Here is a 121,896-nt window from a genome sequence, read left to right as displayed (position 1 = left end):
ACAGTATTTATACTTTCAGCACAAAAAAAAAAAAAAAAAGAATAATCGCACACAAACACCAAGGTTATAAAATCAATACTCTGAATGTGTGAGTTTTAGGAGTACATAATGGACTCCTGTGCTGTGATTCAGACAAACACACACAGGTTTGGCTGGGGTTCAATGCCAGGCTGATCCAGCAGGACATCACAGTAGACTGACTCAAACAGAGGAAGGTGTGTTTGTATGCCTAAACCAGTAATGTTAAACCACTTAAATAAACAGACCACCCTGCCCATTTCTCTTAGCAGTGCGATAACCTTGAATGACATCATGTCCTGACTTACGTCAGCCTTTGGAACACACAGTGAAGATTAGAGTGATCTGAGAGTTCAGTTTAGCAACGTTAAAGCACAGTGAACTATGGGAAAGCGACGTGTTGAAGTGAAACACTAATACACATGTGCAGAAACAAATGGCAGCTTCAACTGTCCCAGCTGTACTCAGGCTACCTAATTTAAGGCAAAAACAGTTTGTGTAAGTCTAACAAGCTTAGGTCAATATATGGTATGAGTGATTTTATATGATTTTAAACGGACTTGAGTAATTTGGGCTGGGCCTGAAGCAGCTACACGTGCCTGTATGCACTGAGTAAACAACACCAGCACTGCTATTGTTATTTTTGCTGTGGATTATGAAGACCAACATCACTACTATCCACTCAAACACCGAGATCTCAGCAGGTCTGTAAATGCAAGCAGTAAGATTGCAGATCAGCAGCAACGCAATATGACGCAACTTTGTGAGTCCGAACTGGTGACAAAGGAGGCGCAACATCCTCAGTGATGTAGCGCACCTTCTTCGTGGTGAATATGCATTACCACCATCAGGATGGAGCTGCAGGGCACCACCTTTGCAAAAATCTTTTCTAGCTCTGCTGAACAAGTCCAGGTGATTCATGAGGTCTTTAATGTCAGTAACTAGGAACTCATCATTGTTGTGGTTGTATCTGTCTGACAGCTGCCACACAACTCAAATTAGATTTCTAAAAGGATAATAAACACTATAATCCAGTATCATCTTATCTGAATGATTATTGTTATATTGAGAGGAGGCGTGAGTCAAAGAAAGGGAGTGCCGGGTGGCTTACACTGAGCCAATCAGCAGAGGGAGAGGGCGGTGCTCTGTGCTGTAAATACTTATCTCAACAGAAACTTTTAACAACTTTGTTGTTCTGTAGCTTTTTCTACTTTCAGTATTAAATGTATTTGCTGGGTTCAGAATACTTCTGTTTCTTCAGCCTCTATTAACCAACCTATGAATGTGACATGATGCTCAGATTTAAACAAGTGTAGGGCAGGTGTGAAATGGCTTGTTGTGATTGGTCAAAATTTCCCTGATAACAAAAAAGTTGTCTTTTACTTTTTTGTAGAAAAGGAAAACATGTTTAGTTTTTTTTTTTGTTTTTAATTTAAAGTTTTAATTCTGATAACTGGAAATAAAACTTCTTGGGTCAAGTGGGTCAGCCCTGGCCCCTTAGGCTCCACCTACAACGCTGTGGTACGCCTGAACTCTCTTATGCTGCAGCACAACACAATCTATGTGTCAGTCATGAACCTCTCGACTTTGAGTTGAAGCCACACATGTACAATCATGCCGGTTTCTACTGTCATTTTAATGATATTCCGCCAAAGAAGCTCAGACACATACAGATATACAAAGGCAGACATTTAAACAGTTTGAAAACTTTGAATGGTTTGCCAGTATTCTCTGAGTGGTGACACCTATCCTTCAGGAGAATACCTCAGCGGCCTCCTATGCCTTAACGGCAGGTTTAAATAGAAGTGACTGTGATACAATGTTGTGGTGGCAAGTGACCATTACGGTGGGTAAACCGGGGCATTTAGGCAGCTTTCTGGAATTTCTGTCAGTATATTCAGGAATAGATCTTCAGGCTTCTCAAAGGATATCCAGAGCTCTTTGGATGTCTCTGCCTTTAAATGATCCCACGCTGCTCAAATGTTGAGGGCCGGGCTCTGGGGAAACCAATCCATAACTGATAGAAAGACACACAATGGAGCACTATCCAGATATGCTTTTACTGCACTGGCAGTGTAACATTGTGTCATCATGCTGCAAAATAAAGCTGCTGCCAATCAAATGCTTTCCGAGGGTATTGCATGATGGATGGATAGAATTTTCATGGGGCTTCAGTGAACAGTAGATGGATCAACTGAAGGTTCAGATCACCTCTCAGTCTTGTTTCAGTTCTCTGCAGGATTTTGTCCTCTTTCATAAAAACATGACTTTCAGATACTGTTCATCAGCTGTAGATAGTATTTCAAGTCTGCCACTTCTTTTGTCCCCCACTTGTCCAGTTTCCTAAAACTTTATAGAGCGCATTGAAAACCGTAAATGAATTTACAGGTAACGGCCTATTAGGAAGAGTCTTTGAAAACTGTGTGTGCTGTATGAGGATTTTATCCAGAGGAATATGCTGGTATTATACAAAAGGAGGATTATTGTGGAATAAAGGTGGACCTCTGTTCACAGCCCAGTTTATTTTCCCCTGTTAGCAGACCAGCATCCACAGTTTTTAAGATATCAAGCTCAATTTAGTCCAATGGTACCAATAACAGCTCGAGTTGATTTAATTTAGGTGAAAATCAGTAAGAAATTGATATTACCCACAATTCTTTATGGATCGACTTCAAACACAGCAATATATGTGGCCTTTGGGGATATGAATACCTAGGCTGACTAAGAATTTGACCCTGACCTTCACTGATAGCACCCAAGATCAAAGGTGACCTTACAAAGACATTTCAAGAAACCATATTGAGTAATATATCATATAGAAGGGCATGGAGAGCGCTATGCAGCACACCTGTCATTATGGTACCCTACGACATCACAGTGAAGCATTAAAGTTTGAATATACCTTAAAATCTCAAGTTTTTACAGCTTATAAAAGTCAAAGATTTCAGCCAGTTGGGCAAAGAACATAAAAAGCAATATTTTAGTACGTAATGCTTGAATGCATGTTGTATAAAGTGCTTTAAGTGTTCAGATGGAGTAGAAAATCACTATATAAGAACCAGTCCATTAAACAAAAGCAGGTTGATGTCAGCATGTTTTAATACAAAAAAAAAAAACTTAAAACATCAAACAGCTCTTTGGGGCAGGGGTGATGGGTTTCATTATGATGGTTAACGCACCCATATTTAAAGTTAAAAAAAACAAAAAACAATTCAAAATGTTTTGGAGGCGTCGCTGGGACCAGGATAACAGGGGTTTAAAAGTTTTATTCTGTTAGTGTGCAGTTTAGCTCATGCACGTCCTGTTTCCTGTCAGTGTTTTGTGTATTTATGCGGTGAGTCTACTGTATGACTAAAGGGACACAGGGAGTCAGTCTGCTGCCTTCACTGCAGAACATCAACATCCGTTAACACCTCCGAGCCTCTCCTTCTTTGTGGCCATTCCTTGCTCATATTCAGTGGACCCAAACAGAGCACACAGGACGTCCAACGTGTCATTATTCCGCAAACTCTGCTGTTAACATGTAGTCTGGGTTAGGCAGGTGCTGCCATGCCTGACTGCTCTGGTAGAAGAATTCCTCTCTGTGAGGTGTTTAGTGAGGTTTCCACCATGTTTTTGTCTCTTGTGATGATTTCATGTCAGTTTTTGAGTGGGAAGTATTTTTCTTAAGAGTTAAAACACGACCATGGAGCATTTTGACTTCCTCAACTTCAAGACTTCACACTGGGCAGCATGAAAACATCTCTTTGCAAGGCTAAAAGCTTAATAGAGATTTAGCTTTCTGGTGGAAGTCCATATTAAACATGGTCACACTTTTGGATAACAGACAAAAAGGTCTAAACACTCTGTTTCAGGCAGCTTATAAAACTCCTGGATCCTTATGATGTCATAGAAAGCAGATATCCTAATAAACTCCACCCACATGCCATTCAAACATGTTCTAAATGAGGAGCAGCCAATCAGAAGAAGGAGAGAAGCTAAAATAGTGTGTTTGGGGCTGTGAGGCTGCTCCGACTCCTAGTTTAAGGCAAAGGATGATTATTTTGAACAGTGACTCATGCAAAGCTACCCTGGAGTCCAAGGATAAAAATTCAGAGTTGGACATGAGCAGAACAGCTCAGCATTAAACAAGCCATGATTACTATTACAGGCAATTTGTGTGCAACGTGTTTGACACCCTAAACAAAAGCAGCTTGTGCGTGTCAGTGTGTGACATCAATCATTTTCATGGTCAGAACAAGGGAAGAAGACAGCCCAGACTCGTTTTTATTACTTCCACTTGTGGCTCAGAGACAAAGTGTCTGTTTTTACTGTTGGTGTAAACAAGCGGAGAGACTGCACATCACTCATGTAGAGCACCGTGCACAGTGCGTACAAAGAAGACCCTACTTCACTGTTTCTGTTAACATTATCGAGAAATTTAGACTCGGGAGAGTTCAAGTAGACTCAAGCACTTTGGTAAGAAAAGTCCACCTCTTTAAATTAAGCTGATCTTAAACTTAGATTTGTTTTCGCTCCTCCCCCTTTAAGACAAATTTCTTCTGATTGGCTGTCATTGCAAACAAAAGGTTTGAGAAGCAGATGGGTGGAGCTTCCGGACCTGAGATGATCATATTAGGGATATGCTATCCCCTCTTCATGCCATCATACAGTAAAGTACATTTACAGTTTAACTGTGCGTCCTTTAACTAACCAATCAGCATGTAGCAGCAGAATGCCAGTGTTCTTTGGCCGTGTTGTTTTATTTGAACTAAAAGACTTTATTGACATTTTATTTGTTAAAAACAAATCCAAAAATTTTGGATTTTTGTTGAGTTGTTAATAATTACTTTGTTCCAAAGGTCAGGGGTCAAACCGGGCCACTAAAGTGACTTCGATAATATTCCCAGTACAGTAATGCCAGCCCTGACACTGTCTGTGTGAATTTTTTTTTTCTTCCTTTTTTTTACTTTGTATGTGTACTTACACTTCCATGTCCCCGGGGGTATATTTTCAAAGGCTGTTTGTTCTGGTAATAAAATAATTTAATAGGAAATGATATTTTGTGGTATTTCCACTTTACAAATGATGGCGAGGACAGTTCTAGAATAAACTCAACACTTAAAGAAGGGAAAACTTTGGACAGTGTTTTTTAAAAAATTAATTTAAGCTGTTGTGATTTTTTTTTCTGGTCCAGCCCACGATGGTTTTTTACCATTTTGCGGCACTGCCATTGGTTGCGGACTACCTTGTGATCGCCCTCTGCTGCATGCCTGACTGAACTGCAGCCAGGCAGTGGACTGGCGCATTCTGGTGCCATGATGTCGCCGCTTCTTCCACGTTTGTGGCATCAGATTCAAATTATTTTACAAATTTCTGCAGCTTCATCGGTTTTAAGGCATTAATACAATACAATATAATACAATACATTCCAACTTACCAAGAAAAACTATGGTCTGCTTCCTGGCTGACTTGACCTTTGAACTTTCATTATGGATTGCTCTTTGATTTCCACTGGTGCTTCCTTCAATGAATCCCATCGGCTTCTTCAGGACCAGGATCATAGCTCGGCACATGAAAGCCACGCAGACCAGCACGATCATGTACACGATGAAGGCAAAGAAGATGCTGATCCTGTACATCACCCAGTGCTCCCTCAGGTTGGTGCAGAAGGTCAGGTTCTGGACTGGGGTGCTGCGCGTGACTGGGATGTGCCCCTGCGTGCCCATGGTGATCAGCAGTGGCAGGGCCACGATCAGGGCCACGATCCAGGCGAAGGTGATTAGGCCGGTGGTCCATTTTCCTCCCAAGGTTTTAAAGCGAAAAGGGTAACAGGTGGCGATGTAGCGCTCAAAGCTGAGCGTGGCCACGTTGAGGATGGTGGCATAGCTGCAAGCCTCAAACAGGAAGTTGTAGATCTTGCAGAAGGCGTTGCCCGACGCTGATGTGAAGGGGAACCAGATGGCACTGTAGAGCTCCACCGGCATGCCAATGAGAAGCACCAAAATGTCAGAGCAAGCCAGACTCACCATGTGGTCAGTGACGTTCTTCTGAAGGTAGCCCTTACGCTTTAGCACCTGGGTCACTCGGATAGTGACTGAATTACCCACAATTCCCGTCACCAGGATGAGGCTGTAGAGGACCGTGAGGAAGATTTTGATCCCATATTTGGGTTCAAGCTCTTGCCAGTTCTTCTCCTCTCCTCCCTGCACTTCCTCATTCATGGCTGCAGACTGGCGCGTTCAGATTTTCCAGGTATTGCTTTGCTTATCAGTCCTGCTGCGCGCTCTCCTTGCGGGCCGGTTTTTCCTGGAAACAGCTTAACTTTGTCTCAAAGTATTCCCGACTATCGCAGAGGTGGGAAACACGGATCGCTACGCGCACTGTGGAAAACTTTCTAAACAAAAACTCCTCAGTTTACCCGGCGTGCTTCCCCAGCCCCGGCCACCTCCTTCCTGCCTTCATGATCAGGTAGAAGTATCCAGAGTGTTTCCGCCCGTGCGTGTCCTCCTGTGGTTTCACCTGTGAGTAAGTAAAGTGTTGGGCAACATTTAAATTGTGCTGACTTCCTCCTCCCTCTGATGAGAACAGCCCAGTTAAACATCAAACACGAGCGCGGGTCTGGTTTCACCCCACACACTGTAAGAAACAAAAAGCAGGTGGGCCAACGAATAAAAACAAAAAAGAAAGCAGATCAGCAACAGACTGCACGGCTCTGCTGACTTTACTCGGCTTTGTAAAGGAAAGAAACATGGAAGGTAATGTTGACATGACATACAGTTCAACATATGAAGCCCACAGAACTTTACTTCTGTTTGGGTCAAGTTGAGCTGATATATTATTACAACACTGTAAACACTTGGTAAAGTAAGTAAGTAAAGTTTATTTATTAAGCGCTTTTCATAGACAGGTAGTCACAAAGCGCTGTACACAAAGATTAAAATAAACAGTACGATAAATAGCAAAATGCACAATATACACAATATAAGAGGTTAAATGTAAATTAAAAATGTAAAAAGCGTTGGTAACCGAAGGCTTGTTTAAACAGTAAATGAAAAAGTTGGACAAACAGAAGTTTACGTGGTTGTTTAGTTTCAATATTAAGTTCACAAACTTCATAATTCAGACTTTTATTTACTTCTGTTTGGGTCATGTTGTCCCAAGTTTTCACAACTTTATTATAGTTGTTGGGTCAACTATAATAGGTTAGTTAGCCAGGCTGTTGCAGTGGAGTAAGTCATTATTTTATTTCTCAGTTAAAGAAATGAATAATCTCTAAATTTTATGGTAGTATTCTTTTTATGGAGATAATGACAGAATATCAACCAACGATCCAGAAAACACACTCTTTATATAAATAAAAGATGTAGATTTATTTTCACATCATTACTACTTGGTGGAGCAACTCTAACATAACATTACAACACTGTAAAAAGAACAACAAGTTGAACTTTTTTTGGGGGGGGGTTCTCAACTTCCTAAAAATGCTGGGCAAACAGAAGTTTACTTTGCCATTTAGTTGACAAAACATACACGCAGTTCAAAATATTAAGCTGCCTGAACTTTATAATTCACACTTATTTACTTCTGTTGGGCCAAGTCAGCCTAACATATCACAACCCAAACATTTTATGCACAAACATTTATTTTATTTCAAACAAATATGCAGATATTTGGAATGATGGAGGCAGGTGCAGGAAATTTTCCACAAAGACTGAAGTGTCTCTCTGATTTCTTTGTATAGTCCATATCTTAAACTGATTACTGATTAATGGAGCACTGCTGAAACTGTCCAATCACGGGTCAAAGGCACCTGGAAACATGTCTGATAACACTGACAGTATTGAGAAAGAAATATAAATATTTTCAGTCCCAAGTGGTTCTGTGTTGAAGTTGCAATTTCATGATTAAAGTTGTTGTTTTTTAAGTCAAACAGCTGCCACAGCTGCTACACCATCTACAAAATGTCTTATGTTGAACTTTAATCTCCACATTTTCACTTTTCTTTATCAAAAAGAATAAGAATATGTTGTTCGTAATGTAGCTCTAATACTTTTTTATAGCCCGGTAATCTGATTATGTGTATATAGCTATAGGAGTGAAACAGGTTGTAGTATTTACTTTCCAACGTCAGCGTACTTGTTTGTTCCTCTTTCCCTTTTGTTAAAAGCTCAGTATGTTCTCTGTAATGAATCAGGCGTCTGCTTTGAGCTGAACAGCTGGACTGTTGAATTTGTGTGTTCATTCATTTGCAGATTTTAAATTCATGGCATTATTTGCCATCTCAACTAGTTCAGTTAAACATTAACATTGACGATGCTACAGTGCATCATCGGTCCTAATGTGCCTCCTTTACACATCCTCTGCCTCGAGGTTTTAGCAAGAATAGAAGCAGCAATTGAAACGCTGTTCAGTTCAGTACAAATAAACATTTAAGATTTATACCGAGCTTGTGCTGAAGATAAAAAAGAAGTTCCTGCACAATCAGAAATCCTGAAAACGACTTCAAACAGGACAGAAATGTGCACTTTTAGCCACAGTTGTTCATTTGGATGACGGAGAAGTCAAAGGTGGAATAAACTAAATATGAAGGAGGTGAGTTCATCACCAGGCCCGGGGAAGAAAATCTGACTGCTTTTCCTCCTTTTTAAATGTAATCAGTGATGAATGCGGGGCCATTCTTTCTCTATAAACATGAAGTACACTCGAGTGCATAAACCCTAAAAGGCTGACTCCTTGAAGTGATGAAGGCAGGCTGAAGCAGATTAGATAAAAGCTTTGAGGACCTTCTCGCTGTGATTGAGTATTGTCAGATACCGTCAATTAAACTGCCGAGCTCCATCGAGCGTCACTGGCAGCCAGATGTTAACTGTCAAAACTAAAATTGAGGTTGATTGTTCATTATGGTACTGATGCCTCTTAATTATGTGACATTGTGTTCAGGCTCCAGTTTGTAGATCTCAGTAACGACAAACTGTCCGTTTGACTTTGAGATCATGAGCAGCATCATGAGGCGAGGAATCATCATAGCTGTTTGAGGTTAAAGGAAAAAAAGAGCAGACATGACGTGATAAGGACTCAACTAACAGCTGATTATTTTAAAGGAAAAAAAAGCAGCCAAACGTCAGACACAAGGCCGACTTTCAGCCTACGCACAGTTCATATTCCTAAAGTGGATAAAGTGAATCATGAGTGAAACTACAGATAATGTGCAGAACATAATTTTTTAGCAGTTTTTCACAACCCACTGTGCATAATAAGCAGGTCAAATATCTAAATAACACCAAGACTGGGTTAAAAACCCACAGGAAACAAAGCTTTTTTTTCAGGCTGCAGAAATGAGGAAGATTTTCCTTTGCATCCAATCTGGCTAATGAGTGAAAGGAACTTCCTCCTCCCAATCACCTCTCCAAACTCCATGTGCACAAAACTTCAGGAAAAAATATTTAGTTTGCTAATTCATTCTGGCCATTATCTTCTCTCTCTCTCTCACACACACACAGTCTTTTTATTTTTGTTAGCAGTGAAACACACATGGTGAGAACTGCAGTCAATCTAATGGCCACTAGAGGCTGGCTCCCATAGACTCTTATTTTAAAACGTCAATCAAACATAAGAGTGAAACAGAAACCCTAAAAGGATGACTCCTTGAAGTGATGAAGGCAGGTTGAAGATGATTAGATAAAAGCTTTGAGGACCTTCTCGCTGTGATTGAGTATTGTCAGATACAGGCTGGCTCCCATAGACTCTTATTTTAAAATAGAGAAGCAAACATGTTATTATAGCTATGGAGGGTTTCTCCCTTCACATCTTCACATATGAAAATAATTCTGACCTATGTGTACACTGTTTATTTCTACACAGTGCTGTGCAAAAGTCCAATTTTTTTATAAGTTGCTTCCAAAGAACCAGAATTAATCATTTCTGAGAAGTGTGTGTTTGTTAAGCTACTTAACACTAATCTATGAGTCATTCAAGTGGAAAGAAAAGCTCCTAACTCAGGGATGAACCAGTGTTGTGTCAACAAATAAAAGGCAACCTGGCAAAGAACCAATTTAAAATAAACATATCATTTGTTCCCCTTTTTTTTTTTCAAATCTACAAAAAAACCAAAAGATAACAGTTTGAAAGACAAAAATTGTATTTTCTGCCAATGCAGTAAAAGCATACCAGGACAGAAAAACAGTGGAAAACTATCAGTCATGGATTGGGCTCCAAGTCCAGACCTCAACATTATTGAAGAAACCCGGAGAACTAGAAGACTAGTTAAAGGAATTAAAACAAAGTTTCCTAAACAGTTCAAACTGTGCTGAAGAATAAAAGGTGGTTATACCAAATATTGACTTTTAGTCTAGTTAGAACTCTACAAACTTTTTTTTTTTTACCTTGTATGCCATTTCCATCTTTCTCCACCAAAATATAAAACATTTACATTTGTAACAAAGTAACTTTTTCAGCTTTTCATAAATAACGAGGAAGGGAAAAAAAAAAAAAATCTAATTTAGCAGGCAATAGTCAAATAAAAAAAAACAAAAAAAAAAAAACTTTTTTTCTCCCCTCTGGGTTTGTTTTTCTTTGTTGCTTGTTTGGTAAATAATAAGAGAGGAAAACAATGTTTAACATGAAAAGTTCTGTTTTGTATTCATTGTAAACAGTTTGTTTTCCGTCTTCTTTTTTTCTTTCTAAACTATATCCACAAATACTCCATTAAAATATTTTGAATTAAAAAAAAAACCCAAAACAACTTTTAAACTTTTTTCCACTCGTAACGTCCAGCAGGGGGCGACTCCTCTGGCTGCAAAAATAAAGAAGTTGGGTAGTATGGATGTCTATGGGAAAGTAAACTCATCAGAAAAGTATATATTCACACTTACAGCTGTCATGCTTCGTACAGCATGATTCTTTGTAAATCACAGACACATAAGAGTCAAAGATAACCCAGGGTCTGCTTTACCTTACCAGTGCAGTGTGTTGTTTACTTGTCAAAAAAAAAAAAAAAACCCCAAAAAAACCAAGATGTCAGCAATGAAAATGTCACATCTGGTTAAAATTTACACAACTGAATAAATACACCCTCAAATGCAGATATTTAAAAGATATTTTTTAATAGTGCACCGAAGTATGAAAACAAGAGTTGCAAAATAAGACTATTCAAGAGCTTAGGTTGGTATAAGGTTAGCCTTCGTTTAGGTTGTGTAACATCCTCAGCATCAAAGACACTTAAAAGACAAAGATAACGCTCAGACAGTAAAGACAAAACAAAGAACCTGAGAAAGAAAATCAGCACTCCACGAGCACCATGATAAGACAGAAATAATCAACGCTTTTCAGGAACCATCAACTCTCAGTGTTCAAACCTGAAGTCGTGGCTGAAAGATGGGACTGACTGATTGGCAAAAAACACAGAAAGTGCAATAATTTTTCTGTCACTTAAAGTGCTCGACTCGTTAATTCACCCTCACAGAACGGCTATTACCTCCTCCACTCGAAACGCTCAGTCAAAGACGAGTGCAGGAAAAAAAAAAAAAAACAACACCATGAAGATGCACATATTTAAAAGGATGAGGGGAACAACATCAGCAGCTCAATTCCATCGGTAGTGCTGACATGACCAACACTGAGGCTGATGACAGAACAACAAGGCTTCTTCTTGTCACATAAAATCACAAGCACAGTAAATATTTTTTCTTCACTTAAGATGTAAAATAAAATCACACACAGTCCAGTTCAGGTGGTGAAATATCAGCGAGTTTTGGCTGCAGAGCGAAAGCTTCCTGTGGCGGCAGTCGTTCCAGAAGACACGGATATAAAATATGAATCTTTAGTGGTCATTTGTAGGTCAAAAATAAAACAGTTCCATGTACATGTTTCACTGTGTACACTATTTACAAACCTTTTTAACAAAGGAAACTGCAGACAACTGTTTTTATTGCACGAAGGCGATCACAAAGTTCGGTGACTCCAGTCTGGTTTGATTTCCCCTTCAAGGTCGTTTCCTCAGGAAACACTGGACCTCTTCTAACACAACTATAAGCCAAGAACACTCCTTTAATATCCAGCTCTGACTGCATACTTTCACTTCTGTGTATCCATTAGTGTGCCTGTTTGTTCCAGGGTGCCAAACCTGGCCAGTAGGTGGCACTGCGAGAGAAGATTGTGCTCTTAAACGACCTGAGTGTCACTGTGAACACCCCAACTTTAAAATAAAATAAAAAAACTAAAAAAACCTGACAGACGAACTTAAAGTGATGAGAGAAAGAGTAAAAGCAAACGTGCCAAATGCTGCTGTTCTTTCATTGTCCACTGGAGGCCACAGACTCCCATGCAGCAGAAATAAGCATGATTACAGCCTGCTACAAAAACAGCGTTGGTCACTATGATCTATGACTTGGCTGTCTTGATTCTGCTGAGATTTAAAATTTCATCTGTCTGCCAAGCTTCACTTCAGCTCACTGGAGCCCCTGGACTCAACCTCCAAACCTTTCTTGTGCTGTTTGAGGCTTCTGGAGCATTTTAATGCAGTTACCTCATTAATTATAAGGCTTTCTGAGAGTTGCAGTCGGTCCAAGAAGTTAATGCATCAGTTTTGTTGAGTGAAGTTCTAGTATAACCGAAAAAGCTTTGGCTTTCGATTCCTCCTGTTTTCCCGCAGCGTGCTTCAGAAGACTCTGATAAGTTCCTGTTCCGTACTGCTCAAAGTCACGGTGAGCTGATGAGGAGGGCAGGAAGTCAGACACAGGAACAGCTTAAATTTAAAAATAAAAGATTATGGAGTCATTAAACGCCCCCAGTATGACTTGAAGCCGTACAAAGGACGGAAGAAAACAGTGTCATGGACACGTATCCGACAGATTCCTCGGGTAAGGCTTCAAAATGGGTGACATCACTGTGGCTACGTTGATGAATTCCTTGTGTGCAACCCTGTAGATGCAACTCTGTGCCCTACCTGGGAAGATGTGATCTAACAACCGTGTAACTGTCCCAAAATCAAATGCAAACAATCAAAACAGGAGGAACTTCCAAGGGGTCGGGGCGCTGGAAGAGGTCCAGAGTTTCACTCAGAGACGACCTTAAAGGGGAGATGAGCTCAATCCAAACTTGACGTGGGTTTTTATTTTTAGGAGCAGAACTTTTTTTGAAGGCTTTCTATCCCGTTTGGAGCTCGTGTTTAGGATCCAGCACTGAGGAAACAAGACGTGGTGCTGTCCTGTTCGGCTGTAGTGTTGTCTGTCTAGTGTTTATAAAGTGGAGACACAGAGGTCGCTCTGACTACCCGAGCCGCCCCCGCTGGGTACCAGGAGCTCGTCCGTGTCCAGCGTTTCCAGTTCTGCCAGATCTCTGGTCGTGAAAACAACTCAACAACAGTTATGCGTCACAGGAACCATTTGGAAATAATAACAACGCTTTATGTGTCCAATAGATTGTCATTTCTTAGGATCCTTCAGTAGACCAAAAGGAAGTCTTCTCCAATATTAACGGTTTAATTTGGCAATATCACTGATAATGAAGTCCTGCATCTTGAGTGATGTACCGTTTCTTTCTTTTAGACACAGAAAATAAGCAAAAATTAGGAAATCTTTAGTCTGTAGTGTTGGATGGAAGTGTGATGATAAAACTGAGCTTCCAGAACTAAATCTGAACACTGTAGAAAATAAATAAGATGTAATGGGAGGCACTGGGGTACGTTCAACGTCTCTGAAAGCTTCCCGATTGTCAGCTCAGCCAGATCCACGATGGCCGCCCTGCAAGAGAGAAGAAAAAACGTTGTCAGAGACAAAAACTGTGCGCTTACAGAAACTCAACATAACAAAAACTTCCTATTTTAATAGGAAACACTTTCACTGCCAAGCTTCAAGAAAACAAAACACAAGACAAAAAGAAGACGTTTTATACCAGCAGTGATCACACCTCAGCCTGCTGAAGCAACACTGATTAAACACGCCTTGAAGGTCATCAGTTACAGTAGTTTACCTGAAATATCCCACCTGCACAGGTTGTAAGACCCCTTTAAATTTGTGGATCAACACTGTGTTTCCTCTTATATTATTTGAATATTTTTCATATTTTTTCCTTATTATCATACTTTCATTGAATAAATTATCCAAGTAAGTAAAATATAAAACACTTTGCCCGTGTTGTTGGAAGGTGGCGTTGTCTGAGAATACAAGAGTTTGTGGCACTGTTACATGATGAGCTGATACTTGATCTGTAATGAAATAGTCACCCAATAATAAACGCTGATCTTACTGAGTCCTGTTAGAAACTGCATGCTGAGGTCAGATCCCCTCAGCTCTGCTGCGAAATCGAATCATAGCTCCACTAAAGCAATGACCAGAGACAAGTGACTTCTGTCTAAAATATTTAGGCTGGACGTCGGACAGATGTTCAAGACAAATGGCTAACTCTGGTAAATATTATCGGCTTGTTTAGGGAACAAACCTGTCACAGGATTTTGCATTAAAGTGGAAGGTTTTTTTTAGGCTGCCAAGCTCAAAGCAAAGTGTGGACATATTATAATGTGTTTTTGAGGATGAGACGTGAAATGAAATAACATCTATTCCTTATGGTTTCCTTTTCTTTTATTCCCTTTGCCTTTAAACTACACTGAGGACAGAAAAAAAATGTGGAAAACCGAAACAATGAGCTAAAAAGAGACTAAAAATCCAATACGTTTCTATTTGGATTTCTCATTGTCGGTTTTCACACTGCAGAGGAAATTTAGGTTAGAAGTAACTATGAAGGACCAAAACTGCCAAAATCCAAACTAAATAAATGTCTGAAAAGAACAATAATACACCAGTAAATCCTCCAAAAATATCTTTATCAAAATCATTTATGACACAGATTACTACTATTTTAATTTCCCTCTGTATTTCATTAACTTTATTTTAATTCCCCTATTTATGTAATTTCCAACGAATTAATTAATACTAGGGTTTCTTCTTCTAAAAAGAAATCCTACCTTCCAGTACCATTTTCAGATTATTGTTATACATTTCTGCCTTAGTTTGTTCCTTACTTTTATTGGCAATAAATAAAATAAAATACAAAATTAACATAAACACTTAAATCTAAGAGAAATGCCAGGAATAAATTGTTCTATTAAATAGGGAAAATAGTGAAGTTTAGGAAAAAACATGCAAAATATGTTTATTAATCTGTCACAACTGAATTGAATTTGAAATTTAATTGAATTTGGTCTCTTTAATACAATATTAATACTGCTGGTGAATTATATTTTATGCTAGTGCATTTTGTGGCGATACATAATTAATTAATAATAATTGTGGCCATAAGTTATATTAAGAATTCTAAATGTTAAAAGAAATAAGAAAATTAAATTCATATTTTAAATTAAATATCCAAAGAAAACACGAAATTAAATTAAAGAACATTAAATAAATATAGAAGACAAACATAATTTTCAAAAACAATTATGTTTTTAATCAAATTACTTTAAGTTTTTTTTTTTTTTTTGACCACTTTAGGGGCAAGACAAAATAAAATTAGTTTACTTGCTTTAATTAAAAAAGCAAATAAGGATGAATAAAATCAAGGGAAAAATAATACAAAAATATATACTACATGTACAAAATAGAAAATTAAATAGGTAATTGTACATTAAGAGTATTTATTTGTAACATTTGCGCTGATTTAATGGAATATTTATTTTGCTATTGCTGAATGAGCGAGTCTCTTATTTGTTTTTGTTTATTCACATTTTAATTTGGACAGTTTCGGTCCTCCGTATCCTGCAGCACCATCAGTCAGTCAGAGTACACAAATGACTACTTTTGATTTGTTATTCTTTCAGTCTAAGATTGAATCTAGCAGCCTTTCACAAACACAAATACAGACGTAAACAGCGCACAAACCAAGACCAGAAAAGGTCGACTGTGATTTACATTTTGTTTGACTGCCGGATCACGAGCAGAAGCTTCCTTCGCCGGGGGAGACGGTGTGGAGGGGAATAAGGCTTTCACACTGCTCGCTGTCATCTGGCAGCCTGCGGATGGAAAAAACAGGATGTCAATCATCATCACAGTCGTCATCCTGACAACCATCATTATTATTATTATAATCACCGCTAACCAAAAAGCAGAAGAGCGCTGTGCAGAGAGGTTAGTCAGTGAAGCATGTACAGCTGATTACAGACTTAACTTAGCAAGACTGCAAGCCACAAATGGACTGCATTATCCAAAGTGTGTGTCAGAGTGAAGGTCAATCCATTTTTAATAGGTCACACACCACAGACGCACAACAACAACTCACTTTCTTTTCACAAACTTAAAAGCTTGGCTTCTTAAAAACACCAGGCGTGTGATGACTCACTTCCTGCACAGGCTTCAGAGTACATTAGCTTTGCCTGCTCTCAGGTGTGTGCACAGCTACAACTTCCATCTGCCTTTTACAAACACACAAGCCATTAAGCAGCTTTTTGCAGCTGCATCACAAATGACACAGCCGCTACATTTGGAGCCTCACTGTACACAAATAAAAGTGGATAATACAGACAATTTGTGCCCATAAAGTCCAAAAAGACTCATTTGTTTCAAATGATGTGCTCTATTTTTGCTTTGTTTTTTCATTTCACTGATGTTCATTTGCTTAAATAAGAGTTTGAACAAACCCGTTATTGAGAAATTTAAATGCATTTGGCTCTAGTCAAAGTGTAATTACATTTATGGTTATTCATCCAAAAAAAAAAAAAAAAAAAGAAGAAAAAAAACAAGAGCAAAATTCTGCTCAAATTTACTTATTTTCCCAATATTCCACCAGGCTGTAAGTTTTTTGTTTTATATATTTTGGTCATTCTTACAATCACCAAACAATTACACTCACTGCCTATCAAGTTATCAAGCATGTGGTTGCACTAACTTGTCACATCTCAAAGCACTAAGATGATGATGGAGAAAAGGCTCCTGTCAAGCTGGGTGGGCACGTCCATCTTTTATGTACAGTCTGCGTTCCGGAGCCAACCTTATAAGAGGAGTTTCAGTTTTCTACACTTCCTGACTTGGTTTTCCAGCCCCGGAGCATAACTCCTAATCTAGCTGTTATTATCATATCTGAGATTATTGTCACAATCCATGAACAGAGCTGCTGCTGATAGAGACGGCATTCAGCAGCATTTCCTCTTTTCATGCACCATGGCTCACCAATGGAGGGTTTAAAAGAAGAAAAACCCTCTGATGATTAATGTTTATAGTCTCGTACCTCTGAATGCGATGCTTCCTGCAGATGAAGGCGTAAACCCTCCTCAGCCCCACCAGCACTGGGTCCCAGTTGTTGTAGTGACATAAAAGTGTGGCGATGAAGAAGGAGAGGAAGACAGGGACCGCCCCGGCAAAAAACAACCACGAGAAACGCACCTGTCGACACACACACATATGAGGGGAAACTAATTTAACACAATCCGTGCCATTAAAGGTGTGGTGTGGGGTGTTTTCCATGCATTAAACATTTTATTCTGTCATTAAAGGACCCTTATAAGAATGAATCACAAAGAGTTACTTAAAATAGATAAAAGAACTTTAAATAGACCCATTCGGAGTTATTTAGATACAATTTTGACAGTTTTCTTGCTGATTTCACACAAAACCAACAAAATTACGTACAATTTTATCTCAAACTCTCACCTTCTGCATGCAAATGTCGGCCATAATGGAGAGTGGGATGGTGAGGCTCAATGCCAGAGTCCCAATTAGAGAAGATGTGAGGAAACAGCCCCTGAGGACACAAAGACTCATCACTAAAATCACCACTTCTCTGAAAGCTATACATTATTCAAACACAGCTCCTCGTGGCCTTTATGGTAGTGTGAACGTTGATGATTTGGTGTCACTATTGTGACCTGATAGAAAATGTAACCCAGCTCACCAGAGCCAGAGGAACTCGGACAGAACGGTGCCGATGAGGCCGTTTATGAGGATGTACGTCCACACGAGTTGGCTGGGGAGCTCAAAGGCCTCGAAGCCGGTGTAGTGGAGCAGGAGGAAGCCAGGCCACAGCAGCAGCAGGTTGAACAGACCCACAAACCCTGAGAGACGCACAGCACACCCCAATTTAGACAACTTCATGGAGTGAGACTGCACAGGTGACCGCTGAGCCTTTAAAACAAACACTTCTCCTACCAAAGAACATTGGGATGTCGAGCTTATCCTCCCGATCCACTCGCCGCTTGATCATTACGATATAGACGGCATATAGCATCGCCCCAGCCAGCGACCACAGGGAACCTTCATAGAAATATAAATCATTACATTAGATGTGTTTTTTTTGTATTACACCAACAGACTAGGAACAAGGTGATGCCTGTACGAGGCCTCTGTGATAAAGAAAAAGTTGGAAATCACTGACCGATGACTCCTTTCCCATCCGAGATGTCCATGCTGGAGAGACTCACGAGGGCAACGCCTCCCATGCTAAACAAGAGAGGCACTGAATTAATCTCACAATTAAAAACGAACATGTTAAAAATAGAAAACACAGAGAGAGAAAGTATAACACAGCTACAATGCTCAGATTTTCTGAAAAACACAAAACTGCAGAAAGAAATGAATAATGTGATGATTTTCTTAATCAGGTGCAGCACAGGATTTAATCAGCAGTAGGACCAAACAGTCAGTCTCTCTGAAGGAAAACAATCTGCCTCTAACCGAGCGGAAACAAAGATGGTTGAGAAAATTAAAAAAAAAAAAAAAAAAAAAAAAAAAAAAAAAAAATCACACTATGAAATAAAACCAGTGAATCTGAGAGCACAGCCAGTGAAGAGCGTGAAAAATCTGCTATTTTCAACAACAACCCATTATTATAGAGTATTGTGCAAAAGCCTTGAACCACCCTTCATTTTTTTATTTTTCTTCCAAAAAGCCAGATGGTCTTCAGCATCAGTTCTCCAGCTGTCTGAAGGTCTTTCAAAGCATTTCCTTCGACATTGACTCCCTTTTCGCTCACATTCATTCCAGTTCTTGTACCTGACCATTCTATGTCTAATCAATGTCTATTAACCTGTTTTAGGTCAAACCTTTAGGTCAAATTAACATAACTCTTGAACCAGTTGCGCACTCAAAAATTCCAACAGTTTCTGAAAGTGTCAACTCTGTGCTTTTTCTGTGATATATACGGTAATCCCAGGCAGGGCAGCACATCCAAATCACGGCAAATAACAGTGAAAAGCAAAAACTTTTTTTTTTAACTACTGTAAAAATATCTGTTTTCTGTAGAGCTCAGTCAGTCTTCGTCTTTGAAGGTTCAGATTTTACGGCAGTTACAGAACTTGGAAGAAAAACATCGCAAAACGCCTGTCTGACGTCAGAGACAGGTTAGGCTTCAGAGGGTTAAAAGTTCCACAAAAGAATACTAAATACCAAATACCAAGTTCTTGTTCAATCTGCCAGTTTATGTGTCTGTGATGCTAAACTAGCATCCTCTGAATGAAGTTGTGTGTTGAGCAGGTTGTTCAATGCTAGAAATGAAAAAACAGAACTTTTTGGATAAATAAATGCAGTCTGAATGTTTAAAAAAAAAAAAAAAATCAGCTCTGACTGCATTTTTTTTTTATTAAAAAGTGAAAACCAGTAAATTTTATTCATTTTACTTCAGAGGCCAAACTTTAAAAAATAAAATGAAAAAATAATTTGAAGCAAAGCTTGAGGATTTCCATGAATTTTATGGAACCAGTAGAGCTGGATGGAAAAGGTGCAGCCGGAAGACCAGATTATGAAATCTATGTGTTTTGGTTTGTGCAAAACACAAACAAGCTAAGAAAAGAAGAGCTACATCTCCTCCAGCAGAGATGACAGCTTATGACTTTTATTTGTTTTGAATCAGCTGCTTAGGAATATGAAGTTAACAATACCCAATAAGAAAGGAGCTGGATTTATGATCTGAAATACTCCTGAATGAACTAGACCCGGTGGTGTCAAACATAGGGTCTGAGAGCCACAAACAGCTCACCAAATGGACCGTTCAGCCAAATGTAAAAGGAAGGTGGTTTTTAACTGTATTTTTATCAGTTTTACAGCCTTCTTACTGACAAAGTAAGTTTGTAATAGATAGAGGACAGAAACTGAGGTGTTTTTTAATTAAATAAGAGGTCCTCCGTAAATTTCTAAATACATTTTTATTTCTGTGAATTGAACATTTGTAGTGAGCTCTGAGGCCCTTTTCTGTAACGTTATTCATTAATTTCTTTATGTTTAAGCCCAAAAAGCCACAGTGGCAGCCAGCATTTTTTTCCAGTGAATAAAGAGGAGACCCTTCTGTATGCGGTATCCTGTTCTGAGCAGCCACCTGCCCCACATGGATAATATCACCCTTTAAAATGTACCCAAAAATGGCATAACCCTTTGAAATTACACTTTCTGAATTTTCTTCTCAGTGAATAGATCAGATTTCCAAATTCCGAGTTATTTCCACTTTTTATTTTTTAAGTCAGCTGACCCTGAGGGAGTCTGGTAGGGAGTGTTCTTGGATTTGACTCCCACAATGCTTTTTATCACCCTCCGCGTGATCCGGCCTTACCTCAGAGCCACGGCTAAGAGCTTGGAAAGGGTGAAGCGGTCGCTGCTGTTGCTGGGAAATATGGCTGCCAAGATGAGTGTAAACAGACCTAAAGAGGAAAAGGAGACATTCAGAAACGATTTAATACAATAATCCATCATCTTTGAGATGTTAGTGCTGTAATGTACAAGGAGAGAGAGGGAGAGAGTGATGGAGTTACCTGAGGTGGAAGATAAAATGTTGACGATTGCGACCTGCGTGTCGGACAGAGCTTCCTGGTAGGACAGGTTAGCCAGGAACCACTGCGAGACAAACAAAAACACAGTTGAATTTGCCTCATAAATCCAGCTCTGACAGAGAGTCGGGAACTCCAACTCCTCTCACTGCTGCTCACCACAAAGCAGAAGAAGAAGCTGATTTTGGCCACGTCAGTGATGGTCAGCTTGCCCACGGTGCGCAGCATGGCCTCGTGGTCTTTGGCAGCGGGGTAGGACATGCGCGACAGCTTTGCCTCCAGGGCCTGAGTGGAGGGCAGCTGACGCACCTCCATGATGTTACTGAAACGCACCCGCTGCTTTTTGGATGCTGGGAATAAAGAGACAAGACGTAACTTAAAAGGCTTTAATGTTTACTGCTGGACACACCTAGTTAGGCTCTAATGTACAAGCTGCCTCCATCAAAAGCAGTTACCCTCTTGGTGCAGCAATACGTATAATACTGTGTCTTCTCCACACTTTGACCCTACGATCTATCTGCTGTAGGCAGAAAGTGGACTCATCACTGAACATGTTCAGCTTCTAATGCACATGTTACAGACATCACCGCAAATGGGCTTAATGGTGAAGGGCAATCCTGGCTGCCTTATGAGACCAGAGCCTGGCTGTGTGCAGTCTGACCTGGCTTGTCTGGGTAGAGAGTCATCGGCCATATCGTCCTGCAGACCTTGACTGCAAACATGTAAAAGACTGCCCTTGGTTCCTACGTGCTGACAGAATGAGGAAACGGTCTTCTTGTGTTGTCTGACTGGAACGCCAACTTTGCAACCCATCTCTCTCAATTTGGAGAAGATACTGGTGCTCACTCCAAATAATGCTGTAACTTGGTTTTGTGGAAAACCAGCATGAAGTTGTCCTATAGCATTGGCCATGTCCAGATCAGTAAAAGGTTCTGCTAATCAGGAGCCAATCAGGCAGCTGTGGAGTACCAGTAGCTTTAAAAAAGTGACTGGCAGAATAATCCATTTGTTATTGGCAGAGAACTTGTTTTTTTTCCACGGGCACAACCCACATACTTAACTCTGCTGCTCAATCCACAATGCTTTTCCTTATGAATGTGGCAGAGAAATAAACAGGCTTTCCAACAGTATGAGATTCATTACCAAGAAACATTGTTACAAGAAAGAAAGAAACAAACCGCCTTACTTTTTATGCTAATATTATGTGTGAGGTTTTTTTCTTTTCAAAGTTTGACATAATTTGTCTCATTCAATGTGTAACATGGTGTTTGAGTTTATTTCCAAAACAATCCTGTCATCTTTTTGGCATTTAATCATTCGAGGTTCATTACTATTTATTTTTAATCACCCTGGATTCCCTCTGGATTCTTCAAAATTATCTCCTCACACGTCGCTCTGAGCGCTTCCCAGAATGTTTTAATTTCATAAAAAACATCACTTCCACCTTCAGGTGCCACAAACATAAACACAGGAAACGAAATCTCAGCAGAAACACCAAAAAAACCATCACCGTTTACCTTTTCACAGGTTCCCATCACAGCAGTTAAGACACATGATTGCTTTTTATGCTCGTCTTCATTCGTTTGTGAAGGCGAGCATAAAAAAAAAAAAAAAATCATTGTTTCTTAACTGCTCTATCAAACAGACAATTTGAGCATAATTTAGTTTTGTTAGTCACTGAAAGCAAAGGTCTGAGGGACACAATGTTTTCTTATATTTGCACAGCTCAGCACTGCCCTCTGTTGGTCAGAGGTTTTAACTCCTAATCAGTCACGTCTGGGCGAAAGCTTCAGAAGCAGGGATGCATTTTTAATGAATGACACAAACATCAGTACTCACAGGATTCACAGTCTCCCATTAAACAGCTCGAGTGCTCGGTGGGGACGTCCTGGAACTTCACAGGTACGTACAGAGGCTCACTCTGCAAAGGTGTGACAGAAAGCCAGCTTAGGTACAGGTGCAGGAAGATTTACTCGTGTGCAGTACGTCTGCAGTAATTAAACTACGTACCAGACAGTTGTTCACAGTGGAGTCAGTGGTGCAGGGTGTGAAGTAGGCTTCGGCATCAGCAAACTGCAGAAAGGTGCAAATCAAACATCAAAGAAGTCAAAAGCAGAAGATGTCAGACTGATCTTCAGCTTCATAACAGAAAATTATATAATTCTATAACTTTTAGTTAATTATCGTCATTTTTGTTCATGAACACAAAGAATGACAAACATAAATGGAGATAAAGTTAGAGCATAGAGCATTTGGCAGGTTTGCAGTGGACAGTGGATATAATGGACAAAAGAGTTGAAACAAGGACAACCACAGAGAAGATTCATGGATGTGATGGAGGAGGACATGCAGAGGGTTGGTGTGTCAGAGGAGGATCTGAGGGATAGAGTAAAATGGAGGCTGAAGGTTTACTGTGATGAGTCCACAAGGGAGCAGACGCAGGGGTCTGCCTGTATTTTCTGATCTTTTCCTTTGTGAAGTACTAAACTTTTTGTGCTGCTTTCTGAGGTAAACATGAAAGAAAAATACTGGCGACCACCAGTGCTACGCCTCAGCTTCCCAGCAGATGCATGAATGGTATGTTTGAAAATCCTAGCTGACTTCCTTCTCGAATTATCCCACTCACAAGATTTTCAGAAAAACTGACCTCTGACCCTGACCTCGAGGTTGAAGTCACTGAGAATTGTCTAAGATTTGTAGTAGAAGCACCTGTGGTATCAATTTGAAACCCCTACGTAACCTCCTTCTCAAGTTATTGCATCAACAAACTTGGGTGTCTCCCTGGAAGAGTTTAAAGCTCTTATAAAGACTTGTGTTGATGTTCCTAAGCCTTTATTTTGCCTCCTGTCTGTTTGCGTTGTCTGACACAGTCATATGAGCTTGCCAAGCAGGTCTCAGTTTACAGAGAGATTTAAATCTAAAAGGGCTTCCTGGTCAAATAAAGTTAAAAATAAGTACAATTCTGTTTTTTTTAACCCCTACTCTACAAACATACAGGCGGAACTGACCCCCTGAACAAACATGTTCAAAGGGTCAGTTCCCCCTGAGCAGAATGTTTGCTTCACTGTTACGATGAAGAGCAGCGAGCACAGCAACATTTACACCGATGAGAGTTTTAACAAGAAAAGAGCTCGACAGACACCTGTCACCATTAGAAAAGTAAAAGCATGAAAAACAGCCCTTAAAGGTGCGCTGAAAGTGTCCACTTACGAAGGCGGACCGGCGGCGTTTCAGGGTGCCCGTGCACTGCTGCCTCCATGGCCGCCACAGCAGGAAGCCCAGCAGGTACAGCACGAACATGGACGTCTTGGCGAAGGTGCTGAAGAAGGGCTTGTTATAGTCCTGTCGCTTGAAAATGTACTGCAGAAGGAGTTGTTTCATAAACTTAATTTCAAAGGTTGAAACTCACAATTTAAAAATATTTAACTGCAGTTTTTCCTCATGAGACGTGAAGGAAGAGCATCACAGTCAGGTAAAGTTACTCCAGCACCATCTGGTGTATCTGCGCCTCATTTTAAAGCGGGCCTATTCTGCTTTTTTCTGCTTTCTGGGTCACATTAAACATGGTCACCGTTTTATTAAGCCTTTTCAGTGTTTGGCTCCAACATCACAGGCATGGAGATCAGACTTACCGAGGTCAGCTCGGAGGAGGCAACCCAGATAACATCCACCAGCAGGAGTATCACCACCCCCAGAGCCATCCGTCTCCGCTGGGCTGCAGAGCTACCCTGAGAGCTCATCCGGTTCATGATGAACACCCACTCCATCGGGACGGTGAGAGGAGAAATTCAGAAACTGCCTCGCTGATGACGACATCACAAGACAGACAGAAGACTGTGAGCTCCGAGGTTGACCAACTATAAACTTCCCAACTATTTACCTTAGTTTTTTTCTGCTTTAAAGCTGATGAACCTGTTCTAAACCCGTTTAAAAAGCTACCATTCAACATTTTGATCACTAAAAACATCTAAAAAGTTATGAAACACACAAAGAGAGACTTCAGTCTAACGTATCAACCAAAACCTCAATTTTGAATGTGGCTAATCTAGTGTGGAGTCTTTTAATCTGGAAGTGGAAGTTAGACAGACAATGCAAGGCATAAACAAACCTTCAGAAAACTTTTGTCCAAACAATAAGTGTGTTAGTGTCTGTAAGTTTGCCTGCAGCCAAATGTTTAACGGAGTAAGGTTATCTTTTTACCACTTCAACACCCACCTGGTCGCTGCCAATAAGTAAACTGTGAATTTTAGCCAGTCTCTTTGAAGGTCAACTCAGATTCTTTGTTTCAGCCAGTTTAAGTTGAGACTCGCAGTTAAACACCTGCAAAAAAAACAAACAAAAAAAACCAAATTAGAAGCCAGGAGAGTTACTCCACTGTGCTGAAAAACTTTGTGTGTGTGAAAAAACAACATCCCCTATATTTGATGACCTCTGTTTCCTTAATGATGAGTTTGACAAGTCAGTTTATTTCAATAAAGATGAGGTTTGATGACCATTAGAATAGTTTGTGTAGCTGCACAGGCAGAGACCAGCCTCACTAACTTTTGATTCAAACCCAGTTATTTTGTTATATAAGCAAGTCTGAAATATGACACAAGCCAATCAGTTCAGAAAAGAGCTTCGAGGGTTGCTTCTAGTCAACTTTCAAAGGGTAAAGAGTTAAACGCTGCACAGAGAGCAGACCATGGATCTGTATGAAGAAAAGGAAAATATAAACCTGAGGCTACAGTCCCACAAACTCTGACACAAATCCTCTTCCTGATGAGGACGTGAGCATCTGTTAACCAGCCCAAAGAACACCTCATAGAAAAATGCTGCGATGGAAATAAAGGCTGCATATCTGAATGCTCATCGCTGCCTCTGTTAACTGCTGAACGATGAGCTTTGGGTGTTTGTGAGGGGTCTGCAGACACTGAGCTTTAACAATTCACTACTGTCTTCGTGCTAACATGCTTATCATGCACTTTACAGTAATCATGTCAAAATTAAAATGCTTAACTCTTCTCTAATATTTTACAAATTTAAAGACTTTGTGAAATATCATTATTCTTAGTTTATGTTATTTACTTATTGTTCCATATGTGGGTTACTGAGTGGTGGTGTGAGGAAATAAATCATACGACAGACAAATACCAGTCGACTACCCACTTTTAAAATGAGGGATAACAAATGCAAATTAAGAGAAAATAAAATTTTTGAAAAATATTAAATGGTGCGGTGTACCCGTTAAACTTTGGAGTTAAACCATGGAAGTGTTGTCCAGCAGACTGTAACTTAAATACTAAGAGCTCACCTACAGCTGTATGTGACATGAAAGCTTTATTACTTCTTTGATTTTTGTTTTTGTGAGTGTGTTTTAGTCTGAGGTTAGAGATGTAGTTGATCTAATTTTACTTATTTGTTGTCTCTGAAACGCTCATTTTAACCTACTGTGTAACCTGAGGTGCACCTTCTTAGAAACGTAACTACACGTCAGGTCAAAGCAGTACACAACTACTGTTATCGGCCTATTCAGTGCCACCGATTACTCTTGTGCATTTCCAGCCACTTAACAATCATTGTCTCAATATAAGGACTAATAATCATAGCATCAATATAAGGACTCGCAAATCTCAGCAAATTCCTGGAGGGAGACTGCTCGATATACTGGACGACATCAGGGAATGTTCAAAGACTTGGAAAAACTCGAGGGACATATGTTTAGCCAGGAAAAAAAAAAAAAAAAAACCTGTCCACAACAAAGAGCTGGACCCAGAAAGGAAAAAGATCCCAGCATTTTGTTTGTTTCTATCGACCGGAGGACATGTACAACACCAGGACACACAAGGTAATTAACACGTAATCCACTGATACAAGCACAAATGCCGACAATGACATTGGCCAATTACATATGTTACATCATAGGTGCTACAAACACTCCCTGCAGATATCTAACTCAAGCCTTACCAGTAACACTTTTTCTGATCTAACTACTAATTTTGACCTCACAGTTTTGTTTTCTTTCACATGTTGTATTTTATTTTACTGAGCAACTCTACTTTGATTAACCTGAAGTGATCAAATTGATGGCAACTTGATTTAAGTTTCTGAAGACACTTTAAGTCTCATCTGAGAGGCAACTTAAGTTCAAAAAGCTGAGAGGAAGGCCTGTGCATTTACCCACTAGAGGGGCTGTTACCTTGGAGGACGTTGTTGACCCATCCTGACTTTATGAGACTCATTAAGGTCGCACTAGACAAGTTGTGAATGGAGAATCTCTTGCTTTAAAAGGTGGCTGGTGGACAGGCCACCAACGCTACTCTGTCATGGTCTCCTTCACTGAACAGATAGACTTAAGATGACTGAGAACCTACACAGACTTTGTTTAATATTCTACCTGTTGTGTACCATATGTGAATTTCACCACATATATGGTCAATAAAATCCACACTGTGTTGAAATGAAGCGAACCATATGTTATAACAGGGCTTTTTACTACCATCGAAACACCAAACGGAGGGATAGATTTTGGTAAAATGGTGCTCATGGCTCCATTTTCAGACAGTAGGAGACTATGTGTAAATAAACTTTGTTCTGCTTGTTTTTCAACTGTCAGTGGGCATGCCCCGAACTTTAAAAACACACCTCAGAAAACTTTTAAACGATTACTAATGAAAGACATGCATACACCTTCACTTACCTGAGCTTTAAATCCAACTATCTGCCAGCTAGCTACGCGTAGTACATCCAGAGAGCGTTGGCAGTAACTCTTTAAGGTACGAACAGGTAAGCTGCTGGAAACACGACCTCCTCAAAGCTAGCCACTCACGGCTTTTAAGCTAGCTAATTTATTACCTGTTAAATTCTGACATTCTGGAGGTCGACAGGTGTCCCGACGCTTTACTTTATAACTTATCTGGACATCTACTCCAGTTCATTGCCCACAGCTCAGGCTGAAGTCCACTTATTCAGTGTACCGCCGTCGCAGGTGTGCTGCGTTTAGCTGCTTGTTTACCTATTAGCATTCTAAGCGCTAACTGGCTTGATTGCAAAAATGAAAAAGAAACAATAGTAAAATAAGATTTTTTTTACCTGAATGTGAGAGTTTAGTTTGCGCCATTATTTAAGCATCATCCCATACGCTCCGGAAATCCTGACAAAAATCACAGCTTTGACCGATAAAAAGTGTCACCAGCCCAGCGGTTGTAAACATTAGCTCAGCCTCCTGTCAGGTGACATCACTTAACGGTGCAAGGAATTCTGGGGTATGAAGTGTTAAGGGGGAAAATGTTTGTTTTTTCATACGGTATTTATAAACTCTCATTTTCTTGGTTATTTGTTATAGCTGGGTGTTTTCACCTTTGAAAATGTCTTTTTGGAAATTAAATTGAGCAAATTAATTCAATTTTACCTCGGGCTGTGGAGAAAACATCATTTACAAACACAAATAAAAATAGGAGCTTCAAAGAGGTTTTGCTCATTTTGTTTGTTTGTTTGGGTCAGTAATGTTTTAGTATGAACTGAAGTCTATTGAGTGATTCCCTTACAGTTTGTAATTTTTATCCATAAAAAGTAATTTGCATTGTACTTCAATTTCATTATACTTTTGCTTTTATCACAATATTGTTACTAGTTAATATTTTAAAAGTAATATTTTAATTTGTTTTTAAGCTGATTTGGACTACAGAGCTCTGGTGGTGCTCTGTAGTCTCTACTGCTCAGCCACAGGCGAGAAACCATTTGTGTCATTGCACTATACAAATACAATCATTATGCATACTTCTTACTAATTTACACATACAACTATATTATACTTAATATTTTGTTATTTATATTGAATTACACTGTAAATATTTTTTTGTTCATTGTTTCTGTATAAATTGCTCTGATGTGTTCTCATTCTTCTGGCTTTTAATTCCGTTTCACCTCATCTGTGTAAATTTGTCGTAAATGTGACGAAAATGAAAATCCTTGAATCCTTGAATATGAGTCCTTGAATGCTAATTTTATCTGAACAGCAGGTTTCTGTTGTTGTAGTGGCGCAGGTGTCTCCTCTAGTGGCCGTTGTTTGTTTGTTTTTTGCGCGTGCTTATTCCCAACCGTCGAAGAAGAAGCTTGACACCGCTTTTTTCGGTGAAACATGGCTGCGTCCATTATGAGCTAGAAGAGTTTTAGTGCTTTAGCTTAAGACGCCTCCTGCGTTTATAAGTTCTTGACACCCGGGATATTCAGTTGTTGTTGGAAGAACAAATTAAAGACAGGGTTAAACGGTAAGTAGCTTTTGCACATGTGTTTGCATAAAGGGAGTTAAAGCAGCTCCCGCCGTTAGCACAAGGCTAACAGGAGCGTCTTATTAAAGGCTAATAAACAGCGTTTAGCACTCTGGTATAATAACACAGATAGCATCCTTATTATTCGTGTGTTTACAGGATCTTTGGAGCATGTTATCACCAGCGTGAGGGTCACAACATGGACTTCTCTTCACAGGAGGGGGACTCTGAGGCCCCCGCTGTCATCGATATGACCACCAGCGAGAAGGTACGTTTTTGTGATCGCTGATAAACATTTTAGGGGAAGATTTATGGATTTTATGGTTTAAAAACTGGATGAAATCACAACAGTTGTGATTATAATAATGACGACAATTTTCAACGGCAATAGACCATTTTTTTGCCAGAATGAAAAGCTTTTTACAAAAAGGGCTTTAAAAGTCTTACATTTACCTTGCTGAAACGTGCAGCAACAAGAACACATACAGTAGGTTTGTCCTAAATTAGAAAATCTCTCAGCTGTGCCTTTATTAAATCAACTGTAATGTAATGGGGGTCTGCTTTCTCCTTCCAGGTTGTGGAGCTCCTGAATCAGGCTGCTCTGATACCCACAGATGAGAAGCTGAATGTGCTCAAACAGGTTTGTAGCTTGGACTTTTTAACTCTGTGATACAAAAGACCGAGCACGGCCCTTACTACAGGCTGTGGAGAAAGGTCGAGAATCTAAAGATGTTCAGATTTTCACTGGGAGTGACCAGAAAGGACAGGGTTAGAAATGAGTTTGTCAGAGAGAGGGACAGCTCAGGTTAATCACTTTGGAGACAAATTTAGAGAAGCAAGGCTGAGATGGTTTGGACATTTGCAGAGGAACAATAGTGGATATATAGGACAAAAGATGTTGAAGATGGAGCTGCCAGGCAGGAGATAAAGAGGAGGACCTCAGAGGAGATTTATGGATACTATACCATACCAGCTTTATTTATAAAGCACTTTAACATAAAACCAGGGTTCACAAAGTGCTGTACATATACAAATAGCATAAGCAAAATAAAATAAGATAAAATAAAATAAATAAATAAAATAAAACAAATTGAGTCAACCCCTTAGAGAGTGCCAAAGGCTTCAGCAAATAAATGTGTTTTAAGAAGAGTTTTAAACTCAGAAAGAGAAGAGGCCTGCCTAACATGCAAGGGCAGATCATTCTACAACTTTGGAGCAGCTACAGCAAAAGCACGATCACCTCTAAATTTATACTTAGTTTTTGGCACCTTAAGGAGCTGCTGATTGGTGGACCTAAGGGAACGGGCAGGGGTATATGGTTGTAGTAGCTCCGATTTAAAAACAAAGAAATAACTTTAAAAACGATCCTAAAATGTACAGGTAAATGTAAAAGGTACAGGTAAATGTACAGGTAGGATGTTGTAAAGAGATGTGACAGAGCAGGATGCAGGGATAGGATGAGCTGGATGATCCCTAAAAGGTGCAGCTGAAAGCAGTTTGAGTTATTGTAGATGATGACTTGGACTTGCAGGCTTAAACAAACTTTTTACTGTCAGCATATCTTTTTGGATCTACCATCAAAAAGCTTTTTTTTTTTTTTAACCTACACCAGGCTGCTGGCAGAAAGTCACATGTGTGATATTTTTGCTAAACATATATAATTATAAACTCTATACATGTCTATACATGTCTATACCATACATGTTTTCCAGCAATGGATGTTTATATTAAACATGTACAAAATTTCCACTAATGAGGTTGTGTATGTGCAGGTAATCCCTGTGAGCCAGAAGGCTTCAGACGGCTCTAAACCAGGAGTGTCAAACTTGTTTTAGAGCCCAGTTTGTTTTTAAGAGTGCCAGACCAGTAAAACTATTGTCCTGTAACCTACATGAAAAAAATGTTCCTGTTTATTTCACTGTAAACAAGTTTAACTATACACTACTAAGGTGCCAGAGCATGGTGTTGAAGTCTCACCCATATCTGCAGCTGAGATATTCTATTTATGAGGGGCAGCCAATCAGAAGAAAACTGACTTAAAGGGGGAGGGGCTAAAACAACAACAGAGAGGACGAACTTAGGGGCTGCACAATGGATTGAGTATAAGACAAAAATTGATTATTTTTAACTGTGAATTGTGCAAAGGTAGTCTAGCCGAGTCCAATATGGAGTTGGAAATGATCAGAAGATCTCAGTGCCACCGTGTAGACTGGTGTCTAATCCACTTACACAGGAATGCACAAGAACATTGATTCAGTACATGTATTTAACCTTCAGGTCCAGGAACTCATCATCAACAAGGATCCATCTCTTCTCGACAATTTTTTGGATGTAAGTAAGCAAGTATTTGTCTCTCATAACCAGCTGTAGTTTCATTTAAATTTGCCTCATTTTTATTTATTTTTTCCTGTAGGAGATGATCGCTTTCCAGACAGACAAGTCCATCGAAGTGAAAAAGTTTGTGATCGGCTTCATCGAGGAGGCATGGTGAGTTTTCAGACCTGCTGTTGTTTTGTTTGTTTGTTTTTTTTAAAGTCAGGGTCAGCATTTGAGATTTTTTACTGTTTTATTATCCTGCTTTCAGTAAAAGAGACAACGAGCTCCTCCTCAGACTCATTGCCAACCTGAACATGTTGCTGAAGGATGAAAGTGTGAATGTGGTGAAGAAAGCCATCCTCACCCTCACCCAGCTGTATAAAGTCACACTTCAGGTACAAAGAGTCAGATTTACCCGCTTCATTTCTACCATTTCTTTCTTTATGAGATCAGTTTCTGTTCTTCACTTCATCTTCACTTCCTTTATCTTTTCTTGTTTCAGTGGTTGGTGCGCTCCAAAGCCGTGTCAGAAATGCAGGAGGCGTGCTGGGATCTTGTCACACAGATGAAAGGGGATGTTCTGGCCTTGCTGGACTCTGAGAACGACGGCGTTCGTACTCACGCCATCAAGTTTACCGAATCTTTAATCATCACTCTTTCACCGCGGACAGCTGACTCTGACGTCCCCAAGCGACAGGAAGGCGACATCAGCCTGGACAAAGTTCCCACAGATCACTCGTACATTCACTACGGTACAGATACTGGACTAATGTCATGTGTTGAGGTGGTGACGTTCACCTTTTAAGGCTGATGTCTTCGCTTTTTCCCAAACAGATGAGCTGTGTGAGGAGGGAAAGACGGCGCTGGAGAAGCTGCTTAAGTTCATGGTCCACCCGGCCATATCCAGCATTAACCTCACCACAGCGCTGGGCTCACTGGCCACCATCGCTCGCCAGAGACCAATGTTCATGTCAGAGGTGGTGCAGGCGTATGAGACATTACACGGTGAGCTCTTCTCAGACTTCACACTCACTCTTTAGAGTGTTATATCGACCTGATATCAGTTCAAAGCATGTTTTTCCCAGGTTTGATAACATCAGAGGATATATTGCTTTACTATGACCTCTCACAGTCTGGCTGCAGCTGCTAAATAACTCAATTACAAGATGTTTCCTCTACACTTTCATTTTTCAGCAAACTTGCCCCCCACTCTGGCAAAGTCTCAGGTAAGCAGCGTGCGAAAGAACCTGAAGCTCCACCTGGTGGCGGTTCTCAAGCATCCCTGCAGCCTGGAGTTTCACGGTCAGATCAGCACCCTGCTGTTGGATCTGGGAATGCCCCAAAGCGAAATCACCCGCTCCACGCCTGTGCCACGAGAGCAGCGAAAGAGGCCTCGCCAAGAGCAATACACCGAGGGAAAGAAGGTCAAGATGGGTGAGTGGTTTCAGGCTAACCTGGATCCACGGATTGTGATTAAACTTGGTCGGATAGTTAATCGACAAAGTGCACTTCAGTTTAAGTTGTCAGTTGTTGTGGTCGAAGTCTAATCGTTTGGTGCTAAAGAGCAGCTTCTGTTCATGAATCATGTTTGAGACATGAAATGGTATATTTGTATAGCGCTTTACTAGTCCCTAAGGACCCCAAAGCGCTTTACACATTCAGTCATCCACCCATTCACACACACACTTTCACAAACTGGTGATGGCAAGATACATTGTAGCCACAGCTGCCCTGGGGCGCACTGACAGAGGCGAGGCTGCCGGACACTGGCGCCACCGGGTGAAGTGTCTTGCCCAAGGACACAACGACCGAGACTGTCGGAGCCGGGGCTCGAACCGGCAACCTTCCGATTACAAGACGAACTGCCAACTTATGAGCCACAATCGCCCCGGCAATGAAGAAAAAACTGAGTGCGCTCTGATCATTTAACAGCATGTTATAACAACCCATTAGCACCTTAAGAGGCTGATTGAGTGTGACTGCATTTAGGAAATAGAAATTTATCACTATCGCTTTCTAAATTAGAAACCCATTGTCTAATCTCTTAAATCAAAAATCTGAACCAGGTGAAATAATGTGGAAATTAAAAGTGTTTGTAATCTCAAAAATAGCTGCAGATTAATGATGAACAGCCTGTGTCTGTAGCAGAGGTGTTAACCATGCAGCCTGGGGTAAAGAAAATGCAGTGAAATCACAAAAACCTTCATATTTTCACTAGAATTCACTATTCCTGTTGTGGTGGTGTCAGTATGGCTACACATGAGCAGAAATGTGTGAAAAGCACAAAGTTTTTTATAGCTGTATTAAAGCACTTTTATTTAGTTTTAGAATTTTTGTAGCTTTTTCAGATCTGCTGTAAACTGTAGAGCATGTTTAACCCTGGAGAACCCATGGGGTCAAATTTGACCCCATGGGTTCTCCAGGGTTAATGAGAGAAATGTCATTTAACATTAACATTTTCAGACTCCAGTCTAAAGGAAATGCTGGTAATTGTGCAAAAAATAATTTGGATTCCTCTGACCTCTGACCTTTGTCTGCCTGCATTCAGAGCCGGCACTTATTGAAGATGACGAGGACAAAGAGGAGCCCGCCCCCCTCTCGGTTCCGAAGCCGGCCGCTGTTCCCGTCGCTCAGTCCGCCATCGACCTCACGGCCGAGTTCCTGCACCCGCTGCTCACCCCTGAGAACGTGGCCAACCTTGTGAGGAACATTTTTATTCTGCTCCCTTTCCTTTTAACCCAAACTGCCTCACAGCTCACCTCACACCCCCTGTGTCACTCTTCAGGTGCTCATCAGCATGGTCTACCTGCCTGATATCATGCCAGCCTCCTTCCAAGCCACATACACACCTGTGGAGTCAGCAGGCACTGACGCTCAAATTAAACATCTGGCCAGGCTGATGGCCACACAGATGACTGCCGCAGGGATCGGTCCAGGTCAGAAGAAGAAGCTTATGTGACCCATCTCTTAAACTTGAAACCCTTGACAGATGAACTGAGATGCCACTGTTATCTGTGTCTGTCTCGCAGGACTTGAGCAGTGCAAAGCCAGAGGGGAGGGCGCTGTTAAAGAGGAAAATGATGACGATGCTGCCTCTAAAGACCTCCTCATCAAACGCAAAGTTCCTGCCGTGATGGTCGGGCAGGCCATTTCTGTGGTCGGAGGTTACGCAGAAAAGGCTTCACCGGAAGTTCCAGCCGCGGTGGTAAAGAGGCTTCCGGAGCCCATCCTTCCATCTGCACAGACCAAGTGAGTTCAGGAATGATGCAAGGTCACCGTCTACAGTTTAAAGATGTTTCTTTACATCACATCTGGACCTGTCCCGGCAGGTTCACGTCTAAACATATTCACTTCATTTTTTTATGAAATGAAGTGGAATAATTTTTTTCTCCAAAGCTTCTGAATCATTGTTGATCAGCGAGTTTTACGTTGTTTCAGGATGACCGGAGCAAGCGGCAGGAAAAAAGTATTTCGACTTTCCGACATCGTCCAGCAGCTATCGGACAGCCAGATCGAGAACTTGACCTCGAAGGCGGTGAAGCGCATCCTGCATTCTGAGAAGGCGATTGCTCAAAGTGGAATGTCTCATGTGAGTAACCCCAGCCAGTCGTTATAATCACTAAGAAGCAAACAACAAAAACGAAGCAATGATATGACCTGGTTTGAAATATGTGCGGCAGGTCCGGGTGAAGCTCCTCTCCCGGCTTGTGACACAGTTCGACGGGATGATGAAAGCTGACGTGCTGGACTTCATCCTGGACGACATCAGGACGAGGAGCGACCTGGCCTTCTCGCTGCTCTATCAGGAGTACAACACCTACCTCAGCCAGCTGCCGTCGGGGCTGCTGGACAGCTACGACCACTGTCTGTACACGCTGCTGTCCGGCCTGCAGGAGAAGCCTGAGCAGAGAGACGGGTGAGAGTACAACACTCTTTACTGCTCCTCAGTGCAGCACAGAGCTCCTCCCACTGTTGGCTAGCAGTGTTGGTCAAGTTACTTGAAAAAAGCAATCAGTAACTAATTACTGATTACTTCCCCAAAAAAGTAATCCCGTTACTTTACTGATTACTTATTTTCAAAAGTAATTAATTACTTAGTTACTTAGTTACTTTTTAAAAACACGATTTACAACCTGAATAGGTGATAAAGCGATAGATCTTTCAGCCCAATTCTACTTTTTCTACAATCTATCATACAAAATGTAATCAAATGGAAAAGTCCCTTTTTAAAACTTGTTTTATTAGTTTTAATCTTTTAACTTTATGCATCAAGCAAAAATTTAATTATATGCAACATTCTCTGACTGGAAGAAATTTGTTTTAAACCTATTTAAACCTATTTTCTGCACATTCCAGCACATAAAATATATATATTTTTTGTGTTTACACTCAGTCTTTCAAATAGATGCAAGTAAAACACAGCAGAAAATAAATAAAGTCAAAGACTAGCGGTCCTTTTGCTCTATTTTCACCTGTAAAGCAGGAGTAGGGTAGGCGGAGGTTTACCCTGGTGCAGGTGTGCCGCAGCGGTCAGTGGAAGAATCCGCGAGTTTCTCTGTGAATTTCCCATTACGTCGTAGCGCACTCGGTGCTTGCTTGGAAGTTAAGGGGGGTTTTTTTCGCTGTAAAAAGAAGTTTTCTTCCCACGCACAGCGGACACTAATGTTTTTGTCACTTTTTATGGAATCAAACTTAAAGTAAGGTCGGTACTTCCACGCTTTAAACACTGCACGCTCATACTCTCTCCCGCAGTCGATCCATTGTTGATCTGCACACAGCTGTTGTCACGAACGTCGCACTTGCTTACGTCACTGTCATGAGACATTCTCGCAAAAAAATCACGGTTTTAGTAACGCAGTAACGCAGCGTTCCTACGGGAAAGTAACGGTAATCTAATTACCGTTTTTGCAATAGTAATCCCTTACTTTACTCGTTACTTGAAAAAAGTAATCGGATTACAAGTAACGCGTTACTGCCCATCTCTGTTGGCTAGCATTACCCAGCATGCCATTCAGTAGTGTAGTTTTATGAATGTGCAGTCAGTCGTGTTGAAAATATTCTCTTTCACAGGTTATCACGTTCATCCAGGTTTATCCTGTTGAATAGATAGTTGTGACATATTAAATGTTTTATATTAATGTTTATGATTCACAGGAGTCCTGCACCAACACTCCACAGCGCTACTACTGGCCAATAATATATTACATCTGCTTGCCAATAAAGTGGCATTCATATCCCTCGTCCCCCGTCCTTCATTCATGATAATGTCCCACTTTTTGATTTGGCCTGCGAAGGTCATAATAGAGAACTGCTGAACCCCGAACATGTTTAACAATCAGAGCAGAAGTTGTTTTGGTGATGTTCGAATTTCATAAGTAAACAAGTAAAATATAAAAACGTATTTTAACCTTAAATCTCCTCCTATTTTGTTCACTGTCACACAGGGAATATGTCAAGGGTTTTTATTGTGAAAGGCAGGGACAGGAAGAAGCGCTTTTGATATTTGCACAGAACAAATCTGGTTTCTGGCACAGATATAGAAATAAAATTTAGCTGAATTGATCTTCTGTTGCTAAACCTGCTTTCAGTTGAGTTACCAGCTGATTTTTGACCGTTTCAGACTTTTCACCAAACTGGTGCTGGAGGCGCCGATCATCACAGAGTCGGCACTGGAAGTCATACGGCGTTACTGTGAGGACGAGGTAAATGGCGGCACCAGTATAATGCTCCTCTTGACTAACATGGGTGGATATGATGGCATATAGTGATGTGATTGGACAATATTTATCAGCTTGGTTTCATCAGTTTTATCTTGCTGAAATGTTAAAAAAACAAAACACGCATTGTGATGAAGCGCTGATGCGCCGCTTCTTCCATTAAAACCTCAGAAAGCAGCACCAAGCAAGGTGGTGGACCATGTATATACATCTATAGATTGTTGGGTTTGTTGGATTGTAGTTAACGTCCTGTTAACTGTGACCTGTGTTTCAGTCTCGGGTGTATTTGGGCATGACGACGCTGAAAGAGCTCATCGTCAAACGTCCTTCGAGGCAGTTTCAGTATCTGCACGTGCTCCTGGATCTCAGCTCCCATGAAAAGGAGAAGGTGGTGTACGCGTCTTCACCCTGAAATTCCCTCGGGTAGTGTTTTTAAAAGAAAATGTCATTTATTTTTGCTTCTTTTTTTTTTTTTCTCTCAGGTGCGAACCACTGCCTTGGCTTTTCTGAAGCGCATGTACGAGAAGGACCAGCTCAGGGACTACATCGAAAAGTTTGCCCTGAACTACCTGCAGCTCCTGGTTCACCCCAACCCTCCGTCTTTGCTCTTCGGGGCCGACAAAGACACAGGTTTGCCTTCAGCATGCACTCAGCAGCCCAGCTTAAAGTTAGGGGTGTGGCCACTTTAACATTTGCCGTTCCAGCTAGTGACCACACATTAAATCTGAACTAGAACTTTTTGTGCTGTTGATGCTTTTTGGAGCATTTTTAGCTGTTCGCTGTTTCTGCTTCAGTTTAAGTGGGGGGAAAAAAAACAAGCTTGCTAGCATTGGCTAATTAGCAAATAGCCCGTTAGCACTTTACCATTTTGTACAAATATGGCCACGTCTGGCTACAAAAAACCAACATTATAGCAGCCTAAATGCTGACATTAAGCTATCCAAGTGTGGAGTACAAAACCATCAGGAGATGTCACAGTGGCTAAGTCCATTTTTTTTATATACAGAGTGTGTAAGAGTAGCATTTTAGGTGTTTACTAAGTGAGTCGTTCAGACTTTTCTGACCTCCACTCTGTGTTTTTTGCTGAGGCAGAGGTGGCTGCTCCCTGGACTGAAGAGACTGTGAGGCAGTGTCTGTTCCTCTACCTTTCCCTGCTTCCTCTGAACCACCGGCTGGTCCACGAACTTGCCAGCGTCTACACCGAGGCCATCGCTGACATCAAACGCAGCGTGCTTCGAGCCATCGAGCAGCCTGTAAGTCACTCCTCACTTTCATTTCAAGCCCTTTTTGGATTTTTAATCTGCCATTAATTTATATCAAGACTCAAAGTTTGTATAATTAGCGGCGTGGCTGCTGTAAGTAAGAAGTAATGCTCCTCTTTCTGAATATTATTATCAAGTCCTCTTTTTTTCTTTGTTTCTGTAGATCCGTGGGATGGGCATGAACTCTCCTGAGCTGCTGCTTTTGGTGGAAAACTGTCCTAAAGGAGCGGAGACTCTGGTCACTCGATGCCTGCACATTCTCACAGATAAAGGTAAAAACAGGAACCGCAGAATCCAGTTGAATATGCCCCCGTTCTTCTGCTGATGGGTAACATAATTTTTCTCCCTCCACTCAGTGCCTCCATCTCCAGAGCTGGTGGAGAGGGTGCGAGACCTTTACCACAAGCGGGTGCCAGATGTTCGATTCCTGATCCCCGTTATCAACGGGCTGGAAAAGGTAATGATTGTTCTTCATCATCAGGTGAATGACGACAGGTGCTAATTTGGCTTTGTAGCTGTTCATGAACACACTCAGGGCCACCTTTGGTGTTTTGTTTTGGTTACAGTTTATTTTACTTTTTATTTAATTATAATTTTGGACCTTTTTTGTGGTTTATATATATATATATATATATTTTGGAAAACTGTAAATAATGACCAAATGGCAAAAATAATAATTAGTTGTTGTAGTGTTCATTTTAAAAGGTTTTATTTAAGCTTTTTAAGACAGCCAGGATTTTGTCTGTTCGTACACACGGTCAGAAAAACTTCTAAATTTGAACATATACAGGTACGAAAACATTGAAAAATCACTGATTTGTGCGTACACACTGTCAGTAAGTAAAGCCAATGAGATGACCACAATAGTTATTGTTGCTGAAGAACAGGATTTAGATACACCACGGGTAAATATCAGAGCTCACCTGTGAGATGACGTCATGGAGGAATTCCCTCTAACTTTGAGCAACAGCAAAGTGAAGGATATCATCATCATCATCAGAGCTCATAATTTTTCTGGTTATAGAGCCTCCTTCCACCTTGTTACATTTCTATTTCTATTTACTTAATTACCAAAAAAAAAAAGAAATGAGTAAAAGATTAATTTATAGCTAATATTGTTATTTTGAGTTCTTTTGGCCTCCATAATCGGATTGTGGAACGTGTACTATGAGAACACCTTCAGTGAACCGTTTCCTGTTAAGTTTGGGGTTTTTTCAATCTGGTTTTTCTTGTTTTTCTCGTGCAGAACGAAGTCATCCAGGCTCTGCCCAAACTTATCAAACTGAACCCGATTGTAGTGAAGGAGGTCTTTAACAGGCTGCTGGGGACTCAGCACAGTAAGAGCCCTTCATCACTTTTCTGTCTTGTCTACCTCCTGTGGTGGACTGAGATTTGACTTTTTTGTGTTTTGCAGGTGAAGGGAGTTCCTCCGTGTCCCCGCTCACTCCAGGCGACCTCCTCATCGCCTTGCACAACATAGACTCAATCAAATGTGACATGAAGTCCATCATAAAAGGTCAGTGAGTCCTCAAACATGACGTGTCGGTCGTGGACAAACAAACCGTTGTCAGCGTTTAATCTTCAGCATCTGCCCGACAGCTACCAACCTCTGCTTCGGCGAGAAGAATGTGTACACATCTGAAGTTTTGGCGGTGGTGATGCAGCAGCTGATGGAGCAGAACCCCCTCCCCATGCTGCTCATGCGCACTGTCATCCAGTCTCTCACCATGTACCCCCGACTGGGAGGCTTTGTGATGAACATCCTCTCCCGCCTCATCGTCAAGCAGGTCAGCAACACTTTGATCTTGCAGGAAACCAGAGAAGATCATCTGCTGAAGCTAATCTTCTTCCTATTATTTCGCCCTGCAGGTGTGGAAGTATCCAAAGGTGTGGGAGGGATTCGTGAAGTGCTGCCAGAGGACAAAGCCGCAGTCGTTCAGCGTGCTTTTACAGCTGCCGCCCGCTCAGCTCACGAGCGTGTTCGAGCGCTGCCCGGAGATGAGGGCACCTCTTCTGCAGCACGTCCACTCCTTCACGCCTCACCAGGTGACAGCTGCTTCCACACTTACACACCTCTGAACATTTTAATTCACCCTGAACTTCCTTATCAACCCACTTTCTTTTTTTCTCTCTGTGTACATAGCAAGCGCACATCCCTGGGTCCATCATGGCGGTCCTGGAAGCAAATAAAAAACCAGAGCCGGAGCCTGCAGAGCCGGTCGTAGAGACAGATGTAACAGATCAAGAGCTACAGGTGATTTTTGAATGTCTTGAATTAGGGCAGTTTATAAACATATTGGCCATCTCCAATCTGTAAAAATTACATTTCCGTCCAGCACTGCTGCTTTATTTCTGGTCAGCTAGCTTTTACCTCTTGGCTCCATTATCTCAATAATGCAATTAACGTGACATCTTCCTACAGATGGAAGCAGCTCCAGCTCCTTCAGTTGTAGAAGAGGCACCAAAAGAGCCAGAAACGACAGTCCAGCTGGAGCCCGTCACTCAGAAAGATGAAGAAGAGCCGATGGAGCAAGAAGAGTCTGAACCAGCAATACAGGAAGAGACGCTTAATATCTCACAGGTAAAAAGGAAACTACGACGAGTTAAAGGCTTTAAAAGCGGCTTCAGCACCAGAGTTAATTTAGATTGCAGATAATACAAAAGGTCGGATGTTTGAGGTTTTAAAGTAAATATAAACTGCTGGGAAGGCATAACTGAATTCAAGTTTGGTTAAAACTGAATGTAAGAAAGCAAAATTTTATTTAAGAGCACAAAGGAAACCTTGTTGCTTGCTTCCAAAAAACAAGCAACAATGAAAAACATATACAATAAAAGGAGTGCTAATAAAAAAATAAAGATCAACAAAAGTCCTGAAAAATAAAATAAAACATACATATAAAACATAAAATTCATTAAAAAAAGCAAAAATCTGGAAAAAAAATACCTAGAACAGGAAGTAGACCACTGAAAAGGCTAAACAGGAATACCAGCTGTAACTTTCTTACAACTCCAGCTCTGGAAAGTCATAAAATTTAGCTCAAATAACCAGGAGTTCTAAAAGTTTGAACGTAGAAAGTTAATATCATCCTGTATATATTCTGAAAGTGTGTCAGCAGGACTTAAATAATCAAGTTACAGTAAAGTATACAGTTGAGTATCATCGGGATAGTTTCAGTAACACACTTCTTTTAAGTTAAACTGTAGTGGTCCTACAGTTGAACCCTGTGAAATACCACATTTCCATGAGCTAAAATTTGCAAAGAAAAAGCTAAAATCACAGCATTAGCTAAGATAAAAACCAATCCAGTGCTAATCCAGAAAAAGACACTCTGGCACTGTCACAATTTATTCTCATGTCTTTAATAACTGTGACAGCGACGTTTCTTTGCTGTGGCTGGACTCTTAGGGCCCTGCATGCCATTCGTAGGTAATTGTTTAATGCTTTTGATTTTCTCCAGGTGGAGTCGGAGGCTGAGACCCCGGTACCTGAACCAGAACCAGTAGAGGAGCCAATGGAGGAATCTCAGCCCGAACCTTCAGAGCAGCCAGAGCCTGAAAAAGACACTGAAGCTGATGTCGCCACAAAGGAGGCCGGAAACACCAGCGAGGATGTAGAATAAGGATGCACTCAGTTTTCAGGATTTCTGTTTTGTATTTTGTATTTGTAGGAAGAATATCAGCTCATTTTGTGTATGAAAGCATTCCACGTCATAATAAGTTGGTAAATAAATCAGCACACTGGTTTAACGTAAGTTTTGACTCCGTTCAATTACTGATCAATGTCATAAATCTGTAGTGCACCTCCCACAGTCCAAAGACATCCATTTGAGGGTTAATTGGCTGTAGGTGTATGTACATCCTCTCTCTATACGTTTCCACTCCAGCTCAGACACATTAAAGGTACTTTCGGTAACCACTTTCTGCAAAATGTAGCTAAAAATTCAACCACCAGGGGGCATTGTTTACCAGTTTGTTTGTTTTAAAAAAACAAACAAACCTTATGAGGTCTTTCCTGCTTTTTAAATACATGTGTGATTAAATATTGTGGGACCTTTGAGGGAGAATTGAGGAAAATCTAACATCCACATCTTGATCTCTAAAGAGCTGCATTGGGTGTTTTGATTTAAATAACTGCTGTAGGTAGTGGTTTTGTGGCGTAATAAAATCTCTATAGATCTCTCAGTGTGGGCAGCTGTGGGAAGAAGCTTCCAGACGAAAGCAGAGCTGATGTTCCGATATGCTTTGAAGGGAAAGGATTGAACCACTTTGCAGTAAATCTAATTGACCACTAGATGGAGACAAATACACAAGTTGCTTATCTGGGTTTGGATAAAAAATTTCTCACTGGATCTCTGATACAAACGCATAATGAACTCAGTAGATGTTGAAGTTTATCTCAGCTTAAAAAATAAAACAAGCTTTGCAACAACATTTTACAGACTTGTGATTAACAGGTATTTATATAACGAGCATGTCCTGATTAATCCTCATTTCTGACTCCAGTCATGATCATAATTTAACTGGACTGAATGTTTGATTTAACTCATCAGGAACATGTTTTCGGAGGCCAAAAACCAAAGGGAGACGTGGCTGTCTTCTCATAGACTTCTACAGGATCAGAAGTCTTACAGCATCCGACGAGTCGCTGCCCCCTGCAGGCCATTAGAGAAAATGTAGCTGGTTTCTCTTTCATGTCTGAGTTTTAAGGTGTAATAAACAGTTGGCTTCATTCTCCTCTGTCCTTTTTGATGTCATCCATGCTGTGAAGATCCTCACACTCCCTGCTTAGAACTCCTCTGTACACCTCAAATCGATGGTTCAGATCTTTCTGAGTGTGGATTTTGAACTTTGACCCTAACGCCCCGTCAGCTGAAGTGACTCCGTAGAAAACCCTACCGATCCGAGAGTGAACGAGGGCCATGGCACACATCACACAAGGTTCCCTAGTTACGTAAAGGTCGTACCCAGTGCAAATGTACGGCTGAGTGCCGTTCTCTGTCTGGGCCTCCGTTTGAACTGAGCTCACTGAAATAGACCTGCAGGCGGGGTAACTGTCAAAACCATAAAACCCACTGCCCTGACTCCGAGCTACAAGGTCGATGACGACCATGACAGCGTGATGAAGAGGGTGCTTGCGTCTGCAGTCGTGGCCGACTGCAATGATCCTCTCCGTCTTTGGGTCGACCACCACAGCCCCGATGGCCTCCATCCCCGCCACGCCTCCTTCTCTGGCTGCAGTCACAGCGGACGCCATGTAGGCGTGTATCCTTTCCTTCTGATGGCGGCTGAAGAGCTCTCCTCTCAGGGCGACTGTCACCTGCTTGTCCTCGTGAAAGGACGTGGGCCAGTGTTGGCTCGCTAACTCAAACTGGGGTCGGGTCAAAGGGGCACGAGCGGGAACCTTAACCACAAAAGGCTCGCCCAACCCGTTGCAATTTATTCCACCTGAGGGCAGCAGAGAGTCAATGCTAACCACCTGCATTTTTGGCACATCACTGACGAGGCACACGAGGACTTCCAGGGGGTGGGGTCTCTCCCTGCATGGCCGCACCCTCTTGACGTGCTGAAGGCCACTCAGCGGACAGAGGCTGTTCAATTCCCTGACAAGCCGAGACGTCTCCTTCTTGTCGAGGATGGGCGCAGCGTACACCTCCACCAGCTCGACATCCTGTGACTGCTCATCTGACAGGACTGGAAGGGCGACCCAGGAGTCGACATCACACGGCGAGCCTTTCCAGCGCTTCATCGGCGGCTCTGATTTCCCGGTATCGTCCTGTCAGCACATGACAAAACCTTCAGTTACTCATCAAACCTGGCTTCCAGCAGGGACGGCTCTCCCAGAAATCATGTTTGCAGGGTTTCCCTCCAACCTTCAATGTTTTAACCTTCTCGGTGTGGTGGGAGTGAAGATAGAGATATTGACATTTTTTCCCATAAATCAAGCCATGTTTATTAAAAAAACAACTGCAAATCTTTATTTAATAATTAAAATGAAGATTATTATTATTGATTCAAACCATCCTCCCAAGTTGAGCTTATGACAAATATAAATAACAGGGAAGTTGCACTTTAAAGTAAATATGTAAACACTGCCCCCTGGTGGACAACCTACATATGATATCATCTCCATTATGTAGTTTATAACTAGGAAACACACCTGTATGCACGTGACAAATTAAAAGGTACCGTGAGGGTTTTTGTATTTCTTTTATCTCTCGTTGATATCAACAATAAAACATGAAAACTCAAACTGACATTCATTCACGTTTCTTCATTTAATCAAAACTGTGTTTTTATGGATTCAAACCACCTCGAGTATCTCTGGGTCCACGTTACTCTGATCTCCAAAATGTTTCACTCTTTCTGTTTAACTCCCTTTACGTGGTGGCGTAATAGCCAAAACTTGAAGTCATGCTTTTATGATCAAGTGTTTCACACTGTTGTGGAGGAACTTTGACCCACCCTTTCTTTACAGTGTTGGCTTCAGTTCTCTGGTGTTTGCAGACATTTATGCACAGACCTCTGACACTGCTCAGATGCAGCTTTGCTAACCTAAGCCGTGCTGCCATGTTCTTTTTAGAGAGAAAAGGCTTTCTCCAGGTAACCCTTCCAAACAAAGCATATTTCTTCAGTCTTGAACTTTAACCTTTAGCTGCCTGAAGCCGGTTGGGTCCGACATGGAGCTCTCGAATTTTTTTTTTCTAAGTATTTCTCAGTCTGACCTTGGAGTGAATGTGTTGGGGTATCTACTCCTGGGAAGATTGTTGGATTGTGTTAACACACCTGAATGCTCCAGACAATAGTTATTCCGAATTCGCGTGGAAGCGATGAGGACATACTGAGTTTTCACAGCACCGTTTCTTCACTTTGGTTCAGTTTAAATCATTTTAAGACCTGCTGATACGTAAAACCACAGGAATGGCCGTGCATGTTTAATCACTCTGTCCACTACTTCTAATGGAAGTTTTGCATGACCTGTGTGACTTTAAAGTTCAGCTCTTTGAGTATCCGGCCTCTTCTGGACTTTTAAACTGTGTCTCACGCACCTGCTGGCAGCACATGGCGGTGTATCACTTTACTAAGACAGACTAACAGACTGGTGGAGGTGTTTGTAAGCAAACCCACGGCGCACACACTGCGTATGGTCGTATTTATTTTCATCTGTCACATAAACAAACATCTGATGAACTCCAAATAAATTATTCCAGGTGTGAAAGTGTATCAGATTACTTGATTAAAACATAAAACTTAAAGACTCAGTGGTGATCAGTTCTGGTCGTTTTACACACAGATGCTTAAGTCCTTTTGATATTCACTCGGTGAATCCATCTGAACTAAAACTCCATCACTGTGCTGTAGTGTCAGCTCTATCGCTCTTCATCGCTTTCCCAGCACCAGCTTCGTCTTGATGACCTTGGGCACGTGCCGTATGGTCAGAGACACCCTGGTGCCTCGGTTCAGCTCCTCACCCGGTTGCGCCCCGGCGGCAGACAGGTTCACCACCTTCTCGGTCAGCGTGTCCTGTTCGCGCCCCTGGATACCGTGAAGGAGGCGCTGGTACATTTCATCCTGCAGGATGAGAAGGCTTCGTGGCCTTACCAGAAGCGAGAACAGGAAGCGGCTCTCCGCTGTCTGTGGTGCGGCGCCCTCAGTGCTGCTGAGCGGCGTATAGAAGTCCAGCAGGGTGTGAGAGCCCAGGCTGATGGTGGTGACGGTGGGGTGGTACAGCGGCCCATCCTCGTGGGGCATGATCCCCTCTCCTGGTTTATACTCATTCACCAGCACATGATTGGCCGTTTTCCCACTGAACGCGCCCAGAGACGAAATCTTCTCACAGTACGTCTGGAGCCAATCGGGAAGCCGCTCTCCCAGCATGCCTTTGGGGTGCGGTAACCCTCCCCAGTTCTGGAGCCTCCGGCCAGACAACTGAGTCCACTTAGTCTTTGGAGACCTGTAGACCTGCTGGAGGAGGTACGACTCCTCGTCCTCAGATATGAAATCTGGAACACAATACGCTGTGGGCGGAGCTTCGCTTACGACAAACTGCTTCAACTCCTCCAAAATACATGCTGGGCGCTCCATGCCTCCTTAAGAAAGTTAACATGAAACTCATTAAAACCCAGAAAAAATAAATAAAAATAATAAAGCAGTCTTTCTGTGGTTCACTAATATTTATATTAAATTTAACTTTTTAAAAAACAAAACAAAACAAAAAAACTAAGTTTATTAAAATGAATTAAATACATTTATTTTATTTTAAAAAGGTACATTTTCAGTTATTTTTATACTAAATTAATGAGAAGTAATGAATACTCTCTACTGCGTTTCCATGTTTTTTCTCTAAAATTACAATTGAGATTTATTTCCCCTTCCCCTTAGACTTAAACTTACTTTAAAATTCAGATTTTTATTCATAAAATGAAGAATGAAATTAAAGTTGTAAACTTGTGAATTTTAATCTCTGAATTTCTGTCCATAAAGTTAGAAAAGCCTTTTTTTAATCCGATGAATTTCCTCTCTGTGTCCACAGCCCATCATACACGGAGCTTCACTCAGACTGAATGATCATTAAAACCTCTCACTCACTCAACAGCAGGCTCTGCCTTTTGTTTGTTCTGCAGTTAAAAACAGAAAAATTCGAGAAAAACGAGAAAAAGAAACACGATGCTGCCTTTAAAGTCGCGGGTCACGCGAGCTCCAGTGTCGTAAAAACTTTTTTCTCGACATCCAAACTCGATTACTTTTGGTCAGCAAAAACCAACAACACCAAGCTTTAAAGTTAGTTTGCGTGTGCGTGTGTGTGTGTAATTGCTCGTTAAGTGCTAAAACGACGCTGTGTGAGTTTATGACTCCGTGAAAGAAAGATAGATAGTTTTATTTAAGTCAAATAAATTCTTATGAATATTGTGCCTTTATAAAAGAATTCCTACCTTTCACATTAATATCGGTTAAATTTTTATTTCTTTAATTATTTACCGCGAGACAGAAATCCGACATTCTGTGTGACCCCAAAGGCAACGCAAAGGCAAGTTTACTGTACGGAAACAGGCGATTTTAAAAAGAATTTCGGGTTTAGAGGCTACTCGATACCTGCAGGAACTCTAAAAATGGCACACTGCGACGGAGAGCATGCAGAAGAACCTGATTTACCTGGTTAGACATAAATAATCTGATGAAAATTCCGTTTCTTCAGGTAAAATCCCAACAGCCCGACGCCATCCGCAATAACGCGTTTGTGCACCGAAATAAAATGTCCGGAAAAGAAAGAAGCGTCGACTTTTTGGACCTGTGCCTTATTTTTTCGAAATACGTTTTCTATTATTGAGTTTATAGAAATGTTTTAAGTAGTATTGATGCCAAATTTGTTTATTCGCCTTTTTGTTGTCAGTTTTGTGTTTTTAATCAGAGTTTGGGGTAGTCGGAATTATTTACATGTAGCACAGCGAGACGAAGCAGGACAGAAACTTGGGTTAACCCACGTTTTCTGGACAGATACAGTTGTTTATCATGCTTCCTGAACTCTAAAAACTTATTCATGGCTTACCATTATGTTAGTTTAAAGTCTGGAGGAACTGCTGTGAAGTCACCCTGAGGTACTACCTGCCTGTCCTCACAGGTGTGACAAGTTCGGGAAGATGTTCCGCAGTAAAGTGAAGGCTCTGAGGCTGCTGCAGCTCGGATACACACTCCGTCACACTGCTTCCTGCTCTAGGCTGGTTCTGGGCATCGAGACCAGCTGTGATGACACGGGAGCGGCTGTGCTGGATGAGACTGGCGCCATACTGGGAGAGTCTCTGCATTCACAGAAGGAGGTGCATCTCAGGTAAGTGTCAGAGGTCAAGGTCACTGCTTGTTAGGGGCTGTAAAAAACTGGCAGCGATCGTCATGGATAAACAGAGTAACCTGACATGCTCTCAAACCTGCAGGACTGGAGGCATCATCCCTACCGTGGCCCAGCAGCTCCACAGGGAGAACATAGAGCGTGTGGTCCAGGAGGCTTTGGAGAGGAGTGGCGTGGCCCCAAGCCAGTTGGCCGCCATCGCCACCACAGTGAAGCCCGGGCTGGCCCTGAGCTTGGGTGTCGGGCTTGAGTTCACTCGGCAGTTGGTGAGGCAGCATGACAAGCCATTCATCCCCATCCACCACATGGAGGCCCACGCCCTGACTGTGAGGATGCTCCAGCCCGTCAGCTTCCCCTTCCTGGTGCTGCTCGTGTCCGGAGGCCACTCACTCCTCGCTGTGGCCCGTGGAGTCGATGACTTCCTGCTTTTGGGTCACGCTCTGGATGAAGCTCCCGGAGATACTCTAGATAAAGTGAGACCGTAATGACATCCAAAACTAATTTACATGTTTAGGATAGACTAGAATCCCGTTATTTGCCTGTGGTCACTTTGTTAAGAAGTCCCAAATTTGAGACTAAAAACAGCGTTCATACACGATCCCTGATGTTCCAGGTGTGTCAGTGCAGCGCAGAGGGTGGTATTGACCTGTTAGTCCAGGGTGGCAGGAAGTGAAGATGTGTGTCATGACCTTTACAAGCATTTCATCAAAGCGGGGCTGAGAGCTACAGGTCTGAGGTCATTAACCCGGCCTTTGTAAAGTTATCAAGGTGTCGTCCACATGATGAATTAGTTTTGTGACATTGCCACACACAACTGTAGGGACCAGTTGGCATGGTGACTGCAGACTTAGAAGTGTTAGAGACCCTGCTGTCTGACAGACTCAGATACAGGGAGACAGATTAGGATTTGGGATCCTGGAGAAGGAAGTCCACAAAATCAAAAGCACAAGAAGTTGAGAAAATCTTTCACTTCCAAAAAACAAAATCCAGATTTTTCATGTCCGTAGTGTGTTTTACATAAAAGTGATCCGGGATAGGGACCACTGGGGAGGCTGGGCTCAGGAAGGATCAATGAGAGAACCTTGAGTCCTTTCACAATAAGAGCAATACTGAAAATCAGACAAAAATGTTTTTTTCAGTCTTTATATATAACCATTGGGGATATCTTTATCTCCCCAATGGTTATTCATATTCCATTAAATGATAGCTTTTTGTAATTTTACACATTTACTTCTTACAATTTAAGCCCAAAGAGACGTGCTGACAGATTTCTCAAGATGTTTCATTGATTAAACGTGTAGTTACATTTCTGTATACTGGCAGCAAGAGGTGTTTCACTGGTCTAGCCCACATGAGATCAAAGCAAGAGAGTTGCTGGAAGTTTGAGAAACATCAACAGCCTCAGTTCTCTATGCAGATGAAACTTTTTGTGACCTACAGGTGGCGAGACGTTTGTCCCTCGTCAAACACCCGCAGTGCTCCTCGCTGAGCGGAGGCCAGGCCATAGAGCTGCTCGCTCGAGACGGCGACAGGACAAAGTTCTCTTTCAGGACACCAATGGGACAAACGCACGACTGCTGCTTTTCCTTTGCTGGACTCAGAAATCAGATTACGATGACGATAATGAAAAAAGAAGCAGAGGAAGGTACGAGCCCCGTTTCTCCCATAACGCCTGCAGCAGCAGCGATTCACCTCTGACTTTTAGGCTCTCCTCCCCTCCCTCTGTAGGTGTGGAAGAGGGGACGCTGCTGAAATGTGTGAATGATATTGCAGCTGCCGCTCAGCACACCGTCGCCGCCCACCTGGCAAAGCGCACACACCGCGCCATCCTGTTCTGCAAGGCAAACGGCCTGCTGCCGCCCAGCAACCCCACCTTGGTGAGTTTGCTGGGATATCCCCACCTACCTGCTTTAACCTTAACTTTTCTTTCTATAGTCACATTCACCTTTCAGTCTCAGGATCATTACTTATTATACCTTACCTTATTTTGTCTCATGTTCACTTGTGGATGTTCATATTAAACAAGATCTAAATTTCTGGTAATGAGGTCAGTTTCTGTACAAATAATCCTCGGGAGCCAAAGATTTCTTCCATAGATTTAATAAACATGTCTCTGTTTGTGCTGCTTTCTTATAATGTGTTCACATTGAAAAGAATATAGAGTAATACCAGTCCTTTACTTTACATTGGTTTACGTTTAGGTGCTTTCTGGGGGAGTTGCGAGCAACCAGTACATCCGAAAAGCTCTGGCGATTGTCACGGAGATGACCGGTCTGCATCTGATCTGCCCTCCTGCAAAGTTCTGCACTGACAACGGAGTGATGATTGCATGGTGCATTTACTGTCCTGTCAGCCAATCGGATTTAATTTTCTTAGATTAGGATGAGAAAAACATTTTCCTTGTTTTTCATTTTTAAAACTAGGAACGGCGTGGAGCGGCTGAGAGAAGGAAAAGGGATCCTGGCTCCAGATGTTGACGTTTGCTACGAGCCAAGGTCAGTTTATTTATTCACGAGGTTTATTTTATTGTTCTTTTAAGTTTTCTTTCTAAAGTGTTTCCTTTTTCCCCCCTCTGGTTAAATCGACACTGGCTCATTGATGCTGTGTTGCAGGGCCCCGCTGGGCGTTGACATCACAGCGGAGGTGAAGGTTGCCGCGATCAGGCTGCCACCCTTAAAGATGAAGATCCCTAGCTGATGGAAGTCATTGTGATTTCCCAAAGCAGTGTATAACAGTACTGTATCTAAAAAGGACATTACACAGATATTTATTAATAAATATTTTTTCTGAAACTGGTTTTGTTTTTAAAAAAAGTATTTGTTTTATTCATTGAAAAAAAAATTTGTTTACTTTTAAATGTTTTCACATTTATTTATAAACGTTTCAGTAGCTAGATGGATATTTTTTGTCCTACTGATTTATTAGTGAGGTACTTTTTTTATTTATTTAGGATTTTGGCACTCTCAGTCCTCTATATTAAGGAGGCTGAATACAGATTTTCCTCCTCTTCGTTCCTCTGTTACCTCTGCATACACACAAACACAGATCTGACCACACCAAGACAAAAACACAATTTTATTATCAGTTATGTTCACTTGTGTCACAGTTCATTCTTTTACACACAGATGTTTACAGACGTGGTTTCTGAGAGAAACACTGCTGATCCGGGGAGCTGTGAGGCCCGGAGGCAGCCGGGATCCTCTGAGCTGTTTGTTCTTGTGTTCATGTTAAAAGACTTTATCACATGGCTGATTGCAGGACTTTGTGCAATCCTTCGGTTTTGGCTGAAAGTTGAATCAAAGTTCAGAAAACTTGAAGGAAAAAAACCTTTAAATGGCAAAATATATAGTGGTGTTTGCACATTTTCACAGGTGCTGCACATATTCTTGCTTTCAGACTGAACTCGAGCTCGCTCAGCTTTACTTGTTCTCTGCTTCCTAAAGGAAAAATCTGCCCTAAAACAGCATTTGGAGCTCAGCCTATTCTACAAAGCAGGTAACTTTAGGTTAAAGTTGGAGGTTTTCAGCAGTTCACTTCTACCATAAGTGCACTGCCATGGTAACCTATGCTGCAGATATGAAATCACCACCTTCTGACCAATCAGTTCTCCTGGAAATCTGTCACCATTCCTAGAAGATCCCTCAGACCTCGGCGTGCAAACAGCAAGGGAGTCTCAAGTTTTTTTGTCTTTATCTGATGACCGTAAGTAAGAAATGGAAATTCTTGGAAGCAAATTTATTACTTGCCTTTCTGCCTGTTTGCTACAAACAATTCAAAGTCAACTTTATTGTTCTGGAAGCTTTAAGATAGTAAAACAGGGCAGCTAAGCCATGCACACCTTAAAGGCTTGACCTTTTTGCCAGTTTGAATTTTTTTTCTATTTATTCTTTACTTGCTCTTAAAACATTAAACAGTGCAGGCTGCAAATGAAAGAATAAGGCTGAGACTGTGGTACGTGCATCCAAACAACTTAATTTAAAGGAATAACTAAATAATCTTCTGTCTTAATAGAACAGCTCTGAGTTTTCAGAATTTTACTACCATACGGCTCTTTTCTTCTCACACTCTGCTGCTGTCATGTTTCCATCGGCATTTGCTGCCAGTACACCTGTGCACGTTCACGAGTGGTCAAATCCTGGCTCTTTCATGTGAGTATACTCATACCTAGACTGATAAACCCCAGGATGACTTATTGAGATGATAGCCACCTAGCCTGATTAGGTTAAGTGAAGCCAGATAAGGAAAAGATTGCTTCGTAGAAAAGGGCCCCAGAATTTTAATCCCATTTAGTGTTTCCATGTCACTATTGATTATTTGGGGGGCCTCTTTTACCCATTTTCCACCAGAAGCAGCCCTCAGATGTTTCCTCCTCAGCCCAAATTTCTGTTAGAAACCACAGACTGTATAGAAAATGGTCCGCAAGTGCCTTAAACCTGAATTTGTTTCAGCAGTCACCAGAGGGCGCTACCTGTGGTTTCACAAAGACAGGCCCTGTGAAATCATGGGCATGCTTCAGCTTTAACTTGTTTCTAGTGAAGAGCAGCCATTAGCCTTTTATAAATTTCAAAGACTTTATTGGCAAATATGCAAAGAGCTCCAGGCTGATCACACTTGTGTGGGATTGTGCTGGTCCACCTGGTTTTTCAAGGACTGACCATTGATTATGGATCAGATTAAGATTTATGGGGTTTCCAAACTCTTGAGTCAAAATTTTAAGCTGTAAAATGCCACTGTCACCAAACTGAAGCTGATCTTTCAGGATACTTTTACTGTCCTTAAAAAAAGCAGATGGACCAGCAGTAGCAACGGCTGATTTCAGAGTAGCGAAGTCCATCTTTTACACGGTCTAGAAACACTGGAATGAAGGGTACTCACACCAGTGACGACGTGGGCTGGTTCTCAAAGGCAGAAATGGCTTCACGTCAGTGGGAAACATGATTTCCACTGCAAACGTTTTCCAAATCATTACAACGACAAAATGGGTCAAAATAACCACTAAAGAGGAAGAAACTCCCTCACGTGCTCGCTTCTGCAGGCCTGAATTTACATGTTCAAAAGGCTTTGCGGGAAAAACAGGAAACTTCCAGATGAAGAAGAAGTGGTGAGTCTGTTTGACGGAAAGTGACTGAAAAAGTGTACACATCTAATAGTGGAAGTGTGTGTGTGTGTGTAATCCCTTTAGTTTCCTCTCTAAATAACACACAAACTAAAAAAAAAAAAAACAGTGCTAGAGCTCATCGTGCTGATAAATGTTATACTCCTTCGCACTGATCACGCCATCTTTGTCACCGTCGTTCTTGTAGAAGATATCGTCTATAAGCTTCTCGTAGAAAGGGTTGTCACGCGACTTCCCCCCTTTTTCGTACTCCAGCTTCAAATATTCTTTCACCTGGAAACAGAGAAACACCTCAGAGTAAACTCTGAATTTTAATAACGCCGCCCTCACGCTGTGCCCGACAGGAAATGTATCACATATATATATATGTTATAGAAACCTCAGCAGCTGGTTCTCCTATTTTCTTTCAGTATTACCCATCCAGACAACATGAGGGCTAAAAGCTTCTTGGTACTGCAGTTAATAATTTAAAGATAAAATAGAGATAATGAGCATAACATGCAACCTTTATTCTTTATGAGGCGACTATATGTGAAGGAGTGGAAATATGCACTATGATAAACATGTAAGGTACATAATCTCAGGTAGGGCTGGTGAAAACAGGTTGATGTGTTACTGTACTGGCAATGATTATTAGTCAGATTATCAGGTTTGGGATCATTTAAATTTAAACCACGAGATCAGCCTCTGCAGAAGTAAAGACGCGGGTTTATTTTAAGAAAACCATCACTTTCTGTTCCAGAATCACATGACAGGAACAAGATTGCGTTTGTGAGTTTGCATGAAACTGAAGCCTGCAGGAGATTAGCTGATTCTAATGTAAAGGGCCATTTCGCCACAGAATCACATATTTTTACTCTGGACTGTAGATTTATGGCTCTGCATAGACTGTCCTGGTGTGAGAACTCAGCTGGCTGCACTCACCAGCCACTTCATTAGGTACAGTTGTACTTCTTGATCTATCAAATCAATCACAGTTGCATGTAGGCATGTACACATGGGGAAGAAAGGTGATTTCAGTGACTTTTAATGTGGTATGAATGTTTCTGAGTGTTTCAGAAACTGCTGATCTGCTGGGATCTTTCCGTACAGCCATCTCCAAATAACTTTGTTAATGTCTTAATTACTTAATTTTAGGAACAAAGGTTTTTTGGCCGTTTTTTTTTTTTTTTTTTTTTTTGGTTGAACCCCAGTTTTTTGCCTTTAATGCCACACGTTTACCCACATACACCAGAGTGGTAGAGTCGTGTGCGAAAAGAGACCAACTAAGCACATTTCATGCAGAGCTGGATCCTGTTTTATTACATAACAATCATGTAGTTTGTTGTTTCAGTTTCATGACTGGTATTACAGAGAAACAAATTTGTAGGAAGGTATTTTCTACGCATGTTTAAGCTGCACGCACACAGATACGCAGTTGGGCCAGGTACTAATTTGTATCTCCTAATAACCCTGATTTTTAGCATAAAACAAGCTAATTCTGCTCGACTACTTATCTGGTTCTTAAGATACGATGACCCTGTTTCCAGGCTCTTGCCTTATTAATGTGCTGCAGTTTTTTGTCTTTTCACTTTTCTATTCAGTCATTTAGGACTGAAGGTGCATTCGGACCTGGAACTGAAGACTGATGTCAGGCTGAATAATTGAAAATGGGATTGTCTGTCATCGGATTACAGAGGACTTATTTTATGATAGAAAGCATGAGCTGAACCAACTGTGTCCTTCAATTGTAATTACCAGGTTATAAAATAAAGTTACCTCTGCCTTTGAGAGACTCTTGTCTTTATCGAGGTCCATCCTTCCAAAAGCCTCCATGGTGCGTGGTCCCTTGGACACAGAGAGGACCTCCACCTCAAAGACCACGGTGGCATTAGGAGGCACCGGACCTGTTTAAAACATCAACATTTTAAATGACCGATGATTAATTATTGAAGAAGAAGTTTATCAGATTGGTGGCTCAGCTACTGATTTCAGATTTTTGTGCTGAGTTGAATAAAACAGCAGATACCGACAGAGAAACATTAATCACTGAGTAACATGGTAGTGACTTTAATCAGTGCAAAATATAAAGGCATGAAAGTACGCAGTAGGTTGAAGCAGAATAGGTTTGTGTTCAAAAATGTGATTTGAGAGCAAAACTACAGACGCTGCTCTGAAGCTTAAAGAAAAATATGTGTGTTGAAAATGTGAATCTAAAGGTTTACACAAGACCCAAGAGACCAGAAGATTTTTTTAAACTGATCTTATGTAAAAGTTCATGTACAGCTGCTTACGTCTGTTTTTACCCCATTAAATTACACAATGCAGAAAAAGTCTAAAGTGTCAAAACTGCAGTTCCTCTAATGTCCACTTGAAGCTCCAGCAGTGACTCAGTCTCCATACACTTCTATGTTAAAATGTCCAGACTTGATACAAAATCTGTTTTGGTCTCCATAGCTAATTCCCCCCTATGTCACAGCTCTGCAACACACAACTGCATCTTCAGCATGAGTATGGACATTACAATCTGTTACAAAAGACACGATGTTAATGAAAGATGTGAGCATGATGGGACCAAGTATACTTGTGGAACTCTGTTTGCAAATCCAGGATGGTAACTTCAGGCACAGAAAGCCCTGCTACTACCATTTACAGCAATATTAACCCAAACCTTACAGCCTCTGGCTCCACCCACTAAATTACATTAAGGCTAAGTTTGTATTATGTGAGCCGTCGCCTCTAATAGTAATTATCTGACAAATAATATGGCTTGTGTTGTAGTACAATCTTCCTCTTCAGTGTTTACAAAGTGAAATTATGTTTGGTTTTTTTTCATCAGTCTGTTCAGTAGCTGTTTGGGAAAAATCGTAAGTCCATGTCCATGTTTTTGACCCAAATGTTTTATGGTTACATATTATTCTGCAGTATCTTTAGATTTTCTCACCTTATGCTTTAGATTACAAACCATTTCTCTTTTATTGCCTAATAAAGACACAAAGGTACCTTGGAAAATGACTGCCATTGGTTAAAATCAAACAAGATAAAAAATATGCTTTATACGAGCAAGAGAGCAAAAGAATATTAGATTGATATGCAGTTAATGTACAGAGAATAACAGAGGGTACAGAGAGAAGAATCAGTGAAGCTCTGTTTCAGTGTCTGTGGGTAATTATAAAGCCAACTAGTGCAGGGGGCAACTAAAACATGCACTCTAATCAGAAGAAACATTTCTTTCACACCCAAAGGGTGAAATGCAACATCCAAGACTGAACACACCACTATCAGAGGACTGTAGTTAGTATTAATCAAAGAATTAACTATTACTTCTCCAAAAGTTCTCCAACACATACAAAGAAGAAACGAAGAGGAGGCCTTGAAAGATCTTTGCATGCTTACAGGACATGCCATGTGGAGAAGAGTAGCAAACACTGCGAGAGATGTGATCTCCCTTCAGTTAAAGGGCTGTAAAAGAAGATAAGACAGCATGAAGGCAGACCTGCAACAATCAACTAATATCACACAAAACAGAGTTGAGAAAAAACAGCATATGTATGTATGTAATGAATAATAAAAAAGACAGATGCTGCTGTAGCTCATTTTTGAAGCAAACACTAAGATTTTCTACTGATTTACTTAAACTTAATTTCTTCAACGCTTTCAAATCACTGAAACAAAGTCAACTTGCAGAAACTCAAAGCTCATGGAAAACATTTTTATTTACATCTCAGGACTTTTTAGTTATTAAAACTCAGACTGCTGATAACCTTTTAAGGCCTTACCTTGAGTATAACTGAGTTTTCATGATAAAAACCTTAAAATCACATCCCCAACCTTGTGGGGAAATACATAATCAGAACACCTACCACCACCTAGATGTTTTTACCTTTGCCCTTTTCTCCAAATGCCAGGGTTGATGGGATGGTTAGTTTTCGCTTCTCTCCAGGACACATGCCCATCATCCCATCATCCAGTCCCTTAATGACTTGTCCCACACCCAAAACGAACCACTGAGGCTGTCCATCTTTGTCTGTACGACTGAAACAGAAATAAAAGCAGAGACAAAGAACATCAACAATCTTTGAATAAGTTTGACTAAACGTGCACTTTAATTTTGGTTGCTTAAAACTTAAAATGAGGAATGTTTCCAATCCCTTTACACTTTAATATACTGAAAGCTTAAATAGAGCTTCAGCATTTTAAACACACATTAAAGAGGACTTTAGGATTAAGTATGCATTCATTACTCGCTCCAAATTAACATCGGACTAACACATAACTCTGTTTTCAAAGCACTGACCTGCAGTAAAACTGGGAACCATCTTTGGCGAGGAACCCATCGTAGTGAGCATTGATCAGATCTCCTCTCTTGCTCCTTTGGCTGCACTCCTCTGGTTTAAATAAAACTTCAGTCTCCACTTCTCCGTCCAGCTCCTCTTCAGCGGCCGAAACTGGCCGCAGACTCAGCCCTGCGGACACAAACAGGCACACTGTGCAGCTCAGTAACCTCCACATCATGCCGCTTTGCATTCGTGGCAACTTCTGAAAGTGACGTTTGAACACTGAGGAGGACGTATGAGACGTTGGGCCGGGCTACCCTGAGTTCTGACTGCCAGGGGATTCAAACTGGGTTGGAGAAACTGCGCATGCTTTTCCTGACAGACTATACCGAGGGCAGAAATGCTCCTCCCAAAAGGTACTGGGCTGCAGAATTATTACTTAAATAAAAACAAACAAATAAATAATGTGATGTTAATTCTGCATCCGAAATCTTACATTAAAGCTGTATATTGCTGTATAAAACTACAGAATACGTGCTCATTGCAAAAGTGAGTGTTAGACACTTGATTCCCTGAATTTGCACATTTTGCTTAGTTTGCGCCTTTTTCCTGAAGAAAAGCAATGGCTCCACAGGCTCAATATGTATGATAATAATAATAATTTTATATAATAATTAAAATACTCAAAATCGCAATCATTAATTAAAATCTAATTATATAAGTATAATTTTAGTCATAATTGCTAATATGTAATAATCATTATTATTTTGTTATTGTTATTAATATTATTATATTATTATTGCGTACAGCACAATAATAATAAACTGAAATGCACACATCATCATTATTATTATTTTTATTATTATTAGTAGTAGTAGTAGTAGTATATGCTTTTTTTTACACTGTGCCACAGTGTATCATCTTCTCTTTCAAATCAGCCCTCTGCATCTCCTCCTTCACAACATCCATGAATCTTCTCTTTGAGCTTCCCCTTTTCCTGCCTGGAGTCTCCACATTCTTCCTCCATGCTTCAAACTGCTCAGCCTGATCTGTACCTCTGATGTACTCATTTCTAATCCTGTCCAACCCGCTCAGTCACAGTGAAAACTTTAACATCACTGTCCTCATACTTGTCGTGCTCCACGCTCACATACTTCTTTGCCTCACATCTGTAGAGGTCTTTTTTCTGCATGAAGTCATACTGCTGCTTGCAGATACTCACCCTTCTTATTAACATAGCTCGAATAACTATTTCCCATAACTTCATGGGAAATACTTGATCCTCTTCTAAGCTGCCCTCGTGTCATCAACTTTATCCATCTGTAAGTCAACTTCCCTCTCTCCTGGACACCTTCAAACCTCCACAGATATGTCATCTGGACCAGCTACCTTGCCACTCTTCATCCTCTGCTAAGCTGCCCTCACATCCTCCTCACTAATCTTCTGCACTTCCTGATTCACAAACTGTCTTGCTCTCTCATTTTCTTCATTCACCATCTCCTCAAAGTACTCCTTCCATCATCTCAGCACACTCTCGTCACTCATTAGTAGATTTCTGTTAGGATTAATTACCCTAACCTGCTGCACGTCCTCTCCAGCTTCATATGCCCTGCCAATCAATACAAATCCTTTTCTCGCTCCTTAGCGTCCAGCCTCACATACAACTCATTATACGCCTTTTCCTTCGAATTCTCTCCTGTACTTTTTCATTCAACCACCAAGTCTCCTTTAATGATAATAACAACTACAAAACCACCATCACCAACAATAATAATAATAATGATAATGATACGGAATAATAAGGAATGAATGAATCTAATAACATTCTAATAAACCCGGTAAAAGTAGCGTAATTAAGCCACCTTTTCTCTGTAAACATGTTGTAAAAACTTAGTCATATATTGATAGGTCATATATCCGATGGTGCAGTTTTAAAAAAAACACAGAAGAAGAATCGATAGGGTACGTCATAATTACTTAACTGTATTTCCACCAATAAAAAGCTATGGGGGCGTGGCTGTTCCGCTCTATATACTTGTGGAAGCTGGTGTCTGTGAGTCATCGCCGCTCGGACAGACAACTTGCTTCGAATTGCTATTCAGAAGCCTCGCAGATTCTCTCGGATTTATTAGGAATCACGATTTTCTCTCTCATTGCCCGACAGGATTGAGATGTTACATTTTAGGTCCTCGACAGTGCTGAAGGAGTTGTTTGAAGCCACCGTCAAGCGTCCCTTTCCCGTCTACCGAGAGAAGACCTGGTTGCCGACAGGCTCCCGCTGCTTCTGCTGCCTCGGCGCCACCTCCGTTGATGCCAGAGCCACATCTGCTCCTCTGAAGCTCCTCAATGCCGCCGCGCACCGCCCGGCTCTCCGCACCGCGCCCCGCGCCGCCTCTCTCCGCTCCTACTGCGTGAAAACCGAAGCCGAGGAGATAGAGGAGCAGCTGAAGAAGGATGTAGCCGGCGGCGAAGCGGACAGCGACAAGTAGGTTTCAGTAAAATCCTTCTAGAAGATCTCCGGGTTGCCCGCTGCCATGACGTGACGTCGCATCTGGCGTCTGTGCGTGACGCGAGCGGATGCTGCGACCGCTAACCGACGCGAACACTTTTTAATGACCGCATTAAATGTCCCTTTATTTAAAATGTAAATGTTTATTTATTTTTTAAATGTGATTTTTACAGGTTTAACCCTAAATAAACCGTAATAAATAAAAAACAAGCTAGCTTGTAGCCTGTGTGGGACATCAGTGGCTCTCGGGCCATGTGCGACGTGTTCGCTCCACCGGCTTCGTTAAAGGTGGCAATAAAAATGTTCACGTCTTCAAATACTCCGCGTCAGGGCACTTCCGCTCTACCGGGATTTTGAGTTGACCACGCCAATCTGTAGGTGTTGTCCTGTTGGCTGCCTGCCCCAGAGGAGATAATACTCAGCGTGGGCCAACAGTTGTGAAAGTGAAACAGCAGCAGGCCGTGAAGCAGAGGGTAAAAAGGTCCACACCGAGGCTTCAGGAGACCGGGTTCAGCTTCTCACTGAGCTACGATCATCCACATGCACGTGTTTTTATTTTAGTTTCGCTCGCTGTGACAAGGAGTGCTGCTGTGCTGGGGAGGAAGCAGAGCAGGTTCTAGTGGTTTCTACTGTGACCTTCACTAAGGAGGCTGCAGGTCACATTTGGAGCGTTGCTGCTGCTGCTGCTCCACAGATTATTTATGTTGAACTTAACAGACTCGAGCAACTCCCTGTAGAAAAAAAAAACCCCCCCAAAACAACAACAAAAAAACAACATTAAATTTTTTTTAAAATGTATGTATTTTAACATAAAACCAGTGCAGCACAGCATTGAATGAAGGACACATTATGATGTTTATATTTATCCACATCCAGTTAATGACGCATTACAATTGTCCTGCCAATTTTTTTTCAGTTGATGGGCCTAGTTTTAGCGGACTATATCAAGTAGAAATAAAAAAGTATAATTTAAAAATTAGATCTGCATTATGATTTTAAGATGGCTGTGACTCTAATAGGGCACAAAGCCTTCACTTCTGAGTATTGTAGGAAAGAAGAAAATGTAATTTTAGTCATTTAAAGATGGGAAATACTGTAAAGTTTAAACATATTTCACCTCAAATAAAGTACAAAAGAAATATTTTGTTTAAAAATTGGAAATACTAATGACGCCTCTGCAGTTTTCACTAGTTTGGACTTCCTTTTGTTGCCATATGTTTGACCTTACACAATACCAATGCCACAATTTACAAACTGATGCGAAATGCAGGAATTTTTGGTGTCTTTGGTAAAAAATTCACAAGTTTTCCCACTAAGTAGCAGCCCTGCAGCTGTCATCAGATAAAAACATGAAATCCTAATGATTGAGTCTTTTTGGGGAGGTTAAATCCACATCTGTGGCAGCCTCCAGCTGCCTGCCTGCAGCCACGTCATTCCTTTTGCAGCGAGCTGGAAAAAATTCACGAGCTATTTCCTGACCTCGAAATGAAGACTCACACGGACAGGGTGGCGTCACCACAGAGATGTACGATATTGGTTTTTGCTTTGCTAATGCACATGTTGCACTCCCAAGACACTCTTCACATAATCCCTCAGGGTCAGCAGGTTTCCTGTCTGAAATAATGAAGCTTAATGAAAGCAACAGAACATGCAGTTATTGCTCTAGCTTGTAGTCTTTGTTTCTCCGTGCTTTAGATAAGAGTAGGTACAGCTACTGCAGGAAACACATCAGGGAACCTGTATCTAACACAGGCTGATGTGTTTCCTGGAGTAGCTGGTCAAACCAAGCTGTCATCACATGAAGAGTGGCTGAGATGTGGATATTTTTAGACTTGATGTCAGTATGTGACGGAGACTATGCGATTAATAAATAAAGAAAAAAAATATAATTATTTGGTAGTGATAAGGTTTTACAGTATATCACAGCATTACTGCATGACTGAGACATTGCAGATGAAATCATCATTATATACAGTCATTAAATATTTGGCACGGGTGCATTCACACCAAAGGTGAAGCAGGATTTCTCCTCCTGTTATTTGCATGAGTACAGCAGTGTTGCATACCCACGAATATTCAGCCAGTGAGGTAAGGAGGAAAAGCTAAGTCAGGCTGCAGTTGCACATCTTAAAAAGTCCTGTAATCGCACACTTTTCTCTGAAACCTCTTTTATTCCTGTCAATAGAAAACTGAAATTGAACCAGTCTGCTCCACCAGTCCTTCGGCTGCATCCGTAAGCCCCGCCCACAGTGAAATGAAGCCACGAAATGAAGAAAAACAAGTCAAACTGTCTAAAAGTAGATGGCAAGCAGCTGCCTGATCTGAGCCTGTAGCTGCAGAAGCTTCACGTGATGGCAGCATCCACGTAAAACAATGGGTTAAATATTAATTGCATTTACCGGAGGTCTGGTTAGGTGTTAGCCTGGTTTTTGATGTTGGCAGATATATGAGCACTATGGTGTGTCTACTCTTGTGTGACTGTGTGTCCAGAGGGCAGCCGTCATTGCTAAAGCACTCCTGATGACGCGGAGCACAGAAAGAAGACTACTCTTCAGCTTGTTTCTCTTGTTTCCATGAAGCTCTTGCATGCACTGGTGAGCAGTCATCCAATTGCAGATGGACTGAGCCATCTGTCCGTGAGGATTTTTACAGGGACAAATGCAGACAAACAAGGTGTTCAAGGCAGTATTCAGCCCTTACCCATCTACTGGTTAAACACCGTCTGGTGGATTTGCTCATTTAGTTCAGCTCATGTTTGCTGCTGACAACTGTAAGACTCGGGCACTTAAACCACCGGACTCTGTGAAATGGGGCTTGTTCATTCAGTCATCTGTGGACCAGTGAAAGGGTTTGAATAGGGCTTGACACTGCTGTCAGTTTTTCTGCTTCAGTTAGCTTTGAGTAAAGTAAAGATTCAGCCTTTATCTACTTCCTGCCGCGATCCAAACAAACCCGAGACTCCTGCATGTGCAGCCAGCACTGCAGTTCCTCTGATGCCCACTTGAGGCTCCAGCAGTAAATCAGTCCCCACAGATTCCCAATGTTAAAGTGTTTACAGCAGAAGTCCTGATACAGAAAAAGTTTTGCTCTCTGTGGAGGTTACTATGTAGTACTATTTGACAGGTTTCTCTGTGTGAAGGATTTAGCTTTACTGCAGTTGTACACACACAAATACACACCACCAAATGACAATGGAAATCTGCACGAAACAAAGAGTTAAATATGGTACAACCAGAATTTTAAACTCATGATCTAAGATGACTTAAAACATCCAGAAGCAGGTTTAGGTAGAAGTAACTGCCTCCTCCTTTGTTGATTAGCATTATCAGTGATATCAGCTCTTAAAGATAACGTTGAGAGGCTTGTGTCAGTTATGTGAGCTCGATTGAAAGCATCCTTATGTTCAGTAATTCAGTCTGGTATGGTAACCTGACTGGGGGAATTAAGAACAAACTGAACAGGATTGTCAGAGCTGCTGGAAAAATTACTGGTTGACAACATTTCATTGGTTAAGCTGTATCATCAGGCTGTTTTAAGAGTGTCTCAGATTAGCACATGTCAGAGTGGAGACTTTATCTTAGATGCATATCGCATGCAAGTTTCCTTTCGACTGTGTGCTGTTCTTATTGTTGCTGTGCGTGCAGAGGCAGATGTCGGGTCAATAAATCTCTTGAATCATGCATGCCCGACTGACGGCATTTCAGTCGATCTGGGTGTGTTTGCACACGTTTGGCTGTCGTTACCTCGGCTGAATGTGGAGTGTTTACTCTGTGGAGAACAGGAAGAGACGAGAGGAAGGCAGGGAGGAGCGCAGGGTGAATCCTGGGATTTTAAATGGTGATGTGGCTGTTGGCAGAGCTAAATCTAGTCTGTGCAGTGCAAAGTTTTGGTGGCTCATTTATTTATTTCCAGGTTAAATTTGTTGGTGTCTTGAAAAAAATCCAGATGTTTGAATGCTTCTCTTTGCCGAGCTAACTTTTCTCCTCTGCTGCGGTGTCATCCCGGCGTGTGAACGAGCCACAGTGTTGGTTTTATTAATCCAAGAGCCTCCGAGGGCTGGACGGGACCAAAGACGGGAGAATTCCTGGAATTTAGGTCTGATCCAGACACAACCACCAAACCTGTGTGCAGCGGTCACGTAGTTTGGGGGTTTATGTAATTATAGATACTTCTATTGCAACATTATTTAAGTGGAGACAATGCACACTGTTTAATGCATTCACTCAATTCAATGAATAAGGAAAAAGTATAAATGTGCAACTTAACCGTTGCACCAGAATATGGCAGCACATACACACAAGGACACACTCACCAGACAGTTTATTAGATGCACCTTGTTAAAACTGGATTTGCCCACTTTTGCACTCAGATATAATTTCACAATATCACAGCACAAATTCAACAAGTTGCTGGAAACATTGCTCAGGAATTTTGCTGAGCAATGTTGCTCATGATGATTCATGATGTCGGTCTGCCATTCCATCACATCCCAAATATGCTCTGTTGGATTGAGATGTACCAAATATTCCTCTAAAGCTCGTCTTCTCTTCCTTCCAAAACCATTTAAGATAAGATAAGAAGAACTTAATTTATCCCGAGGGAAATTCTTTTGTCATACACATGCTCAATGCAGCAAGAGAGACAGGAACAGAGTAATAAGATATACAATATGTACAATAGAATACAAGTATACAGTAATATGCAGTAGGATAGTGCAAAATATAATATCGAATAACAGTAACAGGCGTGCATGGGGTGGGAGGGGTTGTCCATGATACAAAGAAGCTTTTTTAGCATTCTCCTCTCGGACACCACCTCTAGGTTCTCCAGTCTGACACCCAGGACAGAACCAGCCTTTTTAATCAGTTTGTTCAGCCTGTTGGCATCGGCTGTCTTCACCCCACTGCCCCAGCACACAGCTGCAAACATTGTCAGCATTTTCCTACAAACATTAAAGGACCTGAGCCGCCAAAATAGGAAAGTAAGTTTCAACTGTAGAGAGCATGTTAGACAGGCTGCCATCCGAGACGGTGCCGGAAGTATCAATTTAAACTTTGTCTCTGATACAAACAGTAATATTGTTTATAGTACATCTGTCATCTCATCTCCTGATGAGTCATCATCATTGCTGTTTCATTTACATCTATAAGAGGATAGACTCAGTAATGTGGCGTTTTATAAAGAGTAAAGCCGTTTTTTGGATTTACTGTATAAACAAACACACACACCTTTTGTCACTAACGCTTGGCCTGCTTATTTCTATTAGATCCGTCACTAATGTGTAAATGGCTGTATCAACAGCCAAAGATAAGCTCTGTGTTTACACTGGCTTGAAAAGTGAGAATACGGTGTAGTGTGGTTTGTGTTAAAGGCCGATTCTGCTGTGTGTCAACAACCCTGAGAGGCTGCAGTTACTTTATATCAGAGCTCATGTGTAAAGTGCTTTTAGGCGACGATACTGCTTTGGGGACTTAATCATTACCTCCTTTCTGTCTTTTCTTTCTATCCCAGGAGAAGAAACGCAGGGATCCTCCCGAGTTTGGAGGATTTGCTTTTCTACACAGTGGCCGAAGGTCAAGAGACGATTCCTGCTCACAAATTTCTCACAGTAAGTCCTTCAGATTCAGCTTGGTCACATACATTCAGAGTTATTATGGTGCACTGCAACTGGGTGTTAGGAGACATGTTACTTAATTGAAATAAATTAATTAAAACATAAAAACTAGAAACCTGCTGGTTGGCTGTAAACTGACATTTTTGACTCCTAGTATTCATGTGAATATTTCATCCAAACAGTTTTGACTTCTGTGTTAAAAATGTGAAAATATTCACCAAAAACTTCTTTGTTTAATTAATTTTAGGCACTGAAAGCCACCGGGCTTCGTTCCGGAGATCCACGACTGAAGGAGTGCATGGAAACACTGAAAGAAACTCTAAAGAAGACTTCAGATGGCGTTACACTGGACAGGCACCTTTTCAAGAAGTGAGGTTGCTTGTTATGGTGTTATTTATTTTTTTATCTCCACCTTTTTCTTCATTTTTTTTCAAGGAAACTACACTGACAGCAGCCTCAAAAAGCATTCAGCACATGTTGATGGTCATGTGTTATTAATAAGCAAATTCAAGTATTTGAATTTCCTTATTATATGAGTACAAAAATATATTCATCAAGTGTGAAGTAGGCAGTTGATTGTGCAGAATTAGTTTAGCTTTTCATTCACAAGGGCTGCTCGATCAGTTATTTAACGCTATCAGTTACTCACTTTAAAGCATTCATTTTTCTTCTTTTTTTTTTTTTTTTAAAAAGGATTTCCTTAAAATTAACATATTTAGCAATAATTTGCTGCAGTGAGTGAAAGCCTTCATTTCATTGTAGCATGAGTGAAAATTACGTTTTCTCCGGCTTTCAGGAGGGGTGAAAGCACACCGCTGTAAATAAGGTAGTGCGCTTGATTTGTAACCCAAAGTGAACAGAATGTGAAATTGTGACTGTTGTGACTGTTCTTTGGTCTTTGGTCTTTCTAATTGTCAGCCAGAAATTACTGAACATTTTCTTCATGCTTGCAAGCAGCATTAGAAAAACAAGGGAGTTTTTCATTCTCCTTCTCGAGTGAGCTACTGTCACCGATGACATATTACCTACTTCAAAGTAGGAATATATTGAAAGAAGGCGCCAGGAGCAGCAATAGCAGTGACACAGCACAAGTAAAATGTGAGCACAAAAGTAGCACAGGCAGTGTTTTCCCTGGAAATTTTAAGTAAAAGTATAAAATAACTGCTTAACAATAACTGAAATAACTTAACCCTGTAACTCGTCAGGTGCTACACAACATTGTCACATAGTGAAAGTGAAAATATTTTCTATCAGGGACAGTTTATTTTGGGTTGAGCTTTTTAAAGGTACAGAGTTAGTATTTTTTTTTAAGTACTCATAGTATAAATATATACAGATATGTATTAATGTGCAAATTATGTCTTCCAACAAATTGATGTGTTTCATAAACTTACATTTAATCCATTAAAAATATAGGAGTGGGTTTGTGGTTTGTGGAAGCCGCCATGTTCCTCCACTATATTTAAATTCAGTGGCTGGGAAGTACATCGCCCTTCTGAGAAATCAGAAGGGCGTCAAAGGTGGAGGAGGAGAGAGGTCGTAGGCGTTCATGTGCTTGTATAGCTCTTTAATTCCTGCCTGCACTTTCAGACTCAAGATATGAAGCATCTTAACTATGTGTTGTTGGGGAAGGGGTCCCATTCACCAAAGAAACAAAAGCACAAAGGAAACATAACACCGCCAGCATCTTAATAAAATGTTGTCCTCTTCCTCCTCACCTCAAACTCATCTCCTGAAGTCACGTCACTAACACACAAAACGTGCGATGTATGGAACAGCCCTCGTTTGTAAGATTTGGGGGTTTGATTCAAACATAGTTGTCAGTTAAACTGATCCATCCCAGCTGGCGCTGCTGCTTAGCTTTGGTTACTTCCGTCATGGTTTTACAGTGTGTGAAATCTCTCATTCATCAGTGTGTGCGCTCATGTTGGATCAGGCTCCTTCCAGGACAAAATGAGCAGCTGATCAAACTGTTCTGATGAAGCTTCTTCATCAAACACGTCACAAAAGTTTGTCAGACTTCAGGGTTGCAAACTTTACCTCCAGTTGCATGCAGTCCCGATGTTTTAGCATGCTTTCTGTGATTTATTCATCAGGTGTGTCCAGAGCAACATTGTCCTGCTCACTCAGGCCTTCCGCAAGAAGTTCGTCATCCCAGACTTCCAGTCCTTCACCTCCCATATTGATGAGCTGTATGAGAATGCCAAAAATCTCACTGGAGGGCAGGTGTGTCCTTAGATCCATGGATTTTTCTTTCTCTCTGCATCATGGTTATAATTTAGCCATTACCATCAGTCTCTTCTCAGGTGCAGTCGAAAGTTTGGATCAGTCGAGCCTCAGACGGAAAAATCTACCCTCAGATGAGTTAAAGGGATGTTTGAGGCCGCTGTGAGCTAGCTGTCACTTTCGCAGAAGAGTGCAGGATTTTCACCGGCAGCACATTTCTGTTTGCGTCATCTGTTTGGCGCTCGCTGTGAAAACGTTCAGGCATTCAAAACAAAGTCAGCAAAGTCATAAAAAGGAGAATTATCGGCTAATATCCCTAAATTAAATGGAAAACTAACAACCTAATATAGGGCTGTTTACTCCAGCAGGGTTGTAGGAGGGAGGATGTTTGACCTGTTAAACTAAAACATTTTTTTTTAAAAAGCAGAGGCGCAATTAGTGGCTGTGTTTAGTCAGTTTGCAAACATCCATCTATCAGAAATACAGACTCAGCCCTGGTTATAGTGGTCTGTATTTATAAGGTGTCACATCAGATAAATGACCCGTTCCTTGTTCCTTTGAACAAAGAGGAAATAATCACTAACAAAAGAAAGACTTAAATAAAATATCATCCTAAATTTAAACATCAGTATCGATTCACAATTTCACAGTCGCTGCTTCCCTAGCTGTGTTTTCCTGTTTGTAAAAGTCTTCTCTGTAGAAAAATGGCGGCTTCTAAGCCAAACTGGTGCTCTGCTAGACAAGATGAAGACTTTCTTTTTATTTGATAAGAATCTGATCTGATGTTTCCAGCTCATGTTTTTATTCCTGGACTCTTCTAGAGTAGTTTTGCATGATTATTAGTTTAAAGCGATCCTTATATATCTTATATTGGGCTTCTGTGCTAACCTGAAACATTTAAGCCAAGAGTAGAAAGAACTATTTAAAACTGACTCTTTAGAGCTTTTAACTCACAGAAACTACAGGTCTTTGCCGTGTTTAATATGAAACTGTTTTTAAAAGGGGCCTTGTTAGTCTGAATAATAAGAGTGCAGGAAGTGAGCCACTGTCATGATGGTAGCTGAAGATAAATTAGCATGTTGTCCTAATTTAACTTATTTTGAATGACCGAGGGTGGATTCTTCCTTCTGAGGTTTGTTATTGTGTATTACCAGCTCTGTGTGTGTGCTGTGTGCTGAAGCCTGAGCCTCGGCAGACGTCAGCAGTGTAAGGTGACCTGCCTCCTCTCTCACCTGACTGCCCTCTCTTTCAGGTTGCAGACTACATTCCTCAGCTGGCCAAGTTCAGCCCCGACCTGTGGGCGGTCTCTCTGTGCACGGTGGACGGGCAGAGGTGAGACGCTGGTAGCACATTAATACTTAATGTTCGCTTAATGGTTCTCACACACTGTTGCTGTGTGAAATCGCCATGTTCAGCTATATGCTGGTTAAATAATAACACAATAATGTTCCAGGAGTGAAGTGAGGAACGCTAACAGGACAGTTTTTATGCATTGTTTTTTATTAAAACCTCTGTAAACCTGGTTAATGATCCTGAGATGGTGCTGTGTTTTACTCTGTCACCTTCATCTTATCTTAAGAATTTTTAAGACCTAAAGAAAGAAGAAGAAACAGAAGTTTCCACAGCAGATCGGTAAATTCTAACTGCTGTTTTTTGATTGGATTTACCTGTTGATATGCAGTCCTGCCCTTAATTGTGGTCACGAGCTGTACAAAGTGACTGAATGAATAAGGTCAAGGATGCAAATACCCGAAATCCTAACATCCTTACTGGAGTCATACTGGGTTAGAATTAGTTGTTAGAGTTGGTGGCACGGCACAACCCAAAGAATAGTGATGGTGTTACCTTTGATGTAGTTGCTTTGCAGACGGGGACTAGGCCTGTGATGGTGATTAAAACACCAGTAAGATGGAGTCAGACTGTTATCAGGTTGCAGTTAAACAAAGTCAAGTTGGAGTTTCATGCAAACTGTTTTTGATAAAAATGAACTTTAAATCAATGAAAATCGCAAATCTGTTGGTGTCTGCAAAATCAGAAATCCACATTATTTATTTACATTTAGATTCCAGCCAGAACCTCAGAGATCTGAAACGGAATTTCTTCCACAAATAGCGACAAAGCTGCTAAAGGACAGCAATTTAACTGCAGAATGACACCGAACGCTCTTACACAGGAACGTAATCAGAAAACAAGCAGCTGAGTCGAGTTCAGTTGCTTGTATATATGCTCATCTCCAAAGAGATGCTGACATGTTGAGCTCATCGGCACAGACTGATTTAGATGAATTGCAACTTGTTGGTAATCTGCGTTTATAAAGTCAACAGCAGTTATCTGCAAGTCTTTACCAATCTGTGAGAGAATGGTTGCTAGGAGACAAGTGACAGCCCACCGGGGCGACCTATGCAATCACCTTTATGCTCAAACACGGTCACCCAGAGGTTAACTCTGTTGGACAATTAATCTTCAATTGGCATAGCTCCCTGCAGCAGGTCATTGACAGCAGAAATAAATCATTACAGTCACCAGGCAACTGCAGAAAAAAAATTAAGGTGTTATATTACATTATACATTATAGCACCGCCGTTTTAGTGCAGTAATCTTTGTGAAGGTCAGTGTTTATATTTCAGAGAAACATTAGATTAACCAGTTTGTTTGTTTTTTAATTATTGTGTGGCGGTCCTGGTTCAACCTGGTTAAAAAAAGTGGTGATTTTATTCCACTTGTATTTCCCAGAAAAGACAAAACATGTGCAAAGAAATAACCATTTCTCAGTAACTATGTCAGGAGGCGTTCTGATCGACCTGTTCTCTGATTAGTGGTTGTAAACTTTCATAAAAGTTTGTTTAACAAACCTTGACAGTTGTAAAGATAACGGTTTTGTTTTTACACAGTGTTACTTCAGTTTATCGTGACTTTCCTACAAATTGTGAAACACTCACTGTTTTCACGTGTCTGTTCTGGCTTCTTCTTGTCTCTAATCATTGAACCTGCGGCCTGCTCTGATAACGTCCTATCTTTATGTTTTTGTTGCAGACATACGGTGGGAGACACTAAGGTCCCCTTCTGCATGCAGTCTTGTGTGAAGCCTCTGAAGTATGCCGTCGCCGTGCACGACCACAGCACGGAGTACGTGCACAGTTTCATCGGGAAGGAGCCCAGCGGCCTCCGCTTCAACAAGCTCTTCCTGAATGAAGATGGTGAGTTGTCTTGGACTTTTTATTAAACCTTGTCCTCCAAGTAAAGCGATGAAGAGCTAGTGCAGGGTACAGGAAGTTGGTGGAAGACTTAAGTGGTAGATATGATGCGAGGGTCAGATGTTCTTAAATCACAATGAGTCAGAAATCCAGCGAAGCAGCCCCCTCGCCTGGCCACATGTCTTGGCACACTACCTTTTTGTAGGGTTAAAAACATGCAGGCCTATGTTGACCCCCTGAATAGGTTCATTTATATTTAGATCAAGTTTTTTAACAAGTCTGTGTTAGCTGTTTTGTTTTTTTTTTACATGCCCAAAAAAAGCCAACAAAAGGGGACGTGTGTTGCTTTTGTGTGTAGGTGTGTGGAAAAACAGTTCAGCTTATTAAACCTCAGTCACATGGCTAATAAAGACTAAGGGCTTCTTTTATCAGGACATGCACTTGCATCTCACTGCGATGCTTGATGGGGGAGGCTATCACGGCATGCCATCGCTGCTCAGCTAGCTGTAGCATTGGTTAGAACGAGTGTGAGAGCTGTGAGTAGTCAGATGCATTGTGGGAGAACACGTGGTTGGGTTGTTCAAAAATGGGCATTTTGAGAGGAAATTCCAGAATCCCCAGGCTGAGGCTCACACTGCAGACATGTCATGGTCATTTCCTGTGTTCACCCGCCTTCTGCCAGGGCAGCCCTGCAAGGGGATAATGTTGTGTAAGCAGATCACATGACCACAAGGAAATTCAGGTGATGTAAGCGTTCAAGCTCTTTCAGAGATCTGAGGGAGGAAAGTGCTGGATTTATTTTTCACTATGTCCCTGTCCACGCCCACGCCTCCACACACACACACACACACACTCACACAACACTGTAAACACTGCACCCCTGTACAGTAGTAACAACAATAAGTTTTAAACTTGTCCATACATACAGATGGTTCTCACTGGGCTGTGTGATGTACACAGAGTCCTGAGTTAGAGTTAGATCATCAGCAGCATACCACAGATACAGCAGCAAGTTGCAACACACCTTGTCAGCCCGCCAGCACATTCCTGCATTTACAGCTACACAAACATCAACAAGCGGCCAGTTGCCATCAAACGTTCAGGTTGAAAGTTACACTTTAAATACACTGTTTCAGCTGCTACAGCCTCCGCTGTGTTTCTCTGTATTATCAGTGTTTACTGTGTATGCACTTGACCCTCGTGTTCTGATCTGTGTATATGCACAGCTCTCAGGCCAAATGTTTGCACTTTGATCCTTCGCAGCACGCTAACGGAGCTCTCGTTGTTTTGCAGATAAGCCGCACAACCCGATGGTGAATGCTGGTGCTATTGTTTGTACTTCACTCATAAAGGTAAAAGCAGTCACACTTCGTCCTCCTCCTCTGTGTGTTTGTGTTTGTTTACGTCCAGTCTGTGTGTCACTTCCTCTCAAACCTCAGAAAATTCCTTGTAATGTGGGCGTCACTGAGCTGCTTTATCAGTGAGGTAAAATGAGGGGTAATGTAAGGCTGTGGGCCTGCGGGTTAATTAACCTGCTTTTAATGATTTACCTGCCATTTCCTGACTTATTTAACTGATTCTTGTGAAACTCGTGATTTTCTTTCCACTGTGTTCTCGTGTTTACGACTGACTCAGTTCGAGGTATTTGTAAGTTACTGCCCTTAGGCGTGTGTCCTGTTGTGGTGATTAAAAGTCTTGTTAATCCCTCCTGAAGGACACTGAGCTCCAGCTCACACGCTTCAACCACACAGACTAAAAATAACCTGCACGGAGAGCAAGAACAGGTTAAAATGCACACCTTCAGATTTTATCTCAGCCTTAACGTAGATTCAGTAAGTTTTCTGGTGAGAGATCAAACCAGCTGCAGCTCACAGTCTGACCCCCCAAACAAAGGAGATATTAAACCTGGCTTAAATGCCAGCTTTGTCATAGGCTTTTCCTCTGGCAGAGTTACATTTAAAAACACTTTAAAGCCTTTCAAGTAGATGTTTGACCCACCTTTATTGCGTCATGACTCACTTTAACGATCGATTACTGCAGCTTTTTCTGGAGGTGACCTATTTTTTTCTGTCCCCAGCACTTAGACTTTATCCTGTATGACTAATGAAGTGATTCATCCCAGCTGCATTGATATATTGCCAAAGCTTCAAGGTGTTACTTTTAGTTTTTATTGGACTTGAGTGGAAGCAGTCCAGAGAAGGAAGCTCTTCAGAGTGATTTGGATCTTTTTGTATTTAAAGGTAGCTCAGGTCTGTGTGTTTTCAGTGACCATATGTTATTGTAACATTGTTCATTCGATCTTTTTTTTTTTTCTATTTGTGCTTCTTGTTCATTTTCACCCTGCAGATGAACTGTTTTTAAAGTGACTACACTTTGCCTCATGATCTGTTAGCTTCACATTAGAGGGACGTTTATCACGCAGCTTTTGCGTCGTGATTGAAAAACAGCAGCTGAGCAAAGGGGAGTGCAGACTCTTAACACTCCTAATTTAAATCAAAGCAGAGGACAAAATTAGTTTAAACAGAGACAGCAGCAGGCTCATTTACAAAAATGCTGTTAGACTAAACGCTGTCTTCTCTCCGGTCCTTTGGTCCCGAACTGAAATAAGGCAGGACTCCATGTTTACGACAAAAATAGTAATCACGTTTATTTACTGAAATTAAAAAAATGTCTTTTTACAGGGGTATGAATTTTAAATTTAAGTCAAATGAAAACAAATAAACGCAGGGACAAAAGAGGCGGAGGAGGTGAAGTGACACACGGTCATCACACTAGGGAGTTTAGGTGAGTATTTGGGAGACCTGCATGGTAGACGAGCAGAAAGCAAAGAAGAACCGATGGAAAAACCACAGACTTTTTGAACTTTTGAAACAATAAACTTTGCACTGTGTTGTAAAATCGTGATTTTAATTAGATTTTGATTAATTGCACTGCAACCCAGAGGCAAAGGCAACTGCAGGAAATGTTAATCCCTCTAAACCATTAATAATCTGACCTTTACTTTCTGTAGATGGATGACCAAACATTTGTTCCAACTCGGCTTTATTTGAATTTAAGTGCATGACTTTGTGCTTTTAAAGAAAAGGTAGAAAAAGGGAAGAGCTTGGTTTATAACAAAATAAGAGCATCGCAGTAAAAATGAACGAAAAGAAGCTAAAATGAAAACTGAAACATTCGAGAGAGCAGATGCGAGACTAAAAGTCACAAAAATCAGTCATCAGATGGACGAACGCCTGCATGTAATTTTAAATGTTTGAATGATATAAAATAAATCTGCAGAGAATCAACTGCTCTGTGTTTCAGTTCAATGACCCTGGTGTTGTTGTTGTGTTTCACTCTCTGCTCTTATTAGCTTTGTTTTTAGCTGCAGGAGGAGGTAGAGCAGGAAACCCTGTGATAAAAGCAACCCGCAGCTTTTAGCATTAGAAGGTGGATCGTTTTTCTCAGGACCAAAACAAACTGTTTGTTTTGCAGGCAGTTTATCATTCATGTGTCAGAGTCACTAAATGATTCCTACTGAGCTGGAGTCTGGACATGTTTAGGTTAGCCAAAACACTCTTAAACCAGGGAAAAATAGGCTGCACTGATTCTCAATTAAAGTTTGGCAATAAAAGCCTCCACACATTGTATTTTGACACCTCTGTTATGTTTAAACTGTAAAGCACGGACAGAGACACCCATCAGACCCATTAAACTGCTTCAAAAGTTTGAATTTGCACCAAAATCAGGACTAAAAAATTTTTTTTCTCACTACAGTTTATCCTTACTGTCATGTGACATTACGGCTTTACTGACACCATCAACGCTTCCACCCAGTCATGCAAAGCTCTCACACGGGATTTCTCTGAGAAGTCAGAAAGTAATCAGGAATACAAGTAAATAACAATAATTTGGCATCTTAATAAAAAAAAAAAACTGCTTTACTATTTTCTCTTTTTTTTTTTTTTTTTTTTTTTTTTTTTTTAAAGAATAATTTCAAAAATTTATGGATAACGATAATAATTATATTTTATCACTAAAATACAGTTTAGATTAAAGAGCTTTCACATACAGGTGGATTAACAATTACAGAAACATAAAGAAATATTTTGATAATTATAATACTGTTAATTAAGGGCAGCTGTGGGTTCCAGCTTACATTGGGTTTAAGCCACAAATCGTTTAAAAAAAAAAAAAAAAAAAAAAAAAAAAAGTAAAGTGCTGAATATTATGCATAAAAACTGCTTTAAAAAAAGATGAACTTGAACATTTGGAGTCAGAAGTTACCAGACTTGAACAGGAGCATAAACTGTATGGGTGCAGTGCACAGATAGCTGCTAACTGCTAAATAACATTCAAATACAATCCTCCAATTTCACTCATCTAAACTGCACCATCCTTCCTGGATGGTCTGTTAGTACAATTAACTGCTCAGCCGCCATTTTTATTTGAATTAAAGAGACTCCAAGAGCACAAACACAGGCTGAGGTGAAGCCTGGGAGACGACTTGCTTCAAACATGTTTATTTCTGCTGTAAAGTTGATTTAATGCGGAAGTCTGCAGGGACTGGCTCGCTGCTTGAGTCGGCCTCAAGTGGACGTTAGTGGAACTGCAGTTTTTAACGCTTCAACACCGGCTTGCTTAAACTCGCTGCTTCTTGAATCATAAAACTTTTACTGAACATGTCTGGACTCCGGCTCTGCAGGCACGCTCGAGTTAACATTAACCTCGCTAAAGTCTGAGCTGATCAGGTTCTGTGTTTTTGAACCACCATGTGATACAAAGAGGACTTCCTTAGACGCTCACAGTCGTCAGACAGGTTCACTCGCAGCTTTCTTACTAATTAGTGATGCAGTCTGAAGTCCTCAGGCCTTAAACTCAAACTCAGAACATGTGTCTGTGTCCACATCGGCTCATCAGTGTCTCTTTTTTTAAATGTGTTGCCTTTTATTTTGATTTTAACTGTAAAGCCGTTGGTGAGGTTGCACAGTTAGCCTTTAACCTTCGGTGGGGAAACCCGCCGTGAGGAGCTTGCCGTGGCAGTATGCCCCCAAACTGTTGTTACATGCTGCTTGAAGGCTACATGTTGTTGCTGTTTTTGTATGTTGCATATTTTGCAGACTTAGGAACTGTGGGAAATAATGACTGCAGCAGCAGGTCAAATGACGTTGGTAATTTTTTCTTCCTTTTCCATATCTATCTCCTCATTCTCTCCCACTTCCCCCGATCCTCTTCCTCTCCCTTCTCTCTATTTTTTTTATTCTTCTCCAATCAGCTCTGTAGAAACTTCATGTAGTGACTCTTTAACATCTCCATCAGCGCCACAGTTTTAAAACTCTACAAGTAAAGTTAAAACTGGTGCTACAGCACTTTAAATGTGCATGTGTGGCCATGTTTTTTTGTTTTGTTTTTCCTTTGCTGTGTTTTCTCTGCGGGACATCAGCGAGCTACAAGCTGTGACAAAGGCCAACCCTCCCTCCCTCTTCACCTCAAATATGCACACACACACTCACACACCTGCACAGTGTTAACTTATAATACACACCTGCCTGCATACACCCACATCTTGCAGACTTACTGTAGAAACATGCACACAGTCAGGGCTGTCATACATATTAAAAACAGGTTTGACTGTTTGGATTGGAATCAGTGAGATGTCATGAACACGTCTGCTAAGTCTCCCTTCAAACTTCCCTCTTTGTAATCTAACCGCAAACTGATCGCATTAATAGTTTGTTGAACTCTTGGCAAAGCTCGTGTGATTTTTACACTTTATTTGTAATCAGATCTGTTCATGCCTGCTAATTATGTAAATCTAGTTGGTCAGAATTATCATTTATCATTTTATAAAATAATCTTTTGTGATGCCGTGCTTTATCCTCTGAGATTTCTCTCTATAAATGAACCTTGCTAACGACTCTTTATTTTGTTTTCTCCGCAGCAAAGTGTAAGCAACGCAGAGAAATTTGACTATGTGAGTATTGGTCAGAGCTCTGACCCACAAGTATTCAAAGTTAAATTATATTTTCTTTGTCAAGGTGTGATTCGTTCATCTACCAGCGTCGTAGCCTGACATTAAAATGTGAAATAAATCTTCTTGGACACTTTATTAGGTACACCTTTTCATAGCACCTTCTCTAATCAGCCGGTCTGCTTCGAGCTGATGCATCAATATAGAACAGTAGCTCAAATAACACTTACAGTTACAACCAAAGTATGCAGAAGAGCATCTCTGGGCCTTGAACCAGCTTAACCAGCTCAGCTACTGCAGTGGAAGACCACACCGGGTATAACTTCTGTCAGCTAAGAACAGGAAACTGAGGGTATAGTTCACACAGACTCACCAAAACTGGATATACCAAATTGGAAAAATGTTGCCAGGTCTGACGAGATAAGACTCTATTTCTGCTGTGGCAGTCAGACGATAGGGTCAGCTGTGGGATGTGGTAGAATGGGAGATTCGCATCATGTATGTACAGCTGATAAATCTGCAGTAACTGTGTGATGCCATCAAGTCAACATGGACAAAAATCTCTTGTTGAATCTATGACATGATAAATAATGGCAGATCTGAAGGTGTACCTAATAAAATGACCAGTGGATGTATAAAAGTGACATTGCTCATTTGTTTCGGACTCCTCATTTTGAAGGGTCAACCTGAGCATTCGCTGTCACTGTGTTGGTTTTTCTTGTAGCCATTATTTGAGAGGCTGGCGAGCACCCTCAGCACCCCTCCTCCTCATAAATGTTTTTATTGGTGTAGTCGATGCTCTCGTGTAGGAAAGATTCAGTATTCGTGAAAACATTGAGCACAGTGAGGAGGATTGTAGAAAATCAAACAGGTGTCAAACATTGAATTTTCTCTTGAGGTTTAATTATATCTGCAGCTCAGTGTGTGTTGAATAAGTTTAGAGGGACTCTTGATGTTTTATATGTGCTGTTTAGCTGGCAGCTCTTATCATTTGTAGTGTTTGACCTCCATACATGAACCTCTGGATCATTTTTTTTTCACCTCGACTCTCCTCCTGCTTTCCCTCCAGGTCATGAACTTTCTGAAAAAGATGGCGGGAAACGAGTATGTGGGTTTCAGCAACGCCACGTAAGTCCTCCCTCCACATCGCCTCCTTAAAATCACCCAAGTTTACTTATCCTTGCCCTGCAAACCCCCGAACCGAGCTGACCTTACCACCACCATAATAACCTTCACAGGCTCATTACAGGAAGCGTAAACTGTGAAAAACACCTTAATTAACTGGGATCAAATTAACAAGCACACAGGCCATGTTTTAAATGGCTTATGTTCACGAGAAGTCAGATATAAGCAGGACTGTCTTATAATACCTGCTCAGAACAACAATAATAATAATTAATAATGTAAAAAAAACCTTTTCTTTATACAAAAAGGCTGAACACTGTTTACAGAAACATCATTTTGGTCCTCAGTGACCCGCGTGTGTTGTGTGCTGAGGACTTCCACAGGTGCTGATGAGGTTTTAAAGGTTTGCATGATTTATGACGGCTCGTGTTGCAGTGTCATCACATGATTGCGTGAGCTGTGGTTATGTTGTACACATGAAGGGCGAGGTCTGTGAATACCAGCACAGCACTGAAATAACACACACACGCTACCTTCATCTGTAATGGGAGTGCTCTTCTTTGTGTTACAGATTCCAGTCTGAGCGTGAGTCAGGAGACAGGAACTTCGCCATCGGCTACTACCTGAAAGAAAAAAAGGTTTGTCTTTGTGATTCTCCTCTCTGAAAACCTGGAGAGAATTTAGAGTTGAAACTAATCGGGCCTCACGTTTCTGCTTATTTTGCCACTGAAGCTTGAAAGTTTACAGCCAGCAGCTCAGCATGTAATGCTTCTCGCCCCTTAAATACGTTCATGCATAAATGAGAAAAATCTGCATATTTTTGATTCAGCTGATTGTAACCCTCTTGATTTGCCTTTTGGTAGGAGTCAGCTGAGACCCCTGAGACTTTTTTTTTTAAAACTCATGAATGGAAAAACTGACGCTGCAGTTTTTCCAGTTTAGAACAGAAAAAACCCCAGTGGTGTTGTTCTTATCTAGGACACAGCAGCCTGGTTTTTGCCGGGGTCACAGATCAGTAACATAAACACATAAATACAATCAAACAAGGTGAGCCATGTTCTGTCCGAGCTCCTCGTTTGATTAGCGCGAGTGCTGCAAGTTCAGCTGGACTTTCCCAGAAATAAACTCCTCTACAGATGCAAGACAGCAAGAAAGATGTCAGTCAGTCACCGTGTGTCCAAGTCAACATGTTTCTGAGGAAAGAACAAGATGAAAAGAGTTTTGGGGGTTTTTTTCCTGTGAAGAAAACAACAGTTATTCTTTGAAACAGTAAACCTTTGATCAGGTGGTCTGGTGTAAAACGAGTCTTTAATGGGGCTGACGACACTCGTAAGCTGTGACTGCTCAGCTCAACAAACATAAACCAGAAGAACTGGATCAAAGATGATGGAGAGATGATGGATGCATATTAGAGGAAGTGGAGACTGTGAAACACATATTTAAAGGGTTTCAGCCCTTTGGCTCTTGTACCTGATGCTTTCAAGTCTCTTCAGCATGAGAGCGTGGTTATTAAATGTTTTTTTTTTTCTCCTCTCTGCAGTGTTTCCCAGAGGGGACAGACATGACCTCTGTACTGGACTTGTACTTTCAAGTGAGTGTAACTTTAGCTTCTTCCAGTATTTATACATTTTTAATGAGAGGATATCATTAGATTGTTTTTCTGCTTCATTGCTGAGCTGCTTCCTGCTATTGATTTTTATCCTCAAGAGTAAAGCTTCCTGACCAGTTGTTTCCACCGCTTCTTTCAGCTTCTGTCAGCTTCTTTCTGTGTGATACAAATAGCTTCCTGACCACACACAGATGGTTTTACCTCTATATGCTGTTCCAGTATCTCCCAAACCAATCAGATGGATTTATTTCCATCATTTCCACCTTTTACTTTCACTTTTCTGTCACCTCGCTTTGTAAATCAAGGTGCAGTAACAGAGTTATTGTCTCTGCCTCTCCAGCTCTGCTCCATTGAGGTGACATGTGAGAGTGCCAGTGTCATGGCGGCCACCCTGGCCAACGGGGGTATCTGCCCAATCACGGGCGAGCGCGTGCTGAGCCCAGAGGCGGTGAGGAACACGCTGAGTCTGATGCACTCCTGTGGCATGTACGACTTCTCAGGACAGTTTGCTTTCCATGTGAGTGAAACACAACACAGGTTACTGTTGTTTTGATTTATTAACTGTTTGTATTTTCAGAATTTTTAATTAGACTTGAATGATGATTGTTAAAACTGCAGGAATATGCAATTTATTAAACAGCAGTGTCTAAAAACAGTTCACAGAGTGCTTCAACAGGCAGGACAGTAGCACTACAGGTGTCATACAGGATGATTTAAAAAATATAACAGTGAACGAAAACCTTAAATAAAGCACTGCAGATATTAAACAAAATAAGAGATGATGTAGAGGAGACGAGGCTTCATCAGGTGCACTGATCATCTAAACTGAGAGCAAACAGGGAAAAAAGTTTGAGTGTTTGTCCTTAAAAATGGACATAAGTGTTCTGGAGACATACTCAAGATGTGGATCCAAAATAAATAAATAGTTTATAGCTGACGATATTAAACTAAAAAAACAAATTCATGAAGCTCAGGTGAGGTTTTTTTCACACTCGTTTTCTTACGGAGTTTAGCGGGTTTTGTGGAGCTAACGTTCTTTTTTGAAGCATGTGTTGTTGTTTTCGGACAGAGTTTTTAAACATTTCTGGCGCAACCAACAATTCAAAATGTAATGTGGAGCTTCCTCTGGTGATAATCCAGCTCTGCATAAGCATGACATTCAAAATCCATCCCAGTTAAAACTGTTAAACATAATGAGATGTCTTTTGTTACTTTTAAAAAGCACCACAATGGTATTAATACAGTGTTTACTGTATTAACAACCCTCAACCGAGGGGCTCATGTGATTGGATATCAGATTTTAAAGTCGTGATGGTGTTAGATTATCTGTGTTAGGTAGTTTTAACCATATGAAGTCTCACATTAAACCACAGCTAGGGTAGGAAATGATCAATAAACGAGGCACAACGACTTTCATCCTGAGTCGGTGGGAGATGGATTTCTGGACTCAGAAAAATGAAGGCACTGTTGCTTTGGATCTGACACAAAAAATCTAAGTGACTCTTAGGGATTTCTGAGAATATTCAGTGTATCGTGAGATTTACCATCACTGTGTTGATGTACTTTGTCACCGTCGTGCTGCTTCTGCACACACAGCCAGCCTTTCTGTAACTGCTTTGTTTTCCTGCTGCAGGTCGGCCTGCCTGCCAAGTCTGGAGTATCAGGAGGGATCCTGCTGGTTGTGCCCAACGTGATGGGCATCGTGTGCTGGTCGCCTCCGCTCGACAAGCTGGGCAACTCGGTCAGAGGGATCCAGTTCTGCACGGTACGTACGATGCCCGGAGAATAAACACTCCGCCTCGAGACAATATTGCACCTCCTTGTTTATTAACTTAAATATTTTACAGCAGCAGAAGGAGAAGAATTGCTTTTAGGAGCTGAAAGTGGCCTTTCATTGCAGGCATGCTCTTTCCCATTAGCGTGGTTCATATCCGAACGAGCACCCCGGCTACTTTGCATTGAAGTCTGAGCAGCAGTCATTTTAGATCAGACCCAAAACATTAGCCGAGTCTGAACCGCTCAGCGTGACATTAACACACAAACACACACAAGATGTAAGATTTCACTTTTAATTTTAATTGAATTTTGTTTACGTTTTTTGTTTTCTTTTCATTCATCCATCATTTCTTTTGTTTACCTAGTTCAGGGTTGTGGCAGGGCTGGAGTTTCCCAACTCTCACTGGGTGGCAAGACACCATTTTAGCTTTTCTCAGCTGCTTTGTTAGTTTTAGACTTTCTGTCTTTGTATTTCAGGACCTGGTGGAGCTTTTCAACTTCCACAACTACGACAACCTGAGGCACTTCGCCAAGAAGCACGACCCTCGCAGAGAAGGAGGCGACCAGCGGGTAAGGACAAACACCGCCTCGTCAGGCTCATGTGACAGCACACCTCTCCAGCAGCTTCCTGTAGTCTCAGCTGTTTGCACTGACCTCCATAACTGCACGCACAGTAGCCCCTAAACTGTCCCTGTTCCTCCTTCGGGTGGAAGAGCTGCATAAAGTGAGTGGAGTATATTCGTTTACTGCATATATTTAACATACAAGGAGCCAAATCTTCAGTTAAAACACACCTGGAGCCAAACTCAGTCTGATCATTCGTAACATGTCTGGTAGATGATGCAGTGTTTCCCTCACATTTTACATTCAGAGTGCCCAGAACCTTTTTCTGAGGAAACTAAAGTATTTCTTCAGACCGTAGCGTGCACTTCCACAATGGCGAGCACTGGTGAAGCTTGGAAAAAGCCGCGTAGCTGCGGCTTTTTCCATCATGTGACTTTATAAAAACTGGGGTCCAGGGTGCATCCGGGTTTTCGCCATCTCTACTTTCTGTTTAAGCAAGTAAACGTGTAGAAATGATCAAAAATGAGTGTTCTCCTTTTCTGATTAACCACCGTGTTTTTTTTTTTTTAAAGCTCTAGCTCGCTTCCTCAGTACGACTAAAGAACTAAACAATAAAATGCCTAAAAAAAATAAAGCACCGAGCATGTCGGATGATATGAATCAGGTGTAATAACGGCAGGATTTCGTCAAGTCTAAAAATCTGAAAGAAAACTGTTTTGCTCAGGTGGATGGTCAGTGTGGAAGTGTCCTAAGTGTGTAGTCCTGAGTCACCTGAGCTACAAATGTAAAAGTGGAAAAAGAGGATTTTGTGAACAGATTTGTTTGCTGAGTTACTGACTTACTGCTTAATCTGCTGCTGGACTTTAGATTCTATCTAATCAATAGATTGTGATTAATCTATTGCATAAAAATACTACTTTTAAAGTTTCTATAATGCTTTATGTCAAATTTACTTTATTTATTATGTCAGCTCTTTTACTTTGATTCCTTCTGCTAATGCAGGCTCAGAGCTTTATAGCTACTCTGTGTCAGAGTCAGCGTAAATATGCTAACTTATTGTTACATTTTGTTGGTAATAATAACAAAAATGTAAACAATTTTAGTTTTATTAATGCAAAAAAGAAGAAGAAGAAAGCGTGGTCTTACTGTGATGAAAATGCCCTGCTGCAGAGTCACATGTGGTTAAAGATTTAAATTAACACCTGCTGTTGACTTTGTTAGCCTCTTTATACTCCATCAGCTGTGTTTCGGTTACTATAGGGCCTAAAAGTGTTTTATAGCTCTATAAACAAAAATGTCTGACCCCTGGTAGGGATATAAGTTGTCAATATGAGCAAGCTGGTGTGTTATGTTATTACATTATGCAGTATTGTCGGTGTATAGTGCTCCATTAACACTACTGAATGTGTGGGAAACACTGTGAAAACTGATGGCACTGTTTTGGCTCCATTTTACTTCCAAGTGTTGCAGCGATCCACCCAGCACATAAACGCAGGCACAAACGGAGGTTTGAGACTAATTTATTATCCGTGTCAATAACAGCAGCAGACCTTTGGACCTATGGATTACGAGAGCCTCCAGCAGGAGCTGGCTCTGAAAGCCCCTCTTTGGAAAAAGGTGTCCCCCACTGAGTCGAACGAGGACAGCTCCACCACTGTAGTCTATAGGATGGACAAAGTCATCGAGTGAAACTTTAAAACAAACAAACAAACAAAAACAGACGCCCCCACCTCGCCTGATCTCCCAACAACGCGATGGCATCGTCTCCTCACCCTCATATTTATGTATAAATTATGTAGAGGATTATTTATTGCTGGTGAAGCGGTTACTGGGAAACTTGTTTTTGATTTTGTCTGTGCTGGAAAAATGGGATCAGCTTATTATTATTATCATTATTATTATTATGAACTCCAAATGACCTCCATTTGCTTCATCACCTTAGCGACGTGACAAGGATCTGATGTGTAACGTACGCACTTCGCTCTCGTTTTATCTCAACACACTTATCTTTATTTTCTTCTTCATCACGTCAGCGTTTTCTTTTTAACAATGTCGGCTAACGTTGCGTTCACTCTACGACCCGAAACAACAGCTGCTTGAGAGTAAACACTGACTTTAAATTTAGGGGTGTGTTACGAGTGATTAAAAGAATATTTTGGCCGTGATTGATATGTTTTATTTTCCTGGTTGTTATTATTATTGTTTTTTACTTATTTCCCACTTTTGTGACATTTGGCTCCTCAATTTAAAATATAGATGTGGATGTCGTTCGTTAATGTTCTTCAAGTGTTGCGTTATTTTGCAGATCTTTGTGTTTTCTGTTAAAATAATACTTGATTTGTGCCTGCTTCAGTTTCTTTGACATTAACTCGACTCTATGAAACAGACAGAAGTCGTGAGGACTTTCAGCTCGAGTTGAGTTTGTTTGTGTTTGATGATGTGGTTGATACTAACAGAGGGCAGTTTTCTTGCAGTCAGGTGACAAAAGCATTGGGCGGTTTCTTAGGTTTGACTTGTTTGCCTGCAGCTTCCTGACATGCTTCTGAATTCTGAGGAAGGAAAGGCGAGTAAAGTCAGTCTTTCAGGTTCAGTTAAAGTCTCTTGTTGCTTCATACAACCATTAACTCCCTTGCACAGCTCACAAAAGTATGCAAACACGATGCCTCCATGTAGAAATAAATCTGCTAAATGTGAATGCAGCATTTATTTACTACAAAGGTGACGATTCATGTCCCTCACCTGAAATTGTGTCGGAAGTTCTGCGAGCAGATGGAGCTGGCACTTCCAGAAAAAAATCAGACGTACCAACCGTGGATGAACTTAATCTGAGGCTTTTATCTGCTCTAGTCCAGTTACAGGATAAAGTCATCAAATAAAACCCTTTTTCTCAGCCACAGTTCATTTCAGTAATGACCAAAGCGATTATCTAGTCAAACATGAGCCTGCTGGGTGAGCTGTTAACCAAAAAAATACAGCATGGCTAGCTTCACACGTGGAGTTGTTTCCATAAGCAGCAGGTCAGTGAGAGACAGCTGAAGGACAACGGATCACATGTTGGATGTGCCGTCACATGCCATTATTTATGTTTGCATTGAGTTACCGCTGTTGTGCCATGATGCTTTTACTGTGTGAGACTGCAGGAATTTATGAAAGTCAAAGGAAACAATCCGACTAAAAGCCGTCTGTGCACAGCAGTTTCTGCAGAACTCCACCTGCAGATCAGATTATAAGACTCTAACTCACTACACTCTTGCCCGATTCTCATTAATAGACACAAAATAAGTTTCTGTGCGCTACAGTTTCATGTGGGGCCGGCACTTGTGCAGAAATGTGGCTAAAATCCTGAAACACTGCAGCCCCATCAGCTCACCTGTGCCCGTAACACATCCATGGCTTTTACATGAATCATGTAGCGAGCAACTATTCCCTTCCTCTGACTTCCCGTCTTGTGTTTTACTCTATTACATCAAAGTACCAGAATTACTAGTATTAGTACAATTACTGTTGACCAGAAATACGCAGAGCTCAGCTCGAAAGGTTCCTGCTGAAGTTTTGGTTCTGAACTAACATCCACCTTTCTGATAACCTCTCCGCCTGGCTGTCCAAGTACATTAATGCTCCCAGCAACCCGTCAGGTGCAGGATGAAACATGATTTTTGTGTTTGTGTGGCTTAAACAGCAGTAAGCCACCTGCCACAAACTTGAAGAAATCATGTTAATTAAAACCAGATCAGTTAATCAGCAAAAACAGCTGAGTGCAGGTTTTGGTGAGTCTCTTCAGTAAATCCTGACTGCAGGATGGTTAGTGAGTCTGGCCCTTTCAGTTTTAGAAGCTTTAGTCTGCTGAGGAGCTGCTCTTCTCTTTATATGTCACTGAAAACTTTGTTTAAAATAAAAAAAAAATCATAAATCTGTAGAAAAGAGGTGTTAACCGGTGAGTGTCGATGTTCCAGCTCGAGGAACAACGTTCAGTGTTGTTTGGGAAGTTTTCAGAATCTTAGTCTCATCAGTTTAGGCAACATTTCTTATTTCTGGATGTTCGTAACAGCAGGCGTGTGTAGCTTTCAGCTGTGCATCTGCACACGAGTGATCTTCAGCTGCAGACCAAAGAGTGTGTTTGAATTTTTACTTCAGACGTTCCGGGTTTATCTCACAAGCTCCTCGGTAAATATAAGTACTTGCACATAAATGTCACGCCAGCGGATGCCTTAGATTTCTCTGCACCGTGAAGCAGGAGGTGGTGTGTGTTTATTAATCACTGTTGAAACTGTACATGTGTTTGTAGGTTTGAGCTCAGAGTGATGCTGCTGGAGCCGTTACCACCATGTTACTACTGTCATGGCATGTTTTTTCTGTTTTTTTCCTTTTTCGTTAAACTTCTGCTCGTCATGTGGGTGTTGCAGGTGAAACGTATTCAAAAGCCTCAGTCATCATCAGTGTTGCTGGATTATTATAATCTGAAGATTATTATCACATAAAAAAGTTATTTTCTCGTGTAGTAATCAAATGTATGAACACTTAAATGAACTCCCCCGCATGTGTTGTTGGTTGTGAAGTTCGATGTTCGACTGATTTTGCTGATTTTAGCTGAATTGTTATTTATGAAAAATTGACACTGCGTTTAAAATGCAAATTATTATAAAGAGATTTTAAAAAAAATATAATTGCCAAACAATTAGAGAAAAATAAGATGTAGCTGCACTTTATTTTTATTTTTTTAGTAAAACTATTGAATGTACAAACTCTTGAGTCACTGGAAAACCGATCTAATGAGGAGGCGATGCGTATGCCGGTTTAGGCTACACAGATCCTGGGTGCTGAGCATACGGAGATAAAAATACTGTGTAGCTTGAACCCGGTTTAACGTACAAAGCTCATTTTATTCCCATTTAAATCAACCATATGTGCAGAGTTTTTCCAGAGTGCGTGACTTTTACGAGCAACCAACCACAGAGATGAGTGAAGAAGAACACAATCGCTTGTTTTACTTCCCTCACATGTGAGCAGTGTTGGTCAAGTTACTTGAAAAAAGTAATCAGTAACTAATTACTGATTACTTACCCAAAAAAGTAATCCCGTTACTTTACTGATTACTTATTTTCAAAAGTAATTAATTACTTAGTTACTTAGTTACTTTTTAAAAACACGATTTACAACCTGAATAGGTAATAAAGCAATAGATCTGTCAGGCCAATTCTACTTTTTCTGCATAATCCATCACAAAATGTAATCAAATGGAAAAGTCCCTTTTTAAAACTTGTTTTATTAGTTTTAATCTTTTAACTTTATGCATCAAGCAAAAATTTAATTATATGCAACATTCTCTGACTTGAATAAATTAGTTTAACATTTAAACCTATTTTCTGCACATTCCAGCACATAAAATATTTTTTTGTGTGTTTACACTCACTCTTTCAAATAGATGCAAGTAAAACACAGCAGAAAATAAATAAAGTCACAGACTAGCGTCCTGTTGCTCTATTTTCGCCTGTAAAGCAGGAGCAGGGTAGGCGGAGGTTTACCCTGGTGCAGGTGTGCCGCAGCGGTCAGTGGAAGAATCCGCGAGTTTCTCTGTGAATTTCCCATTACGTCATAGCGCACTCGGTGCTTGCTTAGAAGCTTAGGGTTTTTTTTTCGCTGTAAAAAGAAGTTTTCTTCCCACGCACAACGGACGCTAATGTTTTTGTCACTTTTTATGGAATCAAACTCAAAATAAGGTCAGTACTTCCATGCTTTAAACGCTACACGCTCATACTCTCTCCGCACTCGATATATTATCCATTGTTGATCTGCACACAGCTGTTGTCACAAACGTCGCACTCGCTTACGTCACTGTCATGAGACATTCTTGCAAAAAAATCACGGTTTTAGTAACGCAGTGTTCCTACGGGAAAGTAACGGTAATCTAATTACCGTTTTTGCAATAGTAATCCCTTACTTTACTCGTTACTTGAAAAAAGTAATCGGATTACAGTAACGCGTTACTGCCCATCTCTGCATGTGAGCGAGGCCTTTACCATAACAACAGTTCCTTTTTTTTGTTTTTATGGACGTTTCATTAATCAGTTCACTAAAAAAATTACACTTTTAAGACTAACGTAATTAATTGTTTTAGGACTTGATTAAACGCTGCGCAGCTCGTCGGTTTAACAGGAATAGTTTATTTTCCTGATTCGCTCGGTCTTAGCTCGGCATTTCCTTCTTTTGGCCGTGAGCGAAACGAGCCGCTCTCCTCTTCTTTAAAATATTGACTTTTACATCTTTGATGCTCCGTTCATTGGCACAAAAATCTGAATTTGAGAGTCAGAGATAAAAAAACTAAAGGGACCAGCATTGGGGGGAGACTAAACCGATCCAGCCAATCAGGACTAATTATCAATCGCATCTGTCCTTCTTTGTTTTGGAAGAATAACACATAAACCTTGTGTTTATGTGTTATTCAGTGTTGGGTGTAACGCTACACCCAACACTGCCGCTTTAACATCGCTGTAGTGCAGGTGCACGTCATTTCGCGCCAGTTTGCTGCATAGTCGTATTCTAAAGCGGAAGATGTCGGACTCGGCTGAAGCCAGTGGCTGTTTTATGAAATGGACATTCCTGTCTTTTCACTTTTCTGAAACAAGCAGACAAGAACATTACAGTAATATGTAAAAACTCTCGGCCGCTGTTAATAGCACGAGTAGTCTACTGAAGCACCTGACACAAGAGCATAGACGAACACTTCTGAGTGATCCTTGTTCATCATCCATGGATAACACCGCGGCAACTCCTGCTAAGCAAGCAAAACCTCATTTTACTTCAGCAGAACAGAAAGCGTCTGAAGGTGAGCTTAAAAAAATAATTGCAGGCTACATTGTGGAAGAGATGCTACCGCTGCGTACTGTAGTCTCCGTCTTTAAAAGAAGACTAAGAAGTATTTAGTTAAATTACTTACTGAGTAATTAAGTTACTTTTCAGACACAGTAATTAGATAAGTATTTTAAATACAATATTGATTAAGTAATTATTAATTAATTACTTTTTTAAAGTAACTTACCCAACACTGGTGTTATTCTTCAAAAAAACAACAAAACAAACCTGATTATTCCAATCAGAATCGTGACAGCGGGGCTTTTGAATGCAGCGTCAGTGGAAATCATCAGATCTGTATTATGAGTCTGTGTAAAGCTTTGTTCGGTTTGCACCATGAAAGTAGATAAAATGAGGAACGGCTCGATCCAAACCCGAGTATTAGAAAATCAAAGATGATTAAATTCTAATGGTGCAAATTTAACAAAAGGACTCATCTTTGCACAGACCTTCATGTCATGTATGAGTTTGTTTTCTGTTGTCTGCATGATTTTTTTTGTCAATTTCCATGAATTTTCATCCTTGTTTGAATCCTTTTCACTGTCTCTCTTTTGTTAATTTGTGTCTTGAACATGTGTTATCCCTTTGTAAATTAATAAAAGATTTAAAAGTGATCACTACCATCAAAGTTTGGTGACCTCGGAACTGTGAGGTTAGATTTTTATAGAAAGACAAGCAAAAGATAAAATGAGCTGCTTCCTGACTTGAAAATGTGAAACCAAACAGTTCCCAGCTCACAGCTGTCAGACTTTTATGTTTCTGTTTGTGAAGTCTCCATGAGCTGCCTCTTTGTTCTGGACGTGCAGACGTGACAGTAAAAATGGTGTCGATATTATTTTTGTTGCCTTGTTGTTTCTTGTATGAAATGAAATAAAGCATCTGTTTTAAATCGTCTCACCCTCTGAGCTCGCAGCGGTTCTTTAACAGAAAACACCCTTAACTTGAAGATTCATGCAGTTGTGCCTCTTTCTAAGGTTTATGAATCAGGACATAACTAGAATAATGTGGTGAATTCTTAGGTTATGTAAATATAACCATAGACGAACAGCGACACATGACAGGATCAATGAATTGCTGGCCTGTCTGTGTCTTTATTTATTTAAGAAAAACTGAACCAAAATCCAGAAACAATGAGGGGGGAAAAAAACCCCTCACTGCTTCCACTGAAATTATCACCCAGGTGCTGCTAGTTAATGCACTTCATTAACTGCTCATCAGGTGTGAGTGGAGCGTTCAGGTGTGTTAAGTATATAATTGATTTATCAAATATAATAAATAAGTGAATAAATAAATGAGTGAAATAAGCTTTAGTTTCCTTTTTATAATCGTCACACACACCAGTCCAGTTTTTATGGTAAGCTGAGCTAAACTTGCGGGGCTCCGTACTAACTAATTACAGCACACACAGTCACATCCATCGATTGATGTGGAAAGAAGTCACAGCCAGCAGCTCCTTCAGAGCACAGAGAAGCTAAACGCTGACCTTTGAGAAGATCGTCCATGTGAGTGCGCAGTGACGTGTCACATGACAGCAAGGAGAAAAATAGTTCTCAGGTGTTTTTGAAGGACCATCATTCCTCATTTTTCTTCATGTCACACCACATAGGCGTGTGACTTTTGGCTCGCTGCCACCAGCAAAACAAACAGATCACAGAATGAGGCCATACTGTACCTTTGGAGAGGTGAATGTTTGGAGGACGTGTTGATGTTGCATTAAACTTCCTGAAGGTGACAAGCAGCCATCTGTTACTGCATTCATCAGTACTCCAGTTTTGCTGCATTCTAACGTACAAGAAGACATGCAAATACATTTACGCCTCGTCGGCAGGTGTTTTTTGTGCACCTGGTCTGGGTTTTTAGGTGCCTCGTTTACCTTTTAGAGAGACATTAGAGAGTTAACGACTTTCGCACATGTGGCTTTGATTTTTGATTAAAGGTCATGTATGTGAGACCCTGTCGCCTGATTATTCTTTGCATCTCAAACACAGACTGTATACAAAAGATGGGCATCACCATCAGCTTAATCACTTTTTTAAACTAGGCGTCACGAGTATGGGGTAAATCTTAAGCGCTCATTTTGTGGCGACCTGTAAACCACGCAACCTGTCACGCATCACTTTGGTAACTTGCAGACTTCCAGGTTCTGGTTGCCTAAGTAACCCCCTCTCCAACTTATTGGTATCTTTCCATCTCCTTCAATCACTGCGCCCCTTGCCAGCTGTTTCCTTTGTGCATGTCCTTTAAAGAATATTCTTCCTTTACGTACTTGCACCTCAGTAGCCATCTTGGTTAATTGCCCCACTTTAAGTTAATGTTGAAGCTTTGTTTGCTTTTTTAAACATAAGATAAAAATTTGTTCATCCAGCTGATTTAGTTTTACTTTCATTTATGTTGTTTTGCACGAAAGAACTTTGGGTTTAAAAAAAAAAAAAAAGGCCTAAGATAAAATAAAGAAGGATTATTATGGACTGTGAATCATACAAAGCTACTCTGAGAGGTAAATGCTCCTGTCACATTCCAAGCCTAATATTAGTTAATATTACCTAATTCAATGATGTCGAGTTCAAAGTACCAAAAAAATATTTACTCATGCACATTTTTGCCACAAATCATAAAACTGTATGTGCTCATGTTTATTTTAGCCTCTCTGACGCAGTTTGCATGTTTTCATTGGACTACCAAACGAGGACGAGGTTAGGACAACACAATCAGAAGATTTCACTCAAAGGCCAATTTGTACAAACCAAGGTTAATTTACTTAACTAAAACTAAAGAACTAACACTAGATGTGAAACTAGTTTACCCTGTAGAGAAACATCATGATACTGGACACTTACACGCTTTGTGCGAGACTGATTATTTTTTGAATCTCAAACACAAATTGTATTGAAAAGATGGTTGTAACCATTAGCATAAACATTTTTTTAAACCAGGCCTCACGAGTGAATGAATGAGTGAAGCGCTGCCTGCAGTAAAAAAGAAAAACACTAATTAAAAACAAGAAAATCCACTCTGGAATAAACTGAAGCTAAAGTGAAAGAAAAACTAAAAGTCTAAAAGAAAACTATAAACACTGCAACGACTCTGGTACAAATGAGTACATCTTAAAATAGAAGATTATCTGAAAACAAAACATGATACTGTGGAGCGAAAAGATCGGAATAACAAAATACAGAGATGGTCAAACTCTTAAAAATGTCCATTTTAGGCTGTTTTGATGAATATCTGCAGGTTTTCTGAGTCCCTGTCTCTTTTTTTCGATAGTGTAAATTTTTTATTTGGACCAAAACTTTACGTTTCTTCAGCTCTCTCCTCACATAAATAATCCTGTTCAGGAGAAACTCTCCCAGCAACCCTTCTGATAAAGGATTAACAACATTAATTCACAGACTGTAGCTCTGACAATGTGAAATACTAAAAACTGAATGTTAATGATTTGATTTGATTTTTTTCTGTAGAGCCCTCTCCATGTTTGTATTCTTATTTTCTTCACATGTTTTACTTTGAAGTTTTGCTCATAGGAAATGATTCATTCCTGTTTGGTGGTAAGTTATGACCAAACCGTGGATCTGTGATTGAAATATTTAGTGCTGTTGAATTATAGCATTGTGGTGATTAAATGACTAATTTCTTCCAAAATAATCATAAAAAATAAATGTGTGATTGACTTCTTTTCAGTGCTGCTTGAAATGTGTGGCGTTAGATTAGATGTGTGTGGAGTAATTCCTTCGTGAGTCTTTCAGCTCTTATGCAGCTGCCTGTGTGTTTTGGTTTAATGGTGTGACCCTGAAAACGTCCTGTTTCCGTCCACAGGTCAAGTCTGTCATCAACCTGCTGTTTTCCGCCTACACTGGGGACGTATCAGCCCTGAGGAGGTGAGCAGCTCACACAGCTTTTAATAAGAGATCAGTTCAGATTTAGTCACGTCTCGCCCCCCAGTGGAGCTTTTTAATAACATCTACATCAGCGGTCTCCAACCTTTTTTGCGCCACGGACCGGTTTATGCCCGACAATATTTTCACGGACCGGCCTTTAACGTGTCGCGGATAAATACAACAAATACAACAAAATAAAACTAGTACCGGTACCGAAAAAAAGAAGATTTATTCATAACACACCTGAAAAGACCCAGGAAAACCGAGTTAACAATCAAAACGATAACAAAATAACGCTGAAAACCGATAAAAACCCTGAAACCCATACATTTCACACCTGAGCCTCAACTCTCGCGGCCCGGTACCAAACGACTCACGGACCGGTACCGGCCCGGGGGTTGGGGACCGCTGATCTACATGAAAGAAAAACTCCTCTGGCTGCACGAAGAAGCACCTTGGTGACCTCAAGTGGCAGAAATATGAACTTACAGGTGTCCCTGTGGAGTTTTTACATCTGACCTCATGAAAGTCTCATGAAACGTTTGCACTATTTTTAAAAATAGTTTAAAGTGTGGCTCTGCATCCATGTTTGCAGCCTTCTTCACCTGTTAACGATCAATTTTGAGTTAAGGACTTAAAATATTTTTCATCATTTTTGAATCTACAAGAGTCTGCAAACAAACATGGATGTCGTTTTATGGCCTCAGTCTGGTTGTTAGACTTTTGTTTGGAAAGTCGTGTTTTCAGGCTGTTACAAAGTAAATTTAACGTGATTTCAACAATGAATTCACTTTTACCTGTTGAGTAATTTTATGCTGGTTAGAGGTGTCTAACTGGGGAAAGAAGCACTGTGAGGGCGACTAAGATTTCACCATGGAGATTAAGCCTCACTTATCATTTTAATGTAGCTGTAAAACTTTCTGTAAACCTCCGTGATGCTTCAGCTTTTGTTTGCTTTGGGGAATCAAAGGATCTAAAAATGATGAATGTCAGCGTGACCACGCCCCTCAATTTAACCCTTAAAAAAACATTATAAGCTATTAAAATATTTCCCCTCCTGTAAACTTGATATGAAGGTGTTTTGTATCAGGCTGTAAACATGTTTATTTCTGCAGTAAAGTTGCACATTTTAACATTGGAGTCTGTGGGGGCTGACTCAGTGCTGGAGCCTCTGGTGGCCACTAGAGGAACTGCAGTTTGTGGCTCTAGCCCTGCTTGGTTATTTGAAACTTATGGAAGAAACAAAAAACTGCTCCAAAACTGGACAGGAAGTCATAAAACAGAAGGAAATCGTGTATCCCAGATCAGCCCTCCATATAAAATGTATTATTGCTGCTTTCTGAAGGTAATTTCCTAGGAAAAGATGTTTCAGGCTGTAACACCAGGATGTTCTTTAACCTCCAGCCTGAGACTCTGAACTGTGCAGCAGTTAGAGGTGCATACAGAGTTGTTTACTGATCCTTTGTGTGTGCAGGTTCGCGCTGTCGTCCATGGACATGGAGCAGAGGGACTACGACTCGAGGACGGCCCTGCACGTTGCAGCAGCTGAAGGTAACGTTCAGCCTGAGGTCAGTCAGTAAATAGACACAGCTCGCCCTCAAATACTCTTTAAAGTCTGATCCTGTGGTCTGGAGCTGTTTCCATGATTTATATATAAATTACATATATGGAAACAGCAAAGTTTCAAGGTAAGAAGTAGCCATAAGATACAGACGCTGCAGAAAAATACAGTCTTTAAGAGGAGTTATGCATCAGGAGAGCCAATTAAAATCAAGCATGCACCCTTTTCACAGTATAACAAGGTAAAAGTAATTTGTAACATCTGCCCTAGGACACATAGAGGTGGTTCGCTTTCTGCTGGAGGCTTGCAAGGTGAATCCAGTACCCAGAGACAGGTGAGTCTTTACTACCTGTATTTATACTGATTATAATAATGAGCTTTGAAGCAGAATTTCCAGCCTTTGAGAAAAGTCTCAGTGTGGTTAAAAAATAAATAAAATTCATCCTCCAAGCTCAGATTCTGATAGCTGTGGAGAACCAAACGTGCCAAAATCATAAATAATATAAATAAATGAAACATTTTAAATAATAATAATCTATTTTTGTATGCTAAATTATTTATTCACCAGTTTACCATCAGTTTGTGTATTTATTTGTGTAATAATTTCTCTCCCATTATGTAAATGAGGCAGTGTGCCACTGGGTTGGCCACAAAGAAATGTGTTGCTTCATTAAATAATAAATTGTAAATCTGAATCAGAAAGTTTTAAAATATAGAGGCTAGAATTCTATAAATAAATTATTAAATTGAAGCCAAATAGTATTTGTACATTTTTTCCCCTATTTTGCAACATATTGTAGTTTTTTTTGTGTGCGTGTCTTTTTTGCTAGGCTAGGCAAACTCCTTCTAAAATAAATAAATTGAGAAATTGTTGTGAAGGTGAACTCATGCAATATCTAATAAATGCCTACACATATTTGTTATTTATTATTAATTTATCTACTATTAATTTTAGTCCTAATCTTTTGTCCTGTGACAGCTGGGAGAGGCTCCAGCCCCCCTGTGTCCCTGAAATGGATAAGCAGAAGAAAATGGATGGATGGATGAATATTAATCTTGGTTATTAATTTCCTTCAATAGTTTCTTTTAATTCTGGGTGTTTTCGGTCCCACCCGCAGGGTTACATCTCTATTTTTTTATCAAACATAAAGTGTATTCTTTACCCTCTTAATTTGTTTTTGCACAGATGGGGGAACACGCCGATGGATGAGGCGGTGCATTTCGGCCACCACGACGTGGTCACCATGCTGCAGCAGTACCACGAGAAATACAGCCCGCCCTCCGATGATGAGCACAAGACTAGCCCTGAGAAGAGCCTGGACAGCCTTCTGTGAGACCTGCTGCAGGTTCCTACGGAGGACCGGAGGAGGAAAAACTTTGTAGACCAACGCTCAGGCTTCTGTTGAATTATTTAGCTGCTCTGCTGTGATTTGATTTTTGGCCGTAAATGGTTGCTTGTTCACGTCTATCGAAATGTGAACGGTGAGCGGCTTAAACTCATATTTAAAGTGTTTACGGTATTACTCCTGTAATCTCACAGTACTGTAAACCACATTTCTAGGATGTAGCTTGTACTAGTTTAGTATTTTGTTAGTTTTACTCTCACTGTACATGTGTTGTGAGCTGTGTGGAAATTATGGTGGAAATTATGCGATGTGTAGTTACGGGTGTGCTTGATTTACATTCCTGCCTCTGTGCTCATTTGCGAGGTCACCAGCAGGTTCTCAGAGATTGTACTCCAGAATGTATTTTTCAGTGGAAAAACTTCTATTGCATTTATTTCAGACTTTTTAAAGATGGAAATTCATTTCACAGCGTGTGAGACGGACGGAAGATCGTGTGATTTGTTGCATTTTGTGGTTTATTTTGTCAGCATGGTTACATTTGTGTATTTAATTTGGGCGGACTATAATATCAATATAATGTTGATTGGCATACATTTTAGGGCAATGTTTACAGTGACAACCTGATCTGGCTTTGTGCGGTAATTCTCAGACATTATTTTCAGATGTTTTCTTTCCACATGTGGAATATAGTCATTGTTTTTAACCCGTGAAATTTAATTTGCAAATATATAAACATGAACAACATGTACGATAATTATAATCAAAACTACATACTTAAATTTAATGTCCATGTGAGTGTTTTCATGGTGTCAGTTGGAGTTCATGTATTTCATGGAAAAATGGCAAATAAAAAGCTGGAATAGAAACCTCTATATGATTGTATTTCACACTGTGTGGATTAGTAGGTGGAGTGGGTTGTCGACTAATCTATAGGTTTGTAGTTTGATTCCTGGCTCCTCCAGTCTGAATCTGAAGTGTCTTTGAGTGAGACGCCAAATTCTGAATTTTCATTGATTCAGCTATCAAAGTGTTCGGACAGAGCAGTGATACCCGAACGTCCAGTTCCAATTTGTGCATGTATACTGGGAGTCTTCTTTACACAGAGGAGGAAGCGACAGAGTAACACAGGCCTCTGTACTGGGAACAATGCTTTTTACATGACACTGCATACGTTTTCGTTGCTATGCAGATGACACCAAGCTTTATCTATGACATTAGATGACACAAATTCAATAAACTAAAAACATTTTTTTAGATGACCTCTGAATTCTGAAACACTAAGATTATTGTACTCAACCCTAAAAAAAATCTCAAAAACAGGGTGTCTAACCACATATTTACACTGGATGTCATCACCTTAGTCTCCAGCAAAACTGTGAGGAACCAGGATACATCCTTTAACCCAAACATTAACCAAATATTGGAGTGCTTTAAAATTACTTGAAATACACTGAGCATTAAATATTTTCAAATAATTTTTGATATGATTTATTTATTTTTGTTGAATTTGATTCTTCACTTGTGACCTCTGTAAACAGGATTCTGGTGAGTTTATAATCTTAATCTGTAGTTTAGAATCTCAGTTAATAACTTAAAAGAGTGTGTATTATTTAATGACTTGTGAGTGACAAGTTGTCAGTGTCTTCAGTTTGCCAGTCAGGATTAGACAAACATCTGATGCAAATTTTGTTTTCAAAACAAGACCATGAGGCCATGCGGGTTTTCTCGGCCCTGGAATTCATCCATCCATCAGTTGACTTAACCACTTATTCAATTCAGTGTCAGAGGGGGGGGTCGTGATGCCAGAGCAGCCACAGAGCAACAGTCGGGGTGCACAGTCATCCAGTCACTTATTTTATTAAAACTAAATATAAAGCAAATATACAGCACAGTCAGAAAAACAGAATGCGAATACAAACTTTGAATTAAAATCTCATACACATTGATTGTTGCTATTTTTACAGTACAGCTTTTCTTTTCCAGCAAAGTGCAGCGTGTGATCAGCAATCCAGCAGATTTTAGCTGAAACTAAACTGATCGACAAAGAGGTTTTCAGGCGATGATGTCTGTAACGAAGCTAAAGTTGGGCAGATGTCCAGCTGAGATCCCCAGGACACGACTGGAGCAGGCGAGTCGACAATGAAAGAGAGGAGTTCACTTAAGCAGGCCTGCAGTGAAACACAGAAGGTTTAGTTTAAGTTAGCTGCAGCAGGAAAGGGTTAGGGTTTAAACCTGGAGATACTCAGAAGGTGATGCATGTTATGCATTCGATGTGTTGTGATTTACTCGCAACAGAGAGAGAACATTTAGGCTACGTTCACACTGCAGGCGAAAGCGCATCAAATCCGACTTTTCTGACCCTATGCGACCCATATCCGATCATGGTATGACAGTTTGAACAGCACAAATCCGATATTTTCAAATCCGACCTGGGTCACTTTCGTATGTGGTACTGAATCCGATACATATCTGTTTTAGAAAACAACTGCTGTTTGAAGTTTGTGACATGACTAGTCGCATTAAATCTGTCTCTTACATCACTGACACAAGACAGACACCAATTATCAGCGCCGGAGAAAACATCGCGAACGCTTCCTGGCCATCCAGTGTAGATGTCAGTGAAACTGTTGGGAAAACAACATTGGAGAAACGTGAACATTTTATTTGTACTGTATAATCTGCAGATTCTGACAGAAATCTGCAACTATCCTTTGAAGCACCGCTCCTCTCTAAAACAGCAATAAGGATCATTATTAGGCCATATGTAAATAACAAAATAACTTTATAACTTAAAGCAAAATTGGGAAACGTAAAGTCCAAAACAAGTCTTTATATTAAGGGCCATCAGTCAAACAGTACTGTTTGGTCTGGGTCTAAACAGAGCGCGTTGTGTGTGTGACGTCTTCTTTTGCGCATGTGGGCCGCTTTGAGGGCCGTGAACAATTCACACTAGAGCGTGTTTGCTGTCACATTTTATTTTTAGTGTGAACAACCAGACAAAAAAAATCTGATTTGATCAAAAAAATCAGAATTGAGCATTAAGACCTGCAGTGTGAACGTGGCCTGAGTCTCCTTTAAACACATTTTTTTCTCAAAAAAGAAATGGCTGTTTAAACACGGCACAAAACGGGCTCATTAAAGACAACCTGTAAGTTTTGAAATTATCACTGGTGGTACAGATAAAGTGTTGGTGAGGGAAAATTACTGTGTGATCGTTGGGATCTTCTGTTGATTTGGTGCAAATTTTTTATGTTTTAAGTTGTCTTTCCATATTAAGATCCAACTTCTGTGCTTCCGTTTTAGTGAGTAAACTGGCACTAACTAGGAAATATGTTGATGCCAATGGACGATAACACGGCACCGAAAACACTCTTTAAAGTTTAAATCCATTTTTTAAATGCAGCCTGTTCACTTCTGTCGTACGTCACTTTTAGTATTCATGTTTTCAACAGACTACAGCTAAATGGTAAATAAGCTGTTCTTGAACCAGATCTTAAAAAAAAAAAAAAAAAAAAATCCCAACAAATTAAGTCTATTTAAAAGGGCTGCGGGAAAATAAACCTAAAAATAAATAATAAACCTACACTTGTTTCCGGCTCATTGTCCATTTCCATCATGTGGGTCTCATTGGGTGGAGAAGGAGGTGGCGTAGGGTCGCTGTACAAAAAACACACAAACAAAAAAAGATTATAATAATGAATTAAAATTAAATTCAGGCACACTGCAGAAGCATTTTTGTTACTGTTACTTACTTTGATATAAAAGAAGGTATTCTGCGGTGATATCCATCCCCTGAAGGTTCTGATGTTTCTGTGTGGACAGACAGGATTGAGTTCATTACACAGAAAGTAAACTGGATCATCTCAACATTATTTGAAATGGTAAACACTTTATGACAGAGTTTATCTTTATCTTATGACAGAGTACAAGATAAAATTTATATTCACTGTTTTCTACAGGATTTTTATTTATTTATTTATTTTGTTGTAATTTTCATGGAGGAAGTGATGTGAGAGGTGATACCAGGGGATTTGTAGCGTCCGAAGGCGGTGTCTTTGGGGATGTCGGGGTAAAGATAGACCAGGGGATTTCTGCTTCGCTGGGATGCCAGACTGTAGCGGTAAATGATGTCTGGCAGAGGTAACACCGACAGCTCTTTCTTGGTGTACGGCTGGACCGCATGCACATGAGGCTCTACAAGGGGAGAAAACACATTTCAATACAAAGCAGGACAAACCACTGCAGTCAGCAAACACACAATTTAAGGTAAATATACTTTATAGTGAATACATAATTGTAACTATTCTATTTCTTCCAGCAGAGTTATTTAAATTGTCCTCAGTGGGCTCAGTGAAGACAGACTCAGAAACATACCACCGTTGGAGTGGTCGACCCAGCTGAAGGTGACGGCGCCGTCTTTGCTGCTCTCACTGAACCGGATCAGAAAAGTACCGGCCTGTTTTTCCTGCAGCAGGAGGCGTGTCCTCTCCCTGCTCACGAACCCCATGATGGATCTGAAAGTCGCACACAGGAAACGCCACACCCTTCTACATTAGCACATTTTCCTTATATGACTGTACTACAACTTTAAGAAATGTTGCTAAACTAAGTTTGGATGTCAGTGTGAAGTCGTACCCGTCACGCCAAAGATCCACCAAGTGTTTCTTGATTAAATCGAGGATGCCATCGATCCAGATCCAGGCATTTTCGTTCTGCCTCACAGGAAAACAAAGAGTCAAGCCCCTGTGTGCTCGCTGTCAGACTCAAGGAAACTACAGGAACATATCTTAAGACCCACCTTGGAGAAGCTGCTCCAGAACACCACACCGTCAGGATCATCTGCAGCAGCACCAACTGTTACATTTAAAAAACAAACAAAAAAAAAAAAACAACATTACCATAAAGTGTTTTATAGTATTTATAAATTTTAATATTAGATAGTATAGTACATGTGTAATCATTGCACTATTTGTTTGTTTGTTTTTACCTGTGCACATATTTTTTATTCTTCATGTGCACATTCAAATGTTTGCACATCAGGGCTAAGCTACTTTGTATTTTGTGCTAAGCCAACTACGTACTCTGCTTTATACTGCATGCTACAAGCTAACAATGTAGTTTCCATGCTAATCTATGCTAACAATCTGCTTTGCATGCTAATTGTATCATTTCAGTAAAAATAATAATGATTTCCAAAATGAGAAAAACTATTTTTGTACAGATTTTATATAAAAATATATATTTTTTAACATGCAAGTAAATATTTTTTTTTTTTTAAATTTGATCCTTAGTGATATTGTTTTTCAAAAACAAAAAATACACAGAAACTTCAGGCTCTTAAGACTACACACAATATGCAAGATATATCTTTATATAGACAGCTTAATAACTAAAATGAGCTCTAAAATTAACTCCCATCAACAACGCAAATGAAATATAAATGTCTTTTTAAAAAGTAATTGAAAAAATTGGCTTAGATTTTATTTACTTACCCATAATTTTGTCTCTTAGCATGAAGAGCTGCATTTCATCGAGCCCTCGTTTGCCAACGGTCAAAAACTGCCAGCTCAGCACCTGTGACAGCTGCTCCCAAGTGAGAGGAGGAGGATTCAGGAACAGCAACAGGTCCTGCAGGGAAAAGTCACAGAACCACAATGAAGTTTCCTGGCTTGTCTTAACAGATGTTACTAGTGTTTGTTGGCTGTGACAAAATTTTACCCAAGGTTCACTGGTGGACACCATGTTCCACCACATGATGGAGGCCCAGGCATTGGGGACTTGATTCGTGCTGGAGATGACGACCACGGGCAGGGAGCTGGCCTGGACCGACAGCAGAGGAGGAAACCAGTCAATAAAAGTACAAACCCTCCACCACAGCAACCATTTTTAAAGATCAGGACTAGAGAACGCCATCAAAGCTGAAGTTCATGCTGCTTACCTCGATGTTGCACCTTTGTCCTGCGTACTGAAACTCTGTCACAAACTTGATGATGTGCAGCTCTTCAGTGACTACCAGATGGTTCTAAGGGAAAAGAAAGAAAGTAACGGGAGTAAGGCAGCAGCTCACGTATCTAGCACTCAATTCATAATCAAAAACATGCCCTGAGAGGTATGTGGGATCAATAAAACTTTAAAATACACTTGAGTTTGATGCTTTGTTTACCTTCTTCCCATCCGTCATCTCACCTGTATTTACCTGTTTGCCCTCAAGATTTTCCATCAAGATTTATATAACTACATACTACTGAAACGTGTACAGTATAGTAATGCTCATAAATGCTCATGTGAAAAAAGACAATTTAAAATAAACTTCTTCTCTTACCGCAGATGAGCTTTTGCTTCTTGATTTTCTTTCCTTGAGCGACTGAAAAAATATAATTTTTTATAAGAAACTACAAGCTGTACTGTATAAAAGAACATATGAATGTATAATATTTAAACATAAAGCTTTGTTAACTTTGAGGATTTTCATACCATGTGCCCAAATTCTGCCATCAAGCCTCCATCTGTGTCCTCGTCCAACACCTTACAGTCGTCTCTGTTGAAATCAAAGAGACGGAACCTGCGACAAGTACAAAAAGCATCAGTACTCATTTATCACAGAAATATAAACTTTCATAAATGTATGTTTCAGATTTTAGTCTACCTACCCTTTCACTGTCTTGGCTTCTACAACATCCCTGGGGAGAAAAAAGACAAGAAAAGATTTGAGAAAACCAAAATTTAAAAAGGTTTTTTTAAAATAAAAGTTCAAAAAATAAATATTTCCATCTGAACTCTATGCCACTCTTTCAGACCAGCTTTTCTTTCCCTTACTTGTCAAATACAGGTTTGACTCTCAGCATGCATTTGAATTCAGGGATGTTTGCCAGGAACCTGAAAAGAGAAAAGACATTTCTTTATGTTTTTTAGTTTAGCACTGGTTATTTTGGCCCAGTAAACATGTAAAAAGATCTAAGTAAGTAAGCCTATAAACTGCTTTCAGTCAAAATGCCTCATCTCAAAACCTAGCTGCTAACTCCTGAGCTTGTTAAGAAACCGTTTGTCTGTTGCGTGCGAAAAGATGTTGGGAAAGTTACATCATGTGACGGAAGCTGCGGTGGAACAGTGGGACAATTTTTGCACCTACATGTCTACCTGACTTGGACATTTGAGCTTAATACAACAGATGTTACAACCTCACTGCTTTTGTTTTGTTTTGTTTTGTTTTGTTTTGTGTTTTGTTTTTTGTTTGTTTGCTTCTTGCTTTTGGTTGCTGCATTTTTGTATTTGTTGTTATAAAATGCAAAATCGAATAAATACTTGAATTATAAAAAAAAAAGAAACAGTTTGTCTGTATGAATAATTAGCAGGTAAAAGGAAAATATACCTAATGAGGTCCATCTGAGACCTCAGAGAGAAAACTGCAGTCAAAATAAGATGAACGTCAGTTTAATAAAGAAATGTTTTCGTTTTGGGGATCAGACCTGACCCTAAACTGTGTAAAGGCCACAGAAAATTGTGGGCAATATAAAGTTTTCACTGATTTTCAGATTTGACCTGGTTTTCCCTCCAACATTAAACTGCTAACAAACAGACAGACAAACAAAAGGAACTGATTACATATTCCCATTATATGGAAGCGCTGAGTGACATGAAGTCCCAGCTGACATTTGGGTTTCTCAGACATACATGTGTATAAAGTCAGTGCATGCTTACCTCACTGTGATACTGAACTGCACCCCGGTCTTCAGTATCAGAGGACGCGGTGGAAATTTCTGCATGACGGGCTGTTTCTCCACCACCAGAGCGCTGCAATGCCAGACCACAACAGAACGTGTCACTATTCATACTGTTGGTGCATCAGTGTGTGTGTCTATATATGTAAAAAAAGAGTGACTCACTTTGTGACTAGTTTTATTAACAAGGACAGCCCAAATTTCTCAGTTTCTGGGATTGAAGTAGGGAGGCAGAAGGCAGGGTCAGTGCTGCTGTATTTGCTGTTCTGGTCTTGAAGTTTCTTCAGCTGTTCGCAGACTCCTAGCAGCACTTCGGCGACAGTCGAAAACCTGCACACAGAATAAAACAGGCACAAGTGGTGAGTGTAAAAAGTCACAGAGGAAAAACAGATTCTCTTAGACATGCAAAGGTGAGCAGAACAAATGAGCTCTAACCACTTGTCCAGGTGGTCCAGACTGGTGTCAGCTTGACTTCCAATGCAGGCCAACTGCTGCCTGCGCTTCCACTCTGGCAGCTCCACATCAGTGAGAGTCGCCACGACCTTTTCTGTCTGCTTTAAAATGTTAACCAACTGATGCAGCACAATCTGCAAGACAAAAAAAGAAAAGATTCATATGTGCGCATAAGAGAGGGAAGAGGTTTCACCATCTGACCAGTGCAGACATGATCTCTCACAGCCCGCAATAAAATCTGAACACAGCAAAATAACAGTTAAGGAAAGGTTACCCACCGTAACCCAAGGTTCTATGAGTATAACTCTGAGAGCTGTCATCTATGTTGCTGTTGGCTGTATCAGCTTATATGACTTATTTGCATTTCAATGGCAACGTCTGAAAGGGGAAGACTGCTACGCAAAGTTGACTTAGTCCTACTGCCTATAGGTTGCTGGTTTGTTCAACCAATCAGTGCAAGGCATTTCCACCTATGTTTTTGCTCAAAAATATTTCCCCAGAAAAACAATGTTGCATTTAGTCATGATTTGGCAAGCTTCCAACATCAACATGACGCTGTGACAACATTGCTCCGTGGTCACAATGCAGCAGTAACGTTACAGTACAGTGTAAATGCGATGTCACATTTATGCTGTAAAAACATTTACAATTACGGTTTTGTAATGTTACTGCGACCTAGTTTTACATTTCATGCTAGGATTAGGTAATTATGTATTATGTAATTTGAAACATGAAGTAGGACAGACCAATAGCAGATAATAGATGTTTCTACTAAACTGCCCCAAGCAGTTTGTTTCTAGGTTTCTATGCAAACAATCATGAAAGAAATCTATGACATGAACATTTTCTATGAAGCTTTCATAATAATTGCACAAAATATCAAAATGAATGTGGTTTATCCATTTAGACTAGTTTACACCACTAATGCCAACATTTCATCAAACATTTACCATATTATTATTATTATTATTATTTACCATACCTCCTTTCCTTGTGTTATGAAGACTGCATGTTTCTGACATTCCTGATCAACAATATGTTGGGACTGGGCCATATCAGTGTGCTCCTCCACTGGAAAAGGAAGACAAGACACTTGTGTCAAAAACAACTGAGTGACAAACCAGAGCTGCCAGGTTTTAATCCTGCCAAGCAACTCCTGTGCTGACAAATGGGACTAAACTAGTGGCCACTTGAGGTTGACTCTGACAGTGAGTCCCCATAGACTCCCATATTAAAATGCCCAAATTTACACCACAACATCACCTTGTTTTCAGCCTGCTACAAAAAACAGTTTTAATCTTTGCAGATACTTCCCTCCTTCCCTACTTTGAGGGGCATGGCCAGTTTGATTGACAGGTGACAGAGGCATCGGTAGCTGTCAGATGTCTGCTGGGCTTCCGCTCAGCTAACTGGAGTCACTGCAGTGTTTGTGCCTTTTTAAGGATGGGCAAGGGCTGTGTTGAGTTACGGCCTCAGTTTTGATTAGTGAAATTTCTAGGATTTTATTACTAATCACACTGCTAAAATTAATGCTTTAATGTCGTCCACACTTCAAAAACCAGTAGGTAATGGCATGGCGACTATGTCCATCTTTTATATACAGCATGTGGTCGTGCTATCGTACCTTTATTTTGCCAGGCCATCAGAATATAGTCCAGTTTTTCATTCAGACCCTCCAGTGTCTTGATTTCCTTCTTGGTCTCCTACATTAGAGTAAAAGTGCATTGGTTTAAAAACCAAGAGGAAAACATTTATCTTTCTTGGAAGGCTGAAAATAAAATCCCAGTAATCTTACCAAAGTCTGTCGCTTCAGTTCATTGACTTTGTCGTCCAACTCTCTCCAGCTTTGTTGCATGCCTGGATTGTTGCAACTCTGACAAAAACAAGAAGGTTCTGTCACATGTTTTCAATTATTATCAAATATTTATTTATAATTATAATTTATATTTACTTTTCCTTTCCTCTGGTTGTGATCACAGTTTCGCTCTAACGTGTTGCCATATTTGCTTTGCTATGACTCACAATGCTAAGTTTTCTGTTAGCATGAGCAATTTTTACAGTTCCACCTACTCACTGGTCCGGGAAAATGTATTTCTGCCGTTAATTGTAACTCTCTCTATAAGCAACCCAGGCACATGTTTACAGTTAGTGTGCATCAAAGTTATGATTCTACTAAAATCTTTTCATATCTACTTTTGGTTAACTGCAGTGACCTTGGAACAGACCTGTCTGTGTAAATATGACTTAGGAATGAAACCAGGCTCTTCATTAGAACAGCATTTAACTGACCTGAGGCTGAGAGACCGAAGCCAGAATTTGCTTTTCCTCCTTCAGGCATTCAGACAGAATTAGGGCCAATTTCAGCGGCTCACCCTGGAAATGCCCCTAAGGAGCAGAAAGAACCACGCAAATCATTACTGGAAGTGTATTTTCAAATAATTAAATTTTTTCTGCACAGAGCATCATATCTGTTCTACCAGCAGGTAGTCCTTCATCCTGGAAAAATCTGGCCCCTGCAGAATATTGTTCTCCTGAACAGAACGATACCACTGCTCTTCTAGAAACACCAGGAGAGCCTGGAAACAGGTTCTGGCTCTGTGCTCGTCCACAGCTGCCGAATCCCTAATGCAGAGAAACAGAAGATTTAACTGCAGGACTGCATCTGTTTGCATGTGCTGAAAAACAATTTACTATTTCACAATCTTACTTACATCATATACTGTACAACTTACTATATTAAGTTAAAGCTCTTTAATCTTAGACCATAACTATTTTCCCTGCTCCTGCATCCAGCCCCGTCTTACCAGTCCTGGTTCTCGATCCAGGTGCTCAGATAGTGGCGAATCTCTTTGGGAAATCTTCTCTCGTACAGCTGGCAGACCCGGCTCTGGAGTGCAGAGTCCAACTTCAGAAGGGCCTGCCACTGAGCCATCTGCAGTCACAAAGACACAAACCTCTTTTTACGTGTTCAGGGCCTCTGATTGGTCCACAGATGTGATAGAAGTCTTTACCGTTATTTTCCTCCATTTTATTAACAGAAATATATCTTACGCTAGAGTAATTTAAGATAAAGTTTTATATAGATTAAAAATCTGTTTTTACGTGTGGCCTGGCCAAGAGGGCAGCCATGACTATAACCATATATAATCATACAAATATGACTGACGCGCACTGAAAATGTGTACCGCCAATCGTCAGATCACATGCTGTAACAAGTGAATAACAAGTGCAGTTTCAAAAGTGATCACACTGACAGTTTTCTTAGTCCTTAAAAGCTGACTTAAACTCCCATGCAGTTATATTTATCTTATATATCAGCCAAAGGGAATGTCTGTGGACACAGAGAACGTGGAAATCTCAAAATAATTCGAATAAACACAGCACCAAAGTGAGGTGTGAGTAATTATGAGCTGACTAGTTTTATGTGTTTATGTAATGCAAAGCGCGTGTGGTGGCGTATTGATGTCGCCAGCTATCGGTAAATAATGTAACTGAGCTCACTGGAAAGTTTTACCCCGCTCTTTAATATAATCGGAGGGGATTTCCAAGAAATGCAACAACACCGCAGCAACTTCAAGAACCGAGGATTTTCATTTATTTACATTTGCCTTTTTAACAGCTTTTATCAGACAATTACTTACTTTTAAAAATCAGGATCGCGCACATTTTGGAGGAAAAGTGGACCATAAGCTGCGCACAAGGCTGTCCGCAATAGAACTAAAGTTGTTTCTTTGCGCAGAAATCATGACTTACCTTGGTGGGTGCCTCTTTGTCGGACAGGTGAAAGCAGGACAAAAATCACAAGCGACCTCCAGCCTTCTGATCTGGCTGTTAATTCTTGCCTTAAGAACGAGGACGCGAACTTCCGTTGCACACGCCCACTCACACTCACCACGTGATTATCCAGAAATCGTCCTGCTGGGTGCGTAAAGCTGGAGGCCGCACAGCTCGACATCCGGCAAGTCACAAAGTAAAGAAAAATAACAACAGCCAGATGTTGAAACCCTGAAAACAGCTGTTTTCTGTGCAGGATTCAGCTCAGTTTGGTGGGCTGTTGCACATCAGCGCTCATGAACCCGTTTTTATCCGTTTTTTTCCACAATACTTTTTCTTTCTGCACATTTCTATTGCACTGTTGTGTCTGCACGGTCTTGTGTCTGTATCGGTCTGTACTGTCTGGTGTATTTGTTTTGGATATTTGCACCTTCTTTTCCCCACACTGCTAAATCCCTGTAATCTCTTCCCAACAACCTTTTTCCTATTTAGAAACAAAATTACCCTCTACAACAGCGGTCTCCAACCTTTTTTGCGCCACGGACCGGTTTATGCCCGACAATATTTTCATGGACCGGCCTTTAAGGTGTCGCGGATAAATACAACAAAATAAAACTAGTACCGGTACCGAAAAAAATCAAATTTATTCATAACACACGTGAAAAGACCAAGGAAAACCGAGTAAACGATAAAAACGATAACAAAATAACGCTGAAAACCGATAAAAACCCTGAAAACTATACATTTCACACCTGAGCCTCAACTCTCGCGGCCCGGTACCAAACGACTCACGGACCGGTACCGGTCCGAGGCCCGGGGGTTGGGGACCGCTGCTCTACAACATGGGTCTCACACTGGCAGCCCGGGTGCCACTATATTGACGTGAAGAAATATAATGCAGTTTGGCTCTTGAAGTTACTTTTTTTGTTAGGGAAGATTTGTTTGTTGAGTGCAATGCTAAAATAAGTTATTTAAAAAGCAAAAAATGAGTTAATATGAAGGCAATATGACAGAATTATTTGTAAGGAAAACTATTTTCACTAGCAGTCAAAAACTATGTCTGCATTTCTATTGAGTTAAATACAAAAGAAATTACAGCAGAAGTGCTGCCAGCTGTCTGGCCAGAAAGAGAGTTCCAATGTGTTTATTTGGAAGTTCAATGAAAGGCTTAGAGGGGAGGGGGGAGAAATTTTTTCACATTTGCAGTTTCGTCTTGTTGTACAATATTTGAAATTTGAAAAAACAAACAAAACACTGGGAATATTTGTGGGTGTTTTCTCATTTGTTTGTACTACTTGAACACTAAAATGGTCCTCACATGAGATGACAGTGCCAGCAGTGGCCCACAGCTCATTTAAGTTTGAGAACCCTGCTCTACAATGTAGGCAACAAAAAAATAGAGCTATGTTTTATTATCCTTCTTTTTTCTGCTCATGTTCTATTTAACTGATTTAAGCTGAACACATTTATTAGAATTAAAATTTATACTGAAATCAAGTTTATACTACTATGTTATTTTATTATTAATACAGCACAAGATTCAGTTGCCTTTGTACAAAAACAGCTGGTAGAAAAGTCCTCCAAAGAGCTACTTTTACATTCTTACTTTGAGTAAATATCAGAGACAGTACTTTTTTACTTTTTTACTTGAGTAAAGAAGTTGAATCAGTACTTGGATTATGTTTTAAACACTAGCATCTGTACTTCTATTCAAGTACAGAATGTCTTACTTTTGGCACCTGCGTTACTAATCAGAAGATCCAGGGTTTGATCCCTCGGTCCTTCAGTCTGCATGCAGAAGCATCCCTGGACAAGAACAGACACTGAACCCCCATCCATTCACTGAAAAATGCTGTAGCTCCACCTACCACCCCCGCTTCCATGTTACTTTTCTTTAAACTAGAAGTGGCTATATTTGGATGAGAGGATGGGGAGCTGAGCTTTCAGCTCACAAGTTTCCTCCATTACTCACACAGGTGTAACTCACAGAGACAGAGTCCAGAGGTCATATTCTGGGACTCGAAGGAGTGGAAATGCCGAAAAGACATTTAACACCTGCCTGTGTCTGAACACACCTGTCAGTCAAAGCACCAAGATTTACTTTTTATTTTGGCATTTTTGATCTTCTGTAATACAAAGTTGTACTTTTTAAGTCAACATATTCTTTAAAAAAAATGTTCAGCCATGCTGTTGCATAATAACCTGACTGTGGTCAGAGGTTCACACATACAGTAAATCATCTGATTAGGAGTAATGGGGATTCATGAATAACATGGTATAAATAATGATTTATTCTTTATGATAATAATTTCTGAGCAGCAGCAGCAACACTGGGACATGGGCTCTGAGAGGACACGTTATGGAGACACCTCAGCCGGTGTTTGTTTTTTGTTTTGTTTTTTGCCCGAATACAGCCTCACCCTTCAACAATCACCGAGAATCACGTGATTCTCCAGAAACGCCGTAAGTAAAAACCGCCAAGCAGCTGCAGCTGCTACATGCCGACGTCTCACTTCCTACTGCTTTCGAAATAAAAGCACAAAACCTCGGTGCTGTTTCAGTGAGGTGGCCAGCAGGGGGCAGGAGAGCTGAGCGACTGTGTGAATGAGTTTAAGACAAAGGGAATCAAAACACTGCGTGTATTTAACTTTTTTGCCAATAACAAACAGGTGAAAGACACAGATGCAGACATAAAGTATCAAAATAATGTCAACTACAAAAAACAAAAACAAACAAAACAATAAACACATGTTCAGATTGATTTATATACAATTCATTTCTTATAGAAAAACATGACGGAACATTGAAAATATAAAAGACACAAAACCATCATGACACAAAATTTTCTTTCATAGACAAGAACATAAAATATGCTTTAAAAACACATTAACCACAAACTCTGTAAAAACAACAGCCTCATGGGAGTCACGATATTGACAAAGGATTCAAAGAAGCTCCAGATGCAAATGTTTTTTTTCCCTCTTTTTACTCTGAATACGGAGAGCTCATCTGTAAACGCAAAAAGAAGAAAAATATTAGCGGCATAACATCGGGAAAGATTCAACAAATTCTAAGCTTAACCAAAAAGCAGTCTTCCATTTCAGCAAGGCTGATCAGAGGCAGTCTTCAATTATTTAATCTCAGCCTGCGATCACAGGTCAACAAGAAATGTAATCTGATTACAGTCAGACTGTCGGCAAACACAAAAAACAATTAAACTCCATTTAATCCAAATTTAAAATCCTAAAACATTGACTTCATGAATATTCACATCATCTCATGTGAGACAACTTTCCATCAGTGTGATTGATTACAACACAACAATTCATCAATCACTGATCAGTGTGCCATGTTTCAACAGTGTTTGCAGAAATGTCTCTGCACTGTTCACAGTCTCACAGTTAGGAACACAGAGACTACAGATTTTATTCTGAGCTGATAATAAATCTGATGTAACTGTCGTCTCAGTCTTTACGCTGAGGAGTTAATGATAATAAAAATGCTTGCTTTAAATACAGAAAATATACAAAACCCAGATTTTCAGCGTTTGTCACTTTGGTCCTAGTCGCAGTAATGTGTAATCTCTAACTTCTGATCTTTTATAGACTATGTTGACTTGAAACAAGCAGAATAATGAATTTACTGTTTTTATTATGAGGTTTCCAGAAGTTTTCCACATTTGACCTTTTTCTATTTTAGCTCTACTGCACAGTGCGATAAGAGTTAAGAGTTATAAGACACATACAGTGTCTTATTCATTTACAATAATAAAGTGCATATTATTACCAGTATTATCCACTAAGTACAATAATGTAAACTTACGGTGTCGATGTCGAAGCACAGGTGCTCATTGAGCATGTCAAACTCTCCAGGTGTCATCGGGGGCTCCGGAGACTGACACGACCGCGGGGTGGTGCTCGCGTTGGAGCTGAAATACATTAAAAGAGACATTAAAATCCATTTAGCCTGTTCTGAAATTCTGCTTAAAGTTAACTGAGCTCGACTTGAGTGAAATATGAACTCACCGCATTTCTGAGATGGGGATCAGGGTTGATGGGATGTAAGGATGCACTGGAAGTTTAACAGAGGTTTATATTAATATTTAATTAGACCTGAGAATTAGCCTGAGAGTTTCCCAGCAAAAACTTGAACACTTCACCTCATAATCAGATCTTACCTTTGCTGGGCTGGCTGTTGTAAAGCCGCCCGAATGCCTCATCTTTGGGGATGTCGGGGTAGAGGAACTTGAGTGGGTTTTCGGGGACAACCCCGTCTGAGATCACTTTGTAGTCTCGAATGATGTCGGCGAACGGAAGCGCGCTAAGCCGGTTTTTAGTGTAAGGCTCCACAGAGTTAAACTTCACCTCACCTGGTGTGAAAAGTTACTGTTAGCAAACTTTGTTGTCCACTGTCAGCAAAGCAAGTAAAACCGCACAGATTTTCTATCAACAAAGTTTATTTAACGGTCTTATCATAGTTAAAGGTTGGGTATACATTTGGATTTTATTACCACACGTGGTCTGATGATGTTGGTTTATGGGAAATCTCACCGTTATCGCCGTGCTCCACCCAAGTGAAGGTGATTCCGCCGAGGTGGCTCTCGCTGAAGCGTAACAGGAACGTGCCTGGCTCTTTGTCCTTCAACAAAGCTCGCTCCATCTCTTTACTCACAAATCCCATGATGTAGCTGCGGAGGCGGTGAAAGACAAAAGAAATGTAGGTTTTTGGTTTCAGCCGGTGAGATCTGTTGTCCAATTTCACATTTTAGATCTGCCATTCATACGAAGTTTATCCTAATGCATTTTGAAGCTGCACATTTCTAAGACAGGGTTGTAGTCTGCAGGTTATATCTGGCACCTGCAGACATCCATTGATGCTATTTTTTGGGATAAAGCCTTTATAAAGGCGTCTAAATTTGGCTGACATACACACTTGAACTCATAATAATTTCTGTTGATTTAAACTCTAAAAAGACAAGAAATCCTCCCAAAAAACCTTAAAAATTCAAAAAACCTCTAACTGCTAAAGCAGCAGCATTAACAATAAATGTAAGCATTAATTACCAAATAGAAATGTATATTTATGCCACATTTTGTTTTCATTTAGTTCTGTATTTATTCATCTGTGTATTTACTTTCCATTTGAGTTTCCATGTATTTGTCCTTTGCATTTCCTTCTATGCAAATGAGGGCTTAAACTTGTCTCTGATTGGTTAACACCAGATGCTGTGCTCACAGCAAGAACGCATATTGATGTTAATAAATTTAATGAAAATTAATTTTATTGTAATGTAATGTTAAATATATTAATATTTTATAAATGTATCTTACTGTTCTGTCTTTCCCAACTGATGTTGGCAGTTTTGGTCCTTCATATATGTTAATGCTAGCGGTTCATGTATCTAATAGCCCTTTCATCTTTTTGTGGAGTTGTTTTTGTTTGTTTGTTTGTTTTTAGAAGTTGTCAGATTTTCTGTTTATGATCTTTTAGCCGGGACACGATGACCTACTTCTCATTCCAGACCGGCAGCAGGTGCTTCTTGATGAGCTCCAGGATCGAGTCGAGCCACATCCAGAAGCTGAACGGCTTCCCTGGAATATTCTCCTGTAGGATTGGAAGAAAAGAGAGTGAGAACCTTCTCGGACTTTAAATTGAAATTAGATACGATATGGGATAAAAATACATGACCAACATTAACAACACAGCAGAAGGTTTTTTGACTGCCACTAGATGGCACAATAACACAGAAAATAATGGTACTATGCCGCTCATGCTCATATTATCCAAAACTCACCTTGGAAAACTTGGACCAGGACACTTGATAGTCGCTGCAGGAGGCATGCTGACCTACAGAGACAAAGAGAAACTATCATAAATGGCCTTCCCAGGAAAACAAGGTCAGCAGCTTTTTAGTTATTCTCTGAACTTGTTTTAGAAAATTCTTTGAACTCTGTGAGCAGCAGCACTACTGTACTAGTGTGACCTTCCCCGTGTGGGCATAAAGTGGTTTTACTACAGTTTCCGAGACAAACAGCATGTTGTCATGAAGCTTTGAGGCTTTGAGGTACGAGTTCTCATCAACAACAAACCCACCGAATCAAAACGCAGCGCATGCGCAACGGCCTGTCATGGTGCCTTTTTCATAGGCTTCAATAGTAATCTGGGAAATTTCAATAAAAGGTAATATATCTTTCATCCTGGAGCTTATTTATCTCATAGCGCAGAGTCCGTGGCATGATAATGCATATAAAAACCTGGAAAAATGAATCCTGTGAGGTCTGAGTAATCAGCAGTGATTACTCTCCCACTAACTGGATCCTTGATTCCTCTCTCCTGACTCGGGATTCTATTACGTTAACAGGATCCAAAGTCGGGGGACAATTTGGCTCCCAGCTCTTTTGGAACAGTCTCCTCTGGCAGCGATGAAATGCTCCCAGCACTCCTCCAACAGCTTGGGATACTTTCTCAAAATTAACATCTGATCATCCATCAAGCTCAATCAGCGAGAGATGCCCGCTCTCCAAATTCACACAATGTCCCCCATTTTGATTATTTGTAGAGTTCAGAAGCGAATGCACTTCCTCAAGTGTGACTTCTATCCAGTGGCTGGGAGAAAGAATCACTGGTCACCTGCAGGTTAACCTGTCACCATCTCTTCCTGCCTATGTTACATCCCGGTAAAGCAAAATTATTAACCAAACAGGTTAAGGAAAGGAAAAGGATGTTTAGCTACAATAAAGATGAAAGTACAGAACCAGTGTGAGAGAGAGAGAGATCTCAGGTTTTTTTGGGTTTTTTTGCCTTAATTCATTTATATTCATACAATTTGATATTTTCACACAGTGGGATGCTGAGCAGACAGATCAGGAGCAGGCGATATACAGCGGGGTGTAAAACTGCTGCCCCCTTCCTGATGTCCTTGCGTTTTGCATATTTATCACACTTAAATGTTTCAGATTATACAACTAATTTAATATTAGAGAACACAGCACGAGTAAAATATTTTAATGTAAATGATTATTTCATTGATTAAGAGAGAAGTTATCCAAACCCACCTGGCCCTGGTTGAAAAGGTGACTGCCCCTTTTGTTAAATTGTGATTAACCACATCGTTTGGAAAGCAAAGTTTAGCGTCACTAAACAGACTCAGGCCTGATTACTGGCAGACCTGCTGAATCAAGAAATCACTTTAACAGAACCTGTTTGACAAACTGAAACTAAATACCTCAAAAAGCAACTTATCATGAGCAAAATGAAGACTGGGGTGGCCTGCTCAAAGTCCTGACCTGAATCCAATTGAGAAGCTGTGGTTTATGCTGGAAAACCCTCCAATGTGGCTGAACTACAACAATTCTACAAAGATGAGACAACTTCCTCCACAGTTATCAGGTTTAGGGGGCAATCACTTTTTCACACAGGGTCATGTAGGTTTGGATCTTTATCCCTTAATAATAAACACCCTCATTTAGAAACTGCGTGTTTTTAGTTGTGTTATCTTTGTGTATTATTTGAATTTGTTTGATGATCTTAAACATTAAAGTGTTACAAGCATACAGAAAACAGAGCATCAAAGAAGCTTCAGCTTCGTTTTTAGCTTCTTTGATTTGTTGGGATCTGATTGGGTTAAAACAAAACAAAAAAACAAAACAAAAAAACAAAACAAAAAAACAAAACAAAAAAACAAAACGCTGTTGTTCATCACCTTTAATGCTACTTGTGGTCTTTTAGAGTGATTTGTTTGACTGATCAGACCAAGCTCCCTGTTGTTTCACGTGAAGTCTGGCTCAGCTTGAAGAAAACGTGTTTGCTTTATGCATAAACTTGAGGTTGAGCGAGTAACGGAAGTGGTCAGCAATATATAAGAACAGCCACGCTGGAAGGGTGATCCACTGGATTTAAATGAGGTAAGGCTTTTCATAGACCTGTTCTCAGAACTTTCTGATCGCCCCTCAGAGTTTCTCTGCTATGCTGACTTTGACTTTATAGCTGGACCAGTCTGATACTTGGCTCGAATAACATTTCTGGTTCTTCCCCTTTTAAACTGAGCGACTTTCTGGAGTCTCTGCACCACCTACATGCTTGAATATCTCTGCTGGCGTGTGGTTTCACAATGACAGAGGTGTCGCTTCACCCTCCATAAACAAGTAAACACTCTCCCACCTCTCTTTAGATGTTTCTGCCTTCAGCTTTAACTTTCTGTCCTAATTAGCTTGTTAGCTTGCAGTTGTCTTCTTAAGTATAATATTTTACTGTTTGCTGTGTTGGAAGACGTTTTTCCAGGTTAACGACTTTAAAGCCACATTTTTTTATTTATTTTTTCTTAATCTTCAACCTTTGCGAAAGAACAAAACTAAAAGACAAACATACCAAAGAGCTTTTCTCCCAGCATGGTGAGCTGCTCTTTGTTGAGGCCTCGCCCGGCAAAAGTGGAGAACTGCCAGCTGAGGACCTCAGAGAGCTGGCTCCAGCTGGCCCGAGGAGGGTTCCCAAAGAAAGCCAGGTTCTGTGGAGGAAGATGGAGAAGGTGAGGGAGGCTGTGAAGCATAAAAAATGAAAACAAACATCTCCAAAACAGCTGGAGAACATGAGCTACAGTTACAGAAGAACCAGAGTAAATGGAACATCAGCAGAATTTGTTGTCACGCTCTGGAAGTCAAAGACTTGGAATTTAAGTCAGTTTTCTTCTTGTTTAGCAGTTTTTTTTAATGAACTGATGTTAAACTCAGGAGATGGGGGTGAATTGCAAGATTTATTTGTAATTTATGTCATTTTGATGCTGTTAATCGCGCATCTGTTTTGGGAAAACCAATTTTAGAGACTTGAAAAATGCAGAAATGCCCTGTGAAGATCCGTACAACAGAGGTCGACTGAAAAAATAAAATCTGTGTTTCTTTATTTATTATTATATTTTATTTTAAAGATAATAGAAATGAATTTATAAAAACAAAGGCTTTTAACAAAGATGTCCAGGTGTGTTCAAATAAGTTGAGCTGAAAGTGAGCTTATGTTTGATTCAGCTCAACTTATTTTATTTAAAACTTAAACTTTCAAATGAATGAATTTTCTGTTTTTAGAAGAAGTCCAGTATGGCTCACCCTCGGCTCATCAGTCAGGAGGTTGTACCACATGACGGAGGCCCAGCCTCCAGGCAGCTGGCTCACATTGGAAATCACAACGAGCGGCAGGGAACACGTCTAGAAAATAAAAATAAATATTAGTAAATTATTTTGTAAATGAACAGCGACAAAAACAAGTTTGAAATAGATCTGCTCTGCCGCTGACCTCCAGGTCGATGGTGAGGCCCTGCACCGTGAAGCAGGCCTCAAAACTGAGAGAGTGAAGTTCTTCTGTCACAGAGAGCAGGCCCTGAAAAATAAAACACTGAAACATCAACTGGAGTTCAAAGGCAGATTCATTGAATATGATGCACAAATCCATATCAAGCAGCGTTAATGGTCACTGCGGAGGACAGAAACTGCCAAATCAAGAGCAAATGATGCAATACATCAATTAATATGTCATCAAATACATTAAATATTAATTAAACCGATACATTAAATAATTTACAAACTATGGCACTGATAGTTTTGCTTCAATATTTACTTACCTTTGTATTAATTCCCTAATTTATCTACTTTCCCATTCAATGTTTACATTTATTTAAATGTATTAGTTACATGATGTATTTCTGAATCAACCATGAAGCAGGTGAAAAACTGTCCCAGTGAGACACTTTTAGCTGTATTCCTTTAAAATAAAAGTTGAATTAAAAAAGTTTGCAGAAATAAATAGGGTGAAGAGACCAAGGGGAAATAATACATGTATGCTTAAAAAAATAATAATACATGTAGATACAGGCAAATGAGGAATAATGTAGCGCATAATGCATTCTCCTAACAGGAAAAGGATCACTGGGAAAAGACACGAATTCTTTTGGGATTGTGTCATGAAGGGCATCCAAAAGCAGCTGAAAATCAATTTAGGTCATATTTTATAAATGAATAAGACCTATATAGATTTAAAATAATGATTTATTTACTTTAGAAATACAAATACACACAATACACTGCAAATAATAAAAATATAATAAATAAAACAGAAAATTTTATGGGAAGAAAATACTACAAATAGTACAAAAAATGCAAAAGAATACAAAAAATATATATATCAATTTACATTATTTTTTAAATAAAACAAATCCCTACACTTTTTGTGGACTTCATTAAATATGAACTTATTTACAGAGTCTCTTTTATTTGGCAGTTTTCGTCCTCCGTAGTCATCATCTACATTTCTTACCTCGTTCCCTTTGGTGCCGTTGATGTATTTCTTCTCTTTCAGCTGCTGTAAAACACAAACTCTGAGTGAGATGACTAAACACCATTTTAAATAAATGGTTAAAGGTTCAATGAAAGAACCAGTTAAACAACTGTCAACATTTGTTAGAGTTTTGTCCTACCAGATGTCTGAACTCCACTGAGAGGCAGCCGTTTGAGTAGTCCTCAATGTCCATAACTTTAGTGTTGTTGGTCAGGATAAAAAACTGACGACTTCTAAGGAGAAAAGGAGAAAAAACTTGATTTTCTTATCAATGTTTACCAGCATCCATCTATAAGATGGACTTAATTCAGAGGATGAAGTGTTTGTGGATTGTTTTAGACAATAACATAAACCATATTTAAAATCTGTATGTAGTTTTCAAAATAAAACACTCCACTTATTTTACTGTATAACATTATATATAATCTGTCAATACATGTATAAATCTAAAACAGAGATTTATAAAAGAAAACCAAGCTGATTACATTTCGCTGTAAAATTTTTGTTATAATTTGCGGATGAAATCTTTAAAGCCCACATATCTTTATGGATTTTTGAATAACTGACAAGTCAATAAGTTATAACAAAGTCAAGTACATGTTTCCTGTCTTCCTATTTCCTATTGCTTTTCCTGTCTGTTCCAGTGCGCGGTATCAGGCTAACACCACCAGAAGGTGGCAGTAAACACCAGCTGTTTAAACAGCAAAAATTGAAGAAGTGCTACTTCTATAAAAGTGAAGTCCAGGCAATTGGTTCTTAATGAATACGGAGTATTTTTGCTTTGTATCCTACTGAGAACCGAGGAAAAAAGCAAGAGAACAAGTAAATCTATCACGGCATGCCTGTATTCATTCACATCTCAGAAAACATTCTCAATCTGATGTCGTCACTTTTCTTTTCTTTTTTAATCCATTTGCTTTCAGTAAACTCCTGGTGTTTACTGCCACCTTCTGGTGGTGCTTTTAAGGTGACTTTAACCCAATACTATGTTTTTTCTGCATCTGGTTTTACAGGAAGTTAGACGCAAAGTTCCCCCGAGGTGCATGTTTGGTTTCCAAGTGCTTTTTTAAACCATATTTACACCTGGTAACGACAAACAAATAACACACCAGTGAAGCCATAAAACAGGAAGCTTTTGGGCTGATTTCGCCTTTTAATCTTTATAAAGTTTTTACCCCCTTACAGACATTTCATTATTTTTTTTCCAGTCTTGAATTTGTATGATGTTAAATCAGAGTGGATATCCCTGTATGAATACCTTAGGCACAGATGCTCCTCCCACCTGCTATTCAAACCTTTTGCTTTTAAGGGGGAGCCTATCAGAAGTTGTCTTAAAGAGGAAGAAGCTAAAACAGGTTATTTCATGTAGAGAATTAAATGAGGGGGTTCTAAGGTCCAGTATTAGATAAAGTAGTATTATTTCACTAAACCATGCCTAACTACTGTATTAGAGTCCAGGCATAATAAATTTTGAAGACAGAAGCGAGCAGATTAGGTTGCTTTTAATCTGGTGCTGTTTCCTGTTCTCGGACATTTAGTAGTAGCACGCTTAGACAGTTTGTACTCACACTCTGCCCGGGGGGAGGTCCCTGCAGAAACACACAAGCACAGCACACAACATTTTTACCTTATTTTTATTCAAGCAATGAAGACAGGTTTACTGTGGGGTCCATTTAATAAGAAAATAAATCATCTTACTTGTCAAATGTTGTTTTCACTTTCAGCTGATAATCCACTTCTGGAAGTTTAACCAGGAGTCTGCAAGAAATCAGAATAAACTGAAACAAACTGTAACCCAACAGCAGAAACAAATCCTGAAACAACAAGATGTCACATCACCATACCTGACTTTGGTGGTGAACTGTACTCCAGTCTTAATGATGAGGGGTTTCTGTGGATGTGTGGGCATACATGGCTGCTTCTCCACCACAAATGAGCTGTGAAAAAAAACCCACACCTCGATTTACAATTTCACTTTAACACCCCGAGCTTGAGAGAGAACATTCAAACCACAGCTGGCCGTGTTCCTCCTCCGGTAGTTACCACCTTTCGGTTTATTGTCTAATGTGTTGTCAGAAGCTGAAGTAGAGGAGGAAGTCGTGTTTTTCATTTTTCAGAGCACTGAAAGTTGTTCTGCACAAAGATGAATTGGGCTGGGATCCCTTGCACTGCTTATTACACATCTGCATCTCCTCCTCTCCCGTGTGGCATCCCTCAAGGCTCAATCCTGGGACCACCTCTGGTTTCATTATATAGGTTATCTTTTGGCTAATAACTTAACAGCTTCAGTGATATCTAGTACCATTTCTTTCTTTCTTATCTCAGTGAATGTGTCACTAATTAATTAATTGTCCTCTATCTTACTCCTGGCAAAACTGGGGTTTTTGTGTTAGGCTCTGACAGTTTCTCTAATGAGACCCAACATTAAATCACTACTCTTATTATAATAGATGAAGCTACACAGCTGTCAACAGGTCATTAAAATCATTTCAAGCTGCAGCAGCAAAGAGATATATACAAAAAAGAATCAATAACTGTGATTCAGCATACTCTAAGTAGATTCTGCTACTCAAACTATTGCACTTTTACTTCAATTTTAGTTTTGTTTAATAAATTAAAAGCATCTAAATACTTCTTTTCATAACAGGGTTTAATTTTTTGTGCAGCTAATTTCAGAGGTGGGAAATAACGAAGTAAAAATACTTTGTTATTGTACTTCAGTAGAATTTTTAGTTATTTGTACCTTACTTGAGTATTTGTTCTTCTAGCCTTTTACTTTTACTCCCTACATTTTAAAACAAATATCTGGACTTTCTATTCTATTTCTGTTACATTTTGAAAACGGGCTTATTACATTTGGTTTGATGCATTTGAGGGGAGTTATTATTTCACATCACCGAGGGGCTTCAAACATCAAACCGATCTGAGCCTAACCAGTAACACATGAGAGGCAATCCTGTTCACGTATTAATTATCCGGGGAATTTGCATAAAAATAGGTGAAAAAGGCAAAACCATGTGCCATAGTCAGGGTTAAAGTGGGCCGGTGTTTTGTTTTGGGTTTTTTTGTTTGTTTGTTTTTTTGGCACAACGGAACGACTGCAGGTGTGCATAAGTTGGGGTTCTTCAACATCTAGCTAGCCATACAGAAGACGAGCGGCAGGTAATTTCAGTCACCCTGCAGAAAACAGAGCTTTTTTCCCTCTGGTCATGTTCTATTTACCTGATTCAAGAGTACCTTTTATTAGAATTAAAATTTAGACTGAAATAAAGTTTGTATTCCTGCTGATATTATTTTATTATTATATTAATATAGTACAAGGTTCACTTTACTTTGCATAAAAATAGGTGTTGATATGTTTTTTAAGGTTCTATAATTTTGCTTTTTTACGCTGAGTACATTTCTTAGCCAGTACTTTTTAACTTTTACTTGAGTAAAGAAGTTGAATCAGTACTTCAACTTTTACAGGAGCATTTTTTAACACTAGTATCTGTACTTCTACTTAAGTACAGAATGTCTATACTTTTGCCAGCTCTGGTCAATTTTCATGTAATCTGCATGAGGGCACAGGACATCCTGCCCCCTTGTATTCATTTCAAATTAAATATTCTCGTTCTGTGTCACCACATTTAAAAAAATAAAAATCATAGAAATACCCCCACATGCAACACAGATTTCTTTCACAAATGCTAAAGGAATAAAATGTCTTCTGCTGAGCTGTGTTGGTACCTCTTGATGAGATGGTAGATGAGATATTTCACTCTCTCTTCCATCTGAGGCTTTTGCAGGGGTATTGGGTCGCTCTCATAGGTCACCTTCACCACCAGCTCTCCCAGTTTGTCCAGCTGACGCTTGATCTGGAAAAGGCTCTGGGCAGTCAGGGTGAACCTGAGAGAAGCGAAGAATAGGATGAGGGCAGAGAATTTATCTGATCTTTAT

The 121,896-nt window shown here is 40.3% G+C and overlaps 10 protein-coding genes across 14 annotated transcripts in view; 3 read left to right on the top strand and 7 right to left on the bottom strand.

Annotated features, from left to right (window-relative positions):
* Nucleotides 1–1,496: 1,496 nt before the first annotated feature.
* gpr39 (G protein-coupled receptor 39) lies at nucleotides 1,497–6,504 on the bottom strand. The gene has a single exon (XM_084907616.1). The coding sequence runs from the start codon at nucleotides 6,219–6,221 to the stop codon at nucleotides 5,391–5,393; it is 831 nt and encodes a 276-aa protein (XP_084763742.1). The 5' UTR covers nucleotides 6,222–6,504; the 3' UTR covers nucleotides 1,497–5,390.
* Nucleotides 6,505–11,085: 4,581 nt separating this feature from the next.
* On the bottom strand, nucleotides 11,086–27,955 carry LOC146370304 (solute carrier family 35 member F5-like). Of its 3 annotated transcripts, none has more exons than XM_084908305.1 (16): nucleotides 27,809–27,955; nucleotides 24,953–25,057; nucleotides 24,370–24,540; nucleotides 23,948–24,097; nucleotides 22,748–22,810; nucleotides 22,577–22,658; nucleotides 20,897–21,087; nucleotides 20,723–20,804; nucleotides 20,524–20,611; nucleotides 18,358–18,422; nucleotides 18,132–18,236; nucleotides 17,878–18,037; nucleotides 17,637–17,727; nucleotides 17,215–17,369; nucleotides 15,903–16,003; nucleotides 11,086–13,739 (listed from the first exon to the last, which is right to left on the bottom strand). In XM_084908305.1, the coding sequence occupies exons 3-15, from the start codon at nucleotides 24,502–24,504 to the stop codon at nucleotides 15,922–15,924; spliced, it is 1,449 nt and encodes a 482-aa protein (XP_084764431.1). In that variant the 5' UTR covers nucleotides 24,505–24,540; nucleotides 24,953–25,057; nucleotides 27,809–27,955; the 3' UTR covers nucleotides 11,086–13,739; nucleotides 15,903–15,921. The 3 variants fall into 3 exon arrangements, with proteins under 3 accessions (XP_084764431.1, XP_084764432.1, XP_084764433.1); XM_084908306.1 differs by lacking the exon at nucleotides 27,809–27,955 and adding an exon at nucleotides 27,417–27,726; XM_084908307.1 differs by lacking the exon at nucleotides 24,953–25,057.
* Nucleotides 27,956–28,822: 867 nt separating this feature from the next.
* On the top strand, nucleotides 28,823–42,033 carry sympk (symplekin). Its single transcript, XM_084907778.1, has 27 exons — nucleotides 28,823–28,986; nucleotides 29,146–29,254; nucleotides 29,561–29,626; nucleotides 31,264–31,317; nucleotides 31,400–31,473; nucleotides 31,571–31,697; nucleotides 31,805–32,054; nucleotides 32,137–32,307; nucleotides 32,497–32,736; nucleotides 33,851–34,002; nucleotides 34,088–34,238; nucleotides 34,332–34,551; nucleotides 34,741–34,891; nucleotides 34,983–35,218; nucleotides 36,923–37,004; nucleotides 37,294–37,407; nucleotides 37,502–37,649; nucleotides 38,112–38,272; nucleotides 38,445–38,553; nucleotides 38,638–38,738; nucleotides 39,528–39,618; nucleotides 39,696–39,797; nucleotides 39,881–40,068; nucleotides 40,151–40,327; nucleotides 40,425–40,535; nucleotides 40,704–40,862; nucleotides 41,740–42,033. The coding sequence occupies exons 2-27, from the start codon at nucleotides 29,186–29,188 to the stop codon at nucleotides 41,899–41,901; spliced, it is 3,666 nt and encodes a 1,221-aa protein (XP_084763904.1). The 5' UTR covers nucleotides 28,823–28,986; nucleotides 29,146–29,185; the 3' UTR covers nucleotides 41,902–42,033.
* adat3 (adenosine deaminase tRNA specific 3) lies at nucleotides 41,023–47,523 on the bottom strand. The gene is made up of 2 exons (XM_084907786.1): nucleotides 47,432–47,523; nucleotides 41,023–44,054 (listed from the first exon to the last, which is right to left on the bottom strand). Exons 1-2 carry the CDS (start codon nucleotides 47,441–47,443, stop codon nucleotides 43,008–43,010), a joined length of 1,059 nt encoding a protein of 352 aa, XP_084763912.1. The 5' UTR covers nucleotides 47,444–47,523; the 3' UTR covers nucleotides 41,023–43,007.
* Nucleotides 45,415–47,524, bottom strand: alkbh6 (alkB homolog 6, nucleotide demethylase). The gene is made up of 2 exons (XM_084907787.1): nucleotides 47,432–47,524; nucleotides 45,415–46,368 (listed from the first exon to the last, which is right to left on the bottom strand). The coding sequence occupies exon 2, from the start codon at nucleotides 46,361–46,363 to the stop codon at nucleotides 45,659–45,661; it is 705 nt and encodes a 234-aa protein (XP_084763913.1). The 5' UTR covers nucleotides 46,364–46,368; nucleotides 47,432–47,524; the 3' UTR covers nucleotides 45,415–45,658.
* Nucleotides 47,525–47,916: 392 nt separating this feature from the next.
* Nucleotides 47,917–50,914, top strand: osgepl1 (O-sialoglycoprotein endopeptidase-like 1). Its single transcript, XM_084907785.1, has 7 exons — nucleotides 47,917–48,104; nucleotides 48,208–48,595; nucleotides 49,563–49,767; nucleotides 49,851–49,999; nucleotides 50,324–50,454; nucleotides 50,546–50,617; nucleotides 50,735–50,914. Exons 1-7 carry the CDS (start codon nucleotides 47,917–47,919, stop codon nucleotides 50,817–50,819), a joined length of 1,218 nt encoding a protein of 405 aa, XP_084763911.1. The 3' UTR covers nucleotides 50,820–50,914.
* Nucleotides 50,915–51,182: 268 nt separating this feature from the next.
* fkbp7 (FKBP prolyl isomerase 7) lies at nucleotides 51,183–59,470 on the bottom strand. The gene is made up of 4 exons (XM_084907788.1): nucleotides 57,515–59,470; nucleotides 57,101–57,252; nucleotides 54,997–55,124; nucleotides 51,183–53,511 (listed from the first exon to the last, which is right to left on the bottom strand). The coding sequence occupies exons 1-4, from the start codon at nucleotides 57,742–57,744 to the stop codon at nucleotides 53,350–53,352; spliced, it is 672 nt and encodes a 223-aa protein (XP_084763914.1). The 5' UTR covers nucleotides 57,745–59,470; the 3' UTR covers nucleotides 51,183–53,349.
* Nucleotides 59,471–59,504: 34 nt separating this feature from the next.
* Nucleotides 59,505–96,564, top strand: glsb (glutaminase b). 2 transcript variants are annotated; one of them, XM_084907782.1, is made up of 18 exons: nucleotides 59,507–59,979; nucleotides 65,515–65,611; nucleotides 65,865–65,986; nucleotides 67,714–67,843; nucleotides 69,096–69,175; nucleotides 70,877–71,040; nucleotides 72,331–72,389; nucleotides 76,958–76,990; nucleotides 78,057–78,115; nucleotides 78,684–78,750; nucleotides 79,653–79,703; nucleotides 80,062–80,238; nucleotides 81,355–81,486; nucleotides 81,975–82,067; nucleotides 92,724–92,785; nucleotides 94,260–94,336; nucleotides 94,617–94,680; nucleotides 95,533–96,564. In XM_084907782.1, the coding sequence occupies exons 1-18, from the start codon at nucleotides 59,666–59,668 to the stop codon at nucleotides 95,678–95,680; spliced, it is 1,929 nt and encodes a 642-aa protein (XP_084763908.1). In that variant the 5' UTR covers nucleotides 59,507–59,665; the 3' UTR covers nucleotides 95,681–96,564. The 2 variants fall into 2 exon arrangements, with proteins under 2 accessions (XP_084763909.1, XP_084763908.1); XM_084907783.1 differs by lacking the exons at nucleotides 92,724–92,785; nucleotides 94,260–94,336; nucleotides 94,617–94,680; nucleotides 95,533–96,564 and adding an exon at nucleotides 83,604–87,857 and having other exon boundaries at nucleotides 59,505–59,979.
* Nucleotides 96,565–97,533: 969 nt separating this feature from the next.
* LOC146370297 (signal transducer and activator of transcription 1-like) lies at nucleotides 97,534–107,731 on the bottom strand. The gene is made up of 24 exons (XM_084907779.1): nucleotides 107,617–107,731; nucleotides 106,668–106,795; nucleotides 106,341–106,485; nucleotides 106,153–106,248; nucleotides 105,659–105,736; nucleotides 105,488–105,566; nucleotides 104,846–104,934; nucleotides 103,846–103,997; nucleotides 103,576–103,740; nucleotides 103,391–103,483; nucleotides 102,509–102,568; nucleotides 102,343–102,372; nucleotides 102,167–102,254; nucleotides 102,015–102,056; nucleotides 101,631–101,714; nucleotides 101,411–101,512; nucleotides 101,185–101,320; nucleotides 100,491–100,546; nucleotides 100,328–100,404; nucleotides 100,067–100,206; nucleotides 99,716–99,886; nucleotides 99,445–99,502; nucleotides 99,277–99,349; nucleotides 97,534–97,860 (listed from the first exon to the last, which is right to left on the bottom strand). Exons 2-24 carry the CDS (start codon nucleotides 106,793–106,795, stop codon nucleotides 97,711–97,713), a joined length of 2,292 nt encoding a protein of 763 aa, XP_084763905.1. The 5' UTR covers nucleotides 107,617–107,731; the 3' UTR covers nucleotides 97,534–97,710.
* A 2,007-nt stretch (nucleotides 107,732–109,738) lies between these two features.
* Nucleotides 109,739–121,896, bottom strand: part of stat4 (signal transducer and activator of transcription 4) — a 22,889-nt gene continuing 10,731 nt past the window's right edge. Inside the window, exons 9-24 of one of the 2 annotated variants that reach the window (XM_084907780.1) lie at nucleotides 121,687–121,845; nucleotides 119,802–119,894; nucleotides 119,656–119,715; nucleotides 119,526–119,546; nucleotides 118,097–118,190; nucleotides 117,937–117,981; nucleotides 116,920–117,003; nucleotides 116,733–116,831; nucleotides 116,005–116,140; nucleotides 113,432–113,484; nucleotides 113,147–113,241; nucleotides 112,188–112,324; nucleotides 111,815–112,006; nucleotides 111,663–111,708; nucleotides 111,460–111,565; nucleotides 109,739–110,646 (exon numbers count right to left, since the gene is read on the bottom strand). In XM_084907780.1, the coding sequence (XP_084763906.1) occupies nucleotides 110,623–110,646; nucleotides 111,460–111,565; nucleotides 111,663–111,708; nucleotides 111,815–112,006; nucleotides 112,188–112,324; nucleotides 113,147–113,241; nucleotides 113,432–113,484; nucleotides 116,005–116,140; nucleotides 116,733–116,831; nucleotides 116,920–117,003; nucleotides 117,937–117,981; nucleotides 118,097–118,190; nucleotides 119,526–119,546; nucleotides 119,656–119,715; nucleotides 119,802–119,894; nucleotides 121,687–121,845 (1,444 nt within the window). In that variant the 3' untranslated portion in view covers nucleotides 109,739–110,622. The remainder of the gene's footprint in view (nucleotides 110,647–111,459; nucleotides 111,566–111,662; nucleotides 111,709–111,814; nucleotides 112,007–112,187; nucleotides 112,325–113,146; nucleotides 113,242–113,431; nucleotides 113,485–116,004; nucleotides 116,141–116,732; nucleotides 116,832–116,919; nucleotides 117,004–117,936; nucleotides 117,982–118,096; nucleotides 118,191–119,525; nucleotides 119,547–119,655; nucleotides 119,716–119,801; nucleotides 119,895–121,686; nucleotides 121,846–121,896) is intronic. The other variant, XM_084907781.1, reaches the window with a different exon arrangement.

The sequence above is a fragment of the Perissodus microlepis genome, chromosome 16 (assembly GCF_051167445.1).
Source record: "Perissodus microlepis isolate ML-2025 ecotype Zambia chromosome 16, ASM5116744v1, whole genome shotgun sequence".
Lineage (NCBI taxonomy): Eukaryota > Metazoa > Chordata > Actinopteri > Cichliformes > Cichlidae > Perissodus > Perissodus microlepis.
This window is presented reverse-complemented; position numbering and strand designations above follow the sequence as displayed.

What these genes read in the sequence shown, in the direction of transcription:
- gpr39 (XM_084907616.1), bottom strand. Translation starts at nt 6,221, where the DNA reads ATGAATGAGGAAGTGCAGGGAGGAGAGGAGAAGAACTGGCAAGAGCTT.
- LOC146370304 (XM_084908305.1), bottom strand. Translation starts at nt 24,504, where the DNA reads ATGGAGTGGGTGTTCATCATGAACCGGATGAGCTCTCAGGGTAGCTCT. An exon ending in TCCGAGTTCCTCTGGCTCTG is followed by an intron (nt 17,728 to 17,877) that starts GTGAGCTGGGTT and finishes TTGTGTCCTCAG; the next exon opens with GGGCTGTTTCCTCACATCTT. An exon ending in CCGACATTTGCATGCAGAAG is followed by an intron (nt 17,370 to 17,636) that starts GTGAGAGTTTGA and finishes GTGTGTCGACAG; the next exon opens with GTGCGTTTCTCGTGGTTGTT.
- sympk (XM_084907778.1), top strand. Translation starts at nt 29,186, where the DNA reads ATGGACTTCTCTTCACAGGAGGGGGACTCTGAGGCCCCCGCTGTCATC. An exon ending in GGCGTATGAGACATTACACG is followed by an intron (nt 32,308 to 32,496) that starts GTGAGCTCTTCT and finishes TTCATTTTTCAG; the next exon opens with CAAACTTGCCCCCCACTCTG. An exon ending in GGGAAAGAAGGTCAAGATGG is followed by an intron (nt 32,737 to 33,850) that starts GTGAGTGGTTTC and finishes GCCTGCATTCAG; the next exon opens with AGCCGGCACTTATTGAAGAT.
- alkbh6 (XM_084907787.1), bottom strand. Translation starts at nt 46,363, where the DNA reads ATGGAGCGCCCAGCATGTATTTTGGAGGAGTTGAAGCAGTTTGTCGTA.
- osgepl1 (XM_084907785.1), top strand. Translation starts at nt 47,917, where the DNA reads ATGTTCCGCAGTAAAGTGAAGGCTCTGAGGCTGCTGCAGCTCGGATAC. An exon ending in AACGGAGTGATGATTGCATG is followed by an intron (nt 50,455 to 50,545) that starts GTGCATTTACTG and finishes TTTTAAAACTAG; the next exon opens with GAACGGCGTGGAGCGGCTGA. An exon ending in GACGTTTGCTACGAGCCAAG is followed by an intron (nt 50,618 to 50,734) that starts GTCAGTTTATTT and finishes GCTGTGTTGCAG; the next exon opens with GGCCCCGCTGGGCGTTGACA.
- fkbp7 (XM_084907788.1), bottom strand. Translation starts at nt 57,744, where the DNA reads ATGCAAAGCGGCATGATGTGGAGGTTACTGAGCTGCACAGTGTGCCTG. An exon ending in GGTTCCCAGTTTTACTGCAG is followed by an intron (nt 57,253 to 57,514) that starts GTCAGTGCTTTG and finishes TTTCTGTTTCAG; the next exon opens with TCGTACAGACAAAGATGGAC. An exon ending in AGAGTCTCTCAAAGGCAGAG is followed by an intron (nt 53,512 to 54,996) that starts GTAACTTTATTT and finishes CTCTGTTTCCAG; the next exon opens with GTGAAAGAATATTTGAAGCT.
- glsb (XM_084907782.1), top strand. Translation starts at nt 59,666, where the DNA reads ATGTTACATTTTAGGTCCTCGACAGTGCTGAAGGAGTTGTTTGAAGCC. An exon ending in ACGCAGAGAAATTTGACTAT is followed by an intron (nt 76,991 to 78,056) that starts GTGAGTATTGGT and finishes CTTTCCCTCCAG; the next exon opens with GTCATGAACTTTCTGAAAAA. An exon ending in AATCCAGTACCCAGAGACAG is followed by an intron (nt 94,681 to 95,532) that starts GTGAGTCTTTAC and finishes GTTTTTGCACAG; the next exon opens with ATGGGGGAACACGCCGATGG.
- LOC146370297 (XM_084907779.1), bottom strand. Translation starts at nt 106,795, where the DNA reads ATGGCTCAGTGGCAGGCCCTTCTGAAGTTGGACTCTGCACTCCAGAGC. An exon ending in TGGATCGAGAACCAGGACTG is followed by an intron (nt 106,486 to 106,667) that starts GTAAGACGGGGC and finishes TCTCTGCATTAG; the next exon opens with GGATTCGGCAGCTGTGGACG. An exon ending in CAGTTCAGTATCACAGTGAG is followed by an intron (nt 102,569 to 103,390) that starts GTAAGCATGCAC and finishes TTCTCTTTTCAG; the next exon opens with GTTCCTGGCAAACATCCCTG.